We start from the raw sequence: 144179 nt of genomic DNA, 5'->3' as shown, positions 1-144179 counted from the left end.
AACAGAGAGTTTTAGATTTGATATCAGACAATCTGGCTTTCAGTGTTTTTCAGTCATTTTTCATTGCCTCAGGCTTCATCTTTTCACTTTATTTCTTTGGTCTCTCTCTTCCTTCTTAAACCTTTGACTTCTCTCTGCTTTTATGCTGGTCCCCAGCGCCCCAACGCCTGTCCTTTTCCTATGCTGAGCACATCACAAATCTCTCGCTTTTCCTTACTCAAGTCTCCAGGATCACCTTCCCCCGCAGTGGCCTGACAAGATGAGCTCAGACAGAATGGAGGCTCCCTGTGGGGAGGGAGAGCATCTGCCTCTCCAGTTCTCCACCTCTAGTGTGAGCAGGAGGCAGAGCGTGGAGGCTGATAGGCAGCAGATTAAATCATAAGCATGCATTGAATGAATATATCAAGGAAATCTAGTACCAATTAGAGAAGCATTCTTTATGATGCATGTATTATTCTCACCCCACTACATATTTAAAGAGGATTTAGGGAATTCTAATAGGTAGATTTTTAAGCAGACAGCAGTGTTTTACCAAAAGCACATTTTAAATGTGTTACATATTCCTTGACACTTATATTACTTCCTTTAAACAAAGTACTCACTACAGATTCACTTACCATTTTTTCCCATTACTTTTGTTTCATTTTTTTCTTTGCCCTGGAGATTGCTATTGTGCTGGATGCAGGCATATTCTAGAAACTTCATTTAAAAATTAATAAATGTGTTTAATTGGAAAATTAGCACAGCTATGTTTTCATGGGCACTGGGCAGATACTTCCTGCTAACCCTTATCCTCAGATTCTTTTTCTTTAATGTCACTCTCTGTAGAATTGCTTGATCAACGAAAGCATGTCTCTTGATGAAAACAGACTGTTCCTCAAAGAACAAATTAAGGACTTTCAGTCCTGGAGGTAAAACACTGTGAGTTCATCATGCAGTGCTGTAAAACAAATGTGTTATGTGCCTGGCAACTCTGTCACACAATCAACAGGAAGCCTGAGCCGCGGAGAGGGGCTGATTTGCACATTTTCATCAGGTACTTGCAAATGCAATCAAAATAAACCAATAGGATTTAAGACTTTATGTCATGACTCAGCCTCTCAGATTTTCCCCCTTTTAGCAAATCATTTATTTTACATTAAATGAATGTATTGAATTTTTGAAAGCCATTTCAAATTCCAAGTTCTGTTTGAGAGAACAAGTGTGTTTTAATAAAAACGACCTCTCAAGGAGCTGCCAGGTGTAATGAGGAGAATGGAGGAATTGCAGTTTTTTTTTAATCCCCTCTTCTCTCCTTCTCTCTCTTCTTCCTTCCTTTTCTTTGCCAGTTTTCTTTTCATCTGTCTTTATTCTGTATTCTCTTTTCCTAGTCTCCCGTTCCAATTTTATACATAAAGAATGAATGCTCATGGAAATAATGGACATAGGATGCACATTGTTTTCTTAGTATATTATATTTACTCATTTAGTAAACATTTTTGGAGGCAGCAACTGGGTGCTAAGCACTCTGTTGACCATAAACATGGTTTTCAATACACCCACTGTTCATCTTGAAACATAATCCAATAAAACATATTTATTATTTAAGAGATTGCTCTCAAATAAAGTTCTGTTACTGTAGGTAATGTATGCCAAAAAATCTATAACTCACAGTTTTCACTAAATTCTATATGTCAATGTGAGGTGTAAGCGCACCCACTCATTAAAATTTAAAGAATGTACAGTGGCTAGATGAGATGGAAATTTACATCAAGCTCCATTTTTTATGATGTATGAATGAGGAGCTTTGACAATTGCTGATTAATTTATTTGAATTTGATGTTAATTCACTCACAATTTTATACCTTAGTTGAGGTTTTTATTCATGAAAACGGCTCAGACTTTTTGCATAGACTCAAAAGTGTTTTCATTTTGTCAATCCTGTTGTATTTAAGTACTTTAATGCTTTGTATATATTTTGGAATTGCTTAGATGTTGTACATTGTAAATCTCTGTCATGCCACTGAAATGATAAATACTATTTCTACTTGTATGGTCAGGTTAGAGTTAATTGAGATCATTCCTGATCTCTTCTTGAGTATTTCTGGTCACTTAGTCCCCTTTAAAATCCTTGGAAGTCCTATGCAATAAATTTATCTACCAGGAACTGATCTGAGAAATAGGCTCTTTTAATAAAGACTAGATCTTAGAATAATAAAGTAACTAATAAATGAAGTTATGTGCTCATTTATTTTCTTCATTGATACGTGATCCCTCTTTTCCAATCCATATGTTCTAGTCCTCAGCACTAGAATTTGACCTTATTTGGAAATAGATTATTCACATATGAAATTAGTTAAGATGAGACCATACTGAAGTAGAGTGTGCCCCTAATTCAACAGTCTGGTGTCCTTACAAAAAGGAGAAATTTGCACATAGAGACATTCAGACATGAACAAAGTTCATTCCAGTGGTGCTTCCAGAAACCCCCAGAAGTAAGAATAGCAGCCTGGAAGAGATTCTCTCTACATGTTCTCAGGTAGCATGGACCTTGAGCACATTTATTCTAAACATCTGCATATAAAACTCCAACACAATACATTTTTCTTGATTTAGTCAGTTTGTGGTACTTTTATGCAAGAGTCATTTATTTTCTTAAATCTAAAACTCAGAATAATATAGTGAGAAATTTGCAGGCCCAAACTCAAATCAGGGAAGTTTCATGTTTTTATCCTTTTAAAAGCATCCCCCAGAAAGAGGGGTGAGGTAAGAATCTGAACCTAAGACTAACTCACAGTAGTAACATTGGTGTCTTGAGGGAATTTAGAATGATAAATTTATCTTTAGCAGATGAAAAACTATAAAAGCATTCAGGGTTGGTCCCTTAATTGTGATCCCCAAATCTCTCAGCAAAATTTATAAATATCTCAAGAATTCCTGAATGTTCCAATCTCCATTTATGCTGCAGAGGTAGCTATAAGATAAATAAAATTCCAAGCAGCCAGGTTCCTATTGATTATGCATCAGCAGAGACTGAAAGATTTTATTTGTTCTCCCAAGTGGACTGTGAGAGTCTCATTCTAACAACATACCTGTGCACAGCTAAATGAATCGAGCCTTTTAAAAAGTTGACAATACAAAAAAAGAGAGGCAATTCTACATCTAAGAGTCTGAGAACACATCTTTGAAAATGAAATACAACAAAAACTCAGACTGCCAACATCCTCTACTATGCAGAGCAACAATGCAAACAACTACAGGGTATTAAGAGACGATAATAGAAAATGAAATAGAGCACAACAGAGAAAATGCAGAAATTTAATGAATGGCATTGATAAAAGTATTTTTATGTGGGAAAATCTTACATTTCCAGATTTTAACTACTATACCATATTGACCTTGGAACATGTATGCATAAGATCAGTGCAATAATATATTTTTAATCTTAAATGTGCCAGTTGCATTCCCAAGCACTTAGTATATCATTTAAAGCTTACATAGACATTTATAGTTCTCTTATTTCATTTTGCAAACAAGTAATTTGAAGCTTAAAGAAGTATTATTCTTAGGGTCTAACAGTTAACGAACTGAAGATTAGAGTTGGTCCATACCTTGCCTCCTAAACCAATAATCTTTACTACAGATCTACCGACAGAATGTCCCTTTTCAAAGTTGGTCATTTTTCAATGGAAAAAGAACAAAAGAGGACATATAAATGTATGTTGTGATTTCCTCAGTCTCATCAATTAGTCAATATAAGAGTAGTGTACCAGAGAATGTACGTTTTTCATCTAAAATCACCTATGAGTCAAATATTTAATTTCTCCTCAATGCAGTTTGAAGAACAGCTTGTTAACATGGTTATCCATTATCATTTTAAAAACAGGGGTATTTTCCGATCCATGGGTGACAGTACCTAGGAAGAGTACTTGAAACAATTTTTTTTCTATAGTGCTACCTCTGTAGGTGAAAGCTTTAGCTTAGCAGTCTCCTGGAAGAAAGAAATATGAAAACCAAAGATTAGGTTCCACACCTCATTTCTTATGTATATCTGTTGAAGCTTTATTTTTGGTCGCCCAAAACTAAATGATCTCACTGGGAGAAGTATTGCTAGTTTGGACACCTGTCATAGTTTTGCTTTCATTGATATTATTAGACATGGGTGCTATAAACAATCTGCTTCTACAATGCTTGCAGCAAACAACTTTCGCTAAGATCCCTGGTCCTGCTGAATCGTACATATCCTTCCTTTTCCTTATTCAAGGTAGAGAGAAAAATCTTCCCTTAAAACAAATGACGAGTTGAAATCAGCATTCCGAAATAATTCTTTGACTTTAAAAATTGTGTCCTCTCAAAATGCCCTCAAAATCAAATAGAAATGAAAGCATGTGTGAAATTCTGACCTATGCCTGTAGACAGCAACAGAGAAAGTCAAATATTCCACATACATTGCCCATTCAGAGGTCACCTTGAAGATGCCTTTTATCACTGTGCACTACAAGTATTATATATTACAAAATATTTTTTAAATTACATATTTCCCTTAAACATCCGAAGCAATAATATTTTTTAAATTCATGTGTTTTTATATATGTTATAGGCATTACATATATTGCTACTAGAATAAAGCAGTGTTCAACTCTGTATCACTTAATGTCATATGTTTGACAGTTTTATCATCCCTTTTACTGGGAAGCATGTGAGTTCACAGCTGCCAAAAAGACTACAGCTAGCCTCTCATTACACTCGGTCCCCCACCTCACACTATATCCTCAGTTGGAAAACAAATGAAAATAAGATCAGAATTCAGATCTCCCAAATATCTTTTCACCCATTTCTACTCCCTGAGAATGTCATGCAGTCTTGAATTTTTCAGTACTCTTAGTAGGTTAGCCCATGCATTCACCTCCTTAATTTCTTTCATGGCCCTACCCTTATGAGCACAATTTCTGAATACCCCTTCACTACTGTAGCTGCTGTTCTGTCAATATGCTGGTCTATTGGTCTCTCTACTAGTCTCTACCAGTCCTAAAGGGAAAATGAAAAGGAACACAGTCTGCCTCTATTCTCTAGGAACAACTTCTCCCAAGAGGCCAATTCTGTCACACAATTAATATTTCTGTGCACCTGATGTAGACATTTCTGCCTAGTGGAAACTGCCTATCACCCAGGTAAGATGCCATTCTTGGGTCAAAAAGTTACTGTTCTTTTGGTCCCCAGTTCCTTTCAGGTTCAATCTGTGCCACCAATGTCTATGCTGGGCATTAGTTTCACATGAAAGTTGATGAAACTTTATGTTTTACAGGTTTAGGTTCAAATCAGGACCCCAACATTAAAGAGAGAGAGAGAGAGAGAGAGAGAGAGAGAGAGAGAGAGAGAGAGAGAGAGAGAGAGAGAGAGAGAGAGAGAGAGAGAGAGAGAGAGAGAGAGAGAGAGAGAGAGAGAGAGAGAGAGAGAGAGAGAGAGAGAGAAAGAGAGAGAGAGAGAGAGAAGGCATTAAAAAATGAAATAAAAAATAAAACTTGAAGGACAAGGACTAAGAAAGGAGAGCAGAGGAGTGGCCGTAAGCAGAGGGAGGAGTAGAACCCGGTCTGGTCAAACACACACACACACACACACACACACACACACACACACGGAGACATGAGTCAGCTAAAAAGGGAGACAAGAATCAAGCCAATTTTTTTTTTGAGAGAGAGAGAGATTTAATATTTATTATTTAGTTTTCAGTGGACACAACATCTTTGTTTGTATGTGGTGCTGAGGATCGAACCCAGGCCACACACATGCCAGGCGAGTGCGCTACTGCTTGAGCCACATCCCCAACCCAAGAATAGAGCCAATTTTTGAAGTGAATCCTCAGAGAGGCTCTGGATTCTAGAGTCCTGGTGAAGGCACATCTGGAGCATCAGGACTGAGGAGAATCTAAGTGGCAACCAGACTCACTCGTATTGAAGCTGGTGAGTGTCTTGACCCACTGTCTCCTGCCATCCACAGCAGAAGCCTAGACAAGCAGAACTGAAGCCAGAAGAAGAAAGGGAAAAACCACAGGCTAAATGGTAAGACTCTGGCCTCCAGCCCTCTCACCTTTGACTCAGGACCTGTCAAATGGTTTTACACCTCCCAGGCAGAGGATTGGAGGATTCTTCTCCTGGAAACTGACTATCCCAACAAATAGGGTACCTAGAATGAAACTGCCCAGTCATATCCCATACAACGAAGCCCACAACGTGGCAAGTCAAGCCTGGAAGAGCAGAGAATCTAACCCCACATTCCAGGTCCTCATGCATAGATATGAACAGTCAAGTGTAGGCAGGTGTTTTCAGGAGACCACTAATGTAAAAGACTTAGACCAAACAGACAGACAAACAAATAGAAATAATTTCTAGGAAAATCATGAATGCAAGCAACAGAAAAAAAAAACCACAACAACTAAAATCAATATGGTCAGAGAAATAATATACTGTGTTCTTGAAACATCGTACAATGAACAATTTCATATATTTCAAAATATATGAAAAAAAATGTTCAACATCTCTAAGTATTAGAGAAATGCAAATCAAAATTACACCAGGATTCCATCTCACTGAAATCAGAATGGCAATTATCAAGAATACAAGTAACAATAAATGTTGATCAGGATGTGGGGGAAATGGTTTAGTCATACCTTGCTGGTAGGACTGCAAATTGGTGCAACCACTATGGAAAGCAATATGGAGATTCCTTGGAAAACTGAGTATGGAACCACCATTTGACCCAGTTACGCCACTCCTCAGCATATACTCAAAGAACTTAAAATCAGCATACTACAGAGATGCAGCCACATCAATGTTCATAGTAGCTCAATTCACAATAGCCAAGCTATGGAACCAACTTAGGTGTCCTCCAACAGATGAATGGAAAAGAAAAAATTTTATATATATATATATATATATATATATATATATATATATATATACACACACACACACACACACACACACACACACACACACACACACACATACACACACACACAGGAATATTACTCAGCCTTAAAGAAGAACAAAATTATGGCATTTGTTGGTAAATAGATGGAACTGGAGAATATCATGCGAAGTGAAATAATCCTGTCCCCAAAACTCAAAGGTTGAATGTGGATGCCAACCCATAATAAGGGAGGGTAAGGAGGGGAAGGATAGAAGTACAGTGGAGTACACAAAAGAGAATGAAAGGAAGGGATGGGAAAGTAAAGGCAGTAGAATGAACCAGACATAACTTTCCTATATGAATACACAACCAGTGTAACTCCACTTCATGTTCAACCACAAAAATGGGATCAAAATTGTAATGGGCTGCACTCTATGTATGTGTAATGTGCCAAAATACATCCTACTGTCTCATATATCTAAAAAAGACAAATAAAAAATGAGAAAAAAAGAATGTTATTTGTAGACAAGCAATATTTAGAATCAATGAGTGTACATTTGGAATTTTAAAAGTAGACACAGTAGAAAAAACATTAATAGAAAGGCAGAAAAATAAGCTGGTATTGTGATCCAGAAAGTAGTATCTTTAGCTATAAGGAAAAGCTGAAATAAGAGAAACGAAGATAAAAATCCTATTATTGTGACTTTTAGAGTGAGTGCTAAAGGACCCTAAAATTAATTGCTAAAAGCCTGGTAACAAAGTTGGAGGACTATGGAGGGAGAAGTGCTGGTAGAACATTCAGTATAGCCCTGGAAGCCCCTAGGGATAAGTGGACTTTTAGATAAAGGCACAAAGGGAAATTCAGTACCATTTTAAACATGTTAAAATAGGTTCAAGGAACAGCTAGTGTATGGATGGGGCTGCAGTGGAGTTGGAGGAAGTTTGGAAGTAGGGGCCAGATCCTGTTGGTCTTTCATGGAGATGTTATCTTTTTGTTTATCTTTCTCTTCCATGAGGATGAAGTTTCTATGACAGGTGTCTTTAATCTAGAGTCATTGAGTAGAACCTGCTAAAGTGATGCATGGTTGAATATTTCCAGTTAGGAAAAAAATGCAATAATACAGTTTTCTTCTGGTATAGCTTCTTCTTAAAGTTACTTTTTAAGGGATCTCTTTCATGATAGTATCTAAAATACATTTGATTTCCTATCATTTTTCTCTCTTAAATTATACAACTTTCCTGGAATTTATTTTTTAACAATGAACCACTAACAAGACATTTGCAATGAACTAGCTGCCTAGAAGTGTATTTTATTTGGTATGTAGAATAGTGGTTCACTGTAGAAACAAGCCACTTTTAATACATGAGATCAGCTTAACTTATTCATTACCTTTTCATTTCTGACTTCAGTCAAATACTGAGAATTTCTGGTGTAGGGAGGTATTCATAAGTTTCCTCTGACGGTTTCATAAGTTTAGTCTATGAAATAAACTGGCAGTGGACAGATTAACAAGGAAAAAGCACACAAAGTTTATCAACTTGAAGAGAGATGAAAGCCATACACAAAATATGGAACTCAAAAGTTTGGTCAGAAGTTTGAAGTTTAAATTTGTTCTTCACAGGGGAGAGGGAAGTGGGGATGCAGGCGATTTTAGAGGGACAGTAAATTATCCTTAGGTAAAATGAATGGGACCAAAGAACATACTGTCGCTCTGGACAAGTGCCTCTGGCACTAGGTGTCATGTTCAACTTTCAGTTTTCCTTCCTGCAATATGAGTTTAAGCTTCTTTGGTTAATGAAATTTCAGTAAGATCTAAGGTAATTGTCTTTGTTTTGGAGGATCTGGTAAGGTGAATAAGGGAATGTTCTAGAAAGCCTCTTCCTAGACTCAGAGGGGTACCATGGAGAGTCAGAGACACCTGGAGTCTGATGCAGCTTCTAGGGCCTCTCAGCATGAACAAGTGTCAGTCTTTGGGATGTCACATTCTGAGCCCAACATTAGCAATACTGGTTTTGTGTTCACACTGAAAATTGATTTTAATTAAGTCACACGGCCTTTCCTTGTTCTGAGCATGACCCCTCTTGTCCTACTTTCTCCATTGTCTCAAATTTCTGGAATGCCTTTCTCCTTGACATCACCTCTGCTCTCTCCTGAAGGCATTTGAGGGTTCCAGCTCTGTTCCAGATGGACAGGGTGGATTAAAAAAAGAATCTCTCACTTAATAAACTGGTATATTTTATGACTTCTCCAGCCTCAGGGTGAGATGAAGAGCCAACTTGAATTGTTTGGAGTGGTAAACCCTTTACTGAAGCAGAGAATTATTGGGGAGAAACAGCTTCCTGTAGTGTTGACATCAGGGTATTTTGTATTTAGTTTATGGCTTTTTATCTCCCTGACATTATCTAGCTCAATTTGAAGGAAACAGGAAAATAGCAATGTCTTTCAGTTTTCTCTTAGTTTGTCTGATTTCATTTTCTCAACAGATAACAGTGATTTTTGCCACAAGAGAAAAAGGATATATATGAAAATGTGAACACTATTGTTTAGGTAGAACTATTTTGAATGTCTTTTGACCTCCTCCTCTTTCTTTTTATTACGTAAAATGACATCATATCAACCAACAGACAATGAGAGATTGGCAGACTTAATTAATTAGGGTTTATGGTGGACTATATTGGACAAGAAATGCACTTTATAATTGCAAGAGAATAACACTACAAAGGCTTCCTTTTTTGCCTCTCCATAATTCTGAAGCTGATTAGGGACCCTCCAAGGCAGTTATCTTCCACTTAGCTTTTCAGGAACCATGTCTTCCTACAACTAGTGATGCTGCCAGATCAAGAAGTGTCTTCTAGGATAACTACCTCAAGGGAAGAGACAGTTTAAAAATTCAAACTAGGGTTACTAGATAAAACAGGAGCTTTATTAACCTTGAATTTCAGATTGATCTAGAATAAAGTTTTAGTATTAATATGCACCAAATATTGCGTGTCACACACTGTGCATGCAATATTTGTACAGCGTGATATGCATTTAAAAATCAAATTTAGATTTCCTGTATTTCTGTGTGAAAATTTGGCAATCCAAAGTCATATATAAACCTGCTCTTATATATCTAGGTTTATAGATGACATACCTTTTTCCTTTTTTACATTGACTAGAACTAGTCATGAGATAATCAAACCAAGTCCACAGGAGGCTTAGAAACTTAAACATATGAATTATGTGATGAGTATATGTATATTTGTTCATATTTTAGAAATAAATTATAGATTATTTTGAATCAATGGAATATCTAATACATTTAGTCCATTGATATTTTGTTTACTGATGAGAAAACAACTCAGAAGGCATGTGTATGAGTCAGCTTTTCATTACTGTAATAAAATACTTGAGACAGTCAATTTTAAAAAAGAAAAGACTTATTTTTAATTCAGTTTTGGATGTTTCAGTTCATGGTCAGTGACACTTTGATTTTGGGCAGGTGGCAAGGCAACATGTCATGGCTGAATGCATGATGCAGGAAACTGCTCACTTATGGTGGCCAGGAAGCAGAGAGATGTGAAGGATCAGGAGTACCAATATTCCGTTTAAGAATATGAACCCATTGACCTAATTTCCTACCACTAGGCCCCACTCTTCAAGGTTCCACTATCTCCCAGTAGTATCACAGGTTATTGACAAAGCCTTTAATGCCTGGATTTTTGGGTGACAGTTATCCAAATCATAACAGCACATTTTATAAAGCCATTTAGTGACTAACTGAGAATCTCAGGTATATTGAATCCCACTTTGATTTCCCACCGTTACACAGAAGAGTCTTCCCATATCTTCTTGGAGATTAGCATGTAACTCATTTTCACAAGAAACTTTAAGTTATACACATGTGTGGGAAGGCTTCTCAGATCTAACTCTCCCTTGTCATTGAGAAACGAATCCTAATGCTAATGAAAATTTATTCTAAGTATGAATTTAGAAAATATCTTGTCAACATAATTAGAAGCAAAGTATTGGTGGTATGAAGTTACAGCATACAGAAACATGAAGGGAAAGTTTTGGTTCAGATTAAAACATCCAACATTTTTCTTTTTCCTTTTGCCCCTTTTTCTGGTAAATCAGAGTCTCAGCTACAATGCATTAAGTGATGGCTTAATCAGAGGCTAGAGATGGTCTGAGGTTTGCTTCAGCGAGTGAGAAGCTGGCACTAAAGGCATTTAAGTATCTTCCAGCCATTTCACACAGTTGATTGTAATGATTGTTGATTGTAATGATTTTTGAGCCATTCTATATTATGGGAAATGTCAAAATCGGTATTGTCCAAGTACTCACACATTGAAAAAAAAATGTACGGGATGTGGAAGAGGAGAAGAAACCACTAGAAGTGGACAGTCGCTAATCTAATAGCTGCATTTTTTCTTTGTTAGATTAAAGTGGCTCTTTATCACTGCCAGCCACTCCCCACCGCTCTTGCCTGTCCCCTTTTTTTCCCCCACATCATCACTTCATATTGATTATTCCAACTGCAGGGTTTTATTTGTCAAGTGCTTTGTCATTTGTACTAGCAGAAAGGTCACCATTGGCAACACTTCCAAAGTAGAACATTCCCTTATTGGTATTATGCAAAAAAAAAAAATGCTTTGTGCTCACATTGTACAAAGCAGAGACTATCAAAACATTAGGCAAGTAGCTACAGTAAAAATACCTTTCATCCCTGTCTTCCTACATGTATGTGTCTGAAACTAAGTTTCTTGAAACAGTGTCCTTGCTTAGGAAGACATACTGACATTACCTTTTCTAATTTATGTTTACATTCCCTTCCATTTTGTTCTACTCCCTTCTCTTCCATTCCATTAAAAGTGGCTCTTATGGATTCTATTGATTCCGTAACTCAAGATAGGCCTTCTTCACTCATGTTTTAGAGTCTTGCTGTAGACATGCTCCATAAAGAGGCTGTGTTTGATCAGTCTCATTTGAAGTGGAGTTCTGAGTTGTTTTTAAACTTGGTTAGCTTAAAATATTACAGCAAATTTACATGTGGACTGGGTAAGCCTTGTTGTACCTAGAATCATGCCCTCATTTTTCGTTTCTTCATTCCCACATCTGCCCTTATACACTAAATTTCTAAAAAACATACTTTCATTTTCAGATGATGTTATGGTTAGGAGGTGAGGTATGCCCCAAAGGCTCATGTGTGAAACAATGCAAGAAGGTTCAGAGAAATGGTTGCGTTATAAGAGCCTTAACCCAATCAGTGAATTAATCATCTGATGGGACTGAGTGGTAATTAAAGACAGGTGGACTGTGGCTGGAAGAGGTGGGGCACTGGAATATGGCTTTCAGGTATATATTTGTATTTGGCAAATGGAAATCTCTCTCTCTGTGTGTGTCTCTCTCTCTCTGTCTCTCTCTGCTTTCTAATCATCATGTGAGTTGCCTCTTTCTGGCACATTCTTCTGCCATGATGTCCTACCTTACCTTGAGCCTCGAGGAATGGAGCCACCTGTCTATGGACTGAGACCCCTGAAATGGTGAGTGCTCCAACAAGCTATTCCTCCTCCAAAATTGTTCTGACTGGGTCTTTTAGTCACTGCAGCGAAAACACTGACTAAAACAGAGGTACAAAGTCTTAGTTGTCTTGCATAATACAACTATAAACACCTGGACAGTTTTAATAATGATATTAGGCAATAAATAAAAGTTCATTTTGTTTTTAACATGTATTTTTCTGCTAAATTAATGTGGCTTCCTTATTTACCCAGTCCTTCTAAAACATATTTTAAGCCCTTTGATTTGTATATGTAGGTTGTATCTATGTATGTGCCAACACTTGTATGTATGTCTGTGTGAATATTATATATTTCACAATGAAAATGAACAATTTGATGAAATCATTAATCCAGAATTTTAAAACATATGCAATATTAAAAGGCAGTCATCCTGGGAGAGCTGATAAACTTGGTAACTTGTCTAATATACATAAGTGTATGTTCACTTTTGGGGCTTATGTTCACAGAAGCGGGGCTTAAGCCTTTTTAACATCTAATAGGAAACTAGAGATGAGATCAATGTGTTTTTGTTTTCTTATGATTTCTTAGGAGTCTTGGTTCAGATTTTTATTTGACTTTTATGGTAAGTTCTTGTTTTTCTATACTTTGTTGGTGTTCTAAATCCATTCTCTTGGAAGATTAGTGGATGGAATACATAGGATACAGTTTATTAATGCTTCTGTAGGTCTCAGTAATCTCCCTCACTTTCTCTTCCTCTGTAAGTTAGGGAGGAGGTGAAGAGAGGGCAGACAGAGGAGAGAAACTCTCATCCCTTGCCTGTCTCACCTCATCCACACTATTTTCTTCCATCAAGAAATCTATGGGGTGGTAAAATTTATCTATTCAAACTTGGGGAGAAAAGGACAATCAAATTCATCTTTTGTCAACTAGTAAAGAACATGGTCTTGGAGAACTGGAAATCTGTGAGCTCATTCCTAGCATGCAGTTAGGATTCAGGGAATTTGGAGATTTAAATGAGTTTAGAATTTCTCAAACATATCATCAACAATAATACTACCTTCCTATGGTGAGCCCCTTAGAAAACCTCTTTTGGGGTGAAGGTTTACTCCCATGATGGAAAACAGAGTAGTTGGAGAAAATGGCATGCATTTAGGTTGCAAATTGGTAGGTACCATGCCATCACCACGGCAGGACTTTTGCCTGTGTCCTGTTGAGAAAAGATGAAAGCAGAAATAGAAGAAACTAATTCCAGGAAGGGAAGACTAGGAAGAACGAGAAACACAGTTTTAATCAATTTTTTTGTTGTTGTTGTTACTTCGAAGAGTCTATTTTAGTTTGGAATCTGAGTTTCCCAAAACCCGGTGAGTTCTGTGACTCTCTTGCTCTCAATTCGGATGCATTGAACTCAGAGGTGCTTAACTACTAAGTCACATCCCCAGTCCCAGTTTTAATCACAGGGGACAAAATACATCACTGAGAAGTCAACATGGTAGCTTCTTTTGCATAAACTATCTGATGATAATAAACATTCAGATTGTGGAGAGGTGATGCTACTTTGGCTTCTCATGGGTTAGCTTCTCAAACACTGAGAGTTCCACATTCGCATAGTTGACTTTAGAGACAGATGATAAGAAAGATGGCAGCAGCCTGGGCAGAAAATCCAAGCACATAATCACTGAGTATGCAAAGGTAGATTTGGGAAAGGGAATTTTAGGCCCTGAAAGTGTATACCATAGGGTAAGTGTATCTTACCCATGAGGTCTCTTATTATTATTATTATTTTGGTCCTGGGAATTGAACTCAGGGGTGCTTAACCACTGAGCCATATCCCCAGCCCCTTTTTATATTTTATTTAGATACATGGTCTCACTGAGTTATAAGTCTTGTTAAGTTGCTGAGGCTGGCTTAAACTCCTAATCCTCCTATTTCAACTTCCTGAGTCCTTGGAATTACAGGCATGTGCCACCACGCCCAGCGGTCCCTTATTCTATTAGTCAATATGAACCAAAGTCACTATAAGCCCATTGAAACTACAGGATGGAGAGAGCTTGGCAGATTGGACACAAGTGAAGGACAGGCCATGGACATGTGGCTGGTCAGAGGACACTGGCATGGCTATGATTGTGTTCCCTGGTCATCAGGACACAGCCCAATGACCTCTTAGAACTGAAGCTTTAGAGAATGCAAAACCCTTCTTCAGTGAAGTCATAGTCATATGTAGGCCATGTCTACTAAACTCTTCTAGATTCTTCCTCAAGTGAAAGTCTTACACTTAAGTCTCTAGCTAGAGAGTCACAAAACCCAACAGGTTCTGGGAAACTCAGATTTCAAACTAAAATGGACCCTTTTAGTTCAAGGTAACAAAACAAAGACATCAAGAGTCCAAAATGAGTCAAAGCAACACACCCACGTGTGGGTGTGGCAGAATTGAGAATAGCCAGCATTCACCTGGACTTTGAGAGCTTTTATGTTGAGTGAGTGAAAAAAAATCTGTAGATAATTTATTTTTGCTTTGTTTTTTGATGTTCATGAAAGTGATTATCTACCAAGGAGACAGAGAGCCCTCTTGGGGACGATGCCCCATGCACACTCCACATCACCCTGTTTGGCCCCAGAGAATGGCTGGTTAGCCAGTGACGGGTAAGATTCCTCAAGGGAGGGACAACCTAAGACAGGCACAGTCGCAGAGGGGCCATCAGGAGAAAATTTGGGGGTCAACAGAGGTGAGGCAAAGAACCTCACCACCCCCCTCACTGGTGCAAAGGCCTAATTCTTCTCCCCTTCTGAGAGAGGTCTCCTGCTCCATGGTTGCTTTGCTCCCCACATCCAGCTCAGATCAGAACCCTAGTGACAGAGACCTAGTCAACAGTGACTGCCTGCTCACCACAGCAGGAGACAAATGCAGCTACAGAAATGGATTATGTCTGGATGCTTTAATTTCTGTTGTCCCTACATTTCATCTGTAGCTATAAAATGAATGTGAAAAAACTGTATTTGGAAGAGAAAACAAAGTCCAGAATAGATTGGAGAGTGGCTGAATGTTCTCTGCTCTTCAGAATGAGGACCCCATTGTCCCTGCAGGGAAAGTGCAGAGCAGCAGCACACTGGAAGGGTTGGCTGCAGGCAGGGACGGCTGAGCATGGTGTGGTGCTCAGTACCCAGGCCTCACTTACGTCTCTGTCCAGAGGTGTTATGCTCACCTGGGTCATTGAGTTCACCTTGCCCTTTGCTCTTCCTACTCTCTTTATCTACTCCAATGCATTTGCTTTTCTTCTCTTTTAATCTTTTCTTTCTTTTTACTGCTCTCTTTCTTCTTTTCCTCTGATTTCTCTTTTCCTCTTCCCTCCTTTTCTCTTCTGTCCCTGCTTTTCTCTTTCATACTCTCATGGCCAAATGCCTTTTCCAAAAGTTTGCATAAACTTACATTCATATCAACATTTATATGCATATATCTAGTTCCTTGTGTTCCTAAAATATAAATATTATCAAATATTTTATTCTTTCTCAGTATGCTAGGAAAAAACAACCTCTCATGATTAGAATATATTCAATACATTCAAGTGCTCTGAAAAAGGATGTTTTGTATCAGAGAAGAGTGACAGAATAACTGTTGAACCTCTGAGCTAGATGCTTTCCACTATTATCAATGCATATGGATACTGAATTTATATAAATGAGAAGTGAAACTCTGAAAGATTAAATAACTTTCTTGAAAAAAAATACTGCTGTAAAGTATAGGTATGTGATCAAATATATCGATTTATCTTATAAAAACTATGTATGTGCAGGATGTTTTGTTAGGAACAGATCAAACAAATAAGCTGAGGAAAGCATTCAAGGAATATAGAAAGATGTATCTTCATGTAATTATTTAACATAGTTCCTATCATTTGCAACAACATGAATGTAACCACTTATTATTATGTTTACTGAAATAAGCCAGGCACAGAAAGAAAAAGTACTACATGATTTCATTCATACGTGGAGTACAAAAACATTGATCTTATAGAAGTTGAGAGCAGAATGGTGGTGACCAAGGGATAGAAGAGTAGAAGGGGGAGACATATGGGGAAAATCTGATTAACAGGCACCAAGTTATAGTTAGTTGGTCATAAGATGTTCTGATAAACAGGGTGACTGTAATGATGATGTACTGCATTTTTCAAAAAGATAGAAGAAAGGATTTTGGATGTTTTCACCATAAGGAAATGAGGAGTGGTCAGGCTCAGTGGTGTAGTCCTGTAATCCCAGCAGCTCTGAAGGTTGAGGCAGAAGGATTGTTAGTAAAAAAGCCAGCCAAAGCAACTTAGCAAGGCCCTAAGCAACTCAGTGAAATGCTGTTTCTAAATAAAATACAAAAAAGGACTGCCTGGGGATGTGGCTCAGTGTTAAGCACCCGAGCTCAATCCCTGGCACACACACACATATCAAAACAAACAAACAAAAAAAAACCATCAAAATGTTTGAGGAGATGTCTACCTTGATATAAACATAGAATGCATACATGTATCATCAGAATGTCACATGGTAACTTTTATGTTTTCATGTATTAGCTAACATAAACTCAAATGAATTTTTTTTATTTAAAAATAATTCACACCCTGAAAAAAAATGATCCAACGTGGTGATTTATTCTCTGTACGTTAGAATTACCACTTCCCACACATTAAGCTATCAAGTAGGTAAATGGAGAGCAAATGATATATTTTTTTTTCTCTCAAGGCACATACAAAATACTAAGGAAGATAAATAATGAGTGCATATTTTTTTTCAAGTTACTAGAACATAAATTCTAGTGAAAGAAGTGGAGGGAGAATAGCTGCTGAAGAGAGCGTTGGGATTTGAATACTTGAGGGTGGGGTAGATCCAAGCGTATAGGAGGCATATGGCCACATCCTGGTGAAGAACACTAGGATGAAAGTAAGTCACCAACATTGAGGAACTGCATGGGTAGGCTCTGAAAATGTTCCATATTGGTATTTTTCAAGTATTTCAGACACTGTGACGGTTTGGAAGTGTAAAGAAACAGATGTGTCTCAGGGAATGAGTCCTTTGATTTTGGGAGAATGTCCTGGGAGTTGGTTGACAGGGAAGATGAGGTTAAAAAAGAGGAGAGAAGAAGAACAAGTTTCTTCCCCTATTTCTCAGTATTAGTGGTAGATAATGTTAGATGGTAATTTGTTCTTAATGCCTATATGCAGTAGCTAGACTATTTCATGTGTACTGTGTCAGCTATCAAATTGTTATGTGTTCCTAGGGGAACTGATGTACAAAAATTGGTTTGATCAAAGGGCTTTTTAGTGAACTGAAAATGCAAGTGAAGAAATTAATAAGAGAACACCAGTTTGGAGGTGCAGAGGTAAAGGGGTGGATTCAGAATCCAAAGTAAAATGACTTCTTTGTATCTTTCCAATCTGATTGGTGTCTGTGACCTAGAGAATGAGCTATAGGAAGAAACTGAAGATCTTTTCAGTGAGGCCGCCATGAGGCACAGAACTCTGGAGGACTGTTTAAAGATCCAATTTAAGTGATCATAAAATAAGAACATGGGCATCCTCCTCCTCTTCCTGCAGAATATAAGGCAACTGTGATTCTTGGAAGTTCTATTGCCATTAAATCCAGCAGACTTTCACAGCACATGACTATTCAAATATAAAATAATTAAAGTGATATAAAAAATTCCAGCCCTTTGTCCAAGTAGCCATATTTGTGCTCAGTATTCACTTGCAGTTAATGGATACTTATGGACAGGAAGTTCTATTGAACAGTAATGGAACTGTGATGCTTGATGGGAGATTGAAAGATGGATGGGCTTGATAGCACAGCACAGGAACCTAGACAAATATTCCTTTAAGGATCTTAGGAACACTTAAGTGCACTTTCATAGAAAAGTAGTCTCAAGGAAGTGGATGGGCAACTGAGTCAGTATAATTTACTCCATTATGGTTGTAAGAGTCCCTCTTACATAATTGCAAAGCTTGAGTTCAATGAGTAAAGTTGCGTTAATAAGAAACCATATGTTAATACACTGAGAATGAACAGATTAAAAAAAGAGTAAACATACCTAGTTTGAGTCAATAGTAATAAGTATAACAAATATGTCTAGTAGCTAACACAATTGGACACATCCTATAAGGTGCAGTTCAAAGTGTTCTGAATGCATTAACTTATTTATACTCATAGCAGCTGTAATAGGCTGATACTCTAAGTGGCCACATTATCAGACAAGAAAACCAAAGCATTCTCATATATATAGACCTTCTACACACAGAGCCCATTTACTTAGTCATGATAAAATTAAAATTGATGGCAGCATAAGAATTGTAGAGCTACAAACAAACTCTGAAACGAGAGAAGGCAAATCAAAAGACAGGTTTTAATACTGGGATACATTTAATTTGTACTCTGGTTAAAGTCTGAAAAAATTCAATATAAAAAAGTAACAAAAGATCAAGAACCAAAGTCAAAGAGTCATGATTAAAGAAAGGATAATTTCATACAGATGTGATGACAAGCCAGTGAGTAAGCAACTTAGACAAGAATATAAGGGATGAACTTCAAACTCTGTAAGTCTTTGTAATAGTCTAGGACAAGAATCACAAAGACGTCTGAATTTTCCAGGCCCACTCTGATTAATTGTAGTGCTAGGGTGGAATTGTGTTCAGAAGGATTCTGAGACTCAATAGGAGTGTACATAATAATTAATTAACAAAGTCCACCATAATTGAAGGAGGCAGATAATCAACATATGTATCAAGTGTCTGTCATTCCTGATTTGGAGAGATGTGGAAGAAGATGTTGCAGGATAGAAACAAAACTGTTTAAAAAAATAACTATTTAAACATGTTTTCATATATTTGTTGATCAATTGTATTTCTTTTACTGTGAAGTGTCTGTTCAGTTCCTTAGCCCATTTATTGATTGGGTTATTTGTTTTTTGTTTTTTATTTGTATTGAGTTTTTAAAAGATTTTTATATATCCTAGAGATTAATGCTTTATAGGAGGTGGATGTGGTAAAGATTTTCTACTACTCTGTAGGCTCTTCCCTTACTTTATTGATTTTTTCCTTTGCTGATCCAAAGCTTTTCAATTTGAATCCATCCCATATATCAATTCTCGATTTTACTTCTTGTGCTTTAGGAGTCTTGTTAAGGAAGTCAGATCTTAGGCCCAAGTGGTGAAGATCTGGGCCTATTTTTTCTTCTGTTAGGTGCAGGGTCTCTGTTCTAGTGCCTAAGTCTTTGATCCTCTTTGAGTTGATTTTTGTACAGGGTGAGAGACAAGTTTAATTTCATTTTGCTACATATGGATTTTCAGTTTTGCCAGAACCATTTATTGAATAAACTCTTTTCTCCAGGGAATATTTTTAACACCTTTGTCTAGTATGATATAACCATATTTATGTGGGTTTGTCTCTGTTTCCTCTATTCTGTGCCATTCGTCTACAAGTCTATTTTGGTGCCAATACCATTCTGTTTTTATGAAAAAGTGTTTAACATCTCTAGCAATTAGAGAAATGCAAATCAAAACTACTCTAAAATTTCATATCCTGTCAGAATGGCAATCATCAAGAATACAGGAAACGAGAAGATTCAACATGGCAGCGGGCACGGAGAGATCAAGTCTCTGACCTCTTCAGCTGCGCGGGCATAGGGAGTCATAAACCTTCTAAATGCTGTTTTCTCAGGATCACTAGGCAATGCTGAGGTGACATGGATCTGGGGCAAAGAGTCTGGGCCTCTCAAAACACACACCGAGCCCGGATCGGCTGAATTCAAGCTCCCATTTGCCTGCGTCTCACAGACAAACTGCTGTAACTCAGCACTAAAGGATCCCGCTGAAACAACTGGTCAGCCCTTCTGAACCTGTGGAGGTTAATACTAACAGAGCTTTCATAGACAGTGGCCACAGGATTGAGACAGGGCTTGGGAGATCCAGTCAGGACCCACCCATTGTATTGGTCACCTGGCAAAGGGAACGAATTGTCGACATTTGCATGGGATATCACCATGGCAGGGAACTGATGTCACCAGAATGCGGCAGAGGAGATAACTCCTTTGAAACCGGCGGTGACAGGTGTGTAATCCCCTAGCCATCCCTCTCCACACAGCGGGGAAAACTTAAAGGCCCCTCCCAGCTCTCCCGTGAGAGCGATAGTCAGACCCAGAGAATCAGGAGTGGCGTGGGACCCGTGGCGCGGAACCCCCGACTACCGCTCCCACCAGTGCTGACAATTGAGGTCTCTTGGACCAGCTACTGGGGGCATGGCTACTGGAGGGCAAGCAAAATTCACTGAGGGTTCTCAGCCCCAAGCTCCACAAACTTAGGTTCTGAGGAATGGCAAACAGGGAGAGTATGCCAACCAAGAATTTTGTATCCAGCAAAATTAAGCTTCAGGTACAACAATGAAATAAAAATCTTTCATGATAAATAAAAGTTAAAAGAATTTGCAGCCAGAAAAACAGCATTGCAAAGCATCTTGAGCAAAACACTACACGAGGAAGAAATGAAAAACAATAACCAAAGCCAACAGTGGGAAGTAACTCAGTAAAGACAGAGTGCAGGAGGGAAGCTAATCATGGAGAAACAAACTAAATTAAAAAAAGATAAATAATCAAACATGGCTGGAAGTACAAACCATATATCAATAGTAACTCTAAACGTTAATGGATAAACTCTCCAATAAAGTGACATAGGCTGGTAACATGGATTAAAAAAACAAATCCAACAATATGCTGCCTCCAGGAGACACATCTGATTGGAAAAGACATACACAGGCTGAAGGTGAAAGGTTGGGAAAAAATATACCACGCACATGGTCCTCCTAAGCAAGCAGGGGTGGCCATCCTCATATAGAATAAAATTGACTTCAAGACTAAGTTAATCAAAAGGGATAAAGAAGGACATTATATACTGTTAAAAGAAACCATTCACCAACAAGACATAACAATTATCAATATTTATGCACCAAATAATGGTGCTGCAATGTTCATAAAACAAATTCTCCTCAAGTTCAAGAATCAAATAGACCACAACACAATAATTATGGGTGACTTCAACACACCTTTCTCACCATTGGACAGATCCTCCAAACAAAAGTTGAATAAAGAAGCTATAGAACTCAATACCACCATCAATAACCTAGACTTAACTGACATATATAGAATATATCAACCATCATCAAGTGGATATACTTTTTTCTCAGCAGCACATGGATCTGTCTCAAAAATAGACCATATATTATGCCATAGGGCAACCCTCAGTAAATATAAAGGGGTGGAGATAATACCATGCATTTTATCTGATTATAATGGAATGAAACTGGAAATCAATAATAAAAAAAAAGAAAGAAAAATCCTACATCACATGGAAAATGGACAATATGTTACTGAATGATCAATAGGTTACAAAAGACATAAAGGAGGAAATCAAAAAATTCTTAGAGATAAATGAAAATACAGACACAACATATTGGAATCTATGGGACACAATGACAGCAGTTTTAAGAGGGAAATTCATCGCCTGGAGGTCATTCCTCAAAAAAAGAAAAAATCAACAAATAAATGAGCTCACACTTCATCTCAAAGCCCTAGAAAAGGAAGAGCAAAACAACAGCAAATATAGCAGAAGGGAACAAATAATTAAAAACAGAGCAGAAATCAACAAAATGGAAACAAAAGAAACTATTGAAAAAATTGACAAAACTAAAAGTTGGTTCTTTGAAAAAATAAATAAGATTGACAGACCCCTAGCCATGCTAATGAAGAGAAGAAGAGAGAGAACTCAAGTTACTAACATACGGGATGAAAAAGGCAATATCACAACAGATGCTACAGAAATACAGAAGACAATTAGAAATTATTTTGAAAACCTATATTCCAATAAAATAGAAGATAGTGAAGTCATTGATAAATTTCTTAAGTCATATGATTTGCCCAGACTGAGTCAGGAGGATACACCCAATTTGAACAGACCAATATCAATGGATGAAATAGAAGAAGCAATCAAAAGACAACCAACCAAGAAAAGCCCAGGACTGGATGGGTATACAGCAGAGTTTTACAAAACCTTTAAAGAAGAATTAATACCAATACTTTTCAAGTTATTTCAGGAAATAGAAAAAGAGGGAGCTCTTCCAAATTCATTCTATGAGGCCAACATCACCCTGATTCCAAAACCAGAAAAAGACACCTCAAAGAAAGAAAACTACAGACCAATATCTCTAATGAACTTAGATGCAAAAATCCTCAATAAAATTCTGGTGAATCGAATACAAAAACACATTAAAAAAACTGTGCACCATGATCAAGTAGGATTCATCCCTGGGATGCAAGGATGGTTCAATATATGGAAATCAATAAATGTTATTCACCATATCAATAGACTTAAAGATAAGAACCATATAATCCTCTCGATAGATGCAGAAGAAGCATTTGATAAAGTACAGCATCCCTTTATGTTCAAAACATTAGAAAAACTAGGGATCACAGGAACTTACCTCAACATTGTAAAAGCTATCTATGCTAAGCCTCAGGCTAGCATCATTCTGAATGGACAAAAGTTGAAGGCATTCCCTCTAAAATCTGGAACAAGACAGGGATGCCCTCTATTACCACTTCTATTCAATATTATTCTCGAAACACTGGCCAGAGCAATTAGACAGACGAAAGAAATTAAAAGCATAAAAATAGGAAAAGAAGAACTTAAATTATCACTATTTGCTGATGAGATGATTCTATACCTAGAAGACACAAAAAGGTCTACAAAAAAAACTACTAGAACTAATAAATGAATTCAGCAAAGTGGCAGGATATAAAATCAACACGCATAAATCAAAGGCCTTTCTGAATATCAGCGACAAAACTTCTGAAACGGAAATGAGGAAAAACACCCCATTCACAATATCCTCAAAAAAAATAAAACACTTGGGAATCAACCTAACAAAAGAGGTGAAAGACTTATACAATGAAAACTACAGAACCCTAAAGAGAGAAATAGAAGATCTTAGAAGATGGAAAAATATACCCTGTTCATGGATAGGCAGAACTAACATCATCAAAATGGTGATATTACCAAAAGTTCTCTATAGGTTTAATGCAATGCCAATCAAAATCCCAATGGCATTTCTTGTAGAAATAGATGAAGCAATCATGAAATTCATATGGAAAAATAAAAGACCCAGAATAGCAAAAGCAACTCTAAGCAGGAAGTGTGAATCAGGCGGCATTAGAGATACCAGATTTCAAACTATACTACAGAGCAATAGTAACAAAAACAGCATGGTACTGGTACAAAAACAGGCGGGTGGACCAATGGTACAGAATATAGGACACAGAGACTAATCCACAACGTTACAACTATCTTATATTTGATAAAGGGGCTAAAAGCATGCAATGGAAGAAGGATAGCATCTTCAACAAATGGTGCTGGGAAAACTGAAAATCCATATGCAACAAAACGAAATTGAATCCGCTTCTCTCGCCATGCACAAAAGTTAACTCAAAATGGATCAAGGAGCTTGATATCAAATCAGAGACTCTGCATCTGATAGAAGAAAAAGTTGGCTCCGATCTACATATTGTGGGGTTGGGCTCCAAATTCCTTAATAGGACACCCATAGCACAAGAGTTAATAACTAGAATCAACAAATGGGACTTACTCAAACTAAAAAGTTTTTTTCTCAGCAAGAGAAACTATAAGAGAGGTAAATAGGGAGCCTACATCCTGGGAACAAATTTTTACCCCTCACACTTCAGATAGAGCCCTAATATCCAGAGTATACAAAGAACTTAAAAAATTAGACAATAAGTTAACAAATAACCCAATCAACAAATGGGCCAAGGACCTGAACAGACACTTCTCAGAGGAGGACATACAATCAATCAACAAGTACATGAAAAAATGCTCACCATCTCTAGCAGTCAGAGAAATGCAAATCAAAACCACCCTAAGATACCATCTCACTCCAGTAAGATTGGCAGCCATTATGAAGTCAAACAACAACAAGTGCTGGCAAGGATGTGGGGAAAAGGGTTCTCTTGTACATTGCTGGTGGGACTGCAAATTGGTGCGGCCAATTTGGAAAGCAGGATGGAGATTCCTTGGAAAGCTGAGAATGGAACCACCATTTGACCCAGCTATTGCCCTTCTGGGACTATTCTCTAAAGACCTTATAAGAGCGTACTATAGGGATACTGCCGCATTGATGTTCATAGTAGCACAATTCACAATAGCTAGATTGTGGAACCAACCCAGATGCCCTTCAATAGATGAATAGATAAAAAAATGTGGCATTTATACATAATGGAGTATTACACAGCATTAAAAAAATGACAAACTCATGGAATTTGCAGGGAAATGAATGGCATTAGAGCAGATTATGCTAAGTGAAGCTAGCCAATCCCTAAAAAACAAATGCCAAATGTCTTCTTTGATATAATGAGATCAACTAAGACCAGAGCAGGGAGGAAGAGCAGGAGGAAAAGATTAACATTAAACAGAGAATGAGGTGGGAGGGAAAGGGAGAGAAAAGGGAAATTGCATGGAAATGGACGGAGACCCTCATTGTTATACAAAATTACATATAAGAGGTTGTGAGGGGAATGTGGGAAAAAAACAATGAGAGAAATGTATTACAGTAGATGGGGTAGAGAGAGAAGATGGAAGTGGAGGGGAGGGGGGATAGCAGATTATAGGAAAGGTAGCATAATGCAACAGTGACTAATAGGGCATTATGTAAAAATGTGGATGTGTAACCGATGTGATTCTGCAATGTATATATGGGGTAAAAATGGAAGTTCATAACCCACTTGAATCTAATGTATGAAATATGATATGTCAAGAGCTTTGTAATATTTTGAACAACCAATAAAAAAATAAAAGCAAAATCAGCCTTAAAAAAAAGAATACAGGCAATAATAAAGATTGGAGAGGATGTGAAAAAAAGTACACTCATACATTGTTTGTGGGACTGCAAATTGGTACAACCACTACGGACCGCAATACAGAGATTCTGCAGAAAATTGGCAATGGAACCAGCATTTGACCCAGCTATCCCACTTCTTGGTTTATACCCAAAGGACTTAAAATCAGCATACTCCAGTGACACAGCCATATCAATGTTTATAGCAACTCAATTCACAATACCTAGACTCTGGAACCAACCTAGTAGTCCCTCAATAGATGAATGGATAAAGATGACGTAGTATACATACTCAACGGAATATTACTGTTTTAAGGAAGAATAAAATTATGGAATCTGCCAGTAAATGGTTGGAGTTGCAGAATATCATGCTAAGTGAAATAAGCTAATCTCATAAAACCTAAGGCCAAATGTTTTCTCTAATATGCGGTTGCTAATTCACAATAAGGCGGGGGGCACTAGGGAAGAATAGTGTTACCTTAGATTAGGTAGAGGGAAGTGATGGGAGGGGAAGGAAGGGAATATGGGGATAGGAAAGATAGTAGAATGAAACAGACTTTATTAATGTGTGTATATATGTGACTGCATGACCAATATGATTCTGCAACATGTACACTCAGAAAAATGAGAAATTATATCCCATCTATGTATGATATATCAAAGTGCATAAATGCATTCTAGTGTCATATATAACTAATTAAAACAAATTAAAAAATTAAAAATTAACTAATTAACCTTCATGTGCATAGTCCTGCACATTGAAATATGGCAAATTTTGAATAAACAACCTGTGTTTCTCAAAGTGGCCCTTATGCTTAGGTACAAGGAGCTCATTATCTCTAGAATCTAAAAATTCATGTGTCATTGAGTTGAAAATTTTCAACTATAAATACACTATATTTAATTCTTATTATTTTCAGTAGTATTTAGAATGAATTTTTTTTGCTGAGGTGAAGAAGGAAAACAGAAACTGCCAAGATAACCATTGTTGCCCGCAAGAGATGTAGGCAGTCCTTGAAAATGTCTGTATGCCCGTCTGTATCCTTCTTTCTGTCAGTGATGAGAATTTCAGGGGGTGAGTGAGTACTGAGGTCAAATGAAAGGCATTATTTCTTCACTTCAGTCTTCCCTCAGAGACTCGGCCCTAGGAAGGCCCTTTACTAGTCACTCAAATCTCTCCTCTTTTTAGCATTAGTTGACAATATTTATACAGGACCTTTTGGCAGAGAGCAGTGAAGTATCATGTTACTCAATAGGAACAATAACTCCGTAGTGATAAAAAGGTTGATTGGATTTTGTTCATTCTCTCTCCTGACTGTGAAAAGTGTGACGCTTGAAGAGGTGAAATTATTACCAGAAGAGCAGCACTCCTCTTTTCTCTCAGAACATGTGTGGGAGGATACTTGTGGACTCTCATGTTCCATCAAGTCCTTTTCCAGGGTTTGTCTAAAGCATGAGTCATCATGGACCCTAGTTTGGGGAGAATTGGTTCATGGATTATTTTGCTGTTGAAAACACAGTTTACACAGTCTTGCTGTGTACTGAATATTCAATATATATTTCCTGGCTTGAATTGAATGTACCCCTTATACTTTCCCAACTGCCACCCATGCCCCTTTAAGCAATGCATCAAATCCCTGTTGCCTAGAGGACATGAGTGGAGCTACTCATAAAGTAACAGGTAAAGATAGAAAGGAAAATTCATTTTTTTCCCTTTGGATTCCAATCAGGGGGATTTTTAATATCTCCAAAGAGCATGATGCCCTTGCCTGCATACCAAAGCAAAACCAGATCAACTAACCAGCTAGCAAAACCCACAAGTCCCTACAGGGAATTCAGGTCATCATTACATGGTTATCCCCAACATTAACAAAGAAAGACTCAAACCTGAAACGCTTTCCTTCCAGGAAGTTGTTAACACAAGGTAGAACTGAAGAAGGGATTGGCAGCTGGAACCACATGTCCAAGCACAGAGGAGATGGTGTGGGAGCAGATCAGAGACCCTAGGACAGCAGTCAGAGACGATCCAGACAATGACTGTGCACTCACACTGCTTCAGAATTGCCCTCCATTCCTAGGAAGGAGAGATGTAATGATTCTTCAAAAATCAACTTACTGCAAACCTCCTCAATGTTATCTCTAGATAAGTACGATAAAGGATATATGGTTTAAGAAACAAGAAACTAAAAGAAGACACAGTTAACAACAAGATCTATTTTTAAAAGAGCTCTGAGCAACATTAGAACTAACTATATATGTTCATATAAGGAGACACATCACAAACACACACACACATTTCTAATAGCGTATGGTGAATATAAAATAATATAATGCCTACCATTTATTTTGCATTAAGGTCAAGGCAATAGTGTTATCAGCAATAAAAGAAGGCAAACAGATATTCTTGACACAGTCAGAATTAAGCATTAATAATGTCTCCTTTTTAGGTCTTAATTGGATGTGATTTGCCTCTGATAGCACCTTTCATTATCAGTACAGCGGGGCGTCTATGTGTTTCATCTGAGGTGTCCATTGTTCTAATTATTCCTACATGCTGGCCACCCTCAATGCATGTTAAATAACACCAGTAATGCATCTTGAAAAGAAGCAATATGCTTAAATATATTACAGATAGTCTGTCAGCCTGGGATTGCATTTTACTCTCCAGATTATAGAAAGCTGTGTGACTATTTTGCATTGATAGGCATTTGTATTGATTGGAGGGGCAAAAAGAAAGTGCTCATTACAGAAGTGCTGGCAGTGTAATTATAGAGTGGCACCCGTGCTGGGGTGTGTTAGAAACCACACTCGTCTTTAACACTATGCAGAATGGAATACCAGTAGCTCAGTGGCGTGTGTTTTTTGTACTTGTAATTGCTTGCCAATGAGATAAGTGTAGCAGTCATCTTTTTCTTTTTTGTTTCTACCTATCAGAATTGTGATGTTAGGATATTGTCATTGGATATACTCTCATCTTAAAATTATGTAATTGTCGAAATCGATATAACAGGATTTTCTTCATCCTAGATTTTGGCCTAATGGTTAAAGGTCTGGGTTTGAATACAGTGTCTTCCCTTACCAGCTATGTGAACTTGGGGGAATGTCTTCATGTCTTCTAGCCTCAGTTTTTTTTAATCTAAACAATGGAGTTACTAATGGTACCTCCTAGATATATTTATGAAAGAAAAAAATTCTGGATGGCGAGTAGTTGTTCTATGGAAATAGTAGTTGAAATAATTGTCATGATTATAGCTCATGAATCAATTCATCCTGATTTCAAATTATTTTTTATTGTAATATGTTATCATCTCACTACTGATCTAATCTTCTACCAATATGTTCTCTGGAATAGGAAGAGAAAACAGCCTGCAAGTTAGTATGTATTTTCCTTAAAGACATATTAGACTTCCTGCTATCTGGGTTCACCCTGTTACAAGTTCTTGAAACTGTCCAACGACTGAACTTCCTTTCCACTCTGATTTGTTTTCCTATTCTTCTGTCAAATCGCCCGAGTTTCATGCTTCTAAAAGCAAATTTAGATGCAGATCCAGAAGAACTTGAGATTCTTGGCCATTTGACAATTGATTTGCTCATGGCCTTTATGTAAATGCAGAAGGTAAAAGAGAATAATTTGCCTCTGAGTGCACTGCTCCAGAATTTCACTGTTTTACCTCCTATAATTCATAGAAATTCTGATTCTATAGTTAAGGCAGGAGATTTTCAGAAACATCAATGCCACTAATAATTTTTTCCTTAAAGTCTATTTAGCCTGGTTCTATGGTTCTAGTAAAGGAATCTATACTCTTCTATGAAATACCCAGAGTTTAGAGGAAAGACTCAGAAAGACCAGACAAACCTGGCTCCCAATTGTAGCTCTGATCCTCTCCCGGCTCTGTGAGATACAGATGGGACTTAGATTCTTGAAATTTCAATAGTTTTTTGTTATGCAATGAAGGTAATCATAGCTATTTCTTGGCTGATTTGAGGTGGGAAATAAATGAGAAAATACTTAGGCAGTAGAGTTTCTTCTTTTCCTGTGATATGATTTTTGTATTGCAATGATAAGGAGATCTTCTAAATTTATTCTCACCTGCTGACAAAGTATAGAGTACACCTGAGAATCTAAAAGGTGTGTGTGCCACTAAAATCATTTCAGCTCTTTCTCTTATAATGTTGAATGCAGTGGGAAAAAATAATATATATACATATATATTTATGAGAAAGAGCAATAATCTCTCTTTGTAATGCAGTGCTTTTCTTTTTATATTAATAAAATTTTTAAGAATATATTAGTAACAAAAGACCTTCCCTTTCACTCACATCACACACTAATTGACACAGGGCAATCTACTTATTCTGTTCCTTAGAATCATCTGTTTATTTGCAGAATTTTTCACCTTAACTTCCCACAGTTAGAAGGTTGATTCTACCTTCCCAGAGAATACCAGAGCTATCTGATGATAGGACAAAGCTGAGTTTAATGGTTATTGCAATAAGGGGAATATCATATTTTTAAATTGTCTTCTCAAAATCACAATTAAAATACTCATGATTCACAAATAAAATATCTATATTTGAAGAGATTTTTGTCTATTTAACTTTGTGCTATCCAAATTCTATAAACAGAATTGTTACTGTTTTAAGAAAGTAAATACATAATAATTTGTCAAAAACCCAGGCTTAGTGGCCTTTGTAATCTTTAATGAGAATAACTTTTCTACTGAATATTATTTAGGTCTCAATAATTACAAGAAAGGGATACTAGTTGTCATGGTTTGGCTAATAGTTGCTACATGTTAATAAGGGAAGATTCAAAGATTCAATGATTAGAGAGTTGCAACCTAATCAGTCCGAGTTTAAATGGCCGCATGGTATCTGTAGGCAGGAGGGACATGCTGGAGGCAATGGGTCACTGGGAGATGTCCTGGAAAGTTACGTCTTTGTTTGTGGCTCATGCCCCATATATCTTCTCTCTATCTGCTTCCATCCCTGCTATGAGCTGAGCAGTTTTCCTTGGCTGGGCCCTTTCACCATGATGTGCTGCCTCTACTTGAGTGCCGAGCAATGGAGTCAGCCACCTATGGACTGAAACCTCTGAAAATATGAGCTCCAAATAAACTTTTCCTCCTCTAAATTGTTTTTCAGGTGTTTTGGTCACATCAAAGTAAAGACTAATTAAAACACCCTATTATAGAGAATTGATAACAAACATCTAACTTAGGAACAATCTCTTCTCCCTGTTCAGATTGTCAACATAGACCACTACAAATTTAAAGTCCAAACGAAAAGTAGGTTGGAAAGATAATGAGCCATTCCTGAAAACCTACATTTCACCAGGTCCAAATGTTCACACTTTCCACATAAATAAAGTCCTGTCTGCCCTGGGGTTTAACTTGTTCTGTGTCCTTTGGTCCATCCTTCTCAGGCCACTTCCCCACCTGCTCAAGGGTTCTACCTACTGTTACGGCTTCTTTGGAAACCAACCCAATCTATATCCCAGATCAAAATGTGAACAAGAAAAAGCATCAGGACAAGACTCTTGTCACCCAAACTTGTCATGTTGGCACACAAGGAAGATGTAAAAAGGATAGTTTGAGATGTGAAATCCTTCTTCATGGAATTGAGGTATTAGAGGCATAATTGATTCTCAAAAAAAAATTAAAATGTTTTCAACTAATGAATATAAACTAATGAATCTAAAATAGAAACAAAGGCAGAATTAAATTTACTTAATACATTTCATCCATTGAGATAGCTACTTTCTTTTTTCTTTAAAAGGGGAATTGATTGCTGACATTTGGCCTATCAATACTCAGGTTTTTCAACACACATATCATGGTTCTCTAGAGGAAAAGAGCGAATAGAATGTATAGACACACACACACACACACACACACACACACATATATATATATATATATACATATATAGTAATTATAAGAGGAATTTATTATATTGGCTCACATAATCAGAGACTGAATAGTTCAACAATGGTCTTCTACAAACTTGAGAGCTGGGAAAATCAACAGTTGCTCAGTCAAGAAGCTGAAGCCTTAGAAGAAGGGGGCCAGCAATACAGCTCCAGTCCAAGACTGAAGGCCTGGGATCTGGTACATGTCTGCATTCAAAGAATTCTGGAATCTGATATCTACACATAAGCCGCAGCAAAAAGTGCATCACTCAAAAAAGATTGTACTTTGTTTTAGTCAGCTTTTTCACTGCTCTGACCAAAAGATCTGACAAGAGCAATTAAAGGAGCAAAAATTTATTTTGGAGCTCACAGTGTTAGAGGTCTCAGCTCATAGAAGGCTGGCTCTATTCCTTGGTTCTCAAGGAGAAGCAGAACATCATGGTGGAAGTGTGGTAGAGGAAAGCAGCTCAAGAAATGACCAGCAGGATTCAGAGAGAGAGCTCTGGTCAACAAGAACAAAATATAAACCCCAAAGTCACAATTCCAATGACCCACCTCCTCCAGCCACACCCTACCCACCTATAGTACTAGCCAGTTAATCCCTATTATTTCACCTCTAAATCCTTTTTCATTGACTCACATTATGAGCTTTTGGGGTGCATTCCATATTTAAACCATAGCAGGAACTTCCCCTTCTTTCATCCATGTCCCCAGCATATTGGACAGCGCTATTCACATTCAGGTTCCCTCAGTTCCCTGACCAATATGGCAGACTCCTCGGAAATAGTCTCATTGACATACCCAGAAGTGCACTTAGCCAATTTTCTATGCATCTCTCAGTCCTGTCAAATTGACAACCAAGGTTAACCATTGCAACACATACATCCCTAATGCTTGTAGTGTTTCATTTTCCTCTTTTCTTTTTATAATGTCAGAATAGAACAGCTTTTCTCTGATAGTGAATTTCTTTGAGCTTCTATTTTTCTTTAAATACTTGTAAAAATGAATAGAAAACAAACCAACAATATTATAACTTGGAGAGCAGTTCTTTTCATTAAAATAAGATTAACCCATGAGAAAAATTGCAATTTTTTTGGCTTCCTATAAAACAAGACTCATTGCCACCTGCCTTCTCTTCTTACTTTTTCTTCCCTTATTTACAGTACGGTGGGACTTTTGAGTGAAGGAATGGCAAACAGTTAATAAAACCTTTGATGGGTATTAATTACTTTCCACTTAATTACCTGCCATGCGGATCTTGTTGAGCTATTGATTACTGGCAAACACACATCCCACTGGGGATAAGTGTGATTTAACTTCATCCAAAGAGTCAATTAGCCCAAGTAACATGGGGAGAGCTGGTGCTTCGCCTCAATAGCTGGGGTTCCTTGCCAAGAAGGGTAGATAAGCCATTTATTTGTTCATTAAAACACAGTACTACTATCAACAGGAGGCACTTACCAGGTGTTATTGAGATTGGTAAAATGTCACTCTGTGTCATCAAAGATTAGCTGCATGGTGTACAAGCAATATGGGCAAAGTCTGGTTGAGAACCCGGGAGGAACTGTGGAGGTTTTGGAGTTAACCCTAGAGGTACAGTCCTGGTGTGGTTATCCACTTTATAAAATGATAACCAAATAACTTTATCAAATGCACCTTTGCACAGCTATCATTTGTAATGACAATGCCCTCTTCCACTGTGTGACATTTGGGATCCCAGATTATATTCTTTGCTGTAGTTGATCATAGGGCAAGATACACATGAAATTCGCATGTGTATTTCAGTCAGAAAGTGCATAAATGGATTGGGAGGGAGGGTGGCAGAGATAGTACATATGAGAGAAAGAAAAATCTTTCCATTTATCCAAACTTGGTATGAATTTGTAACTTGAAATCTATAAGAAAATCCATGAAGTGATACTCCTATAAAACTTTACCCATTAAGGTTTAAGTTAGAAGTTTAAAGTCATAAATATAAAGTCATATATATATCTTTCCACAGTATTCTTATAAATTACATTAATGCTGCAAAAATGCCCCAAACTTGGAGTTAGAGGGCAAGGGTTAGAATGCAGTGAAGTGCAGGTTGGCGTTAGGACTTTGCTCAATAAATTGTGTAAAACATAATTTTTATTGTGAAAAGTTGTACCAATATTCAAAGAACCCTAAAATATTTTTACTTAGAATCATCCATGAATTAGAAATTTAAATTATTTGCTTTGTTGTGGGATTCAGTTTGTGCTGAATCTAACAGGGCTTATACCCCAAAGTTCAATACTACATATATGATAGTAAGTTTCCATTTGTACATTAAGTGGAATTACTATTATTTTTATTACATAATCATCATATTATTTCATTCTATGAACTCTTAATAATATCCATGTGAAATACAAAGATTGTTATATGCCCTTTTTAATAAAGTTCAAATAGAGAATTGGAAGTTTGGTGACTAGACTAGTGACATGGAAGGTATCAAACAAGGACTTGATCTCAAGTTATTTGGACTTCAAATTCTTCTTATGCTTCCTGTTAGTAGTCTAGCTTGATCTTGCAGATGTTGAAGACAGAAAAATGTCAAATCAGAGTACACATGAATATCAACCTCTGGAATAAGTTTCATGTCTAGTGTGTTATCTTCACATTTTCCTTTTGCTCCCAGATCCTTTATAGCCATAAAAATAAAGCAAATATATGGTGACAAATTCATCAAATATATACAGATCATATGTATAATAAAAGAACAGTTTGTAGTGGCAGTGGTGGAACATGGAGAGACAGGCAAACACTTAGCAAATGGGTTTCACTGCAGTTGGGTAGACTATATATATCATGCCATCTAAATCTCAAAAAATCAATTTAGGTTTAAAATTTTGCCTGCTATTTGGAAAAAGGAGACAGGAACCAAAGAGGTCAAAAAAAGAAAAAAAAAAGAGAGACTAAAGTGATATGCTCATAAATGACTTAAACCCTTATTACTCTTGGCACACACAAAAAATCTTTACATTGTACTTATCTGAGAAATACTTCCTAAGCCAAGGGGGCAGTTACTTTGTTCATTCCTCACAAGACCCCTGGGTTTAGCAGAAAGGGTGTAGAATAAATACATTTTGACTCATAAGCCATATTACCTATGTGGCATTTTCTTATTCATACCTTGAGTGTCAAAGCGATCTGAAGGATAAAAATTTATAGTAGCAGCTGGCACTTTCTCATTATCTTTTTCTTTTAACAGAGAAATGCAATATTGAAGGAAATTATATGTAATATGCATTGTATGTGACTTAATTTTTCTAGTTATCTTAATTATATATAATAGCAGGAAAATCCCATATAATGCACAAAAATCAAAAGGCAATTTGTCCAAATAAATTTAACACAAATATTTAAAGTTTATTTTAAAATCAAGACTGTTTCCTTTAACCAAACACTTTAATGAGTGCACATGAAATCTTGTTAGCAGGTTAGAAAGAGGTAACTTCTGTACCCACAATTATACAAGAAAGCAGGATGCCAGGTTTGCATTGTTTGTGTTTGATTTCAGTATTGTTTAAATGCTTAGAGATAATTTGTTAGTTGTTTAAATTGTTTAAAACACATAAATGAATTTTTTATTCCAGCTGTGATAGAATAAAATACGTTGGACTTATCCTCCCATTGTAAACAAAGAGATCAAAGAGAAATATACATGGGTAGATATAATATACTTTCTTCTCCTAGAGATGAACAAAACATGTATGGTAATTCTTTTTAGGTGCTGAACAATTCAGGGCTATGGTATTTGAGAGAAAATGAGCAATTAGTATGGTAAACTTGGTATTCACTAATGCTTCCTTAACTTTCTTCAACACAGAAAAGTGGGATCCAATGTTCAAAATTTTGAAGCAGGCTAACATAAAGGAGGAGCTAGCATAGAGAGGAAACACTGGCACTTATTTAAGATACTCCTAAGTCTTTGTCCATCTACTATGCTGCTCCTGCACAGGACAAGACTCTTGAAGGCCTGGCAAGGAATAGTTACTTAGGACATGAACTTAGAGACATTCTGGTTAGTTACACAGTGATGAGAGATGCTGGACTTCTTACCAGTAAAAACAAAGAGATCAAAGAGAAATATATATGGGTAGATATAATATACTTTCTTCTCCTAAGTTTTATAAATTGTGGTTGATGTGTCAAGTGAAAATTATAGCATAGATCTTGCGTAAATATATACTGAGGCCACATTTAAGACAATTTTAATTGGATGAGATTAGTTGATGTAAAGGGAAGTAATATTTCTATACCTCAGTAAAACTGCTAAAGTGAGGATACAAGTGAACTGTGGAAAGTTGTGGATATAAAATACAATACCTAGAGCAACCACTAAAGCAGCTATATGAAGTGACATAGTCAAAATGCTATACATAAAGTGTAATTGCAACAGTGTTTAAGAAATACATAGAAAGGGAAGGAAAGAAAATAGGAAAATGGAAAGCAAGAGAACAAACAAAAGAGGAAAAAGTAAAGTGGTTTATTTAGCCCTAAAGTCTCAATAATTATGTTAAATTTAAATAAAATAAATATATCAACTAAAGACAGAAATATCAGAGCAGATTTAAAAACACTAAATACAAGTTGTCTAAGAAAAGCACTTCAAATATCAGAGTATAGCTGGTCTCCTACTTAGGATGTCACAATTCATAACTTTTACTTTAGGAATAGTAATAGGCATTCAATAGAAATTGTGCCTCAAATTTTGATCTTTCTCCATTCTAATGATATGTGACATTATATACCCTTATGATACTGGCAGGGATAGAGAGCCACAGGTCACAGTCAGTCATAAAATCACAAGGATAAATAAGCAATACTCTATAGTGTACTGTGTTGCTAAGATATGATGTTTGGTAGGTTAGGTTATAAGTTCATTTTTGACTTGTTATTTTCAACCTATGATAGGGTTGTTGGGATAAAATATGACCATAAGTTGAGGACAAAATATATAGATTAGCTGAAAATAAAAAGTTCATGTAAACTTTCTTCAAAAGACAGCAGAAGTGGCTATATCAACATTATATAGAGTAAACTTAAAAGCAATAAAATTTACTAGAGAGGCACATTGTATAATAAGAAAATTTTAAATAAAAAGATATATAAATCCTAAATGTGTATACACAAAAAGACAGTTTTTACTTCACATTTTGCAAAACATGTAAAGCAAAAAGAGATCAAAGTAAAAGGAGAAAAAGGCAAGTTCACAATAACAGTTAAAGACATGAACACACTCTTCTAGTAATTTGTAGAATAAATAGAGCATCAGCAAATATATAGTAGGGCTCAACCAACAGAATCTAGTTGACATTTATAGAGAACTCCACCAAATAATAGACAACATACAGTTTTCAAATATCATCATTAGATCAAGATAAAACATGCCCTTGGCCCCAAAATAAATCTTAATAATTTAAAAATAATTGATTGCATACAGAGTACATTCTCTGATACAATAAAACAAAGTATAAAATCAATAAAGAAAAGATGACAAAAAATTCCCAAACACTTGAAAACACACTTTAAATAATGCCTGGGTCAAATAAAAATCTAAAGAGAATTTTTAAAAACCTATTGAACTGAATGGAAATGAAAATATTAACATTTGTGGGACACAGCTAAAGTAGCACTGAGAGGCAAATTTATAGCACTAAAATAAATATATGAGAACAGAGAAAGTTTTTCAAATCATTGAAGTTAAGCTTCTAACTCAAGAATCTAGAAAGAAAGAGCAAAGCCATCCCAGGAAAGCAGAATAAAGGCAACAATAAACAATAGAAATAAATGAAATTGAAAACAATTGAGAAAATCAATTAAATTTGACAAAACTTGTAATTAAAGACTTATTATAAAGGCAATCTCCAAACCCACAAGGTTATTTTGGGGAATTCCATTAAACTTTCACAGAAAAATTAACACCAATCATGTACAATATTATACAGAAAAATAAAGAAGAATGAATGTTTCTCTATTCATTTTATGAGGCTAGTATTACTTTGATTCTAAAAACAAAGACAACTTGAAATAAAACTACAGACAAATATCCCTCATGATAAGAAATCCTTAGCAAAATATTAGCAATGAATTTCAGCAATATATAAAAAGAATTATACAACATGACCAAGAAGGGTTTATTATAGAGAAGCAAGGCTGGTTCAATATTCTAGGAGCAATCAATGTAATTTAACATAAAAACAGACTAAGGAACAAATGAATTTTTTCATCAATTAATGCAAAAAGATATTATTAAAAAATAAGTGCTCACACAAGAAAAAAATTCACAGATAAATGGAAACAATGGAAATACTTGAATCTGATAAAGAACACATACTGAAAACTTATAAGTAATATACTTCATAGGGAAAGATGAACTGTATTTTCTTTATGATCAGGACATGTAAGGATGTGTGCTCTCATCTCTCTTATTTAATGTAAAGGGTAGAAATTCTAGACATTATAGGAAGTAAAGAGAAAACAAAGGAATAAAAGAGATAAAATTGCTTCTATTTGCAGATGGCAGGATACAAAATAAACATAGAAAATGAAATATGCATACTCAGTATTAAATACAAAAGTCAAAGAACAGTGCCAATTTTAATAGCTAAAAAAATTAAATACTGAATTTGTGCATATGTAATAAAATATTTACAGGGTTAGTATCATGAAAAAAAATACAATGTTGATTGAAGATATTGAAAAAGAACTAAATAAATGGATATATACAGCATGTTTATAAATTGGAAGATTCAAATAATGAAGATGTCAATATTTCCCAAATTGACATGCAAGTTTAATACAGCCAGCATCAAAATTTCAAGAAGTTATTGTGTAGATATATATATAACTATTCTAAAAAGTAATGGCAAAGGAAGAGTTGAAACAACTTTGAAAGGGAAGAATGAAATAAAAGTATCTCCCAAAATTTTATAGCCTAACTAGTCAAAACTGTGAAGTTGCTGTGTTGAACTAGAACAGAGTAATGAGTCTAGAAACAGATCTATAGGCCCAATTGATGTTTGACAAGCTACAAAAACAACTCAATACAGGAAAGATGGACTTTTCAAAAACTGATGCAGGAGAAATTGCTCATCCACAGGCAAAAATCTATAGACTTTGACCTAAGTGACATTTTATGCAAAAATATCTGAAAACAGATCACAGATTAAAAATAAAATTTAAAACAATAAAATTCTCTGAATAAATAGGAGAAAATCTTCAGGGTGGGCTAGACAAAGAATAAATAGTTTTAACATTAAGGGTATGATTCATAAATGGAATAAAAATGTTAAATTTGACCATATAAAATTTGAAAAAATTTTACTCTGTAAAAGACCTTGTTAACATGGCCACATCAATGTTGATAGCAACACAATTCACAATAGCTAAACTGTGGAGCCAACCTAGATGCCCTTCAGTGGATGAATGGATAAAATAAATGTGGCATATATACACAATGGAATTTTACTCAGCAATAAAAGAGAATAAAATCATTGCATTTGCAGGTAAATGGATGGCATTGTAGAAGATAATGTGAAGTAAAGTTAGCCAATCCCTCAAAACAAATGTGTAATGTTTTCTCTGATATAAGGAGGCTGACTCATAGTGGGGTAGGGAGGGGAAACATGGGAGGAATAGATGAATTCTAGATTTCACCTTCTAGATATTCATCTTCTAGGGAAGTAGGGTGGGATGGAAAGAGGGGGCAGGGGATTAGCAAGGATGGTGGAATGTGATGAACATCATTATCCAAAGTACATGTATGAAGACACAAATTGGTGTGAATATACTATGTATCCAACCAGAAATATGAAAAATTGTGGTATATATGTGTAATAAGAATTGTAATGCAAAAATAAAAAATAAAAACTCCAGAAAATATGAAAAAAGACCTTGTTAAGAGGATGTGAAGAATAATTATAGTGTAGAAGAAAATGTTTGCAAAGCACACACCTAACAAATGACTAGTATCTAAATAACAAAGCATACTCAAAACTTGACAGTTGAAATGTAAAGAATCCAATTAGAAAATGGACATAAAAATATTTCACAGAGGAAGATATGTTAATGGAAAATAAATATGGTCAGCATCATTGACCATAAGGAAATACCAATCAAAACTACAGTGAGTCTGTCAGGCACTGTGGTACATGCCTGTGATCCTAGTGACTTAGGAGACGGAGGCAAAATGATTGCAAGTTTAAGGCCAGCCTCTGCAACTTAAAAAGACTCTGCAGCAAAACTACCTTTAGTTGAGAATAAGCATCTAAATGTGTTCATGTTCAGTATTAACTTTGGTCCCATTTCAACTACCCTAGTTCTCAGAAAGAGTATGTCTTAAAAAAATAAAAAAGGCTTGGAATGTAGCTGAGTGGTAGACTCTCCCCACCCTTCAATCCTTGGTACTGCAAAAACAAACAGACTTAAAAACCATAGTGATATATCATTGCATACCTATCAACATGAGGTAAAATTATCAATAGTGTCAATAGTGAATGCTGTTGGGATCAAAAAGAAACTGGATGGTTTATATATCACTGGTGAGAACATAAAGTACAGCCAGTCTAGAAAACCATTTGGTAGTTTCTTTAAAAATATCTAAAAGTGATTTAAAAATCTAAACATACCTTATAATCCAGAAATTTCACTCCTGGGTATTTATACCATAGAAATAAAGACATATGTTCACACCAAAACCTATATTTGAATGTTTATAGCAGTTTTATTCATAGTAGTAAAAAATCTGGAAACAACTCAGTTGTCTTTCAAAAGGTGAATGATTAAACAAACTGTGGTACACTCATGGGATGAAATACTACTCTAAGATTACAAAGGAAGGGGCTATTGATGCTTGCAACTGTCTGGCTGACTCTCCAGAGAATTACGTTGATTGAAAAAGGCAAAACCAAGTGATTGAATACTGTATTATCCCATTTACAAAACATTCTTGAAATGACAAAGTTACAGCAGTGAAGAACAAATTTGAACTTGTTAGGATTTAAGGAGGAAATTAAGGTGAAAGGACAGTGAGTATGGCTATAATGCACAAGGTGAGGGATCTTCCTAGTGATGGAAACGTTCTATATCTATGACTGTATCCATGTCAATATCTTGGTTGTGATACTGTGCTATGGTTTTGCAAAATGGTACTTTTGGGTAAAACTAGGAAGAGAACATATGGATTACTGTATTTTTTCTTACAACTGCATCTGCAATTATCTCAAAACAAAAATTCAATTAAAACCATAGTAAAAGACTTAAAATTAAACAGATCATTCAGGAAATAGATGTACAAATGGCCAATAAGCTCATAAAAAATAATCAACATCACTAATGATCAGGGTAATGCCAATTAAAACCACATTTAAATACTGATGTTCTTCTAATATGATGGCTAAAATTAAAAAGATTGGCAACAAGAAATTCTGGGGAATATGTGGAGTAACCAGAATTTATATGCATTACTGATGGTAACAGAAGATGATATATGCTTTTGGCTCTTTCATAACAAATTAAACCTCAGCAATTGTAGAGTGAAGTAATTACTCAAGACAAATAAAATCTTTGCCTACAAAAGACTTTTGCAAAAATATTAATTGTTATTTCATAAATGATAATTAGTTTGGAAACAGGAGCCTATTTACAGGAAAATGGATAAAACATGGTTTTAGAATATTAATCTGCAATATGAAAACAAACTATTGATATACAGAATAATATAAGCAAATATTAAAAGCATTAAGTGAAACAAAGAAAGTTATATACAAAGAATATATATTTTATGAAGCTTTAGATATTATCAAAGGGAAGTGATTGTTATAGAAATCAGGTCAGCAGTTTCTTTGGTGGGAAGAGAAATTTACTCAGAGTACTGTACTAGACTGAGTTTGTTTTGAGTGTGTGAATTTCACCATTCTATGCATGTTCACAAGCTTATAAAACTCAATTTATCAAGCTTATAAAACTCAATTTACTCAAAGTACACCTTGATTTAAAAAATGACTTAAAAAATGAAATTGAAGAAAAGTTTAAGAAAAGTTCCTACTGTTTAATTTATCAAAAAAATATTAAATGTAATTTTTACCAAGGTCTCAGTATGCAGATGGTCTTTGGGTACACACTACATTAAAAAGAATAACCAGTTTACTAACTTAAAAAATTAAGCAATGCCTATATTAAAGTTGAGAGTGGGTGATGAGCATTGACGATGATGAATTCAGTCCTAGGGTCCTGAGATACTTCCCCCACAAAAAATTAATAAATTGAGGCCTTTTGGTTTTCTTATTTGACTTAAAGATATAGATTAGGTTAGACATAAAAGAATGCATAGGTAGCATTTACACTTATTTCTCTGCCTATTCTAAACCTGATTTTTGATAGGGTTGGATATCAGGTGATTCTACTTTATGTTAATTAGTTGGGAGCCTGGAGTTCAGGTAGAATAGGACAGTGCTGGACAGGTGCAGTGGCTTAGTAGTCAACGTATGTTTGAGGTAACATACTACTCTCCTGCTCCTCAGCTGAACCTTGGCATAGTCAAACTCTGTTTTCTTATCTTGCTCTTGTGTGGTGATGATAGTCGCTATCTCAAGAAAGACAGTGGAATGAATCAGGCATCATTTTTCTATGTTCATGTAAGAATACATCACGGTGAATCTTCACATCATGTACAACCACAAGACTGAGATCGTAATTAGAAAAATATACACCCCATGTATCAATAACATGTCAAAATATACTCATGTATATCTATAAATTACAGATAAAAATTGCTTGAAAGTAAGATAATACATAGAATAGTGTCTCACACATAACATGGCTTAGTAAATATTAATTGCTGTATTTTCTAATATTGGCAGTGATCTATAATATCGACTAAAAGTAAAAATATTGTTTTAGAAAGAAAATAAGCAAATGATAAGACTTATTCTATTATTGAAAAATATCAGAACAATGATTCCTTTTTCCCATTACAATCATTAATAAAATCCCTCTACAATAGTCTCATAGGTTATATAGTTATGAAGAAAGTGGCCTCTTGATATATTTATTATTATGTTACATACAAAATTCAAATACTCTTAGTGACACAAGCAGAATAAACTTCCCTGATGCATAGAATTAGTTAATATCAACCACTTAAATACAAGAGAATTATTTAGCTCTACTAAAATAAGTACCTATGTCATCATAATTAATGGTAATTACCTATTCTTGATTGATAACTATCAAGTTCATAATTCTTCTAAAGTCTGTAATGATCCATGATAATAAAATCATGACCTTATTTTAGAGAAGGGTAATTATTTTCCTCTTCTCTCTTGTGAGTGGGCAATGATCCAATACCTTTAAAAAGAATACAAAAATATCTAGACGGAAGTAAAAAGGACCAAGACTAATTCTTCCCTTATACATTTAAATTGCTGTCTTGCTTGATTCTGGCAATCATACTAGGTATGTAGATTTTACAAGCATATTAATAACTGGCGACTTATATTAAACCTCAGAGCTTAAAAAACATATCCATAGAATCAAAGACAGATGTAAAGTTAATCAAAGCTCTGAAGACTGCTGCTATTTTCAGCAAAAATTTTCTCAATGAGATTAAAAAGAGTTCAATAATAATCAATACTTCAAGAATGAATTCTAAAATCCCCTTGCTTCTCACACAAGGAATTACACTGTGATCCCAAATATTCTCTTGTTCAAGTGGACAGACATCAAAGTTTGGAGACAGACTAAGTGAACTGTGGGAACTTCATTTTTAAGAGTGCTAGGTTATTCTTTCTAAGGTGTGGAAAACTAAGCGCTCAATACCTTTAAATGAAATTGCAATGGAGGGGTTTGTGAAAATAAATCACTTGATGCAGAAGATGACTGTTGTTTTAAGAAGACATTTTATACAAATTTGTTAAGTTTGCATTGGATAAATCTTTTAGTCCTCTCCATATGTGTCAGTTTCTTGTATGACAAAATACTTGAGATAAATAACTTTTAAGGAAAGTCTTGGCCAGGCCCCATGGCACATGCTTGTAGTTCCAGCAGCTCAGGAGGCTGAGGCAGTAGGACTGCAAGTTCAAAGCTCACCTTAGCCACTTAGTGAGGCCCTAAGAAACTCAGTGAGATCTTAAGCAACTCAGTGAGATCCTGTCTCTAAATTAAAAAAAAAAAAAAAGAGGGGGGACTGGGGATGTGGCTCAGTGGTTAAGCACCTCTGGGTTCAATCTCCAGTACCAAAAAAATAAAAGATTTATTTTGATTCATGCTTTCTAAGGCTTCAGTCCATGTTGGATTTGGCCTCATTGTTGTTGGGTCTGTGGTGGGGCAAAAGGTCATGGCAGGGCCTGTGGAAGCAAAACTTCTTACCTCATTGTGGCCAAGAAGTGAAGAAAGAAAAAGAAGGGACTGGGGGCCCCAATACTCTCTTCAAAAGCACACATCCAATGAACTATTTTCCTTCCACGGGGCCAAACTAGCTGAAGATTTCCCCTCCTCTAGATAGTACTAGCAGCTGGCAACCAAATTTTGAACACTTGGATCCTAGAAGCATGTTTACAAAAACCACAGTATTATAGCTAGGACCTACCACTGTGATTAGACTTGCTCTAAGCATTTGTCTTAAGACCTTGAAACCAGAAGAAGATAATCTTATAAATATTAAGAAAAACATTACTCCCCAAAATTTCTGAATAAAATCCTGTGAAGCAAGAAACATGTCTCAAAATCTACCATCTACCATATTTATAAATCTTAAACACTTTAAGTAAGCTTTAATTAGTGTCCCTTAAGGAAATATTTGCATTTCTTCACAACATTTGTGAGATAGGGAATTTATGAATATGTTTTTTTTCAATCTGTCACAAGTTAAGCAGTCTAGTTTTATTTGAATTACATAAGTAAGGTACAATCAATTTCAGAATGCCTTTGTTTTTAGAAATGAAATGTGAATCTTTCAATTACAAGGCAAAATAAAGTTGTGTTATGTATATCAATGGCCATCTTTATGAGAGGTAATTTGATACCCACTCTTTCAGTGAATATTGGACAATGTTTGAAGGAATATTGGGGGCTGTACTACTGATAGTAGGTAAAAGCCAAAATGTCAATGGCACTGAGGTTAGGAAACTCTGACATACATGACACAAAATATCCCAAGCCAGATTAAAGTGATTGTTAAGATCTGTTCTTAATTTTTTCCATTAATATGATTAATCATATACCTAATATATATATTAAATAGCCAGTATATATTTCATATATGTTATATGTATCATATTATGGGGGTGTACATGTTACAGATATCACATATATGTTATATGTAATATATTACACATAATATGTATATATCATGCATGATAACCTTATATATCATATATGTTATACATACATATCATGTATGTATTATATATTATCTAAAATACATCAGTTCCTAATAGGTTATTGATCAATCTATTACCTAAGTAGACTATTGACTAAAGGTTTTCTTAGGTATAAGATGTAAACTAAAATATACCAGTGTTTCCCCTAGTTAACATCTATTTAACTAAAACACTGCAAAATCAATATTCCTCAAATTCAGAAAACAGTATCATGTGAAGATTAATTACACAACTTGTTTAATTATAAAAATTTGTCCTTAAAATTTCCTAATGAATTTACATATCTTTCCATTTGTTGGTTTGCTTATTTATTTTGTTTTCATGATTTCTGACTGAAAAAGTTACTCTAGCATGCTAAGACTTCATCTTAATTGCTGTCTCAGTGTTTCTGCTGAAAAGTGGTCCTCTGAGATTAGAAAGGCAGAATATCATGGAGATGTCTGGCTAATATGTCAAAGATCTAAATCTAAGCTCAAAACCAAAAAGTGGGCATTGAGAATATATTGCATACCAGTCCTGTGCTTTAACACATGCTTTCTCAAACTATTGCATGAAGTATCAAAAAGAATCCTTTATTCTCTTTTCCAAATTGATATGTTCAAAAGCTGTATTATAATAAAGTACTATGTTTCAAAAACACACAAAATTATGCACTTCGTAGTGTTTGGATATCAATCACAAAGCTAAACAGTGTGCGTTTTGGGGACAGATACAAGAGAAGTAAAATACTCTCTTAGCTTTTACATGCTGGTTACAACCAGATAATTAATTAAAGGGTTTGGGACAGTTTTTGAGTAATAGAGGAGAGCACTTTATTCACTACCAATTTTCACCATAAATCAGGATTAAGTTATGGAAGAAAATAAAAATAAGACATGTGGAATAATAGAGGATAATATGTCACAAGTAAAGTTGATCTTAAATATCAAAAGGTGAATGAGAATTATACAATATAAAATCAAGTCAAGGCAGAGTAAAAAAATATGATAACAAGGATTTAAAAAAAGGGAGAGGGAAAATAATGTCTTTTTTACATTGTTTTACAATGTTTTCAAATAAGATAAGGGCTATATAACTTTCCAGTCTTCCTCTTCAGTAGATTGATAGATAGATAATTATTTTAGTAGCTGCATCAGTTTCTCGGGATGAAAATATTTAACCTGTTGATAATTTTTAAGGGCTATTATTTTTCTGTTTCTAGCAAGTAATAACTTTTGGTGCATGTACTACTTTTGCAACAAAGATGTTCAGCTACATCATTCAAAGTGTTATATCCATTATCAACTGAAGTCATTACAAATACTACTTAAGCTAAATAAATTAGTTCTTTTAGAGAATAAAATTAAAATTGTAGGTCTATGATATATAGAATAAAGTTCATTATGTCCAATTGATTATGTATGTTAACTATTATTACCCTAGTCATTCTTGTGTAATTACTTTATATTACTAATTTATTATCAACTTATTAATACTACCACTTACTAAGGTTACTTGAAGGGTTACACACTAGGATCACCATTTCATGTGTAATTGAGAAAAAGGATTGCAAGTTAAAATCACTGCCATCTAATATGGTCAGTGCCTTGTGTAAAATAAAGACTCTTGTATTCTCATGGGTCTCTAATAAGAAGGAATTTGTAAAGATGATCCGTGCTGAGTTTGCAGTATTGACCCATTTTCCTACAAAAAGGCAAAGAATTCAGGATTTGGGGGGATAATGAAAGAAGTTGTGGGAACAAAGAAAGTCTAAGCAGTTTGAAAGGAAGCTAAAAGACGTGTTCTACAAATGGCCGGAAAGTTTCAGTTACAAAATATTCAGTAATCAGTTTAAAGAGTTTTTGCACTTTGCTGAATCAATCAGTCAATTCATCTATCTAGCAATCACCTATTATCTATCTTTATCTTTATCACCATCATCATCTTTATATATATATATATATATCCCCAAAACCTGTCTTCTGCCCTGAAGTGCATTAAATACTCACAAATTCCTCTGAAGCTCCAAGTACAAGACAAAGTTTCAGCTGAGCTACTCGAGGCAAGACAGGAGCCTAGATTCAAAGCTGACCGGAAAATGATATTAAACACTCGAGGAATTTGAAGAAGCAAAGGAGATGTTATTGAACTGTCTACAATTTATAAAATAAAAATTTGTGCTACCCTAATCTAGATATTTTGGTGTGGTAACTACAGAATATATCTAGACTACCATATATGATCTCATTTTAATTCATCTTTGGAATGAAGCTGATTAATTGGATATTAGATAATGTGAAATAAAATATCTGAGATTTTGCCCTTAAGATCTAGAGACTTTCTTTTTTCCATAATTTTTATTGGTGCATAGTAATTATGCATAATGATGGGATTAGTTTTTATATGCACTTGTTAAAACAATATAATTTAGTCAATATAATTCCCCACCACAGTGTTCCCTTTTCTCGCTCTTTTTTCCTCTCCCCTTTTTTTCTTTCTTTTTTTAAATTTCCATGAAAATAGAAGAAAGAAGAGATAAAATACCAGTGACCGGTGTACCTGTAAAGGAAAGGAAGCAGTGAGACTTTCTGAATGAGACATTTTCAATGTTCCTAATTTCCCTTTCTCTTCCCTAGAAAGTACTGGACCATTTGTTTTGTAATTGTGACAGGTTTTAGGGAGTTCGATAGAAGAGGTTTACTCATCTGCCTTCCTTTGCAGATATAGTCTCAGACTCTTTTCATTACCAGGCACATGAAAGTCATTTCACAATGTGTGATACATGCCTTAATTTTATAGCACCTTCAAGGAGAGGAGTGAAATGCTTTTTCTGTTCATATTCTCATAACAACCAGCATAGTATCTTCTCCATAGCAGGTGGTCAATAAATGCTTATACTGCATGGTAGCCTAAAATCAGTGAGATTCTGATAATGTTCCTTCTAACTTTGTTGTTCTGGAAAAACATAGCGGCAAAGTTGCTGTCTATTCAGTGGAATTTGAAAGATGCCAAATGTTCTGTGCCGAACAACTATTTTCTTAAAGGCTCTGCCAGTTGGTGTGGTTACAAAAAATATGGTTCAATGCTGTCACAGGATGGGACTTTTATTAGCTGCCTGGCCTTAGGAAAACCACTTGAATGGTATTAGTAAACTGGGATCTGAATATTTTGTAAGAGGACCATGGGTTTAAGTCAGATAAAGTACATTTTGTTGTCTACAGAATTCCTGGCATATGGAAGGAATGGTCATAAAAGTTAATCCCTCTATCATTTCCTAAATTTCACATAGAGAGCTCTTTGAATAAATGTGAAGATATTTCAGGAGTTCCCTGTGGAGATGTTAACATATTTGTACCATATCCAGTATATTCAATGACAGAGTTTTAAAAAATTTACATTATCCAGCTGTCACCTTACCCAGGATACAGCTGTAAAGGAATGGGGTGTAAGAATAGCCAATATTTATGGCAGGGTTTTGAAGAGTCGAAAAGAAACCGTGATTCAGTCAGTAAGTGATTCCCAGTTTTCAGGAGTTAGCATTTAAACACTGGCACCATGCAAAGAGGAAGAATGGATGAGATAAAATAGATGAGTGAAGAGATTATGTGGTAAAGTATTAGAAAGAAACTTAATACAGTGCGATACAGTGGTATTAATCAGAATATCAAAGTACATGATTCCTTTTGTCTTTTGCAGTTCTATAAACCCATCCTTCCTTTGTCTCCTTAGCAACCCTTGTGCTCCAAGCAGTCATTAACTAGGTTTAGTGCAAGACTTTTACAGACTCCCAAGGAAGACATTTGGAAGAACTGCCTCCCTGTTTCTTTTGCATGTAGAACTGTGGTTGCAATCCAAGGGACAAGAAAAGCAAGATTCTGGAGGGGGAAAAAAAAAAGATACAGGCCACCATTGTGCTGTCCTGGTCCTGTCTCCACTTTAAATAACTTCCTGCCATAAGGTGGAGCTATATCCTATCCAGAGAAAAGTATTGGATATAAGATCTGGCAAAAGTCCACTTAAATCATTTTCACTTGGCTTGTGGTTTGTGATTTTAAAAAGTTAAAATGCATGGCAGCCACTCTCAAACCCACCACCAACTGATGTAGAGAGAGAGTTGTTATTTTGGTGCTGCTTGGATTTTAATGTGGTGAAAAGGTGTGTGAAAGCAAGCAGGACCTTGTGTTTTAGCTTAGGTTATAAATACAGCTTCAGGGGAAACTCTTTGAAGTGCTGAGATCTGAGGTGGCGGGGGTTGAAGCCCCCCCTGAGGTCCTACAGAGAAACCACAGGTATCTGATAGTGTTTGCTCTGGAGTAACTCATCGGAGCATCAAACAGAGGGTTGACAAACAAAATTTCTAAATGGGGGCTTTATTTAAAGGAGTATATTGTTGAAGATACTCTCATGTTAAACAGGAGATTGCTAGAATTTATAATGCTGGATCATATTAGCGGCAAGAGGGGTTTTGCTTCTCAGCTTGTGATTGTAAGAGGTATGGCCATGAAAGCCCCCAACTGAGTTATCTGTAAAACCCTAGCATCTCCACCCAAAGGAAAAAATGATCCCCCAAAGAGAGAGAGCTCCACGGGTTTCCTGATAACACATCAAGGGTAATCGAGATAAAGGAGAATGGCTCAACAGGAGTGTGTGTTGCATGACTCCCTGGGCAGTGCTCTCTATCTGAAAATCAATTAAAGGGCAAGGTACACCAGCTCAGAGCTGGTTTGGGATTTCCCGGGTAAAGATTTGCATAGAAACCTTTCAAACCACTAAAACCTATTGTAAAAGCAAGGATGGGGTTGATCTTGGTGGAGAAAAATCTCTGTCCAATACAGACTAATACTGGGAAGTATTTATCACCACAACATTTATCCAATGTGCAGATCTCTTTTTTCCCTGTTGATACCCCAGCCAGTCATTCAATCAATGTATGTATAGTCCTGTGTTGTTTCTTTACAGGCTGGCCTTTTTTTTTCTTTTAAAATCTCACCTTCTATTCTGAGTCATCTCTGGTTCCTCATAGAGCCTTGCATATTACAGTTACACAACAAACATTTTCTGAATATGAAACCCTCAGTCCAACTGGGAAATCTGTACATACAATGACTCACCCTTTTCATTTATATAATACTCCTCCCTCCCACATCTTTGCTTTCTTTTGTATCTTCATTTCTGCCAGACAAATGCATGTTGGTTTTTCTGTGCCTTTGTTGTTGAAATAGGGCTCTCACCCAGTCCCCTGGGCCTTTGTCTTACAACTTTGAAGGTCTTTCTCTGCTACAAAACACATCACACATCTTTGCCTCTTGCCACTCCCCTGGGTCTCAGAGCCACAGCCTCACACTGTCTGGGATTGTCCATCCATCTAGAGCACCTGGGGTTTAAGGTGTAAGCAATTTGACTGTAATTGCTTCTTCCCAGCAGTTACTCCTTGAAGTGGTGAGGGGGGACATTTGGTTGGTTCTCTTTTTCCATCTACATAAATAGGTATCAGAACCAAATCCAAAGAGCATGGCGTATTTATCTAGAAATAAATGTTACCCCCCATGATGAGAGTTTTCAGCTACGCTTTTATTTTGTCTTATTCTTTTCTTGGCTTATGTGTTAGCAGAGACTAAATTCACTCTATTTACATTTGACCTGTTCGTTTCTTTGGTGAACTCAAACATCGTTTTTAATACCATACTACTTTAATACATCACACGCTTCTCCTCCATCCCACCTTAGAACTTTATGTTGAGTTGGTCTCCTGATGTATGATTGCTAGATTGGATTAAACTATCAGTTCTTAAATTGTGGGTAAAATGCATATCAGATGTCAGATATCCTCTTTCATAAGGAATTTTTATTTTTCTCAAACCTCCTTACCAGCTTTGGTAGAGGAAAACATATATGGTGGTGCTCATGACAGGAAATCGATGAATATGTAAGTAATTTTTGCAGTTCATTTTTATTCTCAAAAGAAACCTTATGCGATTAAGAAAATAAATACTTTAATGAAGAATTTAGAATTTTAAAGACAAATTCCAAGTGTGCTCAAAGAGGCAATTAGTGAAGTGGACTATGTTTCTGTCTCCCATGGTCCTTTGCTTCACTTGCCAAGTCTTCTGGCAAATCCATTTAAAGAATCATGGTGTGCAGAAGAGTAGCTCAGGCCATGCTAACCTGCACTGGAATAGGAGAACATATTCCTCCCTTGTCATATACTGGTATACTATGAGAATATCTTTGATCTTGAAGAGAGGCCAACCTGTATAAAAAATTCAATGTAATATTGTAACTGCACAAATATCCAGATTGATTTGATATAGGTTTCATCAGCCAAGCTATTGGGAAAAGTTGTTTTTTTTTTTTTTTTAATGTCATAGAGTAAGGGTGGAACTATATTTATTATATATATTTTGTAAGAGATCATGTAAAATTTTTAATCCAACACCTCTCCATTGTTTTATTCATATTTGCCACCAAGCAGTATATAGAGAAAATGTCCTCATAGGAACTAGCATTTCATGTCATTCCCTTGAAATCACTGATTTACTCCAAAAGCTTACTTGTCCAGAATGCTGCCCCTATACTACCTGCCTGATGGGGTGATGATTCAACTCAGCATCTCTATTAGTTCACTTTCAAGTGAAAGTGAGTCCTGTTAATAGTAACACTGAGGCAAAAGGCAGAAACCAAGGCTGCTTTAGGAAAGCTGAGACACATGATCACATACTTATGGCACAGTTCTGAAATCAAGTCACACATAAGGTCAGGGTGTCCATTTCTGAGTTCTCAGTAACTCTGGACCAAACCTCCTGTTATTATGCAGGCTGACACAACTTTCAGAAGCTAAAAATGCAGTAACAAATCCAGTCTTTTTTCTATTATGGTTTCTTTCTTATCCTTATAAGGATAAAACAATGTATTAGGCAGTAGATTAAATAGCCTCTGATACTAGAGAAAATCTGAATACAACCAGAATGGAGAGGACAGAGTAATGTGAGAGGTGTGTAGTTCTTCATTTACATCTGCAAGTACACATTTCTAGACTCCTCCGAGAAGTCACCACAAGAAGGGAAGTGACTGGTGTTTTTGGATAACTTTACTATTTTGTGAACAGTGGTCATTCCAGTATCTTTGGTGGCCTCTCTTCTATGCCCTGGGTGATTATGGCATTCAACTTAATTGCATGCCATTTCATCCTTGTCCAGTAATTACATTTGTGCACAGTTATGAGTAAAGTGATTTCCCTATATATGCATTAAAGTTAAATTTTGCTCCTGGGGTTCAGTGCATGTGCCTTCTAGTGGCATCAATAAGGAACATGTGTGCTTCTTCCTGCCATGTGTGAGAGAAGAATATGGTCAATTATGATAGTGAAATTTACTAAATGTGATGATAAACACTTTTAAAAGCAGCTCAACAAATGATTATGGATTTCACACTTTTACTAATTGCTTCAATTTCTGACTGAAATAAAAATCTTCTACTTGCTTTAGTATTATGGGGTAGAGATTTCTAGAATAAATTACAAATATCTTCAAAGTGTGTCTCAGTGTGCGCCTTACCCTTCTATGCTGGCCTCTTTATTCCCACAAATTAATGAATACTTGTAAAATTTTATTTTTCCACATAAAACTCATATGTAGATATAAATGTATATATGTTATATATGAAGTATAGAAATATATTTATATATATCATCCTAAATGATTTTCTGATATCAATCTTTTCTATTATTTCATAGAAATGCTCTTATTTTTAAATTCTCAATGATGAAATATAGATTTTATTTTCATTTCTTCTTTCTCACAACTTCATCTATTGAATTCATAGCTCAAACATTTCAATCTTGTGAAAGTTCCTCAATTCATATCTGCCTCTCATCCTTAGCTAGTAATGCCCTGCTATACTCTTTCCAGCTTCTCCCTACTTAGTCACGGTAGAATTTACTACATTGCATTTTATATTTAAGCTTATTTATTTCAGGTCGTCTCCTGATAGAACATGAGTTTTATGATGTCAGGGAATCTATCATTTTGCTTGCCATTTTGCTCCCATTGACTTATAAAGAGCATAATACATGACACTTAAAACCAATTAGAAAAGAAAATAGGGAATAAGGGAAGAAACACTTCTTACTAAAGTTTCCTTTTTTTAAAAAAAAAATATTTTACATGTTAAAGATTCTGTTGATAAATTATGGCTTCTTTTCCTGCTGGTAAATGTGAATATATAGCCCCCAAGACTGAAGTGTCAAAAATTAAATAGCATTTGCTTTGAATTTTAAAGGGAAGGGCTTTTATTACCCTTTTTTCAAAATCCATTTTTTTGCATGTGGAAACAAAATATGATTTTTTACGTGTTCTTAGCTTTCTTCCCCTTTTATTTCTCTTAGCTTTTCCTTCATTTCTCTTTACTGTGTCCATCCCATATCGTTGGCATCTGATTTCAGGTACATGGTTACCTAGGTCCACAGAGAGCCAGCAGTATGAGGAGGGGGGTGTCACAGATAATTAGATGTACAACTGTTCAAAACAATTATAGAGCCAATAATATTTTGCTATCCTTGTTTGCTTCTGTATCTCTCTTCTTATTAACCGGTAAGCTGCACAAGAAAACATGCTGTACTAAGTTACTGCTGAATATCTTTCTTTAATGGTACAGAAACCCTCCCATCTGATCTCCACCTTTTCTGTTTTGCCCTTTGTTCTAGGAGGTCTCTGCTTGAGTTCAACCAATGGGAGGTACCAGACAGATATCACAGGGTGTGGACAGAACGATTCTGGGTTTGATTCCCCAGCTTTTGAAAAGTAGCCTAACACATCCAGTGCTCTTTGACTTTAGTTATCAGAAGTTTCTACTTTTTGTTTCTTAATACTTGGGCTGGATAAAGCTCCCCATGCTTACTAACTGTGAGGTCCTACATCATCCATCGTTCCTGAACCAATTTCCTCTCTTTTGTCTAGTTTGAATGACCTGTGGCTTGATTTTATATTTGTTTTATCTTTGCCCAGTGCAAACCCCACATCTTTTGAATGAACAAGTGCATTTTGTCCAAATTATACTTTCTTAACATGGTATTATGCTTAACTATCTAAATTACATAAACAGTAGGGATCAAAAATGGAAGCTGGTTCAGTAATTTTCACTGATTCTGTGAAGAGTGAAAGGATATTACAGACTTTACTCAAGACAACTATTTCTCTAAATATAAATAAATATTAGTAGTTTCTAGACCATTTTTTGACTATATATCCTTAGAAGAGGCTCAATCTTTCTGAGTCAAAATTTCTTCAATTATTCTTTGGAAATTGGAATTTACTAAATCATGTAAGTCTGGCCTCCTGTTAGTAATATAATAAAGAGTTAACATATTCATTTTGAATTTTATTTAAATGTCTTAGCATATGCAAATAAATGAGGATTGTCATTTTGAACTTTGTGGTGTTTTGTTAGGTGTAGTGTTTTAATGAATGCAACTCTGTATCTGTGAACCATGTTTAGTTGTTAAAGAATGAATTCTTTCTCACAGAAAGCAAAAATTTGGCAGAAAAGGTTTCAAATTCTCCTTCAATATTTTGTTATTCACATGCTCCTACTGTGAATACAATTTTAACTTATTTAATTTATTAAAAAACATTTGGACACTGAGTTTTCTCCACTCTGCACATATTTTTAGTGCCATAGTCTATTAGGTATTTGCCATTGTTTGAATTTCTAGCAAACCATAACAATTTTTTTCATTTACCTCTTAATATGACCAATTTCTATATTGTTTCATGTAGGCTGCAGAGAATTCATTTAGTTAGAAAAGAATTGCTAATGAATACACAATAAGGGGATCAGCTCTGTTGTGTTTCCAAGACAGGAAATGACTTCCTTGTGATTTTATATTTTATCTAAAATTATAGTGTATACATAATCGTGGCTTGAGTATGCACAGCTTTCTTTGGTTTTATTTATAACTAGAACAAGTGTTTTATTAATGTAAAGAAGATAATATATGACAAATTATGGTTGTTCTGTGCTTCAGTTAATATGTAGCACCCATCATTATTTCTGGGTCTCAGTTTCCTCATCAGTAAAATAAAGGATAATTATTATTAGCCTTATAAGAGGGTTGTTGTGAGTATTAAAGGAACTAGTGCAAGTAAAACCCTGAAGAACATTGCCTGGCATTGAGTAAATACTCCAAATATGTTAGATGTTTTTGTTCTGAAATCCCATAGAATTTTTCCATCCCTTTAAAAATGCATGAGTATTTTCTGCTTTCCATTTTAGTTATTTTTGTAATGCCCATATTATCTTTACTAAGTCCCTCAAATGGAAAATTTCATATCTGATATACATCTTCCACATAGTTGGTATGTATCACCACAATAGTTCTTAGTTTATCAGGTGTGCAATAAATATTTGTGCATATATGAAGCTATATATTTTTATGAGTATATATAAGCTTTATTTAACAGGATAATTGATAGCTTTGAAATTCTCTATTGCTTCTTTCCAAAATAAAATAATTTTATCATTTTGCTAAAAAGATGTAATACAAGCTGTAGAGCTTCAATTAGCCCTTGGAAAGCATTGCTATTTTCATGAAGTGTGAATGTTGCCTGAGAATGGAAAATTTAAAAACAGGAACTTAACTCAAAGTTAAGATTATAAAAGAGAAATAGAAATGAGAGAAGAGTCATCAAATCACAGTTTGTTAAGTGTCTTCAAGATGTTCGCTACTTTGTATAAACTTAGCACTCTGGGCAGAGCAGGGCACAGGAAGATTATCTTGCCAGGATGTTCTCCCCCCAGTTAGATAAAATGAAAAGAAAAAGAAAAAAAAAAGTTATACAACTAAGATTGTATGAGACTCTTTGCTCAAAGTAATTAAAAAAAAACAAAACTGGACCTCCTATAAACTTTCTATGGGGTTGTTTCACCCTACTCTGTGTGCTAGAAACTTCAAAAAAAATTTAAGCATTTCTAGACAAGATAATTTGTTAAATTCTTTACAAATTTAACAAACCTCAATTTTCAATATTATATTTTCTTTTACTGGGGATAGACTGTCTTTAAATTATTTTTAGTTATTGCATAATCATTAAACTGTGAGCAAAAATACAGGCATTCTCTACACTTTTTAAAATCTAGGTTCTATTCAGTTAGTGCATGGCAAAGGATGGTGTATATGAACTGGAATTAAGGACATTGTCATATATTTCCATATTGTTCTTGAAGATATTACTTTGCAGATGAGAATATTGTTAAAGTGTTTGGTGAGCTTGAAAACAAAATATATATATATATATATATATATATATATATATATATATATATATATACTATATCTATATATCTATATCTATATATTGACTAATACAAATGGATCTAAAGTTGTGACACCCTAAATTCAGCTATCAACTTGCAATATATTAGAATTTATATTCTGATCCAAAAAATTGATGAACTGGGAGTTGAAGCTTTCATGAGCCCTTTCTTTTCTCTAAGTATATATATATATATATATATATATATATATATATATATATTCCTCAACTGATTAATTTATGTTCAAAGTAGTAGCTAAAGTCTTTTGAGTTGTGATAGAATATAAAATTTATTTTAAATTCTTTTCAACAAGATAGAAAAGACAGAATCTGTCTTCTACTGAAAGTATAGTTAAGAAGTGAATTTCCCGAAGTCAAAGATGAGGACATGTAAACAGCATAGTTTGTTAGTGCACAGATATGAGGAATCTTTAAAAAATATCACTGTAAGATTTCCCATCCTTCTATGTTTCATTTTAGATTCTAGAGCTATCATTAAGAAAAACCTCTTTCTTTTATCTGTGCCCTATGCTGTACTCATTTTCCTATAAGCTATCATAAGCAATCAGGTCTCTACACTGAACATTCTCAAATTCCCATCTCCAATGTCTTTGTAAATCTGCTAAGTTATTTTCCATTCTCCATACCACCGGTGAGCAGATGTAATGGAGAAAGTATGCACAATGTTATTTCTCTACTGTTGCACCTCTTTAAAAGGAGAGCATTATTCCCAAGTCAAGATAACTAGGGTAGAGACGAGAGTGTTGAAGAATCACCCCAGAGCTCACTGAGATGTGCTGCCCTAGCCCAATTCTCATTTTGATTTATCTAAGTTTGGAAATAACAGTATTAAATTAGCAAAGACAAGCAATGAACAAAGCCCTAGAGATGAATTAGCCATTGTCTCTGGTCCATTAATCTCCTCTTCAATTCTAGAGAATTGTGGCTCACCCAGACCCTAAGATCAAATAAAATGCCTAATTGGGAAAATCCTAAACAAGTGTGTCCTGGGGAGCTTGAATTTATTTGTCACCCGCTCAAACAACTGTGTTGTTTATATAAGTCTTTAAAACCCTGATACTTTTCCGCTACTATATCTTAATCCCTGGTTCTTTATGCTCAGGAGGGCAATTTAGAGTTGTTTTCAATTAACTAGAATGGAGAGGGGCACTTATTCCAGAAACAGATAGCTGTGTTGTGAGTATTTTTCCAAACATGCTGAGTGGTTTAGATCTAAGCATCGGGTTTGGGAGATGCATTGGGATCTCCTTGAAGATAATGATATCTGTTCTTTGGTGTTTTTAATATCAGTAATAAATGGTTGAACATAATCACAATTAAGGACATGAGTGTAGCAAGGAAGGTTGAGATGTTAAGGCTAAACACAAATGTGAAGTAAAGAGCTGAGATAATTATCTAGGACGACAATCCAGATCAAGCAATGCTTTCATTTAAAAATATGCAGATGATATGCAGATAATTGAGGTCAAACTTTTTATTTAACACAGGGCAAAATAGAATGAAAATCAGCCTGCAGAATTTTGTTCACCCAGAGATGGGGCATTTATTTTGACAAACAAAAATACACTAAAACTTTATGTCCTGTAGAAAAAGTCAAAGAACTATAAAATGGAAATAGCGAACAGCAAAGGAATTCACATCCACTGTCAATATTGACTCTGTCTCAACAATAATTTAAATGTGATACTCATGTTGCATGGTGTTTTACATGAAGTATGTCATTTAGAAGCATTATGTCAGTTACAGTAAAACAGAGGCAAATGATATTATGAGTGTTATTTTATAGGTGAACATTTGGCAGTGCCTAGAAGTTAGAAATTCACCCCAAATTGATTAACAGGTGAGTGGTAGAATGAAAATGCTCATTCAATTCTGTCAGCTTTTAAAGGCTGTGCTTGGGATAGTAAACTGTGTGGCTATTAGCATACAAGATTTTAGTATTATTAGCAGGGTTTGTTGAAGGAGTTGGTTAAATAGAGTAGAATAAAAGTTATAAATAACTGAGCCTAGATAATCTCAGGTGAATTAGGCTTTAGGAATATAGGAAGGAATCCTATATTTAGTAATATCTATACAATAGTGAAAAACCACTTAGACTTCACTATATTTGGCAAAATTGACCGGATACACAGTATCTGCACTGTATTTCATCCCTTCAGCTTAGCTCCCTGTTTTCAGGTATATTAGGTTACTCTACCTTTAACTGAAGTCATTTTGTTTTACTTGTTTATTTTTGCAGTTCTGGGGATTGAACCTAGGGCCTCCTATGTTGGGCAAGCACCCTAACACTGAGCTACATGCCCTGCCCTTTTTATTTTAGTTTGACACAGGGTTTTGCTAAATTGCTGAGGCTGGCCTTGAACTTGCTATCCCCCTTCCTGGACCTCCTGAATATCTGAGATCCTGGGTGTGCACTACCATACCGATCCTAGCTGCAGTTATTGATTGAAGCAAAATATTAATGTGCTTGGGAAAGTTGTATATAGATCAAGTCAATTTGTGTGCTATACTGACTTCATTTTCTCTATTATTAATCAAGTACACATTAATTTGTTTTCAAGAAATATTCACCCAAGCAGAGCAGACTGTATTTAAGATGAATAATAGTGTAAAATATAGAGATTATGTGGTAATAATTAGCCTGATAATTTAAGCATAACATTTTTATGTGTTGTCTTTTATGTGTAGACTTGTTCAGAGTTATTTGATTGAACAATTATTTATCACATTTTAATTTATAATATTTACACTGCTATTTACAAAGTACTTTTCAGTTAAAGGGATTTTTCAGTAGTGTTTTATTGGATTCTCTGAATGGCCCTATGGGCTATGTAGTCTTACTATTTCCACTTTATAAGAAAATAAATAAAACACACACAGAGGTCAGGTGATTGATTAGTCATCTCAATGAAATGGTGACTAAAATAAAATCTAATTAAGAGAGCAAACCATTGGGGTGGGATGGATTATAATAATATTAAGTTATAATATTGAGGCATTTTATTTATTCTACTTTACATTTTGACAAAGGGCAGAAGACAGCCAGGTTGGAGCTGAAGGAAAATTTTTATTTGGACCAAAAGTTTCTAGGGATGATTTCTGCAAACAATTTAAAGTATTCAGAGAATAAACATGCTTGTCTGTGGTTCTAATTAAGCTTAAGAATGATAAATATTTTTACTTCAACATATTTACTATTATTCATATATTACTGATTCATTATACACCAATGAGTAACATATACTGAAAAATTATTTCTGTGGTCAACAACTTTAAATTTAAGAAACATTTTTTTCTTTCTTTCTCGCTGACTCTTTCTTTCTCTCCCTTTCTCCTCTGTCCAAATAGAATACTCTTCATGTATGTTAATTAGTGGAAAAGTTATCTCCATCTGATATTGGAAGGTCTTCTAATCCTGAATCCATGCCTATAACAATATAATCAAAAAGTTCAGGCAGATGATAATTTGATTATTTAGCCTTGTGCACACAGAATAAATTATATTTGGACTTTGCTCATGTTTTGGTCTGTGGCTAGCATTTGCCATTGTGGAAGCATTTTGTAAGGGAAGCTTTATTAATCTCACTGACTATTAATTCATTTAGTCAGTATGATAACAAAAATCTATGGAATAGTTCTATGGACCAGGCACTCTGCTAGAATCTGGGGATACACATATGGGCAAAAATGTACATGATGTCTGTTCTCATGAAATTTATAGTCAAGTAAAGAAAAGAGATTTGAAATTGATAATATAAAATAAACAAATGTGAAAATATATTTGGACTTAGCCTAAGTATCATGAAAGAATGGTGTCTTGTATTCCCTACTGTAGGAACCTATGATTGGAGAAACTAGGCCAGAAGGTCTGGAAAGTTTTCCTTAGTGAAGCTGCATATGAAGGAAGGACAAGTTGGAGTTAGGTGAACCAGGATGGAAAGAGCATCTGTGCTTTTGATACGGGACATCTAATTGCCCTTCATGAGAAGCAGTGTGACATACTCAGTGCTAAGGAACAGGGAGTAAGGGGGGATACATGGAGAGTGTTTGAATTCTTCTTGTATACAAGTGGCATTGCTAGGTGTGACGGTTTATTGTATGTGTCCATTTGTCTGGACCCAGGGACCAGGTATCTGGTAGACATCACTGTGGCTGTTTCAATCAGGGTATTTTTTGATGAGATTAATACTTAATTTGATAGGTTTAGAGTAAAGGAGAATGTGGGTGGTCTCATGCAAACAGTTGAAGGCTTCCATAGAACAAAAACTGATCTATTCCCACCCTGCTAACAAAACAAGGAGAAACCTTGCAGGAAGATGTCTGGGTCTGCTGGACTCCAGCCATAGCTGTTCACTGGTCTTCAGTCCACTGATCTATCCCATAGGTTTTGGATGTACTAAGTTTCCACAGACATGTGAGGTAATTCATTAAATGTTCACCCTCATATATCCTCTCTCTCCTTCAGCCTTTCGGAAAGTATTACTCTGCACTAAAAAAGAATAAGATCATGCCATTTGCAGGGAAATGGATGGCATTAGAGAAGATTATGCTAAGTGAAGTTAGCCAATCCCCCCAAAACAAATGCTGATTGTTTTCTTTGATATAAGGGGGGTGACTCAAAGTGGGGTAGGGAGGGAGATCATGGGTGGAAAATTACCTCTAGATAGGGAATAGAGGTGGGAGGGAAAGAGAGGGAGAAGGGGAATAGCTAGGATAGTGAAAGGAGATGGTCATCATTATACAAAATTCACGTATGAAGATGTGAATTTGGTGTCAACAAACCGTATTTACAAACAGAGATTTGATAAATTGTGCTATAAAGGTGTATTAAGAATTGTAAAAAAATTATGAATATAATGCCCTCCACTATTGTCATGTATATAAGAAATAATAATAAAAATGTTTCTATAGCTAAAAAAAATGATGTCAAAATAATAAAACCAAGGAAGAAATGTATTTTATTTCCAAATTACAGGTTGATAAATTATGCTAATTTTTATTAAAAATTTCCCCATAATTTCCATAATAAAAAATGGAAAAAGAAAAGTACACCTACTCGTGTGCACATGGGCATATAGAAGACCCTATCAGAGAATGCTTCAAGGACTCTCAGCAGATACCCAAATCCATGAATGCTAAAGCATCCTTATATATAATGGTGTGGCATTTGAATGTGACTAAACAAATCCTCCTGCAAACTTTAAATTATCACTAGATCATGTCTAATATCTAACATAATGTAAATACCATATGAGTACTTGTCATAATGTATTGTTTAGGGATTGATGACAATAAATTTAAGGTTTGTTGACAAGAAAAAATCTGTTTAGTGCAGACATAATTTTTAAAAATTTTCAATTCAAGGCTGGTTGAGTTTATAGCTGTAGAACCCATGCTAAATAAGGTAGGGAGGGAGGCAAGTAGATAGATGGATAATGTTGCTTCTTTTTTTCTGGAAAGCCCTAACTAATATACTGGATTATTGAAATGACTGGACATATAGTGCTTTTTTTCCAGTGTACTTAAAGTTAAAAACTAATAATATGAAGATAATAAATATGGTCATATGAAATTAAAACAAATGTAAGAGATATGAGAACCAGAGAGCATTGTGGGACCACCATCCTTAGGCAGAGTTAAGGAACTGGTGGACTTCAGCCAAGGAGGTGGGGAGAAGAGGGTTACTCAGATGAGCAATGGGGCAGAGGCAGAAATAAGTGTCAGATTATTACTAGGCTCTGGGTGGACCAGTCTGAATGAAACGTGGCTTCTAATAATAAATACGAGAGCCTGGCATCCACCCCTGATCAAGTCAAGAGTGGAATCAGAACCCAGAGCTCTTTGGTTTATCGAAGAAAGACTGTGGGGTTGGTTAGTGGATGTGTGGCAACCTTGCAGGAAAGGCAAGTTGCTAAAATCTTCTTTATGAATTATTCAGAAAGAGAAAATTAAATATCAAGTCCTGTACAGCAGTCTAGTTCTTTCTGGATTGTTTTCACCTCACAGGGGGATACAGAATAAGATGAGTAGAGCAAAAAGAAAGTGAAACAACCAGTCAGCCAAACATAGCCAGAGAAGCAGCGCCCTGGACTCCCAGCATAGGGAAGCCAGGAGCCCTGCTCCCAAGGGAGCTGTGATGCCAGAGCAAACCCCATCACCGCAGTCCTTTACTGCTCCTTATGTAACTAGGTTAATCTTTTTTATTGTTTTCTTTCTTCCCTTCTTTCCGGAAAAGCACCGGGAGAGAATTTTCCTGTAGGTAATGTCTGGGAAAAGTTCTTTGTTTTATGTGCACTGTGCTGCTGTAAAGCCAGGGAGTTTGCCAACTTTGAAGTTATCAGTTCTGATTTGTCACTCAGTGGGTTTAATTTACAGGAGCAAAGCACTAAGCAGTCCCATTCTGGGGAGGCACCCAGTGCACTTCTAGATGGCTCCTATAGGCGGGCGTGGGTTTGTTGCGCTGGTCCCACTGCTCTGAATAACAGATCAGCGCTGTTATGCAACTGACATTTAACCCCGGGCGTTAATTAAGAGTGGCCTGCTGTGTCATTAGGGTAACTGTGGTTAGAACGAAGTGGTGATACTTTGAGAAAAGAAGCTGTGGCAATTATTTAAAAACGTTTGCACGTTTGTAATGTAGAAATATATTTATTTTAAATGATACTGAGACCACAGAAATAGCACGTCTTGAAAAATTGAGAAGAATCTTGCTGCTGGGAAGATAAGAGAGGATAGGGAGTGCATTATTGTTAATTGGAATTTACATTAAATTTATAAATTATGCTAGGCACTGTGTTCAGTGATCTATATTCCTTCATTACTTGACAACAATTGTGTATTTTTGCTTTGTTAAATGTTATGAAGCATTTATTTTTGTCTATTTCTGGGCATACAGCTGTTGGCAACTTTTGTTTTTCAAGTTTAAAATTTTTTTCTTGTTTTTTTTATGAGTGCATTATAACTACACATAACAGTGGGATTTGCTGTTACATATTCACACATGCATATGATATAACAATATAATTTGGTCAACATCAGATGAGGTTTCTGTTGTTATGGGGTTCCCCTCTGGTCAACTATGGAGACAGTATTGCATAAATTCTGTATAGGCAGGGGCTCAGGTCTGTTTAGTCATTGTTGTCACTCCATCAAAGTACTTTTCTCAGAAAAGTACCTGAGAAACAGTGCCTGAAAAAAAGGAAAATCAGAGAAATTGAGTGACTCATCCAGGGATTTCTAAGCCTATAGTGAATGTATACCTTCTAGATGTTATTTCTGCTTTTTAAAAACATTCTATCTATACATTTTTTCCTAATTATACATTTAAAGTTCAACTCTTTCCATCATTATTCTGTTGTCTGAATATTAAGGGTTTTTTGAGTTGTTATTGTTATTCAGTGTCTGGCTATCTTATATTTTCATTGGAACTGTCATTCACAGCTGGTTAAAAAGATTGTGGCATCAAAAATCATTTTCAAGCTCTGAATTTATAACACATTCTTTTAGGTACAGAAGATGTAAGAATTAATACAGAAAGCAGTTTTAGCCTCTGTTGGAGAAGGACAGAAAGGCAATAACAGATAAACAAATACATGGGTAGGATAAGTGACATGAATAAATTCAACAAAGAAAACAATATAAGGAAATGTGCTAGTGAGTCAGGAGGTGGGGGATAGGGAGGGCCTCTCTCAGTTGGTAACATTTCATTTGAGAACTGAATGAGGAAAAAATCCTGAGCTGCAGAAGAAAATAATGGAGAAATTCAAGTAGAAGGGATTCTGAGGATCAGGGCAGAGCATGGTTTCATGCTGACCAGGACTGCAAAGGGGCGCTGTAACCTAGATGCATTTGTAGAGAAATGAAATGAACAAGGTGAGTGAGAAAGGAGTTTGTATTGGCATTTTAATCACAATGAGAATGTTTTACTTGGCTTTGTGTTAATAGGTGAAAAGGTCTGATTTACACTTGGAAAAAGCACTCTGGCTGCCATTGGGATGGACAGAGGATGTCAAACTCCCAATCAGGAGGATCAGTTAGGTGGTCCTTTCGCTATTTCAGGCAGAGATCAGGGGTTGAAGCTCAGTGGTGGAGTGTTTGCCTAACATGGGCAAAGTCCTTGGTACCATCCCCAGACTGCAAACAAATAGATGGTTATTTAGGGGAGAGTTAATAGTGGAAATAATGAGAGGGGTTATATTTGAAAGTAGACAAAAGCTGACAAACTAGACAAAGCTGGGCATGGTGATGCATACCTGTAATCCCTGTTGAAGCAGGAGGGTTGCTTGAGTACAGAAGTTTAAGACAAGACTAGCCTGGGTCATATGGCAGGACAACATTACAAAAGAAAAAAGAATATATATATATGTATGTATGTATATATATATATGTATGTATGTATATACACATACAGTAGACAGAATTATTCATGGATTGAGTAAAAGTAGAATGTGAAGAAGGCAATCAAGGTCATTCTAGGCTTGAGTGACTGTTTGGGAAATGATTCAGTAATAAATGATGAAAACCTGGGAGGTGATGGTACATAAATATGAATAAGGTTAGTGAGAATCATATAGTTCTTTCTGACTGATTCAAACTTTCATTGGTATTAATGTTAAATAAACATGATACATGAAGATGAATATGAGTCTAGAACAAGGAAATGTTTTAGAGATACATTTTAGAGTCATCAGTGTGTGTATAGTATTTGAAACCATGAGACTAAATACACTCCCTTACGGGGAGGGTATTGATAGAGGAGACAGAGAAAAAGAGCCTGTGGGTGCTTCAATGTTTAAAAGCTTGTAGATAAGTCAAGGTGCCAGCAATTGAAACTGGAGAGTGTTGATGGATGTCAGATGAAAACCTGACGACATGTAATGGAAAGGATGTGTTAATAAAAAAGAGTGCATTAATAACTATCAGGCTCATTTTTTTTTTCATTTTAACAGAAGGAAATATATATGAGACTCCCAGGGAGGTTGAAGTAATTGGCAGAGGGGCAAAAAGAGGCGGGACAGGAGTAACTGGGTAGATTTTCTCTATGAAGTTTAGGTCATTCTATAGTGGTTATATAGACTAATGAGAGGCTTGAGGAGTCAGTGAAATAGTCATGATAAAGACTGTGAATGACCAAGAATACAGAGCAGCACTGTCAAAAGTTTGAATCATTCATTTGAGATTTTTTGGTTACAAATTTGCAGAAAGACCCATCAGCAGAATTTCTCATTTTTTTCTAGGACTATATTCATTATCTTGAACATAGAAATAGAGTAAAATTGATTTTTATATATTAATCTGAGTTTGAGATTTTCCAAAAAAACTAAACAGGTGAGTTGGTTAAGCATGCTTTCTCGGGAGTGGATGTGATATGTTAGCCTAGAAACAGTGCAGGTAGACGATGGGTAGTGAAATAGTGACCTGTGGATGCGATTCTCATAAAACGGTGTTATTTGGTGAGTAGGAATATTAGAGTAAGCACTCTATAAGAATAAAAGGATGTTGTGATGTTTAGAAACCATTTGTAGCTGAAGTGTGTTATTGCATTCTAGGTCTGATCACGTGAGTGGGAGCTGAGATGGAATGAAATAATAGGATTCAAAGGCAGAATGGAAAAGGATTCAAAGAACTTGGAATTCATGTTGCATTTATGAAAGGAGTGGTGGAGAAAGAAGGGAGAGCTTCTGAAGTCACTGACAACTTAAGAAGGGTGACCAGGATTTTCAAGAAAGAGGAAAACCAGGAGAACTAAAGAGTGATGTAAATATAATACACACATCAAATAAAATAAACTGTTGAACACTGAAGGAGAGAAACAGTTTGGAAGTGGAAGGAGTGAATAATTATGTGAAGCCTTCTGGTTTGTAACTTTTATATTGGTATAATACCACCCTCATTAAATGGTCACCCCCAATAAAATAATAATTCTGTTACCTTTCTGAAAGACATGGAATGTGAACAAGAGGAAAGAGACTGTTTTGTTAGTTAATTTGTAAGGTCATATTTTTCTGTGGTCAAATTCTGCAAGAGAAAGCTCAGAGGGTAAAACCTTAGTCGATTTGTAAGGTCATATTCTTCTGTGGACATTAATATGTCTATTACAACCAGCAAGAGAAAGAACTGTTTAGAGGACAGGATGTAAATATTGGCACTTAAATTTTTTTTTTAATTGTAGATGGATACAGGTGGTGCTGAGGATCGAACCTACTGCCTAACGCATGTTAGGTAAGTGCTCTACCACTGAGCCACAACCCCAGCCTTTGGCATGGTTTTTGATGATCTATAAAGAACTCTGAAATATAGTCTTGGGCAAGAAATGGCTGATGGGGGCATGTTATGGGCTTTGTGGAATGGGGTGAAGGGTATTTTGGATTCTTCAAGGTGACTAATCCTATACAGTAGAGGATATGATGATTGAATATTCAGGTGAGATGGCTTATCCCACACAAAACTGTTGATTTTGTGGCAATTGGGATTGTGCAGTGATTACAGACAGTGAATGTTTTGGTGGTTTATCGTGATTTAGGGGAGGGGTTTCCCCACGGGACCAATGAAATGGATAAGATTTAATTTCCATTATTTCAAGTCACATTATAGTGCATATCTACCTCTTCACTGAGTCATCATTTCCATTTATTCACTTATTCAATCATTTATTCAATAAATAACCGTTTAGGGTTGAAATATTAAGAGCCATGTGGGTACATACACATATTTATATATTCATAGTTAATGTAAATTCTGCAAGAGAAAGCTCAGAGGGTAAAACCTTATTTTAAGAAAAGTTAAGAGATAAACACCACAAAGTATATTAATTTGTATTACTGATATTAATATACTTATAATTACCATTTGCTGAATCTTACATCATCTGGAAATTGCTGAATCACTAAAAATGTGTTTATTTAATGCCATGGTGGTAAGCACTTACTATCCACATTTTACAAATGAAGGGTTGGGGAGTAATTTTCTCAGTGTAACTAAGTTGGCCCACACTGAAAACACAGAATGCTCTATTCAAAAGGGGACTATTTCTATTAGTACAAAGGTCTTCAGGAGATAATAGCCTTTGAGTTGGGACTTGAAATATAATGTATTTGAAATGGGGGTGCAGCAACCTGAACAAAGCACAAAGGTGATTTTCAAAGGGCATTTATATGAAATAGTGAGATAATTATTTTAGCCAGGTTGTATGCAGGTGAAAGCCTAAGTGAGAGATAGGACTGGAAAGACATAATAACCCTAAATGCATGGCATATATGTATTGGACATAAAAATCTCTAACAGGAAACAGAAAAATGAGGGAAATGATGAACTCTGAGGCAGCAAACATGTTTAGAAAGCCTCGTCTTTGTCTTTCCTCTCCCCACCTGCAGTGGCTGTTCCCTGAATTCTAGCAGGGAACTCTATTTTTGTTTACAAATCCTAAGTCCTGGAGTAAAGAGAAGGTTTGGGGAATGGTCAGTATATCTAAAAATCATAAAAGGAATAAAAAAATTGAACAAAAATAAAATGTTCCTGAGCTATGTGGAAGAAGGAGAACAAGAGGCACGTGCCTGTGACCAGACCCCAAAGGGGAAACCCTACCACTGTGGATGGTCCAGGGACAGAGGATTCTGGCAGAGGGTTCAAGGAAATCTAACAGGAAGAGCTGAATGTGATCTAAAAATGAACAGGAAGGGGACATCTGGATCTAAAGAGTACTCTGGCTTTGAGGTTGGACATTGTCATAAAACATAGGTGACATGAGACCTAATGTCCTGGTGCCTTCTATCCTCTGCATAAATCCAAGCAGCTTTCAGAGGGGTCTTGGACAGAGATAGAATGGGAAAGTTGGTGAGAGGAGGGGAGAATGAAACCAAGAAAGAAGTGATTGATATTCAAGTTGCACACATGTCTAGACTTGTGGTCAGGAGACTAAATATAAATGAAGTTATAGAAAATCAAATTATAGAAAATAAAGCCATATTTATTAAGCATCTGAATTTGTGAACTGATTTAGGTCAGTTGTCTCAAATTATTCTGGCTGTATTTATTAGACTAGTTAACCTAGGATGTGGCAAGAAATCATCCCAGAAATCTCCGGGGACTTAAGAAAGACATTTTTTTCTTCCCTGATTAATGTCTGACTTGGTTTAGCTGCCCTTCCCAGCTTTTTGAATTCAATGTTCTTGCTTTCTGGACTCTGAGAAAGATCTACGGGGTCCATTTGTATATTTAAGGTGAGGTTTTCATTCCCTTTTTCCTCCACTCTATCTTTATCTCCCATAAAAGTTACAACACTAATAAGACAGGGTTGTGTGATAGAAAACTTCATAAATTGCATTTCAAAATGGGTATTTAATTTAAAATCCAGAACTATTTAATAATTAACCTGACAATTTAATTTATTGTTTTCAGTTTATCATTTGGACCAATAATTGAATTGCAATTCATTCATTCTTTTCTATTAGTTTGATTCCTACAACCTTTTTAGTACCACTGGAAAATACCTTTGCAGTGGTGATATTAATAATAGTATAAAAGTGATATTGAGAATTGTCCCTTGAGTAAAGCAAGGAGAGATCATTTCAGGAAACCTAAAACACAGGAAATTCTCTTGGTATCTGCAATTTGCTCCCATGCTCTGTGGACATCTTCTGTAACTATAGCAGTACACAAAAGAATTTCCAGAGCCTAGGGATGTAGCTCAAGGTTAGGCACTCAACTAGCTTGTGCCAGTGGGTTAGGAATGCCCCTTAAATGTTGGATTTTTTTCTCTGTCTTGAGAATTCTTTCCAACTAGAGATATGACATTGGATTGAAACTCCTCATCAAACAGTCTCTGTATGATACCTAAGAAAAGAGGAAATTATAGGATTAAAATGTGGAACTAACAGTAGTTAGGTTCTAATTGGCTTGTCAGTGGCTCAGTTCAGTAATCCATAATAGTGTCTTTTTAGATATTACATTATAGGTTCTTATTCTAGCATACAACACAGGAAGTATACTGTACTGATTTTGATTTTAGCACAGTTCTCCCTTCACAATGCAAATCTGCATAAATGGACCTTTAAATTCCGATCTTACGTATTTCAGACTGAAGGTATAAACATGGATAAAAGAGATACAAGAAGAGACAGAGAAAAAAGAATGAATGAAAGTAAAGAGAAAAAAGGGAAAGAGAGCTAGAAATTTTTTTGTCTCCACTGATAGTCTAAGCTATTGTCCTTTGCTTGATTAACAAACAAACAAAACTAAGTGATTGCCATTTATCCTATCAGAACATTTGGCACATAGCTTTAGATGGTTTATTGTGTAGCACGATACTTATAAATCTACAAACACAGCAACTGTCACCATTTCTTATAAATTAATTTTCCATAAGCTGAGTAGTATTTTTTAAAATGATTTGGCCAGTAGAGGCTTTGCTTGACTAAACTGAATATTAAGTGTTTTAAGAAACAGGAAGACTAAGCTATTTATAAAAGTACTCTGAAATATCAGCTTAAATTTCTTTGGATCACAAACATCATTCCTTGGCAACACAGAATTATTACACCCTTTTGTGCAGTGATAAGGTATTGAGGAGCTGAAGAATAGATATTGAATGGTGCACTACCTAAAACTGGAATATTGGCCCACGTTGTTTTATACCTTTGCTACTTACAGACGCCAGAAAGCTTATTTGCTTCAATACACTTCAGAATTAAATTAATCTGAGGAGTAACATATATGGAAATGATTTTCTTTTGGACCAGTTTGCCATCTGATCAATAGTTTCTATTACTTGGTTGCAATTTCCCATTAAACAGATGTTCACCTGCTGCCTGACTCTCTTTCACGTCATTGAGAATGTTTTTATTTCAGCAAGTGAATGATTGACTCTACTTTCTTGCCCCTGAGGATTATATACCCTTTTAAAATTGTTTATCATTTTAGCATCTCCATTCATTTACGTGACAGCCTTTCTTCTTGGAGATTATTTCTTGAAGGGAGAAGTGTTATTTCTGTTAGACTTGAGATTTTGAAGAATGATTTTAAAACTTCTGTTAGGATCATTTTCATTTATTTAATATTGCTACATTTTAAAGAAAAGAAACAATTCTCAAAGTAATAATATTCTGTTTGTCCTGTCTAGTGGCATCTATTACAATGTTTGAAACATGAAGAATTTTTTTTTCGCCCTGCTATTAAAATCCTCAGGTTCCAAGTTGGTGGGCTAACTAAACTCCGTGAAACACAGTAGGCACTGTGTAGAAATCCCCCTTCACATGCAACTGCCAAGATACCAGTATTTTACAGCTTTCTAGTAGCTTTATCTATTTTAGTTTTCAACATGGATGTTATGATGGATTTAAGAGTAAAAATATCAAAGTTACATTATAGTATCCCAAAAGTTTTAATTTGTTCTTAAAATGAACAAATAAAAACTAAAATTTTTGTTATTGCATTGATTCTATGGCTTGATTTTATTTTTATAACCTCTTTCAACCTCTGTATTCTTTCTATTTTTATCAAGGACAAAATTTTTCTGAATAATGAAATTTTAAAATCACATTTCAACTCCATCTATAAATGTTCAAACCTTGTCATGTTCTTTACTGGACTATTATGGTGCTAATATGAATTTGAAAAGAAAAAAATGAAAAGAAAAGAAAACAGATTTTCTTCAATTTTTAATTGGATTTGTAGGGTTTTTGTTTCTTTTAAATTATAATAATGAGTGACAGAGAAAAGCATGCATTTGGCATCACTTATTTATTGATACCGAAAACAATTTATTTTGACATTTTTAAATTTGATTCTTAAAAAAGTAAATCCAGACACAAATTCCTTAATTATGTTCAAATACCAAAGAGTTCTTTAAAAAGCATAATATAGTAGAGGATAGGAAAGGTAGCAGAATACAACAGTTACTAATATGGCATTATGTAAAAATGTGGATGTGTAACCGATGTGATTCTGCAATCAGTGTATGGGGTGAAAATGGGAGTTCATAACCCACTTGAATCTAAAGTATGAAATATGGTATGTCAAGAGGTATGTAATGTTTTGACCAACCAATTAAAAATAAATAAATAAATAAAAAATAAAAAGCATAATATATGAAAAGGCCAAAGGCATTGGAGAAAGACTTGATTTTAAATCTGATATGTATAATGTTAGACTTAAAATATTATCTTTTGATAATGCCCCAGTCTTTCCTTGGGTATAATTATAGTCATGCCCATTTCTCATGATTATTGGAAGGTTTAAGTTATGAAATAAATGAAGTCTTCATTAACTGCTAGTTATTTTTCTCCTGTTATTCCTGCTTCTCTATTAAATCTGTTTAATAATTTTTATATAATTTCTTAACTACAGACCAGAGGTTTCAGTGATATACTGGTAAAGCTTAACAATTATTTTTTCAGAAGAACAAAACCCTGATTTGTAGGTTTGTTGATTTCTGTGATATAAACACTCCCACCCTGGTCTAGTGCAAATTTTCTTACTATTGATAATTTTTTCTTTGTAAAAGCACAACTGAATCACTACACACAAACAAAACCCAAACTTTCACAAGCCAGAAAAGGCAATAAATTATAAAGTAGATCCCAAGTAGAACTTTCTTGATAAGAGAAAGGCACCTTCATTACCTCATAAAAATGCCCTCAAAACCTAAAAAACTCTTTATGTTTAGGTGTGCATTTCAAAAACAAAAGTGACAATGACAACCAAAACATAACACAAAACCTCCCTTTCTTCACCAGATTCGTGAAATATTAAGGCCTGAAACTCTAACAGGAGAATGGCATTACAGTGACAACTGCATTCCAAGTGCATCTGTTTTCATTTTCATGATCACCTTGCTCTTGTCCAAATGTCTTCATGGAATTTTCTATCATTGTCACTTTCTGTTTCTACTCCTATTCTTGTTACTAGAATGAATTTAGGATTTCAGCGCTGGCTTTGGAGAATGAGAGGACTTGTTTCCAAGAAATGGATACTTTCCTAAGTTTAATGTTTATGATTTCTTTTTGCCTTTTAATTTTCTTACTGAAAATTAATAGATGCTGGTAAAATTCATCAAACAAGTATAAGAAGGTGAGCGACATTTCTGTGCTTTTCTTTCTCATTACTGAATGAGAACATTATGTTAGCAACTTCTTCTAAATAAGGCACTTCATTTCTTAATTGGAACTTAACTCTTTATCCAACTGTACATTTTTCAAGAGAGTGTAATCCAAATGCTAAATTAGAGTTATGGCCACTGATGGCAATATTGGGTTGTCTGTGAGATGGATCCCAGTCCAGTTTGATTAGACTGTCTGATTCAGACTACTGTAAGTCTAAGTCGTCTTGTGATGCTATGCAGAAGCAGTATAGGCACATCATAATTATCTGATTTTGCTTTTAGATTAAACAAAGTGTGTGTAATCTCTTGAACACCTAAAAGTCTGCATTATGTCTGTAAATTATAATATTTATTTACTTTTCTTCAGAGACTATAAGTGTAAACATTATTTGGCTGGAAAGTATTCAATTAATATCTAGAACCAAGTTTGGCTCTAGAATACAGAGAAGATTTTTGAGACAGAAGCAGTGGTATGATATTTCTATAACCCATGAGAGACTGATTAATGTATTCCAGTGTGATTATGACTACCTGTGCTTGCTGTGGCCATTCTTGTATTACCTGGAAAGTATCATAATCTTGAATGAGCTTCACTTCCAAAAATTCACTTTGGATTCTTGCTTTAGTAGCTCATTAAAAAATATTCTTTGCTATTATCAAACCAGGCCAAGAACCATAATTTTCAGAATAACAGATACTACAATTTGATGAAATTATTAGTGAACAATGTTTGAGTCGGTCTTTTCCATTTGTTAATCTTGTGACATTAGTCTCGGTCTCAGTTTGATTAGCCAGAAAATAAAAGTATTAGATTAAATAATTTGATAAGCATTCCTACTGCTTGCTAATATTTCTGCCCCCCCCCAATTATGGAATACAATGATGTCCCCCTTGAAGTTAGGAATGGTTCTATGACTTCTTGAAAATACAACTTGAGAGTTGAAGTGTGCATATCACTCATGTCCTATGGTATTTCTTCTCTATGGAGCTTGTAGAAGCATATTTTAAGGTAGAAGTGCCACCATCTCATGGAGGAAAGCTGCTCTGGGACATACCTAGGCTTCTCTTGAAATGATACTTTCAATGTGGTAAGTAATAAGATTCTTCTGTAATTTGTTGCCTAGCATTACTTACACTATTCGTATCAATATAGATGATTTCCAGAGCATCTTTTAGTTTTGTAAATGTTTGACTATGACCAAATATGCTAGTCTGAAACTGCAACAATATAAATAAAGGAGATCACTGGCTTTAAAGCATATAATAACAAATACATTATTAAATAGAGAGAGTGAAATCCTTTAGAAATAGCTGTCACCTGAGCAATGAATTTCCTAAAGATATGCATACCTAGTATATTAGAGGTTTACCAATAGGCTTTATATCTTGAAATTATTTTACCATCTGAAGTTTTTTTTTTCCTTCTCTAGCAAAGGATTTCTTGAATTAGAACAAACTTAAAATGGACAAACGGTGCTCAACAAATTTAATATGGACTATGGGATTCAGTCAAGCTTGAATAATTCTTGACATGTAAATGTCATAATGACAGTATTCATTTGCAGCAATGGATTTGGTTTTGGCCTTATGAAAGATGGATATGATATGGAATGGAGAAAGTTGTTAGCTCCATGGTGGAAATGAAATGTCAGCTGTCTGCTGCATTGTCCATCAATAGTTCAAGGTTGCCAGCTTTTTAGGCCTGATCATATTTCTTTCAAAATACAGTTGGGAAAATGTGAACTAATTCAAGCTTTTATTGAGTTATTAAATTGTTCTTTAAAGATATCTGCACACTTATTTAAGCTGTGAACTTGTGTTTAAAAGTATTGCATCTTCATCCATGTTTTTTTTTTTTTTCTAAAATGACACACATTTCACTTTTGCAAGCTGGTATTCATTTTTATAGTTTTTGGGCTGTAACCTTCACCACAAAAATAAAAGTAACTCATAAAAAAAGATACTTTGGCTTAAAGGCTGTTTCATTTTGATGGAAACGAAATTAAATTTCTCACCCTTAGTAAGCAGCAATTTAAATAAATGTAAGTAATCTGAAATTTCATCACAGTTCTTTTGCTGTGTTCTTCCTTCTTTCCTTCCTTTTTTTTTTTTTTGAACCCAGTGGTACTTAACCACCAACCCACCTCCCCAGCCCTTTTTTTTTTTTCATTTTGAGATGGGGTCTCACTAAGTTGCTTAGGTCCTTGCTAAATTACTGAGGCTGGCCTTGAACTTAGATCCTCCTGCCTCTGCCTTCTGAGTAGCTAGGATTATGGGACTGCAACTCTGAGCCTCCCCTATCATTTCATAGGACAGTCAAGCTAGGATCTTGTCTTCCACCGTAACTGAGCTCTGAAGATCCATTTAGTCTCCTAAAACATTTTTCTCTAAAAATGTGTGTCTTTATAGCTATTTTCTAACAGTCTTGGTTATCTTTGTGTTTCAGTGGTTTGCTTTGAACTTGCAATCCTCCTGTCTCTGCCTCAGTCTCCTGAGTTCTGTGATTACAGTTCTGCACCACTGTGCCCAATTGTGTTCTTTTTTTTTTTAACCATAATCATTTCTTGGAAAATTGTTAATGCCAAGTTACTATTAATATTCAACATCTATAGTTCATAACAGCAAGCTTCAAATGTTTATTGAATGCTTATTTTTTCTGAAGTCTAATTCATTTTCATTATTGTAATTATTATTTATGGTTTCTTCTCCTTATCAAATTGTATTAGTTCCAATTGTTTAATAATTATTTCCTCACCTACTGATTTTGTAAAGATATCATAGATACATAAAAGATATGTATACTGATTTATGTGTACTTACATAAAGATATGTAAAGATACCATCTAAGCTGGATTTAGAACTAGTTTTCATCAGTGTATTTTCTAGTTTTATCAGTTCATTGATGAAGAAATTGAGAGTTAGAAATGACTTTTTCCAAGCACATAGAGTTCAAAAGTAGAACAAAGGCTATTTAAAATTGAACAACAACAACCAAAAAAATAAAGAAAGAAAGAAAATAGTTGGTGCTTAAGTTACCTTTAAGTGCCTCCTTTTAAATACCCAGGAAAAAAGAAGAGATGGTACTGTTTTGTGGGACATAAATGGAAGGTTTACCATGCTATGGAGAGAGCAATGCCAGAGCAGCACTGTTGTTAAGCAAATTGCTAAAGGAAAAATACCTTTATTCCTTTTAAGTCAAAACAGGTAGTCCCAACGCTTCCATCAACAAAATCTGGGGTTGGGAACAGAGATAGATTATCTCTATTTTGTTCATCATAGTGAGCAGAGTAATGAGTCTTGATAATCAGCCCTGGTCCTAGCTGAGTATGCATAGAATTTCTTGTGAAAAAAAGTTATGTTTAATGCAAAAGGAATTGAATACTGGCTGAGGAGTAAAGGTCTCAAAATCCTCTGTGTTTGCTAGGCATGTGTTACAGTCCCCTTCTGTCCAAGAAGGGGAACTTGCAGAGCTGTCAAGGTGCGACTTGTGCAGTGTATCACACATTGAGCTAATGGTACTGACAGGACTGGAAGTAATTGGTCTGTTATAAATTACAGGACAAACTCATGATTTGTCATTCCAGACGGAGAGGGGCTATGAGAATGGTGCCAGGTGCATGTCATAGATCAGTGTCAATATTCATGATTATACCTATGAGTAAACCTATTCCATTTTTATGTACAGCCAATGAATTGCATATCTAGACAGAAGATTTATCCACCATTAGATAATGATGGCTGGAACAGAAGTAATTTTTCTCTATATTTTTCCAGTGATACTTGTTACCATTCTAATAATGAAGATCAAGAAAAAAAATGTTGGAAAAATACATTTGACATGCTGGATATTACTGTATTCGAATAGGATCATATTTTATGTTAGCAGAGAAAATGAATAGAATAATATTATGAGATGAAAAAGGCAAATGAGACTTATTCCCATCTTTATCTTTGTCATATTTAAGGGATTTATGTCCCACTCGTTTGAGATATTTCTCTTTCTGTATCTGGAACCATCTGCTGCCACTTTTTCATTTCAGATTGCCACTTCATTTTATATCCTGAAAGGCCATAAACTCAGTCATACTCCTATCAGGCTTATATCTCCATCCACACTAGTGGAGAACTATTTTCTAGATGGTTTCCACTGATTTGGGGACCTGGAAAATATTTTGTCTCTAGATTTCTATTTTTAGTTCACAGTTATTATTCAATGAACCTACCACTTTCAACTAATCATTGTGTCTGGAAATACGTAAGAATGTTATTTTATTATTTCAAGTAGCTCAGAAGACACCTATGTGAATTCACTAGTTCTTCAATTTACTACTTCCTAAATAATCTTACATGCTTATTTTTTTAAATGCCACCAAAGGACTGTTCCCTAGAGTATGTACACATTACCACACAGGAGGACTTCATGATTATAGGGTATATAGTATGAAGATTGATCATGCATTTAATTGTTTAAGTCTGATGACTGAAAAGTTTTAGTTCTAAATCAATTAGGTGACTTTTTTTTGAAAATTTTTTTAATGTTTTTCTTTTTTAAAAAAATTATTTATTTATTTATTTATTTATTATTTTTGCTATTTCAGGTATTCGTCCTGTTGATATAAATTCCTATGGGTACATATCCAGGTGTAAGACAAAAGGGAAATATTATAGTCTTCTGGGATACACTGTTTTTGTTTTTGTTTTTCCCTTAAATTTTAAACATGGACTCATGTTGGTAGAAATAGTCATTATTAATTACTATTGGTAGAATCTGTAGAGTTTTCCCACCCAACCTAGCAGAAAAGCATTCTTTCTTTCTCATCTTGAGCTCAGAACTTTCCCTTATCAGGGAAAGGACCAAGAGAGTGGAGAATCACAGGGGGGACACTCCTGTCATCCTAGACACTCAGAATTGAAGCTTTGAAGCCCTTTATTAGCCACCTTTTATTCTTCTCTTCCTCACTCCTATGTCTAGCAGACTACTAGGCTCTTAGGTATTTCTACTGCTAGTGTGTTTGAGCACAATCTTTTGTTCCAGTCTAGACACGCACAGTAGTACTGGCCTCTTAATGGCCAGCTAGTCTCAATCACTTTCTTCATTATATAAACTACCAGGCTTCAGTTTGCGGTTCTTGCATTTCATTCTCAGTTGTCCTTTCTTAGGACTTTTTCCTGTGTTCTCTCTTAGGTTCAGGTCTATGTTCATGTCATTCCCCCTCTCTGGACTGTTCCACACCTGATCATTTACAGTGTATTTCTTTCAAATTCCAACTAAACAAACTTCACCTGTGAAAACTTCTGATCACTCCAGTGAGTGAGTGAACTCTTGAACCTTTGTACTGCTGGATGCTTGAACATTTATGATGAATTTTAAGTTCCTTGAGTTCATGGACTAACACCACATCTTTTTATTTCTTACATCTAGTGGATTGTTATACACATAATGTGCCTTTACTACATATTGCAAAATGTATGAATCTACAGTCTTATTTAGGATCAACCAGATATATCTCTGATTATTTGACATGATTTCTAATTGCTTAGTTGAGTGTTTTTAACATTTTTTATTTTTTCGTGGTCAGTTCCCTGCAGAATCTTTAGATAGTTTTTTCCTATTGACCTACTATGAAATAGTAATACTACAGATATAATATATTTATGTTTGTAAGTATATGTATGTCTATATTTTAAACATAAAAACAAAATATTGTTTTTACTCATAAAAACCTAATTTTCGCCCTTTCAGAGCCAATATTAATATTGGTTCAATTGAGAATGAATAATTTAGTCTTTTCATTGAAAGCTGTTAAATTTTCTGGCAGAAAATCTTACAAGAGTTGTGATGTTGTGCAGAATTATAGGATTGGCACATGTTAGGGAAGAAGGGAGAGAAGGTATGATTGTTCCCTGAGAATCCATCAACTGTACTACATATTTTGAATATTTTAGTTCATTAAATCTCCTAAAAGCGCCACAAAGTAAATAGCACTGTTCTACTCAACCTATCACAATTTGTCTATTTTTTTTCCCCTAAAGTTACTAGCTCTGCTAGTACTCATGAATTGCTGCTTTTCTGTTGAGCCCTCTTCATATCATGGTGAACAGTGATTTGCTATCTGCTAATGTTCCTCAGGGGCAGTGGGCAACAGCACAGACCCTTCCTCCTGTAAGCCAGAGACACTGCCTGTGCAGCTGAATTATATTTATTGGATTCAATTTAAATTTTTATGAAAAAAAAGATGAGTCTTACTTCTTCAACAAAATTGAGAAACTTCTCTTCTTATGTGTCCACTTCATTTTATACATGGCAATCTGAGCCTCTAGGAGGTCAGATCTTTTCCCTGTTCCCAGGTATGCTCCTCTACTGAGCTACATTCCCAGGCCTTCTTATATTTTGCTTAGGGTCTCATTAAATGACCCAGCTGAACTAGAATTTGCAACTCTCCTGCTCAACCTCTGGAGTTGCTGGGATTACAGGTTCCAGATGAAAATAGATCGCTTGCCTCGGGTCAAATATAATTTTGTTTCACAATAGAAGTAGGTTCCAACTTCTTATCAAGGAGAAAAATCAGTTACTTCAAAAATTGCACTTATACATTGGGCTGGGGATGTGGCTCAAGCGGTAGCACGCTCGCCTGGCATGTGTGAGGCCCCGGTTCGATCCTCAGCACCACATACAAACAAAGATATTGTGTCTGCTGAAAACTAAAAAATAAATATTAAAAAAATTCTCTCTCTCTCTTAAAAAAAATAGCACTTACATTTTCCCTAAAGACTTTTTAAAACTTTATTTAGATCTTATGGCAATTATATTAACTTTATCATGTCTTCACATTTTGATTATGAAAATACAGCTATTTTATATGATTCTGATTAATAAGATTTAGTACTTAACTCTAAACTGTGATAAAGAATTGTTTTCTTTTGTCATAAGAAAGTTATCCAGTTAATAAAATATTTTACATAGCATGTAATGTACAGTAAATCATTGACATTTTGACTTATGAAAATATTAATGGTAAAAGTAAGTGATGCTCAGTGAAAATAGTTTTAGTTATATTTTATATAATGTTTTGATTTGTGTATTTTAGGTATAAGCTCTTAAATATTATTATTTTATGTTTGCTAGAATCTGAGTTTTATGTAAAATGGTTTCTTTCTGATTTGAAAGGTCATATAGAATAACAGTATGACTCACTAATATTTATATTTTTGTTATTAAGAATTCCATAATTAATAATGTGGAGTCTACATAAGAAATAGCATAACAAATCAGTGATGATAATGTGAGTTTAATAATGCAGAAGAAGAATCAACGGGTTGAATGAATTGATGGCTTCTGAGGTGAGTGAATAGAAATGGATTTTCTTGATTTACTTTACTTTTCTCTCTACCCAAGTCCCTCCGCCACAACTTGCTAACATAAGTTACCACTATCTCCTCTGAGTGCCAGAAAGTGAATTTTAGTTATTTTAATGGCATACATGTCCTCCATCTTTATTCTAGATTATAAACTATCAAAAAAAAAAAGCCTTCAACTGCATTATGTTTTTACTTCCTCTTTTCTCATAGCTATGCATCTGCTGCCCAAATGGATGAATCAATTATGGATGCAATCTCTGTGTGGTAGTTTCCTTCACTTCTTGACTTTCTGTTGCTCTCAGATTAGTAAATGGCATTTTCTGCTTTCCTCACTTTTTCCCTACTAGTTAGATTGAGATAATGGAAGGGTGCCATTTCAGTGTAATACTCTTCTGGTGCTGTTAAAAAGGGCACCAATTAATTCTAATTGTAGTGGCAGCATTTAGGATGTTGACTCTTTTATTATTATTATTTTTAAGATTATAGCCAACACCTTAGTGCACACAGATCATTACAGAGCTGTCAGATGGTAATCAATACCCACCTAGATAAGGTTCAACCTAGTAACCCAGAAGTGAGTACCAATCCCTTGAGTCATAACTTTTTGAGAAAAGAATATTTTATTTTCTTCTTCACTCAGGCATGTATGGCTATTTTTTAATAGCCCCTCTGTGCTGCCAGGCTTGTGAAATAAAGTTTCATGCACAAATGTTCATTTGATCTGAAGGTTAATTGCATGCTGTAAAGTACATAGTATATATTTCACAAAACAGAGCACACCTAAGTAGGTAGCAAAGAGTATTCTTCATTGTATTATGTTCGATGCACACATTTCCTGTCATAAAGAAAGATGGATCAGTGTCAACTTATCTTAAAGTGCTCAAGAAATAAAATCAAATTTTCACAATGAAATACACTTTCTTCAGGAGATTAATTTCAGTAATTTTTTTAAAATACAAGTTTCTGACTAATATTGATCAAAAATTAATAAACATAGCAATTAAATATTGACTTATTGAAAATGAAATGGGGAACAATGATCACAGTTTTAACTGCTAATAAAATCACATTTCATTATAAAAATACAACTCTTTTTTTAACTTTACACTATACATCATGAGAAAAATTCCTAGTATTAGTTACATACGTTCATAAACATCTTTAGGATTCTTCTTAATACATTGCTCTTCCATATAGTTGGAATATATGTCTGGTTTTATAGAAAGTCTATTCAAGTCATGAGAAATTCCTTCAATGACCTTCCCATTGGAACACATATCTAGTACTACCATTCATCTGCCTCTACTAGAGGCCATATCTATCAGGACCCTAATCAGAATCCTCTTTACTTCAAAGAGGAAGAAAGTTGGATTCACTCTCCCCCACTGGTCAGTTCTGGTTTTGTTTGTTTTTCCTATTGCTTTTTAGGGCCACTTGTCTCAATAATATTTATGGGATGATTCATTTTTCACATGGATTTTTAATTATCATCTCCATTACATACTAAATTTACAAATATACTTGGATTTCTGAACTTGCTCTTCTAGTTCTATAATCTATTTGAATATATACACTGGTCTCATCCCTATATTTTTATAACTTTATTTTAAATATTGAAAAGGGCAACTATTCACTTTCAAGTTTCTTTCCAAGATTTTCCATGTGTTTTTCTACCTTCAACATTGTGTTATTTATTTCAAGTTTCTCCATTAAAAACAAACAAGCAAACAAGAATAATGACAAAATTATTCCTGTCTTAAGTCGGATTAGAGAAGATGTATCAAATAATGAAGGAAATTAGTATCTTGAGCCTCTGGATACTTAAAATTTCCTGTTGTTTGATTCATTTACTGCAATAGTAAGGTACAGCATCTCCAAGGGAAGCTGTCCATCTGAAATAAAAAAGCTAGTACCTTGAGACAGGTGTGGATTAAACTAGCCCGTGTTGCTTGAAGACAGTTAAGGTCTATCAAAAAGATAGTACACATTCCTTCTTAAAAGTATGCTTCTTTACAAGAATTCTTATATTTTACTTTAATTCCCTAGGATCCATTGACTGTATCTGTGAGCCAATTAATTTATCCCCAAGGTTATGATGCTTTTCAGATTATGTGTATATTAGCACAGGGAGAGCTGTACTCTAGAATGGATATCTAATCTGATTAAATAGGATTAACTCCAAAATTGAAATCATAAAAACACAAACAAAAAAAAATCCACGAATGTCTCTGTTACTAATTCTCAGTTCAGGATGAGATAGCAATGGCATAAAATTCAGAAACTAGATGTGAATATATATATATATATATATATATAAATTAAATTCTTAATTGTATAATGAAAGAAGACAAAATTTTTAAAAAGGCAGAAATCTATTAGGTTCCTATAAGAGTGCTTACACATCAATAAGAATAGATACCATAGAATTGGGTAAAAATACCCCCCAAAAAAACATTCTGGAAAAGAAAAATTACACACAGAGATACAATAATATGTGGAGTTCCATATGAAATCAGTTAAATATAACATATTGCCCACCAATTATTTCAACAGAAAGTAAAATTTTATGTGAAGCTTCTTATTTTTTAAATTTTGACTAAATTTAATAAAATTGTATATAGACTCTCACCCCTCAAAAAAAAAGGGAGGGGGCAAATTTGATCTTTGGGCCATAAGTTTCTTCGAATACTGCTGGGCAAATATAAGGATGACTAGCTCTTTTATCAGATACCTATACATATCTTCTAGGAAGCTCTAAATTATTTCTGCAGATTTTGGGAGGATGATAGTTATCTTCAATTTATTTTGTTTAGAACGGTATGAAATAGCACCATCTATCTATGGACTTCAATTAGTGGCAATTTTTTATAAAGTATGAGATCAGAACATTTGTCAGAATGGGGTAAACACTAAAGGTAATTACATTTCTTATTATTTCTTATTATTGTCATTATATGTACGTTTGTGTGTGTGTGTGTGTGTGTGTGTGTGTGTGTGTGTGTGTGTATCCTTTTTCAGGAGAAAAGGATAAGGATTTTCTAGAATTATTTGCTTTTAGTAGATTTATTGAGGTATAGTTTGCAAAGAATAAAATCCATTAATTTAAAATGTATACTTCAAGTATGAAAAATGTGCTTCTATATCACAACAGATTTATGGGACAGTTCGATCATCCTAGCTCCTTTTGGTTCTCTTGCAGCCCCTCTCCCCTGACAACCACAGACCTGCATACTATCAGTATAGTTTTGTCTTTTTCTGAATTTCAAACAATAAAATTATAAACTATGTTCATAGTAATTATGATAATTATTTTGAGCATCATTTATATTTTCAGTGTTTAAGTAATTTAGCTATTTTCATCGAAGACTGTTATTTCATATATATTTGTTGATCAATTGTATATCTTCTTCTGAGAAGTGTCTGTTCAGCTCTTTAGCCCATTTATTGATTTTTTATGTTAAGTTTTTTGAGTTTTTTACATATCCTGGAGATTAGTGCTATATCTGACATGCTCATGGTAAAAGTTTGTTCCCCAAATGTAGGCTCTCTCTTCACCTCATTGATTGTTTCTTTTGCTTAGAAGAAGCTTTTTAATTTGAATCCGTTCCATTTATTAATTCTTGATTTTATTTCTTGTGCTTTCACAATGGCCATAATACCCAAAGTGCTATACAGATTCAATGCTATTCCAGTTAAAATTCCAATGTCATTCCTTATAGAAATAGAAAAAGCAATCATGAAATTCATTTGGAAAAATAAGAGACCCAGAATAGCCAAAACAATCATTAGCAAGAAGAGTGAAGCAGGAGACATCACAATACCAGACCTCAAACTTTACTACAAAGCTATAGTAACAAAAACAGCATGGTATTGGCACCAAAATAGATATATAGACGAATGGTACAGAATAGAGGACACAAAGACAAACCCACAGTAAATATAGTCATCTCATATTAGACAAAGGTGCCAAAAACATACAAAGAGTGAAGATAGCCTCTCAAATGGTGCTGGGAGAACTGGAAATTCATATGCAACAAAATGAAATTAAGCCCCTCTCTCTCAACATGCACAAAACTCAATTCAAAGCAGATCAAGGACCTAGGAATTAGACCAAAGACCCTGCATCTAATAGAGGAAAACATAGGACCGAATCTTCATCACATTGGATTAGGCCTCAAATTCCTTAACAAGATGACTATTATTAAAAATCAAATGAACCAATATGAAGTGCTGGTGGGGATGTGGTGATAGTGGAATTTTGCACACTTCTGGTAGGATTGCAAAATAGTGCAGTCACTGTGGAGACAGCAATGCAGTTTCTCCAAATATTAAAAATACTAATACCATATAATGCAGCAACTCCACTTTTGGATATGTACACACAATAACTGAAAACAGGACTCAAGCAGATTCTTGTACACCCATGCTCACGTCAGCATTATTTACTGTAGCCAGAAGGTAGAAACAACCACGTGCTCAACCACAGATGAAAGGATAAATAAACTCTAGTGTATACATACAACAGAATATGTTTCAGTCTTAAAAAATGAATAGAATTTTGATATATGTTGTAACACAGACTTTAAAAGCATTATGTTTAATGAAATACAGAAGAAAAGGGAAAATATTGCATGTGTTATTATATGAAGTATCTAGAACAAATTCTTAGAAACAAAGAATAGAGGATGTCAAGGGCAGTAGACAACTGCAATTATTGTTTAATGGGCACATAATTTCTTTTGGAGATAATGGAAAATTTTTGAATATAGGCAATGGTGATAATAACACTGTAAATATATTTAATGCTACTAACATTAAATTCTGTAGTCATTATAAGATTTATATAATACTGAAACTTTGGGAATACTCTAAATTTATAGAGGATTATTGAATAAATTCTTGTACAAATATAGTAGTAGAAAACTAAGAGAGATTGATTAGCTTTAAACTTATATACCTCATTGAATATTTAAAAGTTTTAGATATTATCACCCCAAATAGCAGAAGACTGGATAACTTCCAAAATAATATAGAGATTTTAACAAACCATTTTCATAAGAGACAGAGAAAAGAGTAAAGTTTGTCAATCAAAAGCACTTAATAACTTTATAAAAGCATATAATTATGCCAGTAACATTAATAAATGTTAACAAAATAAAAATAGGCATTTAAAATATTTTTTGACTTTAAACATTTTTATTTTAAGACTACTCAAAATTATACAATTATACGTGAATAATTGTCCCAGAATGGAAAGAATTAAAATTACCTGGATTAAAGACCATTTACCACTAAATTATGTATCCTTAGGTATATCTCTTCACTTTTCAGAGCCTCCTTTGTCCTCACTGGGAATAAAATACAGTTGGGAATAAAATGCAGTTAACAGGTATTGAGGAGGATTATTTACACAGAATTAAATATGACCCTCATAGTACTTTGTTGTATGACTTAAATTGCCATTGACATATGATCTCAACTCAAATGAATGACTTCACTAACATAGCTGTCCAATTAATGGGATATTTTAGTTCTTTTTAAGCATAGCCTGCAGTTTCTAATAGTCTTCATCTTTATAATAAGAGGAAAGTTTAGTACTACTTGGGCAAGTAGAAGATGTGTTCTCTTTAGCAATTAGACTCACAGGATTCTTTGCTATTGGTGTCATTTCTTAAAAATAATTAAGGTGATAAAACACCCATTCAGATGTACTAGTAATAAGTTGGGAGAATTAGATATATAGTTGGGCTGGGGTTAGGGGGTTTTATCTCATTCTCTGTATATTATGGTACCTAGCATATTTTTGATACGAATGAATATTAATAATGAAAGCAGTGATGATTTCAATTTAGTTTTCTATGTAGAATACAGATGTAGCAGAAATTTCTGCTGAACTTTTTCTCTGAATGCAAATTTTGAGTATTACTCCCAGTTTATCCCTGCTATTGACTAACTGTATGTTCTTCAGCAAATTATTTAATATCTTTGTACCTATGATTCCATCTATAAAATGGGGATAATAATACAAAACTATTTAATTATTCCGTACTTCAGAATGCTGAGATGCTTTATTCACGTTCATTATATGAAAGGTACTTCAAATTCAGTCTATTATTGAACATATTTTTATGATTCTCTGCAACATGACCTACCAATTACACATGGCACTAGACTGGACATGAATGATAAAGATAAAGTGAATTCAAGAGACCTGAATAGTAGTAGCAGGTTATTAACAGAGGTCTAAATTATTAACATAATAAAGGGATTATTTAAAAGTGTTAGATATGAGCATTTAAATATGAAAAAATCCTCAAAACTATGATGCTCTTCTTGATATCTAGTTTGAGAAATTGAAATTTAAAAATGTTGTGTTCTTAAAGTTTACCTATTATATGTATACTGAGATTTATAATTTTAACGTGTTAGAATATTCATTATAATCAATGTATTGATAGTTAATGCTAGTTCATTGATAAAGGTTTATGTTTACTATAGATACAAATTCAACAGAATTAAGAAAAAAGGGTTTTTTTGTTTATAAAATGAAAATTAACATGAAGAACTAGTAAATATTAAATATCAGACACTGTGTTCGACATCTTAGACACATTATCCTTTGAAGAAATGCTGTTATTATTAAATAATAATTTAAACAAGTAATGTAATCTGTCCAAATCAAATAGCCAGTGACAAAATCTGACATTTCAACCTTTGTGAATCCAGTTTAGGCTCCTTGTTTGAATTTCTTCAAGTAATTTGTATCCTTTCTACTTCTATTTTGTATCTATCATGCAGGCTTATTAACAGAAACATCCTCTCCACCCTACTTTTTATGTATGTTCTTTTTCCCCTGGGGAAATCTGTCCAGTCTCAGGCTACCTGGCACTGATTGATTCCTCACAGGCATTATTTTTTAACTTGTGTGGCACAGAAAACTAAGATGTGCCCAATATTCATTCTTTCCCTTTTCTTTTGATTCCAGCACCTCTGAAATTTAGCTGTACACAAAATTATCAAAGATTTCACTTCCCAGCTTCCCTTGCAACTGGTGTGTTTGTTCTGATTTACAAAGCAAGCTAGAAGAATCATGCAGTATCTTTCTTACACTTACCAAAAGAGAAAGCATTGTGTTATCTTTGCCCTTGTCTGTTTTGGCTTTATGTTCCCACTAATCTGGATTCTGCATTGGGAGTCATAATAGTGGACCACAGAAAATGGAACAATAAAATAGAAGGAACCTGGGTTCCATACATGTAAGGCACCCTATTAATGCTGGCAGGGTTAGCCATGTAACTTGTAGGGCCCTGTGCAAAATGAAAATGTAGGCCCCCCTTGTTAAAAAAAGAAAAAAATAGTCACTAACTGCACTAAAACATAAACTTTTTTTTTAACTCTTAGTTTGTATCTAGATGTTTTTTACTTACTATTAATGCCATTCTAAGTAAAGAAGATGTTTATAATTACTAGCATGAATTTCACCACTTACCTTTGTATTCTTTAGAAAGCTAGTTTTAAATAAAAAGAACTCATATGCATAATAACTAAGCTTAGACAACTTATATTTCATATCTTATTCATGTTTATACCAAACGAGTGGAAATTTTGAACAAAACTAATGCTATTGCTTTTATTTCATTTTTGGTAAGTTCACATTCTGCCAACACTATCCGCCTTTGGCTTGCTGATGAATAAGGAAAGACTGAAAGGAAAGGAAATCTGGGCTGACCTGTCTTTGCTTTTACTCTGTTTTAACCTCATTATTGGGAAGGATGGGATGGTGCAGTAAGTAAAATGAGTGAGGAAGGATATGATAAGGTTGCTTGGTAGTTGTATGTCTAAGAATGTCATTGCCTTTTTTTTTCTGCAGTTGACACAAGTTCCTGTTTGATAAGAACTTGCCTCTTGTGGCAGCCACTACCCCCACCTACTCAGTCTTGGAGGTCACATACTTGTTTTGAACTTTCTTTGAGTTTTACTGAACTGAAATGTATGGTGGATTCCCATGAATTCTATGCTGATTGAGTATAGTGAGAATTATACGAAAATAGGATGGCAAAGAATGTCAGTGTGTATATCTGTTCATACATATTCACTTACCAAATGTGAATTCAAAGATAAAATTATTAAGGATTTTTCAACAAGGTTCCTGAAAAGCCTCAAATGAAGTTGGAACTTGTACGACTGCTCAGGTCACAGATCCATGAAGCTGGCTGGCCTTGACCCTGCTTTTGTGGAGGTTCATGTTTTAGACTCTTATTTAAAGCTCTGCTATTTTAGATCTTCTTTCAAACACAGCTAACCCTTTTCTGTTAGGTCAAGTGCCTGCCTCCGAGTCTAACATACAATAAAGACTCCATAATTGTCATAGTTATTGTTATTACTAGCCCTAGTTATATTAATTATTCTTATATTAATTTTTATATTTATTTTTCATTTTTGTTGGACAAAATACCTTTATTTTACTTATTTACTTTTATGTGGTGCTGAGGATCAAACCCAGGGAGGTTCGAACACGTGCTAGGCAAGCGCTTTACCGCTAAGCCACAATCCCAACCCCATATTAATTCTTCTTAACACTTTCTTTCTTGTGAATATCTATTGCTATTTAACTGTTGTCAGTATTTTAATTATATAGACAAATCCCTTGCCAAAGTTCCATGGGTATAAATCACCTCTTAGGCCTGTTGAGGCCAGCAAAATCCAATCCAAGAAAATCCTATCCCTTAGTGAGACTTTGCCTAAACTTCAAGGCAAAATTGAAATCATTTGTTCTGAATTCTTGTGATAGAAAAAAGTTTGCGCCAATAAAAATATTTTTAGATTTAGTCTCTTCAGTCTGAGCAAATTACCTCAGATCAAGATGCACAAAGTGTCACTGATGATATTAAGTTTGGGAGAAAACTAGTAAGGAACTCATTAGTTTTTGTTGTTGTTTTGTTTGTTTTGCTAGCTAACAATTACATTAGGTAGCACGGAGGGTTTTACTTAGTTAGAATCCTGGCTACAAAACCTTAGTAACAAATCTGCCAGCAAGCCTGGAAAGAGAGAAATAGTTTAAGAGGAGGCAAAAAAAATTTATTAACTCCAAGATAGAAATAATGAATTAGCAGCTATAAAATTATGTAATTTCTGGATGGAGCAGCAGAAATTTGGACAAGAGAAGGGAGTTAATCCAAATTGTAGAGGCCAATTTTTTAGACTCTTTAAGAAATGCTAATGGGTAATGCCTTCCTTTATTTGCCTGAGTTCTTTAAGAGCTGGAAACAAGTGTTATATTGTCCCCCAGTGCTTAGTACAGTGGCTTGCACCCATTTGGCACTCTTTAGATGTTTGTTTTATTCTTTCCAGAGGAAAAGGCAAGATAAGATCAGGTAAAAATGAAGTGAATTGAGAACATACTGACACCCTCAAATAGCTGTCAAGGATTTAGAGGCCATGTCTTAAATGGTTTGGACATCTGGTGAAGCAACACAGAAATAGAAACCCCAGTAGGATTTTTTTAAACTGAAGTAGAAAGCAAGAGATCTAGAAGCAGCCCTTCAAATCCCTGTAGAAACATAATAAAGAAAAGACTTTAAATAGAAACCTTGAACAGAAAACTTCACATGCTACAGGAGTTTAAAAGGGTGGAAGGAGTTCATGTCTCTGATAATAGGAAGAAGGTCTTTATTCTACATAGACAGAAGAATTACAGGATTCATGGGAATAAGTACCTACTTGCAAATACACGCGGCAAAACCCTGACCACTTAGAAACTATTTCCTCCATCACCCTGACAGTATTTTTACATGTCCACAGGTAGGATTGTCTGCTTAAATAATTCTGCAGCACTATTCTGTAGTCATTTCAGAAATTAAGAATTTTGTGGGAAAAAAATCACCTTTGGAAATACAAGTAATATGTATTATATAAATACACTTTAATTGACAAAATTATGATATTTGAGTCAACTTTTCGATGAGAAAATATTTGATACGGGACATAAATATAAGGGTTTTATTTATTTTAGGGGTTTTTTGAATTAAATTTGTTTTAACTCATATATAAAAACAAAGTTATGCATGTTAATGTGGTACCATGTGACGTTTGAATAAGTGTATACATTGTGCAATGCTCAAATAAAGTTAAATATGCTTACCTTCTCAAACATTTATCATTTCTTTATATAAGGATTTTTCCTCTTCTTTAGCCTTTTGGAAGAGTTTGAAAGGATTAATATTAATTCTTTAAATGTTTGGTAGAATTCATTGGTAAATCTTCAGCTTTTTTTTGGTGGAAGAATTTTTATTATCAATTAAATATCCTGTCTGATCATTGGTTTGTTCAGGTTTTATAATTATTCGTGATTGAGGCTTAGGAGATTGTATGTTTCTAGAATTTTTTTGCATTTCTTACAGGTTATTCAGTGTTTGGGCAAATAATTATTCATAGAGGTATCTTATATACCTTATATTTCCATTATCAGTTGCAATCCTTCTGCCTTCACTTATGCTTTTATTTTTTATTTTTTGAGTTTTTTCTCTTTTTTATAGAATGGTTGAAATTTTTAATTTTTGTCTACCCCTTTTTTTAGATTTTTTAAAAGATGGACACAATATCTTTACTTTATTTATTTTATTTATATTTGTGTGGTGCTGAGGATTGAACCCAGCGCCTCACATGCATGAGGCAAGAACTCTACCACTAAGCCATAACCCTAGCCCCAAATTTTGTCTACGTTTAAAAAAACTTTTATTGATCATTTTATTGTTTTTCTTTTTTTCTGAACTTTGTTACTTCCTTTTTATATGAACTTTATGCTTGGTTTGTTCTTATTCTAGTTGCTTGAGATATAAAGTTAGACTGCTCATTTTATGTCTTTCTTTTTTCTTAAGGTAGATGTTTATTACTAAACACTTTTCTCTGACAACTTTGCAGCATCACAGAAGTTTTGGTATGTTTTCATTTAATTTTGGTTTCTATATGTTTTCACATTTTCTTTTGACTTCTTTGACCAATTGATGGTTCGTTCAGTTGCTTAAATTAGAGAACTGCAAATTAAAACTACATTTAGATTTCATCTCACTCTAGTCAGAATGGCAACTATCAAATATAAAAGTAACAATAAATGTTGGTGAGGATGTAGGGGGAAATGTACATTCATACATTGATGGAGGGTCTGCAAATTTGTGCATCCACACTGAATATTCCTCAGAAAACTTGGAATGGAATCATCATTTGACCCAGTTATCCCACTCCTTGGCATGTACCCAAAAGGACTTAAAATCAGCATACTATAGTGGCATGGCCATATCAATGTAGCTCAGTTTATCTTCAATGTAGCTCAAATCATCAATACAGCTCAATTCATAATAGCTAAGTTATGGAACCAACCTAGATCCCTTCAACAGATGAATGGCTAAAGAAAATGTGGTACATATACACAATGGAATATTACAAGCTGTAAAGAAGAATGAAATTACAGCATTTGCTGCTAAATGGTTAGAACTGGAGATTATTATGTTAAGTAAGCCAATCCCCAAAGCCAAAGGCCAAATGTTCTCTCTGATATGCAGATACTGGTTCACAATAGGTTGGGAGAGGGAGGAGTAGACAAGGGACAGTGGGGAGAAGGAAGGGGAAATGGGAATGGGAAAGATAGTAGAATGAATTAGACATAATTTTCTTATATGAACACATGATCAGTGTTACTCCACGTCATGTACAACCAAAAAAAGGGAAATTATACTCCATGTATGTATGATATGTAAAAGTACATTCTACTGTTATGTATAACAAAAAAGAACAAATTTTTTTAAGAATGTTGTATAATTGCCAATTATCTGTGAATTTTCCCAAATTCCCCATTATTGATTTATAGTTGCATACCAATGTGGTTAGAAAATATGCTTGTTATAATTTCAATCTTGTTGAATTTTAATGCTTGTTTTGGGGCCTAGCATATGATCTATCTTGGAGAATGTCCTATGAAAATACTGTGCTTTCTTTTGTTGTTAGATAGAACGTTATAATTATGTTTGTTAGATCCATTTGATAAGAAGCATATCTCAAGTCTAATATTCCTTTCTCAGTTTTTAATCTGGATAGTCTATCCATTGTTGAATGTGGGGGATTGAATTTTCCAGTATTATATTATTGTACTGCTGTTTGTTTCTCCTTTCAGATTTGTTAACATTTGCTTTATATATTTAGGTGTATTGATGTTGAGTGCATGTGTATTTACAGTTACTATATCTTCTTGATGACATCTTAATCATTATACAATGACTTGATCTCTTTTTACAGTCTTTGACTCAAAAACTGTTATGCTCAAAAGCTCATCCACCCCACTCTCTTTTGGTGACTATGAACATGATGTATCTTTTTTCTATCCCTTCACTTTTAATCTATGTGTGTTTTTATAGCTGAATCTCCTAAAGTCACTTGTATGCAGCATTTTGTTGGATTTTTTTAAGCACTCAATTGTTTTGTCTTTTGATTTGAATTTTAATACATTTGGTCCATTTGTGACATTAATTCATTAATCTTTGTCTCCTCATGTAAGGGCACTAATTTTTTTCATTAAGAATCTTACTCAACCCTTATGACCTAACTACTTCCCAAATGCCTCATGTCCAAATACCACCATGTCAGGGTTTTAGGTGTCAATATATCTATTTTTAGGAACAAAAATACTCAGTGTAAACCAAAGCTCAAATCATTTTATAGGAAAGATTCTTACAAGGTTCTGAATATTGGAATTAAAGTGTAATTAATATATTACCCAGGCTTTAGAACTTTAATTTTCATTTACAGTGGTCATGTCCAAGAAAAAGCAATGAAAAAAATTAAAAAACTCTCTATTTTGTTTTTTAAATAATATCTTTGGACACTTTTAGGTAAAGGGCAAATGCTTGCATTTATTTTTTTCCAGAATGAGTTTATTCAATACATACATATTGGATATTTATTATGTGAAACAATTCCTGCTGAATACTGTTGGAAAGATATATTATGAATAATGCTTGTTATCTTAAGGAGTTTAATATCAATTGGACAAAGAAAGGGCCACGAAATTCAACATATAGTAGTTTATTGTATATGCATATAATATAAAAGTTTAAATATAATGTAAAAATATGAATACATACAAACACACATATACACATATGTATTCAGGACAATGTGAACTCAGAGGATAAGGATATGTTTGGAAAATTTTGAATTTTACACCTTTGAATGCTTCATTTAGACAGAATGTGGCTTCATTTGACTGGATAGATGGAGTGCATATGTTGTATTTCCAACGATATGATGAGGATGTTGAAATGGGAAAAAAGTTGATTTTGCAGCTGAATGCCCATGTGCACCATTTCAATTTAAAGTATTGTTTTGCTTTTATTATACCTCAATTCTAGAGAAAACTAAAAAAGGTATGCATTACAAATACATGAAAGATTCAGTGCCTGCCCTCAAATGGCATCTGTTTTGGTTTGTATTTTGATCTAAATAAATTTTTGTATTCCTGAAAGTTTTAAGATTCTCTAAGTTTATAACCTAATTTAAAATAAACAATCTATTATGGAAAGATAGAAGGCAAGCTGTATAGAGAAGTGTGGGTTTAGTCATGTAAAACTTTCTCAAGAAATCATCTAGGCTTGGATTCACTGGCTCAAAGTTTAACAGCTCATGAATCATAGGAAACTCCAGCCCTAAGAAACTGTATGTTTTTCTTCAATTTTCAAATTTTCCCTCTTCTGGTTTCTTAGTTCAAGACTGTGTAATGCTTTTGCATACATAGCCCTGTTTTTTTTTTTAATGTTCAGACTGTCTATCAAGAATTGGTTGGTGGAGAAATTAGAATCCGAGGTAGTCATCTCCCTTGGAGATCAGATTGTTGGCATTTACAGAAGTTGGCAGAACAAGTATAAAGAACTTTGTGACAACACAGAAAAAACAAACAAACAAATGTTAAAAAAATAAAACCACACATACAAAAATTTGTTCCTCTGGGAGAAAAGTGACTTTCATCAAAGATCAAACATACAATCACTGTCAGTTTCCCCCAATTTTTTGTCCTCTGGCAATTTTTTTCAATGCTGTTAGATAAAATGACTTTTATCTTTGAAATTACTAAGATGAAAATGACCAAGATATAACAAGTCATTTAGATTTTACTGAATCCTTTAAAATAATTAATTATTTATGTTTATACAAGTGCATTGTTGACTTTATTTTTAGTATACAAATTCATCTCTTCATATCTATTGAATAGTTACCAAGAATTGCAATATTTTCTACTTGTATTCTAATAATTGAACTTAGAAGAGGATAAAGATTTTTTTCCACAATTATACAAAATGTGCCTATTTTTTTCAGGTTCTTAGGTGCAAATGTAGAATAAAAATTCAAAATTTCTTAGTCATGCTGTTTCACTGACCCTTCCAGGGATCCCTTCCTCATCTCTGGTAGGGACACTTTGCTGGTGCCATCTTGAATGACTGTCAAGACCTGTGGATTCTTTAAACTATTTAATTGTTTATCCCTTTGTTCAATTCACTCAAATAAGTGAGAAATCAAACATAATTTCTGGTGAACACCTTGGATTTTAGCAATACTCTCCAGGTTACCAGGAAATTATTTCCCCATATAATAGTTTTTGATAAATACAAAGGAATTATGGATATTAGGACCCTCAGATTTCATGCCTTTATTCAAGGATCCCAGCCTGAGAGCAAAAATAATTTAAGTAGAGTAGGAGAAAAAATCTTCTGAGCTGAGAAATGTGATGGATGGCAAGACTGATGAGGACCAACCCCACATTCTATCAGTGAGCACACAAGTCAACCAAATATGGAACCTGACTAGTCTCCACTAAGTATTTGAGTGCATTGCCCAGCACAACCTCTCATATACTTTAAATCCTGTCTATGTTACTTATAATATCTAATACAATGAAAATTCTATGTAAATAGTTTTTATACTATATTGCTTAGGAAACAATTGCAAGAAAAAAAAATGTCTGTATATGTTTGTTACAGATGCAATTTTAATTTTAAATGTTTCCCATCAGAGGTTAATTAAATTTATAAATGTGGAACTCATGAATATGGAAGGCTAACTATCTACACACACATGACTATATATACAATTTTATATATACAATGTATATAAAAATCTATACCTGTAGACAGAGATCACATGTGACTCATTATGCCAAAATTATTATTAATTATCTACTATATACTTGTACTCACATACATATACAAAACATATGAACAACTACAATTTTATATTTAAACTTTTAGTTTCAAACTGATTATGATAGGATTTATTTGAACCTCCCAACTTTTCTGATTTATAACTTCTTTCTCCTACTGTAAAAATCCTGACTCCTGTTCTCAACAATTGATTTACTAATTTGTTCAAAACCAGTAGACACATCAAGTGGTTTGAGAACTGTGAGGATGTTCCTTAATGAAAAGCACTTACTGAACTAGATTCCTGACCGTCTGCCATCCTATAACCTTCTCTCTGATTTGTTTTGCTTTTTTTGTTTTGTTTTGTTTTTAATGTTATCTTCATTCTCTGCCTTTGGATGCTACTTTCCAAATTTCCTTTAATTTACTCTTTCTTCCTTAGCTAATTTTATCTTTATTTTCCATTTCTTTCCAAATCAACTGTTTTTAACTTTCTCTGTTTTGTTCATTTCAGTTCTTAGTTTTTGAGTTTCTGGTCTAGAATTTTTTTGTTATATTCTCAAGTACTTGAGCATATCCAATCCCATTTCGATGTGTAGACTTACAGTTTTCTTCTGCTTCGTGATTGTTTTTTTGGGAGAGGTGGGTGGAGGATTCCTCAGATAACTTGTATAAGTATTTGCCAAAATATTATTTATTTGCTCTCTGCCACAGTTCTATATAGATTTTAGATTCCTCTTGTTCAATTGTGTGATATTGGGGGGTTTATAAAGTTACTAGCTTAATGACACCCTTTTCTTCCATTCTAGTAAAATCTAGAGTGATTTGGGGGTTCACATTGTTTGGGGGAGGGACACATACTCATGTGTGGGTTCTCTTTGTTATGTCAGAAACCCTTCAATATTTGCCCTCTTTTTCTGCTTCACCTTCAATTGCTTAGAAAGTCTTCCTCCTTTTTTTTCTCTTCTTCTCCTTTGCCAGAAGCAGTACCCTTGAATTAGAGATCATTGATTTAAAACTACCCTGATGCCTTCAAGTAAAGTCTGTCTTTTCAATGATGAGCTTGGTACTTTAAGTGGTATGAATTTTTGAAACATTTTTAGTAAGTGGTGGTCAATTGCCTGGTTACTTTGTATGTGGTTGAGATTCAGGTGGATTAACCTTTCTGGATATGGTCACTCTCTCTCTTCCCCAGTACCCTGGCCTCCTTCCAGGGAGGTCTGGACCCCTGAATGCCCACAGTTTTGCCATCTGCATCAGTTCCCAAGTTGTAGAATAATGAGAGTACAGAGCTCTTAGGTAGTTGATATTGTTGCCATTTCCAAAGGTTTAAAGGAGCAGAGGAGGTGAGTTTTGAAGAAATTTCATAGGTGTGATAATATTTCCTATTATTTGAACAGGGGATATAGGGGTGATAGCTTGACTCCACCATTGTCTGCATTATGGCACAAATGATAAAGATGCCATTCACATAAAAATACACATGGAGTTTTAATCTGCCATGATAATCCCAAACAATATCTATTATTAAGTAAATATAAATTAAAAGAAAGATACAATCTTGTGTCTATTGTATTGATAAATATCAAAAAGTTTCACTATCAAATGCTTCCAAGATGTGGAGAAATACCCATGAATTACTGATGAGATTATACTTTGGATAGGACTTCAGTAGTCTTTGATAATTCAAATCACTCATAATGTTCAATACAGCAATGCCAGGCCAAGGCATTCAGAAGCTTTATGTCATTTGCATACGTGCATAAGGCCACAAAAAATAGTTCATTTTAGCATAGTGAATTTTTAGAAATAAAATCAAGCTTAATAAGTTGAACTAATATTTTTTTTAAATATGGAAGCCATTTCAGGCATTTGGACTTATCACTTCATATAGTATATACTTTGTATACTGGTTTTTAGGAACATTTATTTTAAAAAGTCACAGCAGAAATTTTTAGTCTTCAAAAACCAAGTGTACCAACAGTTAACAAAATAAAACAAAGATCTTATACACTAAACTTGATGTTCATTTCACTTAGTCTATTAGAGGGGGTGGCATAGTTGTATATTTAAAAATCAAAAGCATAAAGCACATTAAGCAAACTTAGAATAAGCTTTGATATGATTCATCATGTGGGATTAGGCCCCAACTTCCTTGATAAGGCTCCTATAGCATAAGAATTAAAACCAAGAATCAATAAATGAGATGGAATCAAAATAAGAAGTTTCTTCTCAGCAAAAGAAACGATCTGTAAGGTGAACAGAGAGCCTACATCCTGGGAGCAAATCTTTACTCCTCACACATCAGTTAGAGCACTAATCTCTAGGGTATATAAAGAACTCAAAAAGGTAAACACTGAAAAAACAAATAACCCAATCAACAAATGGTCCAAGGACCTGAACAGACACTTCTCAGAAGATGATATACAATCAATCAACAAATATATGAAAAAATGTTCATCATCTCTAGCAATAAGAGAAATGCAAATCAAAACTATTCTAAGATATCATCTCACTCCAGTCAGAATGGCAGCTATTATGAAGACAAACAACAATAAGTGTTGGTGAGGATGTGGAGAAAAAGGTACACTCATACATTGCTGGTGGGAATGCAAATTGGTGCAGCCAATATGGAAAGCAGTATGGAGATTCCTGGGAAATCTTGGAATGGAACCACCATTTGACTCAGCTATCCCTCTCCTTGGTCTATACCCAAAGGAATTAAAAACAGCATACTACAGGGACACAGCCACATCAATGTTTATAGCAGCACAATTCACAATAGCTAAACTGTGGAGTCAACCTACATGCCCTTCAGTGGATGAGTGGATAAAAAATGTGATATATATATATATATATATATATATATATATATATATATATATATATATATACACATACACACACACACACACACAAAGGAATTTTACTCAGCAATAAAAGTGAATAAAATCATGGCAATTGCAGGTAAATGGATAGCGTTGGAGAAGATAATACTAAGTGAAGTTAGCCAATCCCCAAAAAACAAATGCTGAATGTTTCCTCTGATATAAGGAGGCTGACTCATAATGGGGTAGGAAGGGGGAGCATGGGAGAAATAGATGACTTTTAGATAAGGAAGAGGGGTGGGAGGGAAAGAGAGGGGGCAGGGGATTAGCAAGGATGGTGGAATGTGATAGACATCATTATCCAAAGTACATGTATGAAGACACGAATTGGGTGTCTACATACTTTATATACAAACAGAGATATGAAAAACTGTGGTATATATGTGTAATAAGAATTGTAATGCATTCTGCTATCATTTTTTAAAATCAATATAAAAGGAATTATTTTTAAAAAAGTTTTTAAATAAAAGAAAGTTTTTACGGATCTAAAAATCAACTATATCTCATAATATTGGAGGAAACAACCTGCTGATAATCTTATAATTTATCTTTTATACACACACTTGTGTGTATAGATCTCATGTCTGATACATATGTATTTGTTCCAAATTAACCTTCCATCATCAAGAAATTTTCTATAAGTATTTTATAAAACAATGTCAAAAACTGTTTATCTCTCTGTTCCTACTTTAATTCCAAAGGTGTTCAAACATTTGTGTTGGACATTTTCAATGCTATTGCATATGATGATCCAATGGGCATCTGTGAGTATAAAGTCATATTCCCATCTTTAAGTATATAGCATGAACATGTGGTAAATTCATAAAAGCATTGTCCAAATAGTATGAGCATTATTTTTAAAATAGATTATCAAATTGATTTCTCTAAAGGTAATACTAAATTATAGTCCTACTAAAAATAGATCAATGACCTTAAAATAAACATCATAGTTGGTGATGATGCTGAACAGATAATACTACATAGAGAGAAAAATGATTTTTGGAGTTGAGTTTTGGTATACTCTAATGTAGTATCTGATAATTCACCAGGGAAAATGATTGGCCTTTGTATTTATATAGTTGTGGGTCATAATCAAGACTTCTGTTATTAATTGTGTGACTCAGGATTTTAAAAATTATAATGATTTAGTCTCATGTTGTTTATTCATGAAATGATATTAATGATGTGACCGTGACAAGTGAATAACAAATACAACACTGGAAAGTTCTTGAACCATGCCTTAAGTTTAGTAAATGACAATTTTCATTATCATTATAATAGATATGAAAACTATATGAGGAGTGAATTGTTGAAATGTAGGTATTAACTACAATTTTAAAAAGTGTAGTCTATTCATTTGTATATCTGTTACCAAACTTTGCAATTTTGCAGTTTTTTTTAATAGATTAGACAACATTATTGTGATTGTGGTTTTTCTTAATCTCAGATGTTAGTAGAATACTTTCCCCAGAAAATACCAAGAAAGGACAAATTGGAATGTCAGGACAAAGTCAGATTCAGTTAACATGATATCCAAAAGTGCACATGATATCCATCATATTTCACACTCGTGCCTGACCCTGCAAGTATCACAAAAACTTTCATATTTTGTTTCAACCACAATACCAAGTGCTAATCCAAGCACAGAGTTGGTATAGCTACTATTTCGCATTTCATAGATGAAACAAATAACATATGAAAAAAGTTATTTACACAGGGTCATGGTCACAAGCTCATTAAAATATAATATTACTATGTCACATGTTATCTGTCCTGTGTCACCATTTTTCAATAATCATGATAAAGAAGTTGGCTTCAGTATGTTCAGAAAACTCAGATAAACTTTATATATATATATATATTTCTAATGTAACCAAGGTATAAACAAAATTAAAGTGAAGAGGCAGAAAGAATTGAAATAAAATTCAAATTTTCCCATGACTGATGTTTCTTATACTTATATCCCACAGATGGCTGAATAGTCATATGTTTCTTTTTAGAAACTACTAATTAATATGCTGGACCACATAACTATATAGATATTTATATGATCATTTTTACAATAAGTAGCATACTATATATTCTCTCTTGTACTTTTGGTTTATTCTAGTTACTACATCTTGAAAATATTTTATTAAGAGAAAATAAAGTGCATTATGTTTTCAGATTACATAGTATTCTCCATATGAGTGTAACATGATTTATTTACTTGGTCCCCTGTGGATGGATACTTAAATTCTTTCTAGTTGATTTTTTCTTTCCCAAATTTTTAAAATTGTGTGCTATTGAATTAAAATAATGATATAGAAAAGCACTTATTTTTTTAAGTTCTTCTTTTCCTATACATATCCCGTTATTTATTTTTTTATTTATTTTATTTTTTTAAATACACGACAGTGGAATGCATTACAATTCTTATTACACATATAGAACACAATTTAGAAAAACAGTTATTAATGAAGCTTAAGTTTATCAGTATGTATAATTCTGAGGTGTGTATAAGAGAAAGTAATGAAAAAATCTTGAATTTTGCAGGCAATGCCAAATTTTGGCCAATAATTAGTTTGCTCATAAAAAATATTTTGGTCTTTTAGTACTCATACAAAACAAAGAGCAGAAAAACATTGATGCCTTTGTTTTTATAAGCATTTCACTCCATCATTTGCCAGAACAGGCATGATTTCTTCAGCTGTGAAAAGAAACTAAAGTCAAGTCTATTGGCTGACATAGCATCATCTTCTCCTATGATATCAAAAAGTAGCCTGGAAATAAAAACTCCAATAGAGATTGTGTGAGGGAAAGGAAAGGTCAGGGTAAAATTCTTTCAGTTGTTGCTCAGAAATGTGAATATGTACAGATTTGGACTGTTTAGATGGATGCATCTGAAAAAAATAAGTGTTGTACAGTAAAGGCTGCACTGGGAATTAAAGTGACAATGCTTGGATCACGAGATGAAGCAAAATAAACTGTTATTCAGTGAGAGGAGAAAGGTCTCCTCTAATGCATCCAAGAGTCCTGTTTTTACAGCTCCTTGTGTGGAGTCAGAGCATTAGAGGACTAAAACCTTACCCAGATTATCTGTAATTTGACAACACCAGGCTGTTCATGGAGCTGCACTCTGATGGGTTTTAGCTTCAGTATGAGGTTCACAATGGCTTTTAAAAAAATTGTTTGAGCATTAATCTGTCAGTCTCAGTAAACCAAGGGTCTTCTATTTAAAGTTGAAAGTTCAGAAATGTACCACACCTTTGGCAACCATTGAACACCTACCCTAAAGCATTAATGCACTTAAAAATAGCAAAATATCCCTTCACAATATTTTCTTTTATCCCATTTTGAAACTTTGTGGCTCTGATTTCTGACTATTAGATACATTTTGTAGGGTATCACTCAGATCTGGGTTATATATTTCACCACCTAAAAAATATGCAAACTTCAATGATGAAGGTTTACTTATTTTATTTTATTTTTTAAAATTTTTATTGTTGGTTGTTCAAAAGGTTTAATTAAATAGCAAGAGAAACAAGAGATTTAAAGTAAAGCTATCATGTCTCTTGGACTTGTCATTTATTTTATTCTGTGAACTATTAAAAATTATGAGCTTTTTGAAGAATAATTATTGTTGATTAGTGAGTTCTGTTTTGGCAACCTTAAGGTGAGTTTTAAGTTTTCAAGTCTTTGTTCTTTTAACACATCCCATATTTATTCAAACTAAAAATTGTCCTCTTTTTATTTTATATAATTTATTAGAATAGTCTTCTGTGAATAATACTGTAATAATAATTAAAATGATGTTTCTCCTATTTTATGTTCATCCTATTAGAAACTCTGCTCTGACTATGCAACTTTTAATATCCTAAGGGCTCAGCTGGGTGCGGTGGTGCACACCTATAATCCAAGTGACTCCTGAGGCTGAGGCAAGAGGATGGTGAGTTCGAAGTCAGCTTCAGCAACAGTGAGATGCTAAGCAACTCAGTGAGACCCTGTCTCTAAATAAAATACAAAATAGGGCTGGGAATGTGGCTCAATGGTCAAGTGCCCCTGCACTTAATCCCCAGTATCCCCACCACCACCAAAAAAAAAAAAAAAAAAAAAAATTTAAGGACTGCCAATTTTCTATTTAAGGCTAGACCTGGTCCATTTTCACTCAGTAAGTGCAATGAAAAAAATAAAAGAAAACTATACTGAGATTGTTTAAAAACAAAGAACCCCAATGGAATCGGTTTAAATATGTCTAATGTCAAACAACTTTTACTTAATATTTTGAATCAAGTGGTTTTTAAAATAAGTAATCCATTAAACAAGGACTCAATAGGATATGAATTATGGACACATTAATGTATCTCAGTCCTGCTGCTTGTGGTGGTTTCAAATAGAGGATGCTCTAAGGAAGTCAAGACTGAGACATAGATGAATCATGAGAGAATTAAACCATCTGTAAATTCTCCCATTTTGGAGAATGCAAAAGTGTTTGTCCAGAAGAAGGGAATGGAGTGGTGGAAGGAAAAGGAAGGTCATTAAGATTGGTTCAGATTGGTCCAGCCAGTCTGGTTGCCCAGAGAGGAAACCAATGCTACTGGATGCTGTTACCATCAGATCCTCTTCAGCCCCGTGAGGGGGCAAGTTAGGCCTCATATCAAAGCATTCCCCTGGAAAAGGCTTACAATTCTCCAGATTAATTCTCTTTGCCTTGTCTCATGCCTTTTTCTATTTCCTGGACTCTATGGGCAATTCTTCTCTATCTTCAAGGTAACCTTACCTTCCACTCAGATCTTTTGTATGGATTGACTATCCTAACTTCCAAACTATGCCCCTATTCCTTAATTATTCTTACCAATTCTTGGTAAAAATATGGCTGCAGCTGACCATTTGAAAAAGGATTTTCTTTCTCCACCCTAGAACCTCTTACTCTTAAGCATTGTTCTGGAAGGTCTCATTCACCCAGATGAGGTTACTACTTCCCCTCCTGGTCACTTTAATCCAGGGTAGCACTTCTAAGGGGGTCAAAAAATGACTTTTAAAGCCACCTTTATTCTGCTAACATGTAAAGTTAAAGACAGTAACTTCTTCCTTTTCTTTTTTCTTTTAGAAAAATCCTTGGAATTAAGATGGGCTACATTAATGTAATTGTTTCAACTTACAGTTTATCAAATCAGCAAAAGCAAGCTTTAAATCAGTGTCATTTTTAAGCCTTAAAATAAGTTGTTCTCTGAATTTGGGCAGCTTATTTCTGGCAGTTTGCAGATGGACAGCCTCATGGCATTACTGAATGTATGCATTAGAACATAATTAGCTACATGTAAAGATAGGTTTAGCTCTTTCTAAATGGGTTAATCAGTTCTCACTGAATTCAGGAAAATATAAGGGAAACTAAATGCTCGATGTCTTTAGATTTATTGGCTTAGACTTTAGGTAAGTTGTGTGTAAATCATTATGTACCCCAATGAGAACTAGTCCTGTCATGTTTGGCTTTTCTATCAAGTTATCAAGGCATGAATATTATCCAGTCACGTTCTAGGGCTTCTTTGTTTTGATTTTGGTTGTTTTTCACGTGTAATCAAAATCTTTACATTTGCTACATTAAGTAGACATCTTGCGTGGTGTGCTGCTTTTGCAAGTTGGTTGTGAAGGGGCAGGGCTCATTTGCTTATTAGTAAAGCTAGCTGTTAGAATATCTTCTATAAATGAGTTGTAAAATATGACGCAATTAAAGCAAGAAAACTGGGCTGCATCTTTGGCTTAAATTTTCAATTCTAGCTGCCTGCTTTCCTGTTCTTGAATTCCTTTGGCTGTAGGCAGAATCCAATGCTATTGTTCCTACAGTCTCTGTCCTGGCTTTTCTTCTTTGTTTCCCTGCTCTCCAAAGGTGGCTTTAACCCATCCATATGTTGATAGTTCCTAATGTGTGTCACCAGGACTGATTTTTTCCCCCCAGTGCTCTGTCATCTGCGTGTGTAACTGATGTCTTAAATTTAATATGTTACAAACATCTGATTCCTTCTGTCCTCAAATCCCCATCTGACTATCTCTCACTTCCTGGTCTTCTCAATCTTAATAAAAGGCACCTGGATCTAACAGATCTCCAGTGGAAATCCTGGAAGGTGTTCTTTTTTTTTAAAATTTAATTTATATTTTAAACTGATACTGTTGGAGTTTTTCTGTGGCTGTGAACAAAATACCCTGAAAGAACAACTAAGAGAAGAAAAAGTTTATGGAGGCTGATGATTTCACAGGTCCAGTCCATAGATGGCTGACTCCATTGTTTGGGTCCAAGGTGAGGCAGCACATCACGGAGGGAGGGTCCAGCAAAGGAAAGCTGTTCATCTCATGGTAGAGTCAGGAAGTAGAGAGAAGAGGAAGGAGGAGCAAGAAGAACAACCAATCCAGGGCTCACACCCAGTAACTCACTACCTCCAGCCAGGTCCCATCTGCTTTCAGTTATACCCCAGACAGTTCATTCAAACTAGGATGGACTAATAGGTTGCAGTTCTTATAATCGTTTTACCTATGAATATTCCTGAATTAAAAGGAGGTTTTTGTCTGGGAGCCATGGCACATGCCTGCAATCCCAGAGGCTCAGGAGGTTAAGGTGGGAGGATCCTGAGTTTAAAGCCAGCCTCAGCAATGGTGAGGAACTAAGCAATTCGATGAGACCCTGTCTCTAAATAAAATACAAAATATGCTGGGGATGTTGCTTACTGGTACAGTGCCCCTGAGTTCAACCCCTGATCCCCCCCTAAGGTTTGGGGGGATACCTCATATCTAAATCATAAGAGTAAAGAGGAGTGCCATGTGAGATTTCAGTGTATGTATTCTTCATGTAATGTTTAAATTGCTTTAAACGTATCTATCTCCTCGCACATTTATCACTTCATGATAAAAACATTAAAAATCCTTTCTTCTCATTTTTTCAGTTGTATAATATATTAATTGTTACCTATAGCCACCCTATTGTATACTAGCACACCAAAACTTTAGACTCCAATCTAAATGCAACTTAGTAGCCACTGACCAACCTTTATGGCTCCCTCTCTCCCTACCACTATGCCCAACCTTTGGTTCCCACAATTCTGTTCTCAACTTCTGTGAGATCAACTTTTTTAGATTCCACATATGAGTGAAATGATGCAGTACTTATCTTTCTGTGCCTGGCCTATTTCACTCAACAGTAATGACTTCTAGTGCCACCTATGTTGTTACAAATGATAGGATTTTGTCCTTTCTATGGCTGATGGTATTCTATCCTGTGTATGTATTACATACCTATTGTATATATGTATTTTCTTTATACATCCATCAGTAGATGGACACCACCGAGGTTGTATCCATTTTTTGGCTATTGTGAATAGTGCTGCAATAAATATGGAAGTGCAGATGTCTCTTCTACATACTGATTTCAATTCCTTTGGATATATACCCAGTAGTGGGATTGCTGGATCATATGGTAGTTCTATTTTCAATTTTTTGAGGAACCTCCATACTGTTCTCCATAATAACTGTGCTAATTTACATTCCCACCGACAGTCTGCAAGGGTTCTCTTTTCTGTGCATTCTGACCAGCACTTTGTTATCTTTTCTCTTACTGATAATAGCCATTCTTACCAGGAGGTATACTTGATTGCTCTCTTTTCTTCAACCGTAGTCCAATCAATGAGAAGTACAGTTAACTCTACCTCAACTAAATATACAAAATCTTTCCATTTTCTGTCTTCACCGCCACTCACTCAAAAGCCTAGATCATCCTCATCTCTTTGCTGCCTCACAGCAGTAACCTCCTAACTGGTCTTCTTGCTTTTATCTATATCCTCTTCAAAGTTTCCTAAATGTAAGCAATATCTTCACGTGCTTTCATACTCTTTTGTTCTTCTTCTTCATTCACATGTCCCTAGGCAAACTTTCAAAATATTTAAAAATAAAGTGAATGGTACAATGAACCTCCAGGACTTCATCATCTGAGTTGAATAATTGTCATTTATTGTAACTGCTTACCTTCATGATTCCTCCTTCCTAGACACATCATTAAATACTCAGGAGAACTGCAAACATCATATTACTTTATCTGTGAATACTTCCATCTATATTCCTGAAAGAAAAGGACTTGACTTTTAAATGCTCCTGTTATAGCAAATCTCTATTCAGTTTTCTAATCTTCTTGGCCATCTTAAAATATGATTTCCTAATTTTAAATGTTTTATGCATGTATGTGTTTGATTTCTTTTGCCTCTATTTAACTTCTATGTTTCCTTTTTTTTCTTTTTTCTTTCAAATTATCTGTTGAGGACACCTGTCATTTGATCTGCAAAGTACCACTGGTTTTTTTTTTCCCCCTAAGGCGTATCTTCTATCATGGTGTCTCTTAACATTTTCCTTTAACTCATGTTTTTAGAAACTAGAGAATAGATGATATTTTTTGTTCATGTTATAGAAATAATAAGTCAGAGGGAATGTTTGTATTTTCTAGTTTATCATACCAAAGGTTATATAATCCCTGGTTATTATCCTTTCGGGGGCTTAAAAACTGTTCTATAGGTTAACACGTTTTCAGCCTGAGGATTTAATAATCAGGTGGCCTGCCTGTAATTCAGTTAGTAGTTTTAGGTGTTGCCAATGTTGGTAGCCTTAATCTGTTATTTTGTTGAAGGTTGCAAATTGGTTACATTCTAAATCCACATTCAGTTTTTCATTTATTTTCTGGAGTAGATCTATAGAGAAAAGGAAACTTTCATTGTTTAGTTGTTGATGATGAGGTGAGTTTTCACAAGAGATACAGGGTAAATGGGGATTTTTTCTCCTTATTTACATAATATGAGAGAATGGATGAGTTTCCAAGAGTCCTTAGCTATCACTGATATTTTTTGAGCATGAAATCATAGTTTTCATAACTAAAACTATTTTAAACATGGATCCATCACAAAGATTATTATTGCTTTGCTCAAACCATTTCTTTTTATGTTCAACTGAACTAGTTCAATTAACTTCTGAGGTATGTTGACTTGACTCAGGTACTTGTGTGCGTTCTGGTAGGATCTAAGCTTTTCTTATACTTTTTTTTTTTTGGTCCATAACCAGGAAGGAGCCAGTTTTCTGAAAGCTCTGTTTTTCCAAGTGGGAAGTGACTTTAAAACACCTTAATTTAAAATATTATGATGTCATGGCTACTATGTTTGCCCATATTTCTAGACTTTTTCATTGAATAGGGCTTGGGAAAAACTCAAAGATAAACTACACCATGACTTCATATTCAAATTCCCAATTCCAGTATTAAATTCCTTAAATCTTACACTTTCCTATTTTTATAGTTAAAATCTAGAATCCTAATAATAGTGATATATGTACTTTTGCTAATCCTAACAGATGTGTATGTGTGTGAATTATTTGTCATTTACAGACACACAGAGATACACACACAGACACACAAATAATTGAAAAATAGCAATACAATAACTAAAAGCAATTTTAGATCTTTTCAGAATTTTTGGCCTTAGGCTCTACCAACTCGGGATGTCTGAATAGTAGTATTTTTAAATTATTTAATATAATGCCTATTTATTTGTTTTATGTGTCTGATACAAAAATTTTATATTGCTGTAGATTGGATCTGGACTGTCACTCAAAGACCCACATATTAACAGCTTGGTCACCAGCCTGTGGGACTCCTGAGAAATAGTGTAACTTTCAGGATTCAGGGTCTAGTGGAAGGAAATTAGATCTCTGGGGGTGTTCCTTCAGTCTCTTTCTCTTTCTCCATCTCTCATTGCTTCCTGACCTCAATCAGATGAGTAGCCTCCTCCACATAAACTCCTGTCATGATATACTCTACAGCCACCAACACAAAACCATGGCCTCAAACTTCTGAAACTGTAAGCCAGAATAAACTTTTCCTCTCTCTAAGTTTATTTATTCTAAGGTATTTGTTACAGTGATAGAAAGCTAATATATATTTCATTTACTTTGTTTTCTTTTCCTTTCAATTCTTAAAAATTCCTGTCAATTTGATTTAGTTTTGTTGTATGATTATTAAAACTATTTAAATTATTCTAAAATCAAACTGAAAAAAGCAGGTACAGAGAAGTCTCTTTTCCACTCTTTCACCTCAGTCTTTGCTTCTCCTTCTAGATAACCTATTTTTTAAATTAGGCATTGGTTTATTCTCCTTTTTTAATATTAGCATTTCTGTGGGCATGATTATTAATTTGAGACTTCCCCCTCTTAGAGATAAATGTTGCCATAGAGTACACATATTTGTCCACCTTAATGTCTCACTTCACAGCATATATTACATAACACTCCATATAGTTTCTTATACTTTTATGGCTACATAATGCCCATTTTATGGATATACTATCAATTGAACTCATTACCCACTTATAAACCTTTAGATTATTTCTATTCTTTTTCTTTATAAATACTGTTCTCCTCCCACTTAACACCCTGCGATGGCTTCCCTTTGCTTTCAGATAAAAATTGAAACAACTTTCCATATCCTACAAGACCCTCTACATTGGGTTTCTACCTTAATTCTCCAAACTCGGCTCACACTGTGCTTTTTCTGCTTGGTTATATCCCCATCCCACCGGCTTTCTTCCCAATTGTCAAATAACTAACACCTACTTTTCTGTAGAGTTTATATTTTTACACCCATTTAAGAAAAATTTCTTGGCATTTATTTTCATGGCTGATATCTTTCACTCTCCAGATTAGGGGAATGCAAATGCACCTGGCTTAAAATTATCTAGGCCCCACCTAATGTAACCCTAGTCACCTATGTATTTTCTTTACAACCTGCACCACCATCTGTGGTAGTGTGTGATCTATCTACACTGTGTTATTTTCTATTATGTCACATTGTGTTAGAGTACTTGTCATTCAATGCTTGTCCTCCTCACCTAAATGTCCTTCTGAATGTTTAATCTTTCACATTCTACATAGTGTCTGACACATAGTACAAACTCAAAATGTATTTGTTCAACTAATGATTAAATCAATTGATAGCAAACATAAAATAAGTGAATGTGGAAAAGTATGTATAAAGGATTATCAACTTTAAAATACAACTGTTAACCATCTTGATACATTATGGTAAAGTACCCAAAACTTTGTTTTTCATAGATAACAAGTGCCATGTATTCAACATGGTTGAAAACTCACTTGAATATTACTATACCAGACCATACTAAGTTTTTATTGCTTTTGAAACAAATGCAATTACATGTATTATGTGTAACTGCATTAAAATGTGATGTCTTTACAATTATTTTGAGATTCTAAATAAGTTTTAACAATATTCATATTATCATTCACAAATGAGAGAAGATATCAGACATATGGTTTTCTTAAAAAAAAAGGTACCACTATTTCTATTTTATAGGTGAGGAAGGAGACTTTCTCAGAATTGATCAGCAATCTGAGAAATGTCATATATTAACTGACTTTGCTGGAAGTCAATCCTAGATTTCCTTGATTCCAAATCTCATGTTTTATGTCTGGATACACGGAATATAAAGTTGTTACAAGACAGGATTTCCAGTCATTTATATATTTATAGCTTAATATGAAATGCTAAAATTTTTTATGAAACGTTTATTTGTATAGAGAAATTCTACCCATTTTAATGTATGGTCAGACACCTCGATTTACCTGGCCAATATTTTCTCATTCTCTCTGAGTCAGACACTTAAGACTTAGCCATATAACAAAATTTTAGCACTTTACATTGTTAAAATAATTCACAAATGCTCATAAGGTTTTGGCCTACTTAAGTCTCATAACTAACAACTAGTTTTGAGATGTTCTCCTTTTCCTGTTATAAAACAGCCAACTCAGCATATATATCCTTACACTTGATGCATCTGTCAAACTTCTTCCAGTTCCCTGTCAGAATTGCATTTCCCACCATATCCTCTATTGGACCACTCCTTGCGTTGCACAAAAATGACATAAAATTCTCAACTTACAGAACCTTTAAATTGTTATGTACCTATATTTTCCATCAGAGTAGCTATAGCAAAAATATCCAAAGCATACAGCTTATATTGACACGATATTGTGAAATTTACATCAAATCGTGTTATTTTTGTTATAATATCCTTGATATCTACATAAGAAAACAATATACCATTAATTTCATGGCAGCATTTTTGTTTTGTTTGTTGTTGTTGGTTGTTTTTTCTTTGTTTTTGCTTGGTTAGGATATTTGAAAGAGGCAACTATTAAAAATGTAGCCCATATTTTACCTTATTTCTCAAACAGCTCTAATGATCAGAACTGCTTAGAATAGATAATAAACATACAGATGCCTGAACTTCATGCTCAGTAGAGCTGGTGGGCCTTAGTTGGGTAGGAACCTGGGAATCTGTATTGGTATATAAAAGAGCGATAGGTTCTGATTCAAATTGGATTTTAATGCAAGTGGAGATTGTCACAGGTTTAAATGCTCTACTATTTACATTAAGAATTCCTTGAAGGTAGAAATATTTTAGTTATCAACTAAAGAATATTCTAAAATTTAAGTGTGCATTTGAATCTTCTGGAGAGGGGCTGAGATTATGTGAATCAGACTTGCTCCACTTGATGCTAAGGAACACATTTTGAATGGCTCTCAAGCCCATGTGATTTTTAGAATCACCAGGGGATTTGAAACTCCAAATCAAACAACAACAAAATACCCACACCAGTTCAATTAAATCAGAATCTTCACTAAAGAGAGTGCTATAGTTTAGATAAGTGATTTCCCAAAGAGCCTTGTATTAAAGTCTTCATCACCAGCCTAGGACACTGTTGGAAGATATTTGGATCTTTAGGACATGGGCCAGTGGAAGGAAGTTAGGTGACTGGGAGTGGGACCTTGAAGGGAATATTGGGAATCCAGGCCCTCCTCCCTCTCTTTGTGCTTCCTGTATACCATGAGGCAGTGCTTTCCTCTGCCATGCAGACCCACCATAATGTACTGCCTTGCAATAGACCCCAAAACAATAAGTTGACAGACACACCTTGATCTGAAACCTTCAAAACTATGAGAAAAATAAACCTTTACTATTTTTAAGCTGATATACCCCCAAGTAGTTTTTTCCAGTAACAGAAAGCTTACTAACACAGAGAGGTTTGGATGTAAGGGAGGGGCAGGAGTCTAAAATGATCCACAGGTTATTCTAATGATTGCCAGGGTTCAAAACCAGAACAAAAATGAAAAAGAACATCAAAATTTTCCCTTTGTAGTTTTCAGACTTACAAAAACCAAGGCAATTATAGTCTCATGGTAGACATAAATAAATAAATAAATAAATAAATAAATAAATAAATAAATACTACCTGAAGATATTCTTATATGAAGTCATATTTATTTCTTTTACAAGTCATTGGTAGTGAGTAATATGGCACATCTAGGAGATTAAGAGACTCAATATTTATTTTATGTGATTAAAGTACTGGGTTCAGGTTCATCATAGGACTGAGTTATTATATTTGGTTGCTAGAGCTTGACAAAGATTTCCTTTCCTTATTGGCTCTCTCTCCATACCCCTCTCTATTTACTTATGAAGTAAGGTAAGGGCTGTTTAGAATCTTGAAAGCATCAGAGGAGGAGAGAGAACTACAATAATCAGGATGTCATGAGGATTGCTTAAAGTAGAAACAAAATAGGGCTATTATTTCTCCCAGTCAGAAGACCAATGTATTATCTGGAAATTTGTGGCCATGAAAGCAAACTTGATCATATCACCACATATTCTATTTTTAATAAGATCATTCAAAAATATTAGCTGATATTTTTGTAGCTACCACTGTTTAGTACTTGAATCCATAAAACTGCCATTTTACTTTTATTTTTGTTAAAAAATAAGTTCTTAAGATGCAATGTAGAATTCCGTTTCTGGCCATCGGAGTAAGAAGTCCTTGACAATTATCCAACCACCAACAAGGAAAACTATGTAAAAAATATAAGAAAGTTATTTTCATGCATTAGAATCAGTCAGTCTAGGACTATTATCTGGGAAAAAGAAACAAGAAGGGACATGAGATTTTCTGCCTGGTTAATTCTGGAGGAGACCCAGAAAGGGAATGCTCTAGCAGGGAACTTCAGAACTTCTTGCTGAAATGAAATGACAGAAGTTACCTATCGCTGGAGGAGATTTAGGACTAGAATTTTTAGGATAGACTATGACAAGAGAGAAGAGAGATAGAGAGATAACCAGGAATCTGTTTAGGAGTCACCATGAGTCTATTGCTGAATATTATCTGCATAATCAAACCACAAAATCCCACCAGAATGGTGAAGTATTGCCAAGTGGGTAAAAGCTGAACAACCGCCAGAGCTTACACACACCTGGGGAATATAAAAGTTACAAGCATCCAGAATGGAGATGCCTTGTTGAATACTTAGGCATTCAGTGTACAATCCTGAAGGTAAGACCTCAGCTGAAGTAAAGTTGTGCTAGAGAAAAGACTTTTCTAGAACTGTCTCCACAGATCCAAACACAGGTCTTAAAAATATTAGATGGATCAACAAATTACCTAACTACTTCGAAAGGGAGAAAGGAAGGAAGGAAGAAGGAAGGAAGGAGGAATAGGTGGAGGTGACGGGGAGGGAAGGAAAGAGGAGAGAGAAATTATGATGGATGAAAAATTGAAAACCCAATTCTTTTCCATAACAAATCTTTCATCATTGGTTATATTGATCTTCTTTTCTTAATCTGAGAATAACTGATTTTTTTAAATGGAGCTTCCACAGGGGATTATACTGAATAAGAAGTCTTGTTGGCATTAACTACTGAAATGAATTTTGTGTTCATTGATCTCCATTTATTCTAAGCATAGCTTTTTGTTATGTTGATATGTTAATGGATGTTTATTTTGAATATGAATTATATGACATTATTTTAAATAAAATTTTAAAAATATCTTAATACATTGGTTCACATCATCTTTTCAAAATACAGTAGTTTAATATATACATTCCTAGTTAGCTTACAAATTAATTATTACAAATAAAGAATAAAATGCTTAAGTTATGGCTTACTGTTCATAAAGCATACATGAAAATGTAGACATTGAAGCCAAAAATAATTTTAAAGAATCAAAGCAGATTAAAAAATAAAACCATAGTTATTGTACATAAAAGTTATTGAAGTATACTTAGTTTTTGAAAAACATACTTTATATCTCTCTGAAAGGAATAGAAGAGACATTTGTAATCAGAGAAGGCTGAAAGTGAAAATAAATGTAAAATAGAATTCTCAAAATTCAATTATACCATGTAAATATATAAGTTGTTACAAAATGACCCAATGTTTCACAAAATCTACAATAATGTGAAAAAAATTAAAATTTTTTCAGTTAACTCATTATTTTCTAATATTATATCATTTTAATCAAATAATTTTGACCAATTTTTGTCTTTATTGTTTACTTTTTTAAATTCTCCATGATATTTTTACCCCAGAGGGATTTCAGTAATTTTAACTCATTTTCAAAAAATTAAATTCTTCTGAGTACAGTGATGCGGTTTGTGATTCAGTAACTCAGCAGGCTGAGACAAAAGGATTGTAAATTCTAGACCAGCAATTTAGAGAGATTTTGTCCAAAAAAACCCAAACAAACCTGGCCTGGGGATGTGGCGCCATGGTTCAATGGCCCCCTGGATTCAACCCCTGGTATAAAAAAAATTAAATTCTACCTAAGTGAAGTAATAATAGGTAAGTTATATTATGTTGAAAATATTTAAACATATATTTTAGAAAAATACTATGAAACATATTACATGACTAGTTTATCTAGTTATTCTCCGATTAATAATTTATTTCAAAAGTTTGCTACTATAAACTATTCTTCCTTGAATCATTCTTTGCATTCCAACTTGCTTTTAATATTTCTGAAATTGATTTACAGGATCCAATCTTAAAATAGTTTGTAATCTTGTTGGTACAGATCCTAAATCTATGTGCTTCAAGTGTATAGACTGGGCAGTGAGCACCGGTTTCACTTTTTCAATGGTTTCCAGTGGACAACTTAAATGTAGTTTCCCTTTACACAGCAGCATTACTTTTCTTTGCAGTTTACTTCACAGTTCACTGTTTCCCAGAAAACTCAGATATTAGAAGGATTTCCTAATGAAGATGACTTCATTGCTAAATATTGTTAAATGTGATTCATAATAATTATACACTTTGGAGAAAGTTGTTGAACAGAGCTAATCTTTCAGATCCCCATCCGAAAGTGAGCCAGTTTTGGTACTGAGAAATGAGGGCATTGTCTGATCTTCATTTTTTTTATGTATTTATGTGGGTATGAGACAAAGACAGAAAGACACAAATTAAAATTGACAGACTTCATATGTATTTCTCCAGCTACTATAATCGCTGATTTTACAACCACTCAGTAGGAAAGAAAATCCTAACATGAGACTAACTTTATGTTTGCAATTAAGTGGTCCAAGAAAGTGAACCAACAGAGCATGGCATACGAGAAGCAACTGTGGAGGAGAAATACTGAGCATTTTTCTACAATGCAAAATCATTGGTAAAAACACTCAGGAAGAGAAAAAACAAGAGGATTTGTTATTTTCATTTTGAAATTAGTTTAGGAATTTCCTTAAAAGCTACTTTTAGTAATTTAAAGCTCACTGATCATATTCTTTTAATAGTTATTTTATTTTTCTTATTTTATTCTTTATTTCCTAATTTATAATTGTAATACCTAAGTGTTGTAGTTTTATGGGCCAAAATTTTATTTTTTAAGCTGAAAAGTAAAATACCCCTGTAGAAGTTGAGAATGTAACTGTTTTATGACTGTGAGTTAATCCTTAAAATAATATTATGGATATACACTGATACACTTCTCATTTTATGAATAAGAAAACAGAGTTAGTAAAGTTAAGTAACTTGCCTTATACACATGTTTAGCTGTAAGGATCAAGATTTTTTTTTTTTTTTGGTGTGGGGGGACTGGGGATTGAATTCAGGGGTACTCGACCACTGAGCCACATCCCCAGCCCTATTTTGTATTTTAATTAGAGACAGGGTCTCACTGAGTTGCTTAGTTCCTTGCTTTTGCTGAGGCTGGCTTTGAACTCGAAATCCTCCTGCCTCAGCTTCTGGAGCCACTAGGATTACAGGCATGGGCTACCTCACCTGGCCAGAATCAGGATTTGAATTCACACAGTCTGGTTCCAGAATTCATATGCATGGCTACTATGCTATACAAGGTTTATAATAGTTTGCAATAGTTTCTCAAGAAAAGGGAACGAGAGAAGAAGGAAAGAAGGAAGGAAAGGAGGGAGTAGAAAGGGAACAAGGAAAGGAGGGTGGGTGGTTGGTGTACATTACTCATGGGAAGTTATATTCTTTTATCCAATATCCTCGTTTTCTATCACTTTTATGTCATATCATACAAATTGAATTTTCAGTTTTTTTTAAAGTGTTGTTTTTTTTAAAAAGTTCTGCTATAATAGTTTCAAAATAAAATGTCAACGTTCAACAGCCCTCTAAAAGATGAGATGTACCTTGAGAAAAATAAAACTGGTTAATTTGAAGATGGACTATGGCAGTAACAACATTTCAACAAGTCCTTTATTCTTTTCTTTTCTTTTATAACATTGAATTTCTGCTTTATTTTAATGTGTGTATTGCATTCACTAAGGAGATTTTTTCAAAATATCAATGCATACAGATTTGTTTCTTAGAGAGATGTCTTTTAAAACTTACTTTTTCTGAGGAAAAGACCATTATAGGTATTATATTTGGAAGTTTGTTAAAATACCTAGGCTCAATAAGTGAGACATTGAATAAAGAAATTCTGACAAGTTACAGTGCCTCAAGGTTATATAGTTCACTTTCTAAAAGCACTGTGATATTGAAAATAATGAATGCGGATGTTTTTGATTGACCTGCTAAGCCAAAGATAAAAAGTTTAGAGTTTTAGAATTATAATGAATTCCAAAAAGGGCATTCTTAATTTCTTCTTAAAATTTTGTTTTTGTTTTCTTTCTTTTAAGAAATCCTACATCATCTTATTACATTTTCAGAGGAGCAGTTATTTGTCTGACTTTAAAAATAATCAGTTTTCTGTTTGATTTATTTTAAGACACTATTGCATTACTTTGATCAATGCTGTTAAGTGAATATACTGTCTATTTAATATAATATATTTTGTTATGGTTTATACTAAATATCTTAAAACCTTGAGTTACAGAAGTTGCTTCAAATGGATTATTTTTCCCCTTTAAAATGAAAAACAAATCCTAGGTGGGGAAAAGAATCACTGTTTTTTGTAGAATTTCAGGATTATCATCTGCTAGAAATAAAACTGTATCCTCATTAGTTCTCAGGTATTTTGAAAATAATAATAGAATATATGTTAGAACTTCTTCTGAAATTTACAAATTTCTTTCTACAATGCATGATTTATTTTGCAAACTTGAGAACACTGAATATCATCATAGTTTTCTTATCTTCATAGCTAATCACAAGAATGGAGTCCCTTTAATAATGATAGTGTACAGAGGGTCAAAGTTTTCAAATTGATTTCTAAGTATTATTTTGTTAATCCTCCATGTTTACCCTTACACTTAGGTGGAACCAGGCTGTATGAATTCAAATCCTTAGGCTATACATTTAAAAAAAAATGTACTAGCTGTTTGAGTCAAGTGGAACAGAAACATGTTAAAAATGACTGTTACTGTTTCACCAGGAAGTGCAAGAACCAGTAATGAAATCTAAGCCCACATAGCCAGTTACTATCTGTGCCTTAAAACATCCCTAGAACATTAATATTAGAATATTTAGGTGTGTGTTGTCGGGGAGACGTTGAGGGAAATGTGAAGTAAAACTAGAATAAGACCCTTCTGACCTTTGGAACAACCTTCTATCTATTGAATTATTATCCAATAAAGCTTCTTCAAACCCAGCTGGCTCACAGTGCTCATAATTATTAGAAGCTTTGGAAAAACTCAAAGGTAATACTCATTTCCTAGTGTAGAGGGTTTTTTGTTTTTGTTTTTTTTTTTTTTTTGGTTTGGTTTGGTTTTTAATGTGATTTAAATTGTTAAATTGATTGTTTTCTGATTTTACCAGGATCTAACACACTTGTTTAAACACACACTTGAGAATTTGGAAACAAGAGTATACATACAAAATATGTGATAGATTATTATTTTCAAAATAACAAATTTTGATGATAATTATTTTACTATGCAAGTTATTTACCACAATAGTTAACCTAACTATGGTTGGTTTATCACTATCACTCTATAACTTATAAGGGAATAACTTTAGGTAAGGTAGATATTTACCAAGGAATAGAGCAAAATAACAGAAGATAAATCTAACTTGTATTTATTTCTTACTGGTTGATATTAGTCTTTTAATGTGAGCAATATTATTTTAAAACATCTTAATTCAAAATATGTCATCATAGACATAATTACTTCTTTTTGGTTAAAGTAAATGAAAAATAACTTGGGGTAAAAATACAGAATAGTATTCAAATGCTCTACCAGAATTTTATTTCTTTCATACAATAATTTGCAGTCATTTCTGTTAGAGCAAGTTAGCATTCCTGAAAACAAGGACTGGCAGTTAAAAAAAAATGTACTAAAACCTAACATTCAACCTTCACCATGGTCAAGTCTTGTACTACCATCTGTAATTAGTAAAACAACTGTGACTACTAGCTAGAAGTTGTGGCTGAAGTTTCATAGCCAGGGTTCTCTTACTAAAAGATGTTTCATGCATTTCTCCTCAATATACATTTATTTAATTACATCCCTAATAGCTATTTGACATCCTTTGCTACCTTTTTTACATACAGGGAATTACTTTGTGATTAACAATTCTTGAGAGTACAAGGATTTAGAAGAGCCATGGATTCGAAACATTGGGACTATTCATGGAGAGCAGACTGATATGAAGCTTGGCTTCCCCACATCCAAATGAGACTTCTGAGTCTCCTCCATGCCTGTCCATTCACCCTCCCCCAATATTATCTGTCCTTCCCCTCCCACATCCTTTCCATTGGCATCTTATCTATTCTTACACCTCCAACTGCCATCTGTTGATATCTTCCTAATCTGTTTCTTCAAAATAGACTTCTATTTCAGACTTTGTGATTTAATGGGAAGCAGATGTCTCACAGACACCTCACATTTGATGTCCTGCTCCCACCCTCTCACTTTCTATTGAAACTGCCTCTTCTTTCTGTGTCCCTGTCCTTGTTCTTTTGCATGTAAGTACCATTTACCCACACAGTCATCCAACACTGTATTCAATAGACACTACAAGGCTCTTTAATGTCTCTCACTGGCCACATGTAATGTCACCAAGTTTTGATTAGTGATATATTCCAACAACATTTCTTGTTCTAATTTACACGATTTGCGTCAGCCCCTTATTTACTTTTGCATAGACTAATACAGTATTTCCCAGTGTGGATGCCGTTGACATTTTAGGACAGATAATTCCTTGTCGCTGTGGGTGGCCTTGCATTATGGTGTGTTCACAGCATCTCTGGCCTCTATCCGATAATACCTCCACTCCTCCCAGTTCTGGAAAAAAAAAAAAAGGTAAAAATATCTCTAGATGTTGATAATTGTCCCCAAAATCATCCTAACCACAGAAAAAAAGACACTAATACAATTGAATCTTAACTTGTTCCCATATTTTAGCCTCAATTTAATTTTCAAAAATTAACTTTTAATCAAACCTGCCATTTAAAATCTTTCAGTGATTCCCGTTGCATACAGAAAAAGTAAAAAGCCTTTCAAGCAAGCCTTTCAAGCCATTTATTGTCTCACTGATCCATCTTCCCTCAAACTGTGAGTACATATGAAAGAGACGAGAATTGACCCCCCCCATAAAAGTTTGTATTTAGTATACACATGGAATAGAGAGGCATATCCTAATCTTTTTCATGCTAATGATTAATTGCATGGTAGCTTTGAGCACATTTAGAAAGATAGAGAAGTACTCCAAGTCTTCCTGTCCTTGATTTCTTGTTTTACATTACTTTATGATTAGACCACACAGAAAACCAAAGTTCAATAAGATAGACAGCACATTCATTTTAAATATTGCTAATGCCGAAGCTTACTCAGAAAAAGGGAATGAAAACACCCGCTGCAAGCTGTACATTTTAATTCCTATTCTTCTTCCCAAATTACGTTGAGAAAACAGAAACAAAAACAATGGCCCTACAGAAAGAACAGCATATATTTCAACACAATTCAGAAGCACCTGCGTTAGTCAGAAACGCCATGGCAATAACCTGACCTATTGTTGGAAATCTAGCAAGTACATTTTTCATTGTTTCCCTGTGGGACTTCATGCCAACCAGTATTGATTGTGGAAGTTCCAAACTTCCATTAGGCTGTACTCGTCTCTTAGTTGATAATTATTCCAGTCCAACAATAAAATGATTTAGGATTGTGAATAAAAATTGATAGAGGCCATACAGACTGGGTCAAAGTAATACTTGGGGAAAACTCATCTCAGTTGTTTTTACTTTGTACCAGAGAACAAAATAGACTTTTATGTTATTAACCTCTAATTGGTTTTGGAAATCATTATTTTGATTTTTTTTAAAAGACACCATATACTCAGTTTACCCTAAGAAATTAACATAACTCAGTATAATTCAGACTGATACAAATACAAATGTGGATATAACGTGATGTGAAGCAGGATTTAAGGTAAATGGAAAATAGGGATTCAAGAATGCAAAAAGCATGGAGAGGTATGAAAATGAGATGTCACTTAGTCCTAAGAGTACACAGGGTTTTTCTTTGAGATAGACACTAGTATAGATGTGTTCCTTCTAATGTAGCCACTGTGCCAAGCTCCAGAAAATCATCTATGTTTCCTTAGTTCCCAGCAATTTCATTTACAACTTTCATCAATACAGTGTAGTGTTTTAAAAGATGGGCCCTCAAGTCAGACTGTTTAGACTCAAATTCCAACTGTACAACTTGCTAGCCATGTGGTGTTGAGTAAGCCCTTTAACTGCTCTGTCTGGATTTTCTTATCTGAAAAATGGGGTGGATAATAATGCCATTTCCATCTTGAGGCTGTGATAGGGAATGAACAACCCATGTAATTCTCCAGAGCGGCTATCTGATACATGTTGTCTATTATCATCCAGCATCTCATAAAGCTCAAAGTTAAAACAAGGACAAAAGAAGGGAAGCCCCTGCAGACCAAATATCAGATAGTGAGGATCATGCTACCTAATGCAAGCTCAAAGGACCAGCTTTACTGATCTCCATCCCTTCGTTGTATCTGGCTTGAGTTGTAGCTCTATTTCTTTGCCAGGTGAAAAATTCTAGTCCTCAGTTGCGCCCAATTTACCTTGTGGTTAATAGTCTTTAATACTGACCTAAGTTCACAGTTCAAAATAAAAAAAAAAAAAAGAAAAAGAAAAAGAACCTAGATCAATTACATCATTTCTCTTTACTTTTAAAATATATTTTTCCACAAAGTTTGGCCAAAGGAGTGTGAATTTGCCTACTGTATTTACTAGTTATTAACACATAGGTTCTCCTTTTTTGCTTTTTTTCATTTTGTTTTGTTTTCAAAATCATTTCGTTCTCCATTGTTTCCCGTCACTAGCTAACACCTTATTATTTTTTTCACTAATTTGACATTTTGCAATGCTTATAAAATAAATGTTATTCATAGACTTTGGAAGCTTTTTGCCTGGTGTCCTAAAATCTTCAGGATAAAGTCACTCTGGAAAAATATTCCTGTAGCTATTATTAACAATAGCTTTAATAACACAAAGCTGTGAAGAATTTGCGGGAAGTGCATCCAAGTGTTTCTGCAGACATTTTAAAGTTCGAACAGCAAAAGTGTAGAAATCTGTCTCCTGTATCTTGGTCAAACCAAACCTGTCTCAGGATTTATGCTAATTGTGGCTGAAAACCCAATCCCCACGGCCTTGGTCTTTTCATCCCCTCATTTAGAATTCATTCTTTTTCACTGGCTGGTAATTACCATCCAATGTCCTGACCACCCAGCTGCGCTCTGACAATGTTACCTTGCTTTACCGATTCGGATTTCATCTTTTGCTGAGGTGAGCACTCTTTCCTACTGCTTAGTGACCGTTAAATCACCCCACAAAGATGCAAATACCCTACTCTATAGTGCAGAAAGAACAGGCAGTATAAGTTGTCTTTTTTTGCACTATGCAACTAAAACTCAGATATAAGTAGGAAATGGACTAAATTTTTCGGATGCTTATTTCTCTAGGTTGTATTTAAAGGTTCTTATCATATGGCTGGGAAGGCATTTCTACAACTCTCCACAAATGATTCTACATAATCCTCCAAATAAATGTTAAATGGCTAAGGGCAGAGATTTCATCTCCCTTAAGGAGAAAAAAAAAAAGAAAGTTTGATGGGAAATAAAAGCCAAATATATGTCACTTTAAGAATCATTTAGAATCTGCAATTCTATCTTTGAATTGACACCTTCGCTTCATTCCACCATCTGCAACTTATGCACAAGAAGATGGTTCCTACTTTGAAGCCAACAAATCATTAATTTTTAGCATAACCTCTAGGCCACAGGTGCAATTGTAAAGTAGCCTAAAGAATGCACTGATTTTGAGGTGGGGTGTGATTTGGTACTGGGGACTAAATCCAGGGGACCTTTACCATTGAGCTACATTCCCAGCCGTTTTTATTCTTTGAGACATTGTCTTGAAAGTTGCTTAGGATATTACTGAGTTGCTGAGGCTGGCTTCAAACTTTTTATCCTTCTGTTTCAGCCTCCCCGGTCCCTGGTATTACAAGTGTGTGCCAATGCACACGCAAAAAGTGCACTGATTTTTAAAGGCCTTGTATTTTTAATTTATTAGTTTTCAATTTATTCTTCAAATCCTTTCCACAGAAGAAGTTAGTTCTCAACTATTTACACAATTAAGAACTTAGACTTGGCAAGCTGAGACAGAATTATCACAATTTCAAGGCCAGTCTGGGCAACTTATTGAGACCCTGTATGAAAAGTTAAAAAAAATAAAAATAAAAAGATAATAGGACTGTGGATGTAGTTTAGTGGTAGAACACTCCTAGATTCAAGCTCCAATGCCACAAAAAGTAATAATTTGGATGAATGATTAAGTTCATACTGAGCAAGATATGAATGGCCAAAAATAAAATTTAGGTATAATGTTTTGCATTAGTAGACATTGTCATTTTTGACATATTTTTTGATGAGAAATTTGGAGAAGGAAGAACTTTACATTGTACCTTTTAAAAAAAATCAAAAAGAGACCCAGCTTCCTTTTGCTAAAGCTTTCTTGGCCCTGTGGCTCTGGAAGCCTCATCTTTAATATATTAGTGTTAATTATAGATATCAAAGACAATAAGATAAGAATGAGAAAGTGAACTATTCATTTATCTGAAGAATGAAAGTTAGATTAAGTGGTAACAATTTACTGTTATTTTCCAAGAAATTGTTCAGCTATTTTTTTTGATCTACATAAATCATATTCTTGATAGAAAAAGAAAATTATTTTACCACTTACTTAGATGGAATGAGGTTTCTGGTCCCTTAGAGTTTTGTTGTCCAGTTCTGTAGTCAGTAGATGTGTATGGCTATGGAGCAGCTGAAGTGTGACTAGTTTGAAGTGAGATTTAGTGTAAGTGCAAAATAGACATTGAATTTTAAAAATTTAATACAAAAGAGTAAAATATCTCACAGCTTTATATTGATTAAATCTTGAAATGCTACTTTGAATATAATGAGTTCAAAAACATGTATAATATAATTTTATTTCTTTTTATACATTTAGAGAAAAAAATAAAAATAAAAATTTTAATTGCACACTTGACTCATACTCCTATTAGATTATGTTGCTTCAGAGAACTAAACATTTTTAGCAGAGGAAATCATAGGAGAAATAAAAGGATAGGATTAAGAGGAGAATATGAGCCTATCTCCAAATTTATTTCACTCTTCTAATATCGAAGCACTATGTAGAAAAGGTGCTACATAGTGCTTCAATATAGGAATACAAAGAAGAGTTTTCATGAAGAACTTTGAGATGTAATCATTTCTGCTTGGAAATCACTATCATAGAATGCAATACAAAAGGTTAAATGATGTGACCTTTTACTATATACTAGGCAACTGAGCATCTTGGTCAATGTCTGTTCAGACCTTCTGTACAGCTACTGGGGGAACCCACTGGATAGGCCCAGAGGACTGGTAGTTATCCCCAACAATGTCCAATGTATAACTCTACATATATACACGTGAGCCCACAGAAATAACATCAAAATCTGGGATGGGCTGCCAGAACAACTTGGAAAGATGTATCAAAAGTCAAATTCCTATATTATATTTCTCCCTTAACGCTTATCAACCAGTGAAGCTTGGGAAAAATTGAAGTCTCAGAATTATTCTTATCGCCAAATATAAAGAGGTTTTTTGAGATTTAATTTTCTTCACTAACTACTTGTAAGTTACTTTTTTTTTCAAAACAGTAATTTCTCAGTGATTGTAGGGTTGTTTTTGTTGTTGTTGCTGTTGTTGTTACTAACTTCTGTCTTTCTTAAAATATAATATTGCTTTAGGTATACTTGTCGTATCTTCTCAACACTTGCAAATTTATTTTTGTATTAGTATTTGGAAAAATCCATTTTTCCCTGTGGGTTTATTCTGTTCCATTTCATTCTCCCCACAGAGAGGCTAGTGAGTGGACTTTTCTTTGATCTTCTTGGACTTCTATTTTAGTCACTTCTGTAACTAGGTAAGGCTGGATTCAAATAATAATTTTCTTATTCTAGAATACAGATAGCAGCTCTTCTTCTATGACTGACTATAGCTGACATAAATATCTCAGTGAAATTCACAATATGCTGCTCTTCCAGTTTTCCTTTGTGACCTGGAGAGAGGGGATTGCTGGAGGTATTGGCTCTGTTTCTAGATATGGTGGACAGGAGTAAGAAAGCAGTAACATGGCCAACTTTTTGTTGTGTCTCTAAAATGGTTGATAAACTTGAAAGTTTCAGCTGTGGCTACAAACTAGGAGGCCCCCAAAGGAGGTTGTCTTTTCAAGAGCAGAATTAAGGATTCCACTGAATTTACTCACCAAGGATGAGTCAACCAAGTAAACTTAATGAAAAATATAGGTTGTCTCTGTGTTTTTCTTACTTTTTAATTTGGTTATTTAACCATGTATATTTGAAAAAATTGACTCCTCTATGACAATCCATTCTGTTGAGTTTATTGTTCAAAGATCAGGAATGATTAATGACATTAGTGAAATTATGGATTCCTATTGTTACTAGGCTAATGTATGTAAGAACCAAGTAAATCTTTTAATGTATGATACATATATGTGTGGCATTCTTTGGGATATAAATAATGGTGTAAGTGCTGTTGTTATGGAGTTTACTTTGTAGCCTGAATCAACATCAACTCATAAAATAAATATGGTGAATATTTTGAATGTAGCTAAATTGTTTCTCAAATAATAATTTTAAATATTGCTTCTCTATAGAACACTAAGGAAAGCTGACTAATTTGCATAAATCAAGGAGTGTAATTTGATTTAGGGCAAAATTACTGAATTTTAAAAGTGAATATAATCATATTGTTTTGATTTATTATCATCTATTGACAAGAAATAATAGCTATTCCAAAATTATGAATTTTAAGTAGGTATTTGTAATGAATATATTAATATTGTACATGTATATTATACATGTTACTCGTATGTTCATGATGATAACAAATATCAAGAATATATTCTTCATTCTAGGTAAAATGTTAGGCTAAGTATCAAGCCTATGAGGTGAATAATATTATTACCTCAGTTTCACAAATGAAGAAATTGAAGTCTAAGCAAGTTAAATAACTTTTCCAAGTTGATATGTCTAATATAAGAAGGAACCAGAATCTGAACCTAGGCAGAGTAGCTCCTGAATACTATTCTGCACTCGGGGGTTATGTTAAGATATATCCTTAAACATTCACAGTTCTGATTGACAATAGTTGTTTCAGCATCCTGTTTTCCGTTCCCAGTCATTTGGTAAGAGTTCCTTGGGAAACTACTCCTGTATTAAATGCAAAAAAGTCAGGATGGTCAAGTTAGGACTGCCAAGCCATGTACTTTTCTACCTTCTCTAAGAATATATGATGGTCAAATGCTCTACCAGGAGTAATAAATCTTAAGTGGAGTGACATAAAGAAGGGAAATGATTGGATTTGAGGTTATTTCCATGGTGGTTTCTAGATAAAACTCCTCTATTGGTCCTCAGTACATATCCTCCTAAGAATTTATGGGATTCTTCTTTATAAGCCTTTATTTTCTTACTTTCTTTTTAGTAGTATTTGATTCAATATTTTTGGGGGGTGGGGGTAGTTTTCTTGTTTTTGTTTCATTTGTTTAGACTTGCTTTCATCTAATGAAGAATTTTAAAAACACATATGAATTTGTAATTTTGGATATTTCAGAATAATTGTGATCTAACAGTCTGTCCTATAATATACTTAAGTACTTGGAATCTGTATTCTAAATTCAATAATTGGATATTCAAATTATGTTTTCAATATCATGCTGTACATAAGGAATTAGAACAAACACTATACTTTGTTAGCTAGCCCTTTTGTTCTTTTTGTATTATTGTGTTAGAAAATATGGTCACTTTGAGTAGATTGCCCTAGAATCATAAATAGTTTGGGCTTAATTATGTTCTTTGAATTTATTGAATCTTAACTAATTTATTCAGTTAGTTTTCTTTAATAATCCTGTTATGGTTTGGATATGAGGTCTCTCACAAAAGCTCACATAAGAAAATGTAGGCGTATTCAGATGTGAAAGATTAGATTATGAGAGATATAATCTAATCATTGAATTAATCCATTTTATGGATGAATAATGTGAACTACTATCCTACATGGTATCTGTAGACAGACAGGGCATGGCTAGTGGAAATAAGACACTGGAGGCATGCTTTTGGGGTTTATATTTTGTCCATGGTTCCTCCTGTCTCTCCTTCCTGGCTGTTATGAGCTGAGCATCTTTTCTTTATCCTGCCTTTTCCACATGATGTTCTATCTCTGGGGCCCAAAGCCATGGCACTCACTAATCATTGACTGAACCTTAAAAAACACAAGTCCAAATTAAACTTTTCCTCCTGTAACTTGCTTTGGTCAGGTATTTGGCTCCAGAATGAAAAGTTGACTAATACAGGTTCCAAATCTAAAACTCGATTCTTGTGATTTGCCTCATAGTCTTGCCTTTCCTAACCAAAGATTTTGCAAAAATTGACATTTCTTGTCCCACTATTTTTTTCAATTGAGATGCATACTTTTGCATAAAGCTTGTCCTTTTTATAATATACATTTCAGTGTTCAGGTGCGTTCACAACCTTGTGAAGAGTGGAACAAAAAAAGTCAGCTTGAGAATTATATAGTGTTATTGTTATTTTTATTATAGTTCTTCTAGTTTTCTTGTGTGCTTCCTACACACGATCCAGAAGTACCTTCTTAAGTAGACTTAGGAAGATATGACAAGGCCGAATGATAGGTCCGAGATCTGAGATCATCTTAAAAATAACATTTCAGTACTGGGGATGTAGTTTAGTGATAGAGTGTTTACCTAGCTTGTGCAGAGCTCTAGATTCAATCCCCAACACTGCAAAAAACTGAGATTTAGACACACTAGAATATTTATTTGTTTGAGCTTTTGAAGTACTCATAAACTCACTAGGAATTGCTTTAGCAGGTGAAACTTTGGAAATAAAGATAATACAATGTGTAAATGATAAGCAAGTTACTCAGCCACTCTGAAATAAGGTTTATTGTGCATGAAATGGAAATAGCACACAACTTACAAGGTTGTTGACAAATTAAAACAAGAGAAAGACATATTAACCTCAGCACAGCACAGTTTTTCAATAACTTAAGGCTATTATAATTTCAATTTTAATAATAAAGTCTCCTTTCATTAACTTTTTTTATTTGGTACATAATAATTATATGGTGGGTTTTATTTTGTGTTGCACATAACAAAATTTGATCAATTTCAATCCCCATTTCCTCTGCCTTGCATGTCTTCTATATTCATCAGACAAGTTTTTCCCCTTTTTATCTCCAGCTTCCATGGGAAACAATCATATGACCCTTGACTTCCTCTATATGGCTTATTTTACCTAAGATGCTGCTTTCCAGTTTCCTACAGATGACATAATTTCTTTCTTCTTAATGAATGAAAAAAAACTTCATTATGCATACATACTATTTATCTGCTATTGGACACCTAGACCAGTTCCATGATTTGTTTATTTTGTGTTGCTATGAACATGGATGTGCCTGTTTCTTGGTAGTATGGCTTTATTTATTTGTTTGTTTGCTTTTGATAAAACTGAGGAGTGATATACCTAGATCATATGGTAGTTTCATTTCTAGTCTTTGGAGAAACTGCATATTGATTCCACAGTCTTGTATTGATTTACATTTCCATTAACAGTATATAAGAGATCCCTTTTTTCCACTATTTTGCCAACTTTTATTATTATTTGCAATTTTGATGATTGTCATTCCAATTAGAGGGAGAAGAAATCACAGTGTGGTTTTGATTTGCATTTTAGTGATGGCTAAAGCTGTTAAACCTTTTTGTCATATTGTTAGCCATTGGTACTTCTTGTGTTGAGAAATTTTTCTTTAATTCCTTTGTCCATTTATTGAATGGATGTGTGTGTGTGTGTGTGTGTGTGTATGTGTGTGTGTGTGTGTGTGTGTGTAGTATTTTGAGTTCTTTATATAGTCTGGATATTTTTCCTCAATCAGAGCTGGCAATGATTATCTTCCGTTCTGTAGATTCTCTTTCTTTTGTTAATTATTATTATTATTATTATTATTTTGCTGTGTAGAAGCTTTTTAGTTTTAGGCCATGCCATTTATTGATTCTTGGTATCATTTCCTGAGCTAGAGCAGTTCTATTGAGAAAGTTATTGCCTTTGCTTTTATCTTGGAGAATTTCCCCTATGTTCTCTTGTAGCAATTGCAAAATTTTTGGTATTATTCCTAGGTTGTGATCCATTTTGATTGGCTTTTGAGTAGGGTGAGAGATAGGGATCTAGTTAATATCTTCTACATATGGAATATTCAGTTTTCTCAAGACCATTTGTTTAAAATCCTGTCTTTTCCAATGTAAGTTTTAGGTATCTTTGTCAACCTCTGTGTTTCCTTTTCTGTTCCCCTGGTCCACATGTCTATTTTTATGATAAAGTTGTTTTTATTCCCATGATTCTTTATTATTATTTGAAGTTGAGTATTTTAATGCCTCCAGATTTACTCTTTGGCTCAGAATTGCTTTCATTCTCATGGGTCTCTGTTCTTCCATATAATTTTAAGAATTTTTTTTTCTACTTCTGAGAAGAAAATAATTGGCATTTAGAAGGGATTATAGACTGCTTTTGAGAGTGTGGTCATTAGGTAATTCTGCCTATCCACGAACATGAGAGGTCTTTTCATTAAATTTCTTTTTTCAGTATTTCTATTTTTTATTTGTTGTTTTTAGATACACATGACAACAGGGAGTATTTTGACATACATACATGGGGTACAACCCATTCCAATTTGGATCCTGTTCTTATGGTTGTATATGAAGTAGAGTGACACTGATCATGTATTCATATATGAGCATAGGAAAGTTATGTCTGATTCATTCTACTGTCTTTCCTATTCCCATTACTCCTCCCTTCCCTTCATTTCCCTTTGTCTAATCCAATGAACTTCTATACTTCCCCTCCCTACCTTCCCTTGTTATGGGTTAGCATCTACATATCAAAGAGAACATTCAGCCTTTGGTTTTAGGGATCTGGTTTATTTCACTTAGCAGGACACTCTCCAGTTCTATCCATTTAACCAGCAAATGCCATAGTTTCATTTTTGAAATGAAATATTACTAATGGCAGAATAATATTACATTCTATATATATCACATTTTCTTTTTTAAAAAAATATTTAGTTTTAGTTGGACATCATACCTTTATTTTCTTTATTTTTATGTGGTGCTGAGGATCAAAACCAGTGCCTCACACATGCTAGGCAAGCGCTCTCCTGCTGAGCTCCAGGCCCAGCCTTATATCACATTTTCTTTTTTCATTCATCTGTTGGAGGGCACCTTGGTTGGTTCTATACCTTGGCTGTTGTGAATTGAGCTGCTATAAATATTGATGTGGTTCTGTCATGTAGTATGCTGAGTTTAAGTCATTTGGGTATAAGTCAATAAGGAGGATAACTGGGACAAAAGGTGGTTTCATTCCAAGTTTTCAGAGGGCTTTGCTTTCCGGAATGGCTGTACCAATTTGTAATCTCACCAGCAATGTATGAGTGTACATTTTTCCCCACTTCTGACTGACCAACATTTATTGTTATTTGTATTATTATTATTACTATTATTTGGCACCAGGGATTAAACTCAGGGGGCACTAGACCACTGAGCCACATCCTCAGCCCTATTTCAGAGTGAGATCCTCTCACTGAGTTACTTAGCATCTCGTCTTTGCTGGGCTGGCTTTGAACTCGTGATCCTCCTGCCTCAGCTTCCTTAGCCACTGTAATAATTACAGGTGTGTGCCACCATTCCCAGCATTACTTGTATCTTGATTGTTGCAATTCTGATGGGAGTAAGCTGTATTCCCAGTGTAGTTTAACTTCACATTTCTCTAATTTCTGGTGTTGAATATTTTTTTCATATATTTGTTGACCATTTGTATTTTTCTTCTGAGAAGTGCCTGTTCAGTTCCTTTGCCCATTTATTGATTGGGTTATTTTCATTTTATTTAAGTGTTTTGAGTTCTTTGTATACCATGGAGATTGTGTTCTGTCTGAGGTGCAGGTGGTAAAGATTTTCTCTCATTCTCTAGGCTCTCTCTTCACATTGTTGATAGTTCCCTTTGCTTTAGAGAAGCTTTTTAGTTTCCTGCCATCCCATTTATTTTTTCTTGATTTTACTTTTGTGCTTTAGGAGTCTTATTGAGAATTTCTTTCCTGAGCCAACATGATGGAGAGTGGGCCCACTTTTAGTTCTAATAAGTACAGGGTCTCTGGTCCTTGATCCACTTTGAGTTGAGTTTTGTGCAAGGTTAGATAGAGGGTTTAATTTCTTTCTACTACATAGGGATTTCTAATTGTTAAAAAGATAGTGCCCCATGATCAGGTGGTATTCATTCAAGAGATGCAAGGTTAGATCAACGTATGGAAATCGATAAATGTAATTCATCACATAATAGATTTAAATACGAGAACCACACAATAATCTCAATAAATGCAGAAAAGCATTTGACAAAATTCAGCATCCATTCATGTTCAAAACACTGGACACATTAAGGATAGTAGTAATATACCTCAACCTTGTAAAAACTATATAGATGGTAAACCCAAGGACAACATCATTCTAAATAGAGAAAAATTGAAAGCATTCCCTCTAAAAACTGGAACAAGACAGGGATGCCCTCTTTCACCACTTCCTTTCAATATAGTTCTTGAAACCCTAGTCAGACCAATTAGACAAAAGAAAGAAATAAAAAGGATATGAATAGGAAAAGAAGAACTCAAATTACACCTATTTGCTGATGACATGATTCTATATTTAGAAGATATAAAAAACTACACCAGGAAGTTTCTTGAACTCATAGTGAATTTAGGAAAGTAGTAGGATATAAAATTAACATGCATAAACCAATTGTGTTCCTATACACCAATAACAAATCAGCTGAAAGAGAAATCAGGAAAACTATCTCATTCAAAATAGCCTCAAAGCCAAAACACAACAAAACCCTTGGGAATCAATCTAACAAAAAAGGTGAAAGATTTCTGCCGCAGTCTTGGCTGGGCACAAGATCACGAGCCACCACACACCTTGTAGATTCAAACAGCAATTCTTTATTCCCGAACTCACACCGGCCTCTACACACGTTCTGGGGAAATCCAAGTTCTGCCGCCAATTCACGTCCCCAAAACTTTCTCAATTCCAGGAGAACTCAATGGGAACTCAGGCAGCAGGAACGCCCTATTCCCAGCAGCAATAATCTTAAACCTGGAACTTCCCTAAAACCAGATTGTCTTAAACCAGGAACGCCCTAAACCCAAGGAGCGGGATACTTCCTCAAACCTGCAGGATACACCTTAAACCTGGATCCACCCTCGTCCTTGAGCAGGGTCACCTTTCTCAAACACACATGCAAGGTCACAGCGGATTTCCAAGGCAAGTCCATTTAACATGGGGTACGCTGGCAAGGAAATTTCGATGCGTCATTCCTACTTGGCAATGGCCCTCAGCAGATTTCTGCAATTAAAACTAAAGAACACTAACAAAATAAATTGAAGAAGACCTTAGAAAAATGGAAAGACCTCCCATGATCTTGGCAGAATTAATATTATCAAAATAGCCATACTACCAAAATTATACAGATTTAATGCAATTCCCATTAAGATTCCAATGACATTCCTCATAGAAATACTAAAAGCAGTCATAAAAGGCATTTGGAAAAATAAGAGGCCCAGAATATCCAAAACAATCCTTACCAAGAAAAGTAATGCAGGAGGCATCACAGTACCAGACCTTAAATTATCCTACAGAGCTTTTTTCAGTGTTCTAGAAATTTTCTTGTAGATATCTTTCACCTCTTTGGTTAGATTTATTTCCAAGTATTTTATAATTTTTTGAAGTTATTTTGAATGGAATTGTTTTCCCAATTTCTTTCCCAGACAACCTCATGATTAGTGTATATAAAAGCTCTGTACTTTCATAAGTTGATTTTGTATCTAGCTACTTTGTTGAATTTATTTAACAGTTCTAGAATTCTACTAATGGACTTCTAAGTATAGCATCATATTTTCTACAAACAGGGACAATTTAACTTCTTCCTTTCCTATTTCCATCTCTTTTATTTTCTTCTCTTGCCTAATAGATCTTGCTGAAGTTTAAAGTACATTTAATAAAAGTAGTGAAAGTAGATCCTTGTCCTTTTCCTAGTTTTAGGAAAAATGCTTTCCATTTTTTTCTCATTAAGTATGATGTTAGGTTTCGGGTTTTTCATATAGAGTCTTTATAAAGCAAAGATAAGTTTCCTAAGTCCCTAGGTTCTTCTGTGTGTGTGTTATCATGAAGCTTGTTGCATCAATTGAGATGTTCATGTGATTTTTTTTGTACTTGATTCTATTTATATGATGCATTATGCTTATTTGCATGTATTAATAATTCTCGTATCCACAGCATGGAACCAACCTCATCATGATGTACAATTTTCTTAATTTCTTGTTGAATCTGGTATACTAATATTTTGTTAAGATTTTTGCATTTAAGTTCATCAAGGATATTGGTCTGTGGTTTTCTTTCTTTGGCATATCTTCATCTGGTTTTGGTAGTTGGTCTATACTGGCTTTATAGTATGAGTTTGGAAGCATTCCTTTCTTTCTATTTCTTGTAATAATGTGAGGATCATGGGCATTTGTTCTTCAAATTTTGAGTAGAATTCATCTGTGAATCCATGTAGTCCTGGTCTTTTTGTTGCTGTTGGTATTGGAAGGCTTTTTATTATTGCTTCAATCTTTTTTTTTCTTTTTTTATTGGTTGTTCAAAACATTAAAAAGCTCTTGACATATCATATTTCATACATTAGATTTAAGTGGGTTATGAACTCCCATTTTACCCCATATAGAGATTGCAGAATCACATTGGTTACACATCCACATTTTTACATAATGCCATATTAGTAACTGTTGTATTCTGCTACCTTTCCTATCCTCTACTATCCCCCCTCCCCTCCACTCCCATCTTCTTTCTCTACCCCATCTGCTGTAATTTAATTCTCTCCCTTGTTTTTTTTCCCTTTCCCCTCACAACCTCTTATATGTAATTTTGTATAACAATGAAGGTCTTCTTCCATTTCCATGCAATTTCCCTTCTCTCTCCCTTTCCCTCCCACCATATATCTCTGTTTAATGTTAGTCTTTTCCTCATGCTCTTCCTCCCTGCTCTGTTCTTAGTTGCTCTCACTATATCAAAGAAGACATTTGGCATTTGTTTTTTAGGGATTGGCTAGTTTCACTTAGCATAATCTGCTCTAATGCCATCCATTTCCCTGCAAATTCCATGATTTTGTCATTTTTTAGTGCTGCATAATACTCCATTGTGTGTAAATGCCACATTTTTTTTATCCATTCATCTATTAAAGGGCATCTGTGTTGGTTCCACAGTCTAGCTATTGTGAATTGTGCTGCTATGAACATCGATGTGGCAGTATCCCTGTAGTATGCTCTTTTAAGGTCTTCGGGGAATAGTCCGAGAAGCGCAATAGCTGGGTCAAATGGTGGTTCCATTCCCAGCTTTCCCAGGAATCTCCATACTGCTTTCCAAATTGGCTGCACCAATTTGCAGTCCCACCAGTAATGTACAAGTGTACCCTTTTTCCCACATCCTCGCCAGCACTTGTTGTTGTTTGACTTCATAATGGCTGCCAATTTTACTGGAGTAAGATGGTATCTTAGGGTGGTTTTGATTTGCATTTCTCTGACTGCTAGAGATGGTGAACATTTTTTTCATGTACTTGTTGATTGATTGTATGTCCTCCTCTGAGAAGTGTCTGGTCAGGTCTTTGGCCCACTTGTTGATTGGGTTATTTGTTATCTTATTGTTTAATTTTTTGAGTTCTTTGTGTACTCTGGATATTAGGGCTCTATCTGAAGTGTGAGGAGTAAAAATTTATTCCCAGGATGTAGGCTCCCTATTTACCTCTCTTATTGTTTCTCTTGCTGAGAAAAAACATTTTAGTTTGAGTAAGTCCCATTTGTTGATTCTTGTTATTAACTCTTGTGCTATGGGTGTCCTATTAAGGAATTTGGAGCCCGACCCCACAATATGTAGATCAGAGCCAACTTTTTTTCTTCTATCAGACACAGAGTCTCTGATTTGATATTAAGCTCTTTGATCCATTTTGAGTTAACTTTTGTGCATGGCGAGAGAAGCGGATTCAGTTTCATTTTGTTGCTTATTAATTTCCAGTTTTCCCAGCACTATTTGTTGAAGATGCTATCCTTCCTCCATTGCATGCTTTTAGCCACTTTATCAAATATAAGATAGTTGTAACATTGTGGATTAGTCTCTGTGTCCTCTATTCTGTACCATTGGTCCACCCACCTGTTTTGGTACCAGTACCATGCTGTTTTTGTTACTATTGCTCTGTAGTATAGTTTGAAATCTGGTATCGCTATGCTGCCTGATTCACACTTCCTGCTTAGAGTTGCTTTTGCAATTCTAGGTCTTTTATTTTTCCATATGAATTTCATGATTGCTTTATCTATTTCTACAAGAAATGCCATTGGGATTTTGATTGGCATTGCATTGAACCTATAGAGAACAGGGCATATTTCTCCATCTTCTAAGATCTTCTTCTATTTCTCTTTTTAGGGTTCTGTAGTTTTCATTGTATAAATCCTTCACCTATTTTGTTAGGTTGATTCCCAAGTATTTTATTTTTTTGAGGATATAGTGAATGGGGTGGTTGTCCTCATTTCCATTTCAGAAGATTTGTCAGTGATATACAGGAATGCCTTTGATTTATGCGTGTTGATTTTATATCCTGCCACTTTGCTGAATTCATTTATTAATTCTAGTAGTTTCTTTGTAGACCCTTTTGGGTCTGTTAGATATAGTATTATATCATCCACAAATAGTGATAATTTAAATTCTTCTTTTCCTATTTTTATGCCTTTGATTTCTTTTGTCTGTCTAATTGCTCTAGGTAGTATTTCGAGAACTAAATTGAATAGAAGTGGTGAGAGAGGGCATCCCTGTCTTGTTCCAGATTTTAGAGGGAGTGCCTTCAGTTTTTCTCCATTCAGAATGATGCTAGCCTGAGGCTTATCATATATAGCTTTTACAATGTTGAGGTAAGTTCCTGTTATCACTAGTTTTTCTAATGTTTTGAACATAAAGGGATGCTGTACTTTGTCAAATGCTTTCTCTGCGTCTATCGATATGATCATATGGTTCCTATCTTTAAGTCTATTGATGTGGTGAATAACATTTATTGATTTCCATATATTGAACCATCCTTGCATCCCAGGGATGAATCCTACTTGATCATGATGCACAATTTTTTTGATGTGTCTTTGTATTCGATTCGCCAGAATTTTATTGAAGATTTTTGCATCTAGGTTCATTAGAGATATTGGTCTGTAGTTTTTTTCTCTGAGGTGTCTTTGTCTGGTTTCGGAATCAGGGTGATGTTGGCCTCATAGAATGAATTTGGAAGAGCTCCCTCTTTTTCTATTTCCTGAAATAACTTGAAAAGTATTGGTATTAATTCTTCTTTAAAGGTTTTGTAAAATTCCGCTGTATACCCATCCGGTCCTGGGCTTTTCTTGGTTGGTAGTCTTTTGATTGCTTCTTCAATTTCATTCATTGATATTGGTCTGTTCAAATTCTGTGTATCCTCCTGACTCAGTCTGGGCAAATCATGACTTAAGAAATTTATCGATGTCTTCACTATCTTCTATTTTATTGGAATATAGGGTTTCAAAATAATTTCTAATTATCTTCTTTATTTCTATAGTGTCCATTGTGATGTTGCCTTTTTCATCCCATATGATGGTAATTTGGTTTGTACTTCCAGTCATGCTTATTTATTTATTTATTTTAATATGCCTAGTTTTTCCTCTTTGGTTATTTTTTTTTCTCACCTTTACTGAGTTACCTCCCACTGTTAGTTTTGGGTGCTGTTTTTCAATTCCTCTTCTTGTAGTGTTTTGCTCAAAATGCCTTGCAGTGCTGGTTTTCTAGCTGCGAATTCTTTTAACTTTTGTTTATCATGAAATATTTTAATTTCATTGTCAAATCTGAAGCTTAATTTTGCTGGATACAGTATTCTTGGTTGGAATCCATTATTTTTCAGCATTTGAAATACATTGTTCCAGGATCTTCTCGCTTTCAAAGTCTGTGATGAAAAACCAGCCGTTAACCTAATTGATTTACCCCCGAATGTAATCTGCCTCCTTTCTCTCGTAGCTTTTAATATTCTCTCCTTGTTCTGTATGTTGGATAACTTCATAATTATGTGTTTTGGAGTTGGTCTATTATGGTTTTGAATCTTTGGGATCCTGTAGGCTTCCAGGATTTGGCAATCCATTCTATCATTCATATCTGGGAAGTTTTCTAAGATTATTTCATTCAATAGATTGTTCATTCCTTTGGTTTGATCCTCTATACCTTCTTCTATCCCAATGACTCTCAAGTTTTTTTTTTAATGACATCCCATATCTTTTGGATGTTTTGCTCGTGATTTCTTAGCATCCTTTCTGTGTTGACTATATTCTTTTTAAGTTGATAAACTTTGTCTTCATTATCTGATCTTCTGACTTCTATTTGATCTAGTCTATTTGTAACATTCTCGTTTGAGTTTTTAATTTGATTTATGGTTTCCTGCATTTCTAGGATTACTGTTTGATTTTTTTTTTAAAATCTCTATCTCCTGGTAGAGCTCATTCTTTGCCATTTGAATTTGCTTATGTAATTCATTTTCAAAGTATTCTTTCATTGTTTGGACTTGCTGTCTAATGTCTTCTCTAAGATTCCATTCCATCTGAGTCAGGTATGCCTTGAGTTCTTTCTCTGTCCATTTTTCTGATGCCTCTAGGTTCTCCTGTGAATTTAAGTTGTCCTGTATTGTTTGTAATCCTTTTTCCCTTGTTTTTTTCATGGTGCTCATGTTACTTTTCAACTCTGTTTGACTGCTTTGTTTCTGTTTTCTCCTTTAAATTTGTTTTGGTTTTTATAGTCCCAATATCTCTCCTTTGTGTTGGGTGACAATGTTTAGAGATGTTGGATTTAATTGTGATTTAAGGTAAATTCATTAGTTTCATTAAAGGCCTACAAATTTTGATGGCATATAGAGAATTGAGGTTTGAACTTAGGATTTTATGCTAAGGTCAGACGATTTGATGGTATGTTGGTTAGTATATGTTAGCTTCTTTGGAGGGTTGCTCAAATGCAGGCGAATAACAAGAGAATAGACAGGAGTACTTTCAGGTAGTTAAGGGCTTAGGCGGATTATAGACCGACTCATAGTATTCATCTATTTGCATTTAGTAAATTATATGTAATCTGGGTGGTCATGCTTAAGAGGAAAGATGGGGAAAAGTTAAGGAAGCAAACCAAGAAAGAGAGAGGGAGAGTAGAAAGAAAGAGAAAAGAATAGAAAATAAAAAGTAATGATAAAAAATAATAAAATATAGTAAAATAAAAATTACAATTAAAAAAATAATTAAAAACATTAAAATTAAAAAATTTAAAAAAATTTAAAAATTTAAAAAATAAAGGAAAAAAAAGGCACTGTTAGGCTTCTATTTTCTTTGCTTCCAGTAGGTGGTGCTGTGCCTTCCGGGCCAAGATTTTGCCCTCCAGCTGTAGGAAATAATCCATGTGTGCCGGTCCCTCATCCCCCCCTGGTGTCTCTCAAAACTGTTAGCTTAGGTTTATTCTTGGTCTGTAGTCTCCTCGCTTCTCCTGCCAGACAGGCCTTCCCCAGTGTGATACCTCTCCGAAGTTCAAGCTACACTCTGGGCCTGCAGTTTCCTGGATATGGAGTGAGAGGCTATTGAACAGGCCCTATTGTTTTGATTCCCTCTGCTAGCCACTCCTCCAAGAGCTGGCGAGACAGGTTTCCTTTTAGTTTTCGCCACTGGTGGGAGGGGGGAGTTGGAAGTCAGGTGCCTTTACCTTTCCCCAGGCCTCTATTCACGCTCACTCTGTTAATCATGCCCCCGGAAAGCCGGGGAGAGATTTTATGCAATTTCCCCACTGTATGTGAGATGGGCTAAATGTCACACACCTGTTCTATTGCTAAACTTGCTGCAAACTGTTGGAAACTGACGATGGTGATGTCAGCTCTCCAAGATGGTGGCCGCTGGCTTCCTCGGTGGGTTGTCTGGTGTGGAGGACAGACCTGGACTGTTTCTCTCCCCTGTCTCAAACCCAGAACTCAGCCTGGAGCACAGTGAGGGCAGAGTTGGCAGGACCCCACCGAATCCGCAGCACCATTTCTCTGTGTTGCTGGCACGCCATTTCTCGGCACGCCGCAGTCTGTGGGGCAGGCCGCTGATCAATCAGCCTGAATCTCTGGGTGCACGGTTCACTTGCAGTTGAGCCCCAGTAATTGATTCTTGGGTGATGGAAATCCTTCCTCTAGGTTTCGGTGCACCCCAATTTTGCTGGAAATTCTTAACAAGATAGCTTTTGGCCATTCTAACTCGTTATTCAGCTGCACAGTGACGTGGTACATGAGGGTGATGCACTCTATTCACCGCCATCTTCAGTGCTCTCCCTGGAAACGTTGGGTAGATTTCGCCATAAACATTAACTTCCCATCCAGCCAGCAGCCGAGCTGCCAACTCCGCATACCGCTTTCCCGCGTTCTCAGACGCAAGGTGCTCACTCCGGAACTCAGGGCCGCCTTGAGACTCTCACCCACCTGGCTGGGCAAAGCCGCCAACTCCACCGCCCAGCCCCAAGCCTGCTGGCTCACCAGCTCCTATTGCTTCAACCTTATTGCTTGTTATAAGTCTGTTTATGTTTCTGTATCTTCTTAATTCAATTTTGTTAGAATGCGTATGTATAGAAATTTATCAATTTCTTCAAAATTTTCCAGATTAATGGACTATTAGTTTTCTACATTGTCCCTAATTAACTTCAGGATTTTAGTGGTATCCATTGTAGATCTCCATTTTAATTTGAGTTTTATTGATTTAAGTATTCTGTCTCTTTGTTCTGGTTAGTTTGGCTAAGTATGTGTCAATCTTGTTTATCTTTTCAAGAAGCCAACTATTTGTTTCATTGATTTTTTTTATTGTTGCTTTATTCTCAGTTTCATTAATTTCAGTTCCAATATATATTTCTTATCTTTTTTGGATTTTGGGAATGTTTTGTTCTAGTTTTCTAAGACCTTGACATGCATCAGTAAGTTATTCAGAATCTTTCTGATTTTTTATTTTAGGTACTTATAGCTATAATATTTTCTGTTAGAACCACAATTCCTGTGTTCCAGAGATTCTGGAAAGTTATATTTAGGTTTTAATTTGATTCTTGGGATTTTAAGTTTCTCTCTGATTTCTTCAACCCACTCATTGTTCAAAAGCATATTGTTTAATTTCTGTCTATATGCATAGTTTCAATTATTTTTTTGATATTGATTTTTGCTTTTAAATTTTTATTCCATTATGATATGATAAGATGGCTGGCATTATTCCAGTGTTTTGTATTTGCTCAGAGTCTTTGTAGCCTAAAACATGTGTATTTGGGAAAAAGCTCCATGAGTAGCTGAAAATAATATGTATCCAGCTCTTGTCAGATGAAAAGTTCTGTAGATGACTGATAAGTTCATTCAATTTACAGTATGCGTTAACTCTGTGGTACCTTGGTTGATGTTATATCTGAATTACCTCGTTGGTAGTGAGATGTATTGAAATCAACTGGTATTATTGGATTGTGGCCTATCTGAGCCTCTATTGTTTGTTTTATATAATTAGGTAAATTGATATTTGGGCTGTACATATTTACTATCATTGTATTTTTCTTGTTGAATTGTTTAATTTGCTATACAGAGTGAACTTCTTTGTCTCTTTTAACTAATTTTGGTTTGATGATTGCTTTGTCAAATATGAGAGGAGCTATTCCTGCATGGAATATTATTTTCCATTCTTTCAATTTCAGCTTATTATATCTTTGCCTGTGAGGTGTGTTTCTTGCAGTCCACAATATGGTTTGGACTTCTTTTATTCAGTCTGTCAGTCTAGGGCTTTTAATTGAAAAATTCAGACCATTTACATTCACTGATTTTTCAGAGGCATATGTTAGCTCATGCCATTTGTATTATTTCTAGTTTCTAGTTCAATCTTAAACTTCATTTATTTATCTATTCTTTTAATGAGATTTATTCTTACTCAGGCTTTGTTGTTTGTTAGTGTCTTCTGTGTTTAGGATCTCTTTGAGTATCTTTTGTTATTCTGGGTAGTAGTCATGAGTTTATTTAGTTTATACTCATCTTTGAAGATTTTTATTTCTTCTTTGATTCTGAAGAATATTTTTGATGGACATAGAAATTTTTGATAGCAGTTACTTGGGGACTAGAAACACATTCTTTCAAGTCCTCCTGAATTTCAAGTTTTCTTCTAAGAAATCTTATTTTATTTTGATTGGCTTTACTTTAAACGTGATGTGGCATCTCTCTCACAGTTTTTGATCTCTTTCTTTAATCTGTTTATTTGGCATTTTAATTATACTATGTTGTAAAGAGGTTCTTGTCTATTTGGGATTCTAAATGTCTCGGATATCTAGATGTCCATATTTTTTCCTAAGATTTGTTGATTTCTGCTACTGCTTTACCAAACAGGTTATCAGTGCCATTAGCCTGTATCTCTACTCCTTTCCTAATGCCTATGAGCTCTAAGTGTTGTCCTCAGTTCTTGTATATTCTGATCATAGTTTCTTTTTTATTCTTTTAACACTGTCTGAATGTTCAAGGTTATCCACCTTATATTCAAGCATGGAGATTCTGTCTTCTACATGATGCAATTTATTTTTTCTTTGATTTGTCATGCCTTCATTTCCAAGATTTGTTTTTGGCTCTTTTTCAATATCTCTATCTCTTTATTACATTTTTCATTCATATCCTGTAATGAATTCCTTAGTTGTTTTAATTGTACTAATATGTTCTCTTGGAATTTATTGATCTTTTTAAAAATCTTTCTTTTCAATTCTACATCTGGATTGTTTACTTCATCTACTTTGGTATCTTCATAGTCAATTACTATGGAATTATAGGCCTTAGGTTGTCTTACATTATCTTTTTTTTCATGCTTGTTTTATTATGTTGATATTTGCATGTATATTGTGACAGACTTGTCTTCTACTTTTATGTGAGGGTGTTTTGAGGGCACACCCTTCTCTTGACAAAGTGTTCTTGTGAACACTTTGTTGTGAATTGTTGAATATATTTCCAAGTGAGTTTCATAGGATAGTATCCCTGCTAGTATGTGGCAATGATTAATGTATTTTGGCACACTGTGCATTATATTAGAACTTGAGGATCCCACTTTCTCTGTAGGTTTTACAGAGTAGTCTCCTTTAACTAGTTCAGGCAATTTCAAGGTGTGCAGTAAGGTATACAGTGTTCATGCTCCATGATTGCTCTACTAGATTGGAAAACTCATATGTTCTGAAAGGGTATGGGAGCAACCGATGTTAAGTTGTCTCATGCATGTGATGTCGACAGTTTTTGTATTATTTTTTTTCTGTAATAGCTGTGAAAGCAGATGTCCATTAGTGTGTCCTGATGCCACATTCTGGCCATTTCTACTTGGATTCTAGTCATTGATTCACATTTTCTCTCTTCCCTGACCTTTGTGTTAAATTATTGCTAAAGTCTGAGGGGGTTTAGGTTGTGTGTAAAGCAAACTTTACTATCTTGTAACTGGTTTGTGAGTATAGCTCTGCAACATGAGTATCTATCCCATGAACTTGAAGTGTCACACCACATCCCTAGTACCTCACACAAAGAGAGGAAATAAACAAGAGCATCAGTAAAGTGGCCAATGTATAGAATTAGATACTAGGACAACCACAATTCCACCACACTAGTAAGCACAGAATTAGGAGTTGTGGGTGAGAAATTAACAATAGCAACAACAGCTGATAGCCATGACTAGATTCAATGTTAAACAAAACACAGTACTAAGAACAACATGAATGGTGGAGCTAGAAATTATATAAACTAAACAATTTTTTTTAAATGGCAAAAATGCGGTTCATGGGGCTGGGGATATAGCTTAGTTGGTAGAGTGCTTGCCTATCATGCACAAGGCCCTGGGTTCAATCCCCAGCACCACACACACAAAAAAAATGCAATTCACTAAGAATAAAGAAAAAGGGAAAGGAAGGCAAGGAAAGGTTGAAAATTTTTAAAAATGAAAAGAGAGAAAACAGAAGTGAGATAGGAAGTGAAGCCCATAAAAGGGGAAAAATAAAGAAGGAAACAAAATTAAGAGAGAAAGGGGAGGGAGGGGGAGAATTTGGCTATTTGAGGGGGAAGAAAGGTGAAAAAAAGGAATAACAAGCAAACAAACAAAATTCCACTAACTCTCAAAACACAAAATAAGATTTAAAAGACTAATAAAAGGAAAATAAAGTGATGATATATATTAATATATATGATATTTTACATATATATATATGTATATATGGTTGTACAATAAAAAAAACAGTGAAAATTCTTTTTTTAAATTTTTTAGTTCTAGGAATTGAACACAGGAGGTTTGTACCACTGAGCTACATCTCCATTCCTTTTTATTTTTGGAAATATGTTGCTGAGGGTCCCACAAAGTTACTTAGGCTGGCCTCAATCTTGCAATCCTCCTGCTCCAGCCTCCCAAGTAACAATGAAAAATGAAATAATTGTTTCCACTGAGGTGCTTGATACTATGGAGAAGGATTGCATTCACTCTCTTTGTCAGACTCCCTTCTTGAGTTTTTATCCCTTACACCAAGGGCTGGGAATTATTAAACCCTTCCTCCTTTGTGTTGCTCACCAGGTTGCCAGCTGGAAAATCCTAGGAAGAAGCTGGTGGAAACTGCTCTCAGCTCCCTTCTTGCCAGTAAAAGGTAGTATAGAATGGGAATTGCTACCTAATGGAGTTTACTCTGGACAGATTAGATCACTGCATTTCCAAGTCTGGGTTGACATAGAGTTCTAAATGCAAAGTTCCAACTGGGGTCTAGTTCTAATTGGAAATTTGCCAGGAGGTATCTACTCTGGAAAGATTAGATCAACACACCAGTAGATGGGACAATGCTGATCTCTGCTGAGCATCTGGATCTCGGGGCCTCCTGAAAATTCTGCACTTTTGGATCAGGTAACAAACTTTCTTGGGTAGAAGGGGCAAAGTACACCACCCATGACTATGACCTTCCAAAACTCAAACCATGAATGTAATTATGTTCAGTTTCCCAAACCTCTTCAGCTGCTGATATGAGCCACCAGACTCAAATGAAAAGTCAGTTGCATTCTCCTTCCTATCTTTGACCTGAATCCCCCTGGATATAACCTTCAGTTATGTTCAATCAGGTGGATTCTAGGACACCAGGTAGGTGTTGGCCAGAGCAGTGTGGCAACATTTTCTATGAGTTCCAGGATTCCCATGGTAGCAAACTCTGACCTGACCTTCTCAAGATTTTTCCTACCTCAGCTGTCTGCTCATAAGTTGAGAAACACAGAATACTAGCTCACTGTGTAACTTCTGAATTAGATACAAGTTCTCACTACCTTTATATATTCTGTAGGTGTTTCTGTGCCAGATTTGTCTGCTGGGTTTCTCTTTCCATTTGTGTTACCCCTCCACTCTATGATGACTTGGCACTCACCGCTGCCACTGGCTTGATGTGCACATGTTCTTCCTTCTCCTGTGTTCAGAACACCTGAATTTCAAGATTTCTCTGACTTTCTGACTGTCCCAAGATAAAATGTCAGTGAATCACCTCAGTCATCCACTTCACTGAGAAGCAGTATTTCTACTGCTTCAATTCTGAGCCGTGGAAAAATTGGAAAAGGCAGCCTTTCTGTACTTCAACACCTTTGTTGAAGCTCCCTTTTACTATAACTTTGGGTGGAGAGATCTACTTGGATGAATCTTAATTAAACTATTTTGGTGTCAATAATTGAGTTGCTGAAGTGAAAAGAAGGTTAGCTCTAATGAATCCTTTGAAGCAAGAACCTATATTTTCAGGAATTTATCATAGGGGCTAGTGGTAAGGCTGCTAAGATCTGCACAAAATAGTAATCTATTTTTATTTCTACACATGAAGAAAATAGGTTCTGTATTATTCAGGGTTTTTCAGAAACAGGGCCTGTAGAATGTATATGATTACGAGAGGATTTATTAGATTGGCTCATACTATCACAGAGGTTCAAAAGTTCCATTACTGCCATCTGCAGGTTGGAGGGGAAAAAAGCCAGTAGCTTTTGAGCCCAAGCTGGAAACCTCAGAAAGTCAGATAGCTCAGTGAGACACACCCAGTTTGACATCAAAGTGTAAAAAGTCACCTGTGAGCTACTGGTACACAAGTCTATGTTCAAGGATTGAAGAAAGCAGAATCTGGCTTCCATTGGTGACAGCAGCAGAAAAATGCATCCACTCATGAAGGAAGAGAATGACCCAGTGAGCTAGCTAGCTTGCCTCGTCTTACATTTTTTGTTCTATCTTGGTACCTAGCCTATTAGATGGTGCCATTCACATTCAGGAGGAGTCTTGCAAACTCAGTTCGCTGACAATATGCCAATATTATCACTGTCACAGACACATTCAGAAGTATGCTTTACCAATTTTCCAGGTCAAGTTTACAGCTAAAATTTACATCAAAACTACACCACTGTCAACTTGCCCTACACACAACCCTCCTGAAACCATACTTAATTCCTTAACAAAACAATAACAAGACCATAATTCCAAACAATATAACTATCCTGGTAAACTGAAAATGCTCTAATTATTTCCCCAGAGAAAATAGTGAAGTTCTTTTGAGTGATGCCTGCTCTTCTCCTGATAACTCATAATTTAAGTATGATATAAATTTGGCAACTCTTAAAGGATCAAGAGTGAAATATAAACAAACATATTTGCCTAATAGATGTATATATGCATACAAACATTCTTCAC

Source organism: Ictidomys tridecemlineatus, chromosome 4 (genome assembly GCF_052094955.1).
Source record: "Ictidomys tridecemlineatus isolate mIctTri1 chromosome 4, mIctTri1.hap1, whole genome shotgun sequence".
NCBI classification, from domain to species: domain Eukaryota; kingdom Metazoa; phylum Chordata; class Mammalia; order Rodentia; family Sciuridae; genus Ictidomys; species Ictidomys tridecemlineatus.
Note: the sequence above shows the minus strand (reverse complement) of the source record.